The 104,781-nt window shown below is 48.7% G+C and overlaps 3 protein-coding genes across 3 annotated transcripts; all 3 read right to left on the reverse strand.

The window, feature by feature from the left end:
• Positions 1-405: 405 nt before the first annotated feature.
• On the reverse strand, positions 406-62,614 carry FOXK2 (forkhead box K2). The gene is made up of 9 exons (XM_079131015.1): positions 62,112-62,614; positions 22,491-22,685; positions 20,044-20,191; positions 17,946-18,092; positions 12,614-12,807; positions 11,713-11,888; positions 10,356-10,652; positions 9,978-10,187; positions 406-2,233 (listed from the first exon to the last, which is right to left on the reverse strand). The coding sequence occupies exons 1-9, from the start codon at positions 62,501-62,503 to the stop codon at positions 2,037-2,039; spliced, it is 1,956 nt and encodes a 651-aa protein (XP_078987141.1). The 5' UTR covers positions 62,504-62,614; the 3' UTR covers positions 406-2,036.
• Positions 62,615-74,784: 12,170 nt separating this feature from the next.
• On the reverse strand, positions 74,785-93,132 carry NARF (nuclear prelamin A recognition factor). Its single transcript, XM_079131019.1, has 11 exons — positions 92,974-93,132; positions 91,869-91,949; positions 88,003-88,146; positions 85,174-85,306; positions 82,925-83,059; positions 81,296-81,414; positions 79,832-79,958; positions 78,212-78,275; positions 77,254-77,391; positions 76,858-77,015; positions 74,785-75,696 (listed from the first exon to the last, which is right to left on the reverse strand). The coding sequence occupies exons 1-11, from the start codon at positions 92,998-93,000 to the stop codon at positions 75,455-75,457; spliced, it is 1,368 nt and encodes a 455-aa protein (XP_078987145.1). The 5' UTR covers positions 93,001-93,132; the 3' UTR covers positions 74,785-75,454.
• A 5,389-nt stretch (positions 93,133-98,521) lies between these two features.
• Positions 98,522-99,032, reverse strand: LOC306656156 (ubiquitin-ribosomal protein eL40 fusion protein-like). Its single transcript, XM_079131052.1, has one exon. The coding sequence runs from the start codon at positions 98,994-98,996 to the stop codon at positions 98,610-98,612; it is 387 nt and encodes a 128-aa protein (XP_078987178.1). The 5' UTR covers positions 98,997-99,032; the 3' UTR covers positions 98,522-98,609.
• Positions 99,033-104,781: the final 5,749 nt, after the last annotated feature.

The raw sequence follows: 104,781 nt of genomic DNA on the forward strand, positions 1-104,781 counted from the left end.
GCTCTCCTCAGCCCCGAGATCATTGTGGAGGGCAGCAGCTTCTGCTTTGCCCCTTGGAACTGCACCAACCAAAACCTTGTACCTTCCAGGAACCCTGCCCCAGGGGAGCCCAGAGTATGACCTGTGCCCAGGTTCCCAGTGCACAGCACATGGGCAGTGACAGTGCTGACCTTTCCCCAGCTGCACACCAAGCCTCTGTGGGAGCCTGGACATGACGTGTGCTTTGTTGCACCCCTGGCCACAGGCAGAGGGCAAGCCTGCAGGAGCAGTGGCAGGGCAGCACAGCTTCAACCCCAGGGCCTCATGAAGCCTGCAACCCCCTGCCCTGCCAGCAGCCGGTGCATCCTGGGTGCTCACAGGAGCGTGTGAAGGACCTTCTCAAATGACAACGATGCACCATTCAACTAAAATTAATAAAAATATTTTATTGAATTTTAGGAACTTGGTACTTTTTAAAAATTTCAATCTTTGCACACAGATCACCACTCTACTTCCTACGACAGCAGAAGTCTGGACTTAGAGACTGTCCCTCCCCTCCTGGGTGCCCCTCACCGGCTGTGGTCCTGCAGAGGATGAAGGCAGGCCAGATGGGACCACGGGCTTCCTGTGCACACCTGGCTCAGGGCAGAGCTGCTGCAGCTGTTGGCAGTCCCTGAGGGAGCTCAGAAGTCGACAGCCAGAGACTGCTGGAGAGTGGGACACGGAGGAGCTGCTGTGCAGCGGGGAGCAGTGGGCAGGAGGGAAAAGCCAGGGCGTGGCGGTGCGCTAGTCCTTCCTTGAGTCCTGAAGAAGCACGGCCGCAAGGAGAGGAGGTGCCTCCCTTTCTGAAGGCCCAGCAGCCCACCCACCATCACCACTGCCTGCAGAAACCCTGCAGGCCCGTGTGTGTCCGAGTACAAGGCAGCCGGTCGGCACCAGGTCTGCGCTGCCCACTGCCTCCTGTGGGGACCACGCCCACTGCAACGGGGCTGCTGACCGCGGGGCAGAGATGGGCTGGCAGGGCCTCACCTTTACTTTTCAGTGGCTGAGTCATGACTCCAGCACGTGCGGTAACCACAGCAACACTGCCACAGCGCCCCAGGGGCGACGCACGACACTTAGGACAGGTCTGTCGTATTTGGTCTTTATGCAAATAATAAATGTTTTAAAGTTGCCTAAATATACCATTCTGAGCCATTTCATTCCACCAGGAAAATACAGGTTTTTTTTTTCCTCTTTAAAAAAAAATTAAATACCAAAATAACTACATTTAAATAAATAATGTTATGATGATGGCACTGAACATTCACAATGAGGCTGGAGCCTGTCTGCTCTGCTGCTGGGCCCTCGCCGGGAACGCTCCGGAAGCCAGGGCTGAAGCCACGGTGCCGCTACAGGAGAGGCTGGCCTTCCTGCGGGACCACTCCTCAAGGCCAGAGAAACTCCTGCAAACCAAAGGGCGACCAGCAGCCGCTCGCCTCCAGGGCCTGCCGAGAACTCAGCAGGTTGCCAGCCGGCACAGGACACCCAGGGTGGCCCGTCCCTAACCACCAGGGCGCGGTTTTGAAGGTGACGAAACAGACTGCTTTCTGAAGGAGGGAAGGGCTCTGTCGTCGTAGCGGACACAACACTCGGAGACTCGCTTTACTTAAGTGGGATTATGCAGGGACAAGTCAACGCAAACAAACAGCCCAGAACTGCGGGCGCGGGCCAGTTCACCGGGCAGCCATCGCGTGGGGATGCGCCGGGCCCGGCGTCCGCAGGAGGACCGAACCAAAGCTGGAGCCGGAGCTGGAGCAGGAGCAGGAGCCGGGCGCCCTCCTGCCCGTGCGCTCGGGGCCGTGGCGCTGCAGCACGTCCAGGCCAGGCCTGCGGGGAAGCGCGCCTCGCTCCGGTCCCCGACCTCGGGTGCTCACCGGTGCTGGCCCTGGGCGAGGCGGCCTGACTGCGTCCAGGAGTGTTAAGGCCACCGGGTTTGGGCCGTCAGTGCCGAGGGGTCCACCCGCAGGGACGCCGCTCCTGAGCCCGCGGAGCCGCCAAGGGAGGAGCTCTGGCCACTAGTTCTGGACGCCCTTCTCCCGCACGGCTGCTGGTGGCCCGTCCACACTCAGCGCGATGACGAAGCTCTCGCCGTCCTCCGTCTTGATCCGCTTCAGCTCTGGCTGCTCCGCCTGGTCACCGTTCTGGCGCTTCGTGGGCAGGGATGCCGATGCCGACGCGTGAGTCGCCAGCATGTGTAAAGGGCTCGCTGAGGCTGAAGAGAGCAGGAGTCAGAGCTGCCCCAGGGCGCCACGCGGACCCCCAAGGGCAGGCCCAGAGCAGGAGGAACACGGCCTCCCGCTGGCCCGCCCCAGGCCCCGGTGCAGCACTGCTGTCAGGCTCAGGCCGCTGCCTCAGGAGCGGTGCTGCTGCTGGACGGCCACCAAGTCGCGGGGGCGAGTCTGTGCCATGCCCAGAGGAGCCTCACACCAACTGCACACACACGGGGCCCACCCTCCACCTCAAACCTGCAGACCCTTCCATCTGGTCCAACTCACTGCCCAGGGCAGGAAGGAGCTCAGGACGGTCCCCTAGCCAGGCCGCAGGACACAGACCCCTGGAGCTGCCACAGCTGGAGGGCAGGTGCACACACCTGCAGGTGGCACCCCGAGTCGGTTTGCCACGTCAATTAACAGGCTCTCTAGTTTTGCATGTCTGCTTAAAGACGCCTTGTTCAAGGCAGTGACAGACAGGCTGTGGCTCACACCTGGCCGGAACTCATATTCTGAGGAACAGCACAGTCACTTGCACATAGGATCACCCAATATCAGCTCAGCAAAACCAGCGAAGTACAAAAAGATGAAGATGATGGCACTAATGGACCCCACAGCACTGTGGGCTGACCAAGGCGTGTCCCCTGTTCCACCTCAGCTACCCATCCATTAGAATGACTCAAACAACTCTGAGTACTGGTTCTGGGTTGCCAAAAATGCCAGTGTGTAGGTCAATCTGCAAAGATGGAACCAGCACTGCATGCAATCCAGGCAGACAGGAATAGGACAGCCTGGGGGACAGGTGGCCTGGCCACAGCCTCTGTCTCTCCCACCGCCCACCCCTGCATGAGTGGCTATGCATGCCCTGGTCGACTGCCATGCTGGTCACACAGGGCTCTCCTCCAACCAGGTGTGGGCAGCAAGAGCAGGTGGGAGGCAGCATGAAACTCTGCCCAGCAGCAGCCCCACCGCCCACACCAGGGGCAGGAGCATGGGTGGGGCTCCCAGGGCCAGGCTGGGACGGGGCTGTTTCTGTTCAGGAAGGGACCACAGTATGACAACAACTCCAGGGCAACGCTGGTACCACACGCAGGATCCCTCGGGCTTGCAACAGGCTGGCAGCCTTCTCCCACCCCGTCCCCCAGGCAGAGTCCCAGGGGCCAGGGTCCCAGCAGACCTGCCCCGGGAGTTGGAAGTATCAGGGTGTGACTTCTACCCAGGCTCAGCATACCAGATGTCTGCCCAGCCCTGGGGACTGCACCTGGGCTGCTCTCTCCTCCAGCTCCATGCGGACAGGCTGGGCGCCTCAGCACAAGTGAGTGCACTGAACACAGGCCCCGGGCATGCAGGCCTCCACCGTGGGCAATGGACTAAGCACCCCTGAGCAGAAGAGCCACTGGGCCGGACCTCCAAAGGACCGCCCTGCGCAGCTTGCCCTCCCACAAGTGGAGGCTGTGTGCAAGTGCTATGGCCTGTGCCCAGCAGAAGAAAGCCCAGTCACATCTGCTGAATCTTCAGTATGAATAACGGAAACAGTAACTTTATCTTGGGTTGGTGTTGAAAATGAGAGTCTAAAAGGAAAAACAAGGGTTGGGGTTGTGGCTCAGTGGTGGAGCGCTTGCCTAGCACCTGTGAGGCACTGGGTTCAATTCTCAGCACTGCATATAAATGAATGAATAAAATAAAGGTCCATCCACAACTAAAAATGTATGAAAAAATAATTTTTAAATAAATAAATAAAAGGGAAAACAATCTGTGTCAGTACTGAGGTGACAGAGACATGCGAAGACAAAACCAGAGCAGTATCACAGGTGCTCAAACCAGGGAACACGGAGGAGCCCTGGTGCTCCGGAGCCACTGGCAGATGTCAAACAGCTGAATAAAAGGTTCTCGGGCTTCAAATGTGAAATTCTTGTCATCAGTGGCAAAAATGGACAGACTCTACACCTGAGCCATGAAGAAATAACGTGATTGACTGACAGAAGCCCCTAAGCAGCAAGGCCTGGGCCAGGTGGTCAACCCTGGGAGCCTGGCAGTGGCTGGATGCTGTTGCTCTGCTGTTTGTTCCCGGTGGAACCAGGGACCGGTGTGTGCTAGCAGGGTTCTCCACCCCAGCACAGCCCTCTACCAAACCTCAAAATAACCAACACCAGGGGCTGGGGCTGTGGCGGAGGGTTTGCCTAGCACGTGTGAGGCACTGGGTTCCATCCTCAGCACCGCATAAAAAATAAAATAAAGGTACTGTGCCCATCTACAACTACAAAAATACATTAAAAAAAAAAAAAAAAAAAAAAAAGAACTGACACCAGTCCTCAAAATCGTCCACACACAGGAAGGGAGGGAACACCTGCCAGCTCACTGAGGCAGTCATACCACACAAGAAGGACAGGCCGGCACCCCTCAAGAACACAAGCGTGGCATCTCCACAGCCCCAGCCAGCCTGCACAGCAGCACATCACCAGGGCACACACGGTGGCCAAGTGCAATCTGTCCAAGAATACAGGGTAGCTCACACAACTACTGCATCCATCAGGAGAAAGGCACCTGGCAGGACTCAACACCCTGCCAGGGAGAAGACCCTCAGACAGGAACAGAAGAAGTCACAGCACTGAAGTCCACACAGGGAAAAGCCACATCCCAGGCCACACCGAACAAGACTGATGGCCCTGTGATGGGCAGTGGACAAGGGCACCTCTTTCCACCGCTATTCCTGCCTGAGAAGAGGTGGAGGAAGCACAAGATGGAGGAGCAGGGCAGAGACTGGGAGCTGAGGTGGGAGGTGGCTGCAGCCCAGGGGCCCAGGTGAGCCAGGGCAGCACAAAAGGGACCAGCCCCCACCCCCACAAAAAAAATCCAAAACGAATGGGAGAGGAAGTAAATGGTCTCTCTTGAAAGATGATGTAAACTCTCATATTTAAGAAAATATAAGAATGAATATGAACAGGCATTCACACAAATCAAGACTATTATAGCTTGCAAATGAATTCCTCCAAGTTGCTGGGTAAAAGATCACACACAAATTATCAGCTGTTTTTTCTAAACTACAGCAATCAACAACTGAAAATAGAAATAAAATAAATCCATATAGAAAAACAAAGTATCAGCAAGACATTTAACTAAGGAGGTGTAAGACTTATACTCTGAAAACCACAAAATGGGACTGTTTGAAATAATTAGACACCCCAAAGCTACACATTAAGAGACATGTTAATACTTCCAGGTGAGGACACTCTCAGTGAGACTTAATTAATGCAACACCTATCAGATCTCAAAAGTTTTGCTGTTTTTTTGAACTACACCCCCCAACTTGCACCCCTTTTTAAGAATTATTTTGAAGCCAGGCACGGTGGAGTATGCCTATAATGCCAGCAACTCAGGAGGCTGGAGGCAAGAGGCCTTTGAGGCCAGCCTCAGCAACTCAATGAGACCTTATCTCAAAATGAAAAAGGCTGAGGATGTAGCTCAGTGGTGGAGCACCCCTGGGCTCATTCATCTGTACCCTGCCCCCATCCCCCTTTTTTAAAAGTGTTGAAACAGGACCTAAATTGCTGAGACTGGACTAGAACTTGCAACCCTCCTCACTCAGCCTCCTGAGTTGCTAGGATTACAGGTGTACACAAGTGTTAGCAGGAGGATACTTGGCCTACTGCTGCACTCCCCAACAGTATTTTTTGCAGAAGTGGAATTATGATCCTAAAATTTACATGGAATTGCAAGGCACCCAGAATAGATAAGAAGCCTGGCTTCTCCCTTCCCAATTTTAAAACTTACTACAAAGCTACAGTAATTAAAACTTGGTATCAGAACGAAGATAGGCATAAAGATGAAGGAAACAGGGAGAAACAAAGCATGTGTCTGTGGCTGTTTCCAACACGGGGAAGGAGCACAGGCACAGTGGAAGCTGAGGCCAGCACACAGGGCACTGAAGGCCTAAAGGAAGCCAGAGCACACCACTTCCAGGAGAAAACACGGAGTCATGGGGTGTGGGGGGCGCATGCTGGGATTGATACCAGGGTGCTCTACCATGGAGTCCCAGCCTGTGTTTTAAAATTTTCATTTTGAAACAGGGTGCTGCTTCATTGCCCAGGGTGGTCTGGAAAGCGTGCTCCTCCTGCCTTAGCTCCTGAGTTGCTGGGAAGAGCACCCACCAGAGACCCAGGCCTGCCTCTCCCTTCTCCTTCATGTCTACCTCAGCACCCGGGGCTGTGCCACCATGCCTGGCTAGGAGGAAGTCTTCACGTCCCCAAACCAGGCAGTGGTTCCATAGATATAACACCAAACACAAGAAATGACAGAAAAAATAAAGTAAACTAGACTTCATCAGAATTAAAAGGGGGCTGGGGAGGTAGCTCAGTTGGTAGAGTGCTTGCCTTGCAAGCACAAGGCCCTGGGTTCGATCCCCAGCACCGCAAAAAAAAAAAGAATTAAAAACTGTTAGGAGATACTATGAAGTGAAAAAACCCACAGAAGAGCAGATTGCTACATTCTGTATCTGATGAAGGTCTAACACTCAGAACATATATATGAAGAGACCCTGCAGTTCAGTAGCGAAGACAACCCTACTGAAGCAGGGGCAAAAGTGCCAACAGACCCTGCCCAGCAGATGCCCATGAGGGTGCTTGACATCACCAGCCATTAGAGAAGCAAAGTCAGAGCCACCATAAGGTGCCACTTTACACCAAGATGGCATTAAAAAGGGGGAGGGATGGGCACAGGACATGGGGGCCACTCCTGCAAAGGAGGCCAAGGCAGGAGAACTGCAGTTCCAGGCCACCGTGGGCAGTCGGGACCCTGTCTCAAAATAAAAAGTGCTGGCAATGCAGCTCAGTGATAAAGTGGCCCTGAGCTCAATCTCTCGCACCGCGCCTCCCACCCCAAAAAGAAAAACAACAAATGTGTGTTAGTGATTATTCTGACTTTCAAAGCTAATGGATGCTCCTTTTCTTTTCCAGGAATGACTGTCAAGGGCAAGAGAGGTCCAACTCAGTGTCCCCTGTGCCTTGGCCTTCACATCAGATGCTCAGCATCATGTGACATCTGCTGCTGCTCCAGACCCTCCCCTAGCCAGCCTTCCCCAGAGGCCCCACCTCTGGAGCGAGTGTTAGGACAGGGTGCTCACGCTGATGTGTGGGCCTGGACCATGCTGCCCAACAGCACTGCCTCTCCCGCTCTCCACCCAGGGTTCCCCAGCAGAAGCGCCCACTCCTGACGGAGCACCTGATGCTGTCCTGGCAGCAAATGGCTATGGCTGTGCAGCTGGAAAGGACTCGTGTGTGTCCTCCCTGCTTCCTCTCCGGGTGGGACAGCCAGAAGGTGCCAGGCCACCTGCCACCCTCAGAGATTGGGAACAAACAGCACCAGCTAGGCAACTGTCCGTACAGCCCTGACTGAACACATGAGCTTCAGAGGGCACACAGGAGACCGTCCACAGGTCTCCCAGGGTGGGGGAGGAACCTTTGCTCCTCAGTGTGCCGTGGCCTGCTCTGCAGACACTCGTCACCCGCCAGGCAGCCCAATCATTCCCCTTACAGTGCTGCTGGCCACAGAGGAAGCGCTTTACTCACAGCAGACATTCAAGAGCTCTTCCCCCAGTGCGCTGGAAGAGGGTTCCATGTCCCACTTCATAGATGGGCAGTTGGGGTCATAAGGGGACAGAAGATATGCAGACATTGTGTAGCTTGGACAAAGAAAAGTCTGATGTCAAAAGGTGAGTGTGAGCTGAGTGCAGGGGCACACACCTGTAACCCCAGCGACTTTGGAGGCTGAAGCAGATTCTCCTGCTCAAGGCTAGCCTGGGGAACTTAGCAAGACCCTATCTCAAAAAATATTTCAGAAGGGCTGGGGGTGTGACTCAGTGGTAAAGCTCTTGCCTAGAATGTGCAAGGCCCCAATTTCCATCCCCAGCACTGGAAAAAAAAAAAAAGAAAAAAAACAGTAAAAACTGTTCAGGTTCTGAATGACACCATAGGTAATCAGGAAGGTTTTGGCTCCACTGGAAAGAAGTAAAATTAGGCTAAAAACAGAAAATGAAACAATGTACTTTCCTTAAAAATAGTTTTTGCTTAGTAATGTTGTCAATTCTTTTTATTCCCAGACCAATTTTAGGGTTTAAGTCTACCTTTTCTTGCCAAGAGAAAAGATGGGCAGAGGCTTTGAGCAGCATGAACGCACAGGGAGGAAGAGAGGGAACAGGACCAGAGGCATCACACCTGGTGGTAATACTCAGAATGCTGCAGTGGATGCCCAACAATGATGCAAAACTTCTATTTCAAAACATCAGTATTTTCAATACTGGAAAATTAAAACTGTTGCTTAAATTTTAAATGAAAAGCATCAGTTACTGACTTAAATGTGCTGAGAGACACAGTTGTTCAAATGCACTTGAGGCAGACACAGAAGGTCTGGAGCTGCTCCATGCCACTGGATGGATCTGGCACCTAGAAAACGCATTTACAGCCGCTCTGCCTGGTCGTGCCCCACGCTGCATAGACCCCACAGCAACCCTGCTGGCATGGCAACTTGGAACCACAGGTGTGCCTTTGTCACACAGCTGGGAAGGACAATAAAACCCAGGTGAGACAGAGCCCCTCCACTTCAATCCACTTCTGGCTGCTTGCAGGGAAGCCTACCTCTACCATGTGAAGCCTCGAGTGACCTCAGCCATTCAGAAGGAAGCACATGGCAGGAGCAGGAGAGGGAGGAGGCAGTGCCCACGGATCTGAGAATGCTCAGGTTGCCAGGTTTCCCAGACAAGGCACCAGTGCTCACGCTTCCCTCAGGCTTTGGGAGGGTCAGGGCAGCACTGAACACAGGAGAGGTAAGTACAGTAGCCCCGTCTGTGAACCAGGACGTGGAGTCCCAAGCAACCTTCTGGTCCTGGCCTTTTCACAGAAAGCCCAGAGAGCCTGCTGTGGTTGGAGGCTTGACTCTGCGGCTTCAGGTGCGGGCTGCTGGCACGTGCCAGTATGGCACCATGGTGCCACCTGTGCCTGTGCAAGGGAGCAAGTGCTCCCCATGCCGAAATGCCTTTGGCTGGTGTGCAGAGCTGGTGACAGAGTCCAGGGTCACGCACATGCTAGGCACGCCCTGTGCCACTGAGCCACACCCCAGCCCTGAGACACCTCTGTAAAGCCCCAGCCCTGAGGACCCTCCTGCTGAGTGGCCTCAATGGCAGTCCAGGGCTCCTTCTCTAATGGCTCCACAGGGCAGGCCAGGACAGGCAGCCCAGTGTTCCTGAGGGTTCTGAGTCCTCCATGCCTGTCAGAACAGGATGGAGTACACTCGCTGCATGGGCTTCCACAGAGCTTTCAGAGCAAAGAGGTCACAAAAGCAGTATTCTCTACTGTCACCCTTTACCAGCAACACAGTGCTCCATGCGCAGGACACCACTCGGCAGATGGCACAGCACAAGGGTATCTAAGACACCATGTTCCACCACCCAAGTTTAGGTCATGCCGAGGCAGCACAAGCACCTATGAGACAGGAAGGAGCCCTTCTGTCTGGCAGGTTGAGGAGCTCCTTTCTCGTCGCAGATGGGCCCTGCAAAGGAGTCCCACAACAGCCCGGCCCTTACTAGCTCCTGTGGCTTTGTGCTGCTGCATTTCCAACAGCTCAGAAATGCAGTTGCATCTGCAGACAAAACCAGAGTTGAAAAAGCACTGGGACACTGACCGCCTCCTCCCAGAGAAGGACCTGGGTGCCCAGTCCCAGCGCCCAGGGAAGGACACAGCAACAGGCACTTCTTACCATTGTTCACCTGGCCATGCACCGCAGCAGGCACTGGCACCACGTGGGTCCCGTTTTGTGTTACAGTTTTTATTGGAAGCTGGTGTTGACCGAGAGGGGCCTGCTGCACTATGGTGACTGTCTGGACTGGGGTGGCCTGTGATGTCTGGATGATCCGGCTGGCAGCACCCAGTGTGGTGTGGCTTATCGCAGGAACAGGTTCCACTTTCACTAAAATTAAAAGAAGAGATAACATCCACTAGTATTACTGAAGTGCTGATAAAAATCTTACCAGTTTAAATTAAGAAATCAGAAATGTCTTTCAAACCACATGGCACACTGAGCCACTGTGGACACCTTGGCTGCACAGCTGACAGCGGCTGCCTCTCCCATGCTCACCTTTGACTTCCCTGTGGTCTCCATTCTCTTGTGGTTCTGCTTTGGGAGGGGCCAGCACCGCTGCCTGAGTGACCACTGCTGGGCCCGCAACTGTGTAAGTGCTTGCTGGGGCTAGTCCAGCCACGCTGGTGACCGACACTGCTGGTATCTGGTGGACTACGTGGACCGTCTGCACGACCGGTGGCTGAGAGGTGGAGGTGGTCACTGGGGTTGCAACAGTGTAGGTAACAGGCTTGACCGCAGAGGGTAGCTGCCGCTGGACGGTGATTAAGACAGGCTGGCCAGACAGGGGTGAGCCTGTAGAGGGCAGGCAGAGGCAGAGGCAGGGCTGAGGCTGGCATGGCCTGGGTTCCACACAGCTTCCCACACTCAGTACTCACATTCAGCACAGACTTTAACTTCAAGTACCAAATGTGGCCCCAATTTGCCTTGTAAGAAAGGTGTGGTATCTTAAGAGGGATGTGTAATTCCTACATTCACTTGCTAAAAGTGCAACTTGCTCTGTTACAATTCCTGATAACACCTTTCTCCACAGTTCTTTCTCCTGAGAATGTCCATAGGTGTTGAGGACCAGGCCACAAGATCTACTCACTCACTGGCAAGAGACAGGATGCTCTGCAGCTGACTCTGGCTGTCGTAAAGCCTCTGCCCCCAACCCGCTGCCCTTTCTGGCTGGGGGCTTGAACTAAAGAAACACGCAGATGACAGGTGCTACAGAGGGAAGTGTCCTCCAGGTCAGCGTGCCGGAACCCCAAGGAGAGGAAATGCACATTTCCCCAACAGCAGTTATTTTTTTTCTTTTTTAGTTGCAGCTGGATACAATACCTTTCTTCATGTTTATGTGGAACTGAGGTTCAAACCCAGTGCCTGCCACATGTGAGGCAAGCACTCTACCACTGAGCTGCAGCCCAGTCTTACCACAGTTTTGCTGGACATTTTCACACTGTTTATACATATTTTTTAAATTCACCAGGGCACACATGACACTGTAAGTAAACTGTACGGTGCTCACCTACTAAGTGGACACATTTCTGCTTCTAGTCAGTCCCCAGTATGTCTAATCTATGGAGTGCTTTTCATGGGGGTGGAATCTGTTTTATGGAGTTCTGAATGACAAAGGGACTCACTGAGAAGCAGGTGAATTCTAAATTAGTTCATGCACCTACATACAGTGCCATTTAAAGAACCTTCACTGGCTTTTTTAAACATTCCAGTGCTATTAGTTTTTCAAAGCCTACAACCTAACGCCCAGGTACTGGGCAGAAAGCACGAGGCAGAGCAGTCTCTCTGGCAAGTACGGCTATGACCTCTCTGCTGGCCCAGGTGTCCAATCACCCTTCTTCCCAAGTGCACTCACCTGGTGCACTCTGGGCAAACCGGGCCTCCTGGATGACGGCGAGTTTGGGCTGTGAGGCGCTGGGCTCAGGCTCCAAGGGGGCTGGCGAACCTTCCCGTGACAGGCTCTCGGGGGTCTGGGCACCACTGGAGTGAGCAGACAGCACTCCCGCGTGGTTGGGAGAGGCCGGGGCACTCCTGAGTCACCAAAAGAAAACAGCAGTCTTTACAGTGATCCTTTTCGGAGAGGGCTTGTTGTCTTAATAAGTTCACTCTGCAAAAGGGTGTCCTTGGTCTTCTGCCCACCAACTGCAGCTCCGTGAGTCTGACTCTCCAGTGTTCGCCTGTGAACTGAGCTGCATGCTCAGGTAGGCTCAGGCACCTGGGGCAGCATCACCCTGGGCCTGGGGCTACTGCCCTCTGGAGTAGCTCCTGTGAAGTCAGACAGCAGGAGCAGGCAGTGGGCAAGCTGAGGGACATTAAGACTTACACTTCACGTGGGTGTTTTCTTTTTTTGGGGGGGGGCGTGGGGTTAAAAACAAGAATATTAATGAAGCTAAAAATGGGTGATTTTAAAATCAGGCAAATAAACAATCTTGAGTTTGAGCAGCTAAAAGGTAGCTTTAGAGAACTGTTCACATGCCAAAGAAGAGAAAGGCCATCGCAAGCCCGCTGCCTCTTTAACAAGGTGCAGGAGCCAGAGGAAGCGCAGCACTGAAGGGAGGAGCTCAAGACTGGAGGGGCTCAAGTGTTTCCGGCCACTGGGAACAGACACATGGGAACATCCAACACTTTTTCAAATCCCCATCCCAGCATTTAATCAAAACGCGCCTGGCAGTCCCTTCGTGTTCAGAAGGGGAGATACCAGTCCCCTGAAGGAGTTTAGGACCACAGGTGAGGTCCTGAGGTTCCTTTTTCCTTACCTAGAGGAGAGCGGTCCCAGAGGGGTTCTAAAGCAAGGCACGCCCCTAGGCCGTCTTTTCCTAAAAGCCTGCTCTATCAATTTGCTCTCAGAGGCTGGGTCTATCCTCCAGAAGGAGCCTTTGCCTGGTTCTTCCTGGGAACGCGGGACTTTGATGAAATAACGGTTCAGAGAGAGATTGTGGCGAATTGAATTCTATGAAACATAAAAAAATACGTAGAATTCATATAATTCTTTGCTGAGAAATAAAAATGTGCCCTAGTTTTAGTGCCCTACAAAGCAGAAATCTGGATGAGCAGTTCCTGCTGAGCAAGAGTGAAATTCAAAGGCAGTACTGTACTGGAAGGAAGCAGCCCTCCCTGTGAGCAACGCTTGGTACAGAAGTGGCCCTGGGTTTGACCCCTTCAGAACAAGAGGGGGACACAACTCATGAAGCTCCTGAGCCACATGCAGGCAGGTGGACACTGAAGCAGGTTGAGGACTACAGCACAGAGATGCCACTGTCCACCTCCAACTCCCAGGTAGGAAACCAAGGCCCACCGCTGCCATCACCCAGCCTCTTCCAGGCAGAGCCAAGACCGCACTGCTAGCTTTCCCTATTCAGAGACACAGATGCAAAGCCACCCCTTCACATCACCACAGTGCCCAGAGTCAGCTCACACAGTCTGCCAGTCATGTGAAGTGCACTGATATAGTACAGAGTATTTAACAAACTGGCAGCGGCTGGGCATTATCACTGCTGCCACTTTTCCAGGAACAGCCCCTTGGATCTGTTTGCAATGTATGTCCACAGCACAATAAGGACACAGACGCACAGAAAGAATTTCAACTCAAGTCTATCCTTCTACTTCCAAAGGTCCCAGCTGTAGATCTACCCAGGGAGACTCTAAGGAAAGCTCCCCACTGTGGCCTGACCCAGGAACACCAGAGGCCAAAACTGCATCAAAGTCACAGACCAATCAACATTCTATCATTTACACCGTTGAGTAGACTTTAAACTTCAACAAATTTTCAAAGTGGTAATAACTCAAAATAAAATTTGGGGTTATCCCAAAATCATTTCTAAATCCCCCAATTAATCTTAATCGAACTGCTAACCATGGTCTGAAATTCTGATTTGTCAAAGGCAGCTAGGAAACCAAACACATGTAAAATATTACTGCACAATCAGTAATAAGGACTGTTCAAAATACTAACTAGTCACAGGCTTGAATTAAGTCCTCTGGCTCCTGTGGATCTGAGTTTTCTCACAGGCAGCACAAAGGGGCAAGGTTGGCTGTGTCTGGTACAATCATGTACAAATACATGTTCTGTTGAGACTTAGTACATTGATTGGGATGGGGGAGGGTACTAGGGATTGAACCCAGGAGCATTCAACCACTAACCCACATCCCCATCACTTTCTGTTTTATTTTGAGACAGAGCCTCACTGACGTGCTGAAGCTGGCTTTGAACTTGCAATCCTCCTGTCCTGGCCTCCTGAGCAGCTGGGATTACAGGGTGGGTCACCACACCCTGATAACAGTACATTTTAACAACTGAAGACAACCTGCAATGGTGTTTGTCACCAGGTACAGCTGACAGTCAATCTTCCTCTCAGTTCCTCCGAATTAAACATCCATTCTCAACATCCAAAGACAGAGAGACCAACCCTTTGCCCACCATTTCAGCCCTCTCACACCAGGAGGAGACAGACAGATACACCAAGACTGTGGACCAAGAGAAGCAACCCCAGCAAAAGCTGTAGCTAGCTCAGACTTAGGCATCCCAGTACAAAAACCCAGAACTCAAAATGCTCCAGCAGAATGCGAGACTTCTGAGCACCAGCGTGATACCCCGTGTGCAACACTCCACACTGGGCCAGGTGTTCCGCAAACGCTGCACAGCATCGCTCCTGGCTTGCGTTCCTAAGGTGTGTAAGAAACGTAATGAACTGCCTTTTTAGACTTGGCTCCTTCCCCCAGGAGATCTTGTGGTGTATATTCAAATATACCCAAACCAAAGAAGCCTGAAATCTGAAACATCCTGGCCCAAGCATTCTGGATGAGACCTGTGCAAGCGAGGAGCTTTTCAAGTACCTTCCAGGTTCACAGCTCCCTCTCACCCACCAGCACCCATGGCCCAGGTAGGGCACAAGGGACAGTGGGAGCGACTGCACCTGCATGCCCCAGCACAGTGGAAATGGGGCTTCAGAGCCAGGTTCTTACTCAGGGGAGCAGGGACAGGACATGGCAGAGGCGAGGTAGCTCTGTGACCACCAACAGCACTTAGGGGGCCACCGCGAGTTCTAAGGCTCAGGAGCTGCGACTTTCTCTTTTGACCATTTAACAGAACCCAGCCAGCACCACCATAAGGGGTTCTGGCCTCCTCTCTAATCACCTGCTTAGTAACAACCCTCTGGCAAAAAAGACGCCAGTTCACAAAGGGTCACCTGAGATTTCCCAGTCAACAAAGCTCTGGAAAAAAGGAGGAAGTAAATAAAAGGACATGATGAGACATTTTAGGTAGACGCAAACAGAAAAGTACACACTCCCAAGGTAACTTAAGGCCTGTGCCACCTGGTTCAACACAGGACAAGCATTCTTCATTTTCACTGTTATGTGTTCAAACCCAAGTACTGAATTCTGATGATCCAGAAATCAGTTTTCATAGAAAAAGTGGCTTGTTATTTTTAAATGCTGAACGTGAAGAGAAGATCTGTAACACCTCCAAGTTCTCCTTGCCCAGAGCCCTTCCTGCCGGGGCTGCCAGCAAAGACCCATTCCCAAGCTGCAGCTCCCAGCCCTCAGGCGGGTGGTCCATGCTATGCACCCTCCCTGGGTGTGTGGAGTCCCACAGAGCACTGAGCACTGGGCAGTGTGCACACGCATAGGAAGGCCTGCAAGGATGAGCACATGTCCCATGAACACGTCACGTGTGGGAATGCTTCCAGGTCAGGGCTGAGGTGGGCACACAGCATGCCCCAAACCAGTTTTGGTTCCTTAGAAGGTGAGAATCCAGTCTCTTCAAACTTTTCATAATGATAAAATCATAAGATGTCATTCTAGCAGAAAGACACAATCATCATCAATATGTCACCTTTCCAGATGGACCAACTCAGGCCATCTTATTTTATCCAGAAATTTCCTCTGCAGATTAACCAAGGGCAGACCCATAAAATCCTAATCCTAAACCTAAGTCTAAGAGGCAGTCATGGAGTGCACTGTGGCCCTGTTCCCATCACAGAGACCAGGATGCCAGCAGGAAATCTGCATTTTAAAAATGGACTATTATTTTAACAGTTTTTATTTTTCTCTCAAAAGAAAAGAGCACAGAGGTATATGACTGTAATCCCAGCTATTCAGTGGACTGAAGCAGGAGGATTGCAAGTCAGAGGCCAGTCTGGGAAACTAAGTGAGAACCCTTCTCAAAAAGACAAGAAACACAAAGCTGAAAAACAGGAAGGCCAAGGAAGAAGTCAGAATAAGGCCTGACACACAGGAGATGGTGAGCACAGGTGTCTTGGGAAGGGTGCCGGAAATCTCAGGGTGAAGAGCTCACAGGTCAGGATCCCAAACTGAGGACAGGAAGAGAACTCAGGGGTCTGCAGCAGGCAGTTCCTCTCCCAGTCAGTCAGCCCGAGACAGGAGGCAGGACACGACCCAGTGCAGCCTCACTCAGGTAAGACACAGCCAGTCTTTCAGACCATGGTCTAGGCAGAAAAGAAAACCGGTGCTAACAGCAGTCCAGCCGAGGGGTGCTTACATCTCGGTCATGCTGAGATGCCCATGGCCCAGGCTGCCTGTCCCCAAGAGCTTGCTCCCCAAAAGGTCCTTCATGACTCAGGCCGCATCCTTCCCCCTTGTTAGCAAGAAAACCGATGTTCAGGAACTCACAAATCCACATGTCAGGAAAACATGGAAACACAACCAGACACATGAAAGTCTCCTCACGCTTCTCAAAAATACTGGTTTCCTCAAAGCCCCAAGAACCAGTATTTCAAATCATCAGCATTTTGCATGTAAAAAGTTGCACATATACCCTAAGGTACTTCACATGCCCAGTACTGTGCGCTGTATTCCATGGGGTGTTTCCCTCGTTGACCAAGCCCTGGTCACCAGAACATGCATCTAAATTGTTGTTCTTTTTATTATATTTTGTTTTAAACACAAGTTCCCTCATGGACTAAAATATGGCAAACATGGTTGGAACTTATTATGCAAGATTAAAAGCCCTGACACGGAACTATTCTCCAAATCCAACGTTTCCTGTTGATTGAGAAATCCCGCCTTGCATGGACAGTAAGAGGGGAGGCTGGGTCTCACTGTGTATCACCCATGACCAAAGACCCTGAACCCACTGCAGAAGGAAACACTGAAAATGTGCTTGGTAGATGATCTTTTAATATGACATGTTTATACACTTCCACCCTTCAACTGACAGCAGACACCCTCTCACCCACCCCTCACTAAACCGGGGACAGAGTTCAAAAGCACTTTTGTTAAGAGATATTTACTCACCAAACCAAAGCCTCAAAGGAATTCTGTAGCCATTCCTGGTTATTTGATGCATTTAAAAAACCATAAGCATATATTTCTTCTCTCTTTTATTATTATTATTTTTCAGTATAGGGGATGGAACCCAAGGGTGCTCAACCACTGAACCATCTCCCCAGTCCTATATTTTGTATTTTATTTAGAGACAAGGTCTCACTGAGTTACTTAGTGCCTTGCTTTTGCTTAGGCTGGCTTTGAACTCACGATCCTCCTATCTCAGCCTCTCGAGCTGCTGGGATTACAGGTGTGCACCACTGCCCCCAGCTTAATTTTTGAGACAATATCTCACCAAGTTGCTGAGGCTGGACCTGAATTAGCAACTGTCCTGCTTCAACTTCCCAAGTCACTGACACCACAGTCGTGGCCTGTTACATTCATCTGTTTTATGTAGATGATTTTAGCCAGCTGTAGATGTTTTTAGAAGAAAAGAAACTTCTCTGGAAACTGTGTATTTCAGCACAAGTAGGTGAGGAAGGCAGAAGACTGCCCAAGCAAAGAACAGGTGAGGTTTCCAAGCCCTATTTCAGATACCGGAGGTGAACTGTACAGGCCAAAGGGAAACACCCATACAACCAGGCCTCGGGCATCCCGCCAGGACACAGGCGCTTCCAAGCCAGTAACAGCCGTAGGCCTGACTCTCTAGACCACTGCTCCTGCCCCACATCCTGGCAGCACCTCAGCAGCTCTGCGCAGAGGCAGCCTCTCAGCCCTGCATCTGTGCCAGCTAACTCCCTCCCCCGTCAACCAGCACCTGCAGATGTGTCACGGACATCGCACCAACAGGCTGAAATGACTTACCTGCCAGCCCTTGTCCGCAGTCCTGTAGTATGGATAATTTTTAGTGATGTGTGTATAAATTCCATTTAGGGTGAGCTGCTTATCAGGAGCCATTGTAATCGCTTGTACTATTAATTGTGCATAGGAATAAGGTGGCTTTGAATCATCCTGTATTTAAAAAAAGAGTATTAAAATAAGCATAATTTTTTTTTATTAAAATTCAGGATTCTCTTTTTTAAGTATTTCTTTGACAATTTTCAGTTTTTCCTATTATAAAAGTAATGAAATTTGAAAAACCTGTAAGAAAGAAATGGAAAAGTATAGGGTGGGATAAAAAGATTAAAATCTCTCACACACACTCTTTCTCTCTCCAAATGGCAAAAACAAAGCAAAACCGGTAAAACAGGGCAAAGCTGCTCAAGTTCAGTGGAATGTGCCCTGAACCTTTGACCTGCAGCAAAGAGCAAGCCAGTGGGAGTGGGAGGAATGAAGCAAAGAGAAGCCCCAAGTGCCCATCCTGGCAGGAGATGCCAAGCTCTTAGGGCAGAGCTGCCCAAGGCACACCATGCCAGTCCTGCACAGGTGAGCATGAAGGAGGCAGAGGAAGGTTCCAACCCAGGTCTGAGGCAGCCCAGGCAGATTCTGCATCCCTGGTCCTGGGTCTCTCAGGGTGCTGGTAGCTCCTTGTCATTGTGACAACTCAAAATTCCACTTACTGCAGAACAAGTTGAGGGAAAAGTTCCCAGGGTTTGAGTGAACTTCTGGAAAATGCACACACCAGCACAGTAAACAGCAATGCAAGTAAATGAAAAACCAGGTTGCAAAGAACACATTCAAGATTATCCTACGGGGCTGGAGTTGCAGCTCAGTGGCAGAGCGCTTGCCTAACACATATGAGGCACTGGGTTCAAACCTCAGCACCACACAAAAATAAAGGGATTGTGTCCATCTACACATCTTAAAAAAAAAGAGATGATCCTACTTATACCAAGTTTAAAGCTGATGCTGTTTTAGGATAAACACAGGCCTAAGCCAAGACCTGGTGTCTTGGAAGGGGCAGGTTGGGACCTGGAGCAGGTGGTGGGCACCAGTGTTCTTGCTGCCATTCAACAAACAGAAAAAAAACACCTGAAAGCCCAGCACCCAAAAGCCCCCATGTCCCACTTCTGGTTGGCTAACACTGCCTGAGCACTCAGGCCTCACCAGGCTCCCACAGGAACACACTGAGCTTCGGGAGAGGAGCCACGACAGTGAGGACCCCCACTCAGGTGCAGCTCGACTGGAGCACCGAGTGCTGACACAGGACAAAGCCTGTCATTGCTTGTGGTGCCATGTTTCCTTGACAGTTTCTTAGACACATTTGTCAACATTTTTATTAAAAATAATCAAAACAGAAAAGTTCACGATACACATGTCCACTAAAAAAATTCTGTAGAGTTTGAGCACCACTACAGCCCACGCCAGGTCGGGGTGCTTGGGCTCGGCTGGATTCCGACCATGCCCCTTCTGCTGTGGCTTGTGGAGCTCCGCACCTGAGGACTGTCATGTGTGCCTTGTGCACAGCTGTGGCTCATTCACGCCCAGGCTGTTCCACGTCCTTCCACACAAATGTAGCACATCTTACAGACATATAAGTGAGGCAACACTATGCAGTCAGACTGTTTTCTGCCTAGCTCTACATCAAAAGCACGTCCCCACTGGTAAATATTTCACATGCCTCCGACTGGGCCACCAAATCTTAATCACTGTTCCAATTGAGCATTCATTGTGATTTCAACTTCCTGTTTTATATTGACTCCTGTCACTATCCTCTAGACAAATCCTTGAAGGATAAAAACATTCAGGGTCACAGTGTGGTCATCAACTGCATTGTCCACGTGGGGGCAGACGCACCCTCCCAGGCTGTCTGTGTGCCCTCCTGGAGCACCGCACTGTGAACTGTGAGCACCAGGAGTCCTCAGCTGCCCCAACAGAGCCTCAGCCAACAGAGAGAAGACGCTCCCAGAATCGACCCCAACAACACAGATGTCTGCATCACTGCAACATGAGCCTCAGACAGGACAGTGGCTACACAAGGTCCCCCAGGGTCCTGCTGCAAGACTGACTACAAGACATTTACCTTTGGACTGTCTCCACCTGAAGCTTCCTTTTCATTTTCTGGCTGTGAGTTGTCAGCCATTAAATTGAGGTCAGATGGTATCACACGGCCCATTTTGTACCCTGAAGACCCGGCTCCCCGGGGGCTGGATGGGCAGGAGTTTGCAGCGCTGTGGAAGAGAAAAAGTTCCTTTAGCCTACAACAGGGCACGTATGCTATGCTTCAATAACTGGCTCTGAGGTCAGGGAATGAAAACACCAAAACTCTGGGAATTGAGAGAATCTCTATTTCTTGTAGAAAAACAGACTCAACAATCTTCTGTGCAACTTAAGATCACCCAAGAAGCAATTTCTGTACTGTCATCCTGTGAAGCTCTATGACAAATTCTCTGGTGGCAATGGCCCACTCTTCACCTGTGAGGAAACTGAGGCTCTTCCAGAACGCACCTAGAACCCAAATGACGGGTCCAGGGACACTGAACACATGGTGAACTGGAGTGGGGAGTATGCAGAAGATGCCACAGCCCAGCTAGCCCAGGACACAGGTTGACCAGCAAGGGTACATGGCACCTTCCCCACAAGGTGGGCTGGTGGGAATCAAGCCGGACCTCTGTGCTAACAAAAGGCTGTGTGCACTGGGACAAGTCAAACAGCAGTGTCTTTGGGCCATGCTCGCTCTGCAGCTAACACTCACACCATGTGAACAGAACCAGTCGCTGAGATGAAGGACGCCAAGATAGCACTCCTCAAAAACCCTCAGTAACAGAGGTGTTCAGGGAAAAAGAGAAGCACTGCAAGTAGATAGATTTCTGGGAAAAAAATCAACCAAGAAACCTAGCACGAGCTTGAGAAGCACTGGAAAAGAAGACTCAGGAGGGCCTCGTTGCACGCTTTGGTGGCACTTCAGAGTCCTGTGCTCACCCGTTAAATGCTCTTTACTGAATGTCAGAAATGGACCTTCGAGGTCTGGTGAGGGAACAGGAAGGAGACGACGCAGCCCTGGCAGCTATGCTACACAGTCTGAAGACTAGCCCCCCTGAGGGTGCAGGCCCAAGAGCTGAAGAGGCAGCCTCGTCACTCCAAGAAGCACAGAGGGCTTCGCTGATGGACGAGTATGCAGGATGTGCAGGGACAAGCAAGGGGACAGTGTGATGACGAAGGAGACACCAAGGGATGCCGAATCAGGACTGGCTCCCAATTCAAGGCTGCTAGCCAGCTCGCATCTCTGTGGATGGCAGCCTTCAGTACCACTGTTCCCACCAGCGCTGTATCTGACAGAGGAACAGCTGGGCCTCTTCCTTTCTCACACTGCTCAGTGAGCACTGGCAGCAGTCTGGCTGGCTTTGGCCTACCTGTGACACAGTTCCATTTAGTCCATTTGGTCATGGACAGCTCCCACAAGGTGGGAAGAGAAGACAGTGTCCTCAGCCAAGTGGCCACAGAGGAGACGGTAGTGAGGAAGGCCTGAGGCCCACTGGACAGTGGCTCGGGCAGGGGGTCCGGCTGCAGCTGTGACTCACACTTCTGACGAGTGGTACTGAGTCTCTTCCAGTGTACTCACTGGCACCTGTGTGTCCTCCTGAGAAATCCTTTGGCCAACTTTTCAACTGGGTTATTTGACTTTTTGTTGTGGAATTGTAAGAGTTCTTCATATTATTATGGATATTAACCTCTTATCAGATATGTAATTTGCAAGTATTTCTCTCATTCTGTGGATGTCTTGTTTTGTTCCCTTCTTTCCTTCCCCTCCTGGGGACTGAACCTAGGGGGTGCTTAATTTTATTTTGAGACAGGCTGTCTCTAAGCTGCTGAAGCTGGCCTTGAACTTGTGATCCTCCTGCCTCAGTCTCGTTTCCAGTCCACTTGAGAACCAGCAGAACGTAACAGGCTGACCAGGTCTGTGCCCATACAACGTGCCGCAACCTTATATGCTCCAACAGCAGCACAAAGACAGTCCCCAGTTGTGGCTGCTCCTTGTCCTCCATCAGGATCCTCTGCACACTCTGCTGAAGCTATAGCAGTGCACTAGTCACAGGCTCTGCCTGTGGAAGCCAACATGCTTGGAGCGCCCATCCTCTGCTTCTGAGTGCCCAGTCTCTCAGAATATTACAATGAAGAGTTGGTCACCTCAACGTGGTCAAACCAAAGTACAAGCTTTCAGAATTTAAATGATACTGTAACAAACTAAGAAACTCAAAATTCAGATTAAAACCTACCTTGACTTTAGACCAATATCACAAATCCATAAAATTAAACTTCATTAAAAAGAATCCATAAGTGAAAACAAGAGACAGGTGGGAATCACATTTTATAATGCAGAAACTAAAAGCAGTCTCCCAAAACTCAGAGCTATTTTTAAATCCCTCAGAGCATCCTTCTCTGCCTGAGTCAGTTGTAGGAGGGGAGGTAGCATGCTGGGAGCTGTGCTGTGATGAAGAACCCACAAGCATCCACCTGTCCCTGCCCTACCTGATGGTGCCTGTAGGGGAAGGGAGAGGGCTGATGAGGTGGGCCATGGTGTCTGGAATGTTGATGGTCAGGGGCGAGATGTGTGGCTGCACAGGCTTCACCGGGGACTCGGGAGCCTCCTGTTTCTCCCTTTTCTCACTGGACAGGGCCGTGAATGTTATCTTGATGTTTGTGCTCGGAAACCTGAATGTGCACCTGAAAAAGAAAGGTCAATGGTCAGTGCCTATCTGCTACCCACCAGAGTCCCTGAGCGTCCCACAGGTACTGTGAGTGAGGACACACATCTCCCCACTTTGAAGCTCACCATATTTACACATCTCTTAACAAGCAAAACCACAAGCAAGGTACTTTTTTTTTTTAGGTGGTGCTGGGGATTGAACCCAGGGCCTTGACACTTGCGAGGCGAGCACTCTACCCACTGAGCTGTATCCCCAGCCCAAGGTATTTCTTGAAACACCAGTGATATCAGCCAAATCAAACGATAAAAACCACAGACCTGAAAAACAGTCTGCACTGCTCTTTAAAAATAAGTGTGCAGGAGTTTGGGATTGTGGCCCAGTGATGGATCACTTGCCTAGCATGTGAGAGGCACTGGGTTCAACTCTCAGTACTGCATATATATAAATGAATAAAAATACAGGTCCATCAACAACTGAAGGAAAAAAAAAAAAAAAAAACCAGAAGTGTGCAGGGCTAGGGCTGTAGCTCAGTGGTAGAGCACTTGCCTAGCATGTGTGAGGCACTGGGTTCAATCCTCAGCACCACACAAAAATAAATAAATAAAGGTATTGTGTCCACTTACAACTAAAATTATTTTTATTAACGTGTGCAAATGTTTTAGATCTTGTAGCAGACTTAAAATAAAAACTTGGGTCTGGGCTAGGGTTCTGGCTCAGTTGTAGAGCGCTTGCCTAGCACACGTGAGGCACTGGGTTACTGCCCAGTACCACATAAAAATAAACAAATAAAATAAATGTATTTTGTCCATCTACAACGAAAATCAATCAATCAATCAATCGGTAAATAAATAAATAAATAAATAAATAAAAATTCAGGTCTGAGGATTCAGCTCAATCGTAGAACATTTACCTAGCACGCATACAGCCTTGGGTTCCATCCCAGCACTGTAAATAATAACAATAACAACAGCAGCAAAAAAATAAAACAAATAAATTAACCAGTGGAAAAAAAGAAAAAGACTAAAATAAGCATACAGGTATATCTGGGTCACTAAGTCATCGATAATTTTGTGGTGGCATTCTTATTTAAGAAAGAAAAAAAAAAAAAAAAAAACAGCCAGGCATGGTGATGCATGCCTATAATCCCAATGGCTAGAGAGACTAAGGTAGGAGGATCACAAGTTCAAGGCCAGCCTCGGCAACTTAGCAAGACTTTAAGCGAGACCCTGTCTCAAATTAAAATCTTAAATAAAAAAAGGGGGGGCGGGGCTAGGGATGTGGCTCAGTGGCTACACATCCTGGGTTCAATCCCCAGTACCCCCACTGCACCAAAAAAAGAGAAGACAAGTCAACTACTCCTGTAATCCCAGGTGCTCAGGAAGTTGAGGGATGGGAATGCAAGTTCAAGGCCAGCCTGGGAAATTTAGCAAGACCCTGCCTCAGAATAAAAATTTTAAAATGGCTGAGACTGTAGCTCAGCAGTAAAGTGCTTGCCTAGCATTTGCCAGGCCCTGGGTGTTCCATCCCTGGTACCACCAAAGAGAGGTGGGGGGAGGGGGGGGGAGAAGAAGTTCCATCATTTTTCACTGAGTAAACAAGAGTCAGAGACCTGGACTCTCAGGAGAGGCTTGCAACTGAGCACTCTGCTCCACTTCAATGCGGCATCCTAGACATGATGAGTGGTGCAAGCCGAATCCCTTCCAATAAAATCTAAAACAGCCCTATAGTCTCAGTTCTGAGCCAGCTGAACAGCACCCTACACTGTACATCTACAAACGACCCAGAGAGCCAGCGGAGCTTGGTTCAGTTTTTCTGCGTGTCCACGCTGGCGTGGAGGCCTGCTTTGCTTACCACCCATCCTACTGGGTGACTGACCAGAAAGGTCCAGCACAGAAGTCACAGGTCCTCCTACTTCCACTGACATCTTCAAGGTGATATCTCCACGTGGAGTGGTAGTGCTCACTTCCCACTCACCAGGATCCAAAGGTGCCCTCCAAGTCCACGGTAGACATAACTTCCATGGAGCACTACTAAGAGCTGGACCTATGGGGGTCATCAGGTCATGAGGCTCTGCCCTTCAGAAGAATTAATGCTGTCACCATGGGAAGGAGGGGTCTGGCCTCCTATGTGCCCAGTGTTCCTACTGTTAGGTCATGGCCCTCACCCGATGCCAGTGTGCACTCCTGTGTTTTCCTCCCCCAGATCCAGCCAAATCCATCTCTGTTCCTTAAAAATCACCCAGTCTGGTATTCTTCTGTGGTAGCGTAAGAGTCAGAGTGACTCTCCCTCCTCTGAACTGGCTGCCATGGGTCTCCTTCCTTCTTCCCCTTGTGAGGTGCACGAGGACAGAGAGACCCTGATGAAGCGGCAGCCCTCCTTGGGGTCCTGGACACACACTTTCAGAGTCCTGTCCCCTAAGGCTTCTCCTCGCTTCGTGCTCGTCTTTACTTCTTCACAGGCCCCCACAGTCCAATGCCCAGGACTACACCCCTGATCCACATTCTCTGTGCTCACTCCTGGGAGCTCATCCAGGCCTCAGTCCTTGAGCGCCAACCACACACGGCCAAATGCATCCAAGTCCCCTTTCTGCCTCCACACCTCCCTCATACTCTCAAAGCCTCCACCTGCACCAAAACTGGGACTTAAACAGGGCTCCCCTTGGACGTTAATGGCACCCTCAGCTGCTCAGGCCACAGAGCAGAAGCCAGTAACCCACCAGTCAGTGCTGCCAGTTCTCATTTCCACACACACCCACCATCCAAGGTGCAAGTGCACGCGGCTGCTCTGCCAAAGCCCATCAATACAGAAGAACATGCTCACTGCTGCCTTCTAGAAGATGCTCCCAAATCCCAGGTCAGAAAGGACTCTTGTCCACATGATATAAAGAGCTGCCTGAGGTCAACAACAAGAAAACAAAAACCCAATTAGAACAGAAGCAAAAGACTTGACCAGACACATTACCTAGGATGACATAAAAGTGGAAACAAACAGAAAAGGATGTTTGACATCACGAGTCACTGTAGTCATGCAAACCTTAATCCCAGACACACCTGTGATCTCAGAGATTCGAGAGGCTGAGGGGGATCACAAGTTCAAGGTCAACCTGGGAAATGTAGTAAGACCCCATCTCAAAATAAAAAAACAAAAAGGGCTTGGGATATAGCTCAGTGTAGAGCACATCTGGGTCCAATCCCCTACACACACTCAAAAAAAAAAAAAATAATAATGATAATAAAGTAATAAACCCAAGACACCACCAAAAACCTGTAAGAGAACAGGTAAGACCAAGAAGTCTGATGGCACCACGCATGATGAAGAAGTGTAAGGAAACACCCCTCCTACGTTGCTGGAGGAACAAAACGGTATAGCTGCTCTAGAAGTGAGTTCAGACAACAGGTATATAACCAGGCAAATGCACTCCTGGGCATCGACCCTGCACAGTGAATGTGTCCACAGACACCTGCTGCACAAGCACGGCATGTTTATCTGCAATAACCAAAACATGGAAACTACTCAAACGTCCTTCAACAGGAGAAAAGCTGAGCTACAATTCACATGGTCTTGAGGGCTGAGTGGAAAAAGTCAGTCTCCATGTCTTACATGACATTCTCAAAATGATAAAAACCACAGACACAAGCACAAAAGTGCAAGTGGCAGAGGGTGAGGCATGTGTCTCAGAGGGGCAGCACCAGGGAGGCCACGCCCTGCAAAGCCGGCTGAACTAGGATCACAGAAACAGCTCACATACCTGCACATAGGACGTGTCACAGGCAGACAGAATGACACATATACTAAAATACTAAAAAAGGAACACATGCAGCTGGGAACAGTGGCACATGCCTGTAATCCCAGTGGCTTGGGAGGCTGAGGCAGGAGAATACAAATTTGAGGTCAGTTTCAGCAACTTAGCAAAGTCCTAAGCAACTCAGTCAAGATCCTGTCTCTAAATAAAACATAAAAAGGGCTGAGGATGTGGTACAGTGGTTAAGCACCCCTAGGTTCCATACCTGGTACCAAAAACAAACAAACAAAAAGAATGCTGGTCATATGGCTCTGTGGTGAAGGGCTTGGCCATCATATGTGAGGCCCTGTGTTTCTGCCCTAGCACCATGGGGGTGGGGGACGTGCCACACCTCCACCTGGATCACCTGCGAAAAGATTACCAGCAGGTGATTCTACCCTCAGCAATGCTGCGCAAAGCCAGGCAGGGATGCTGCTGACACTCACAGTGCAACCTCAGGCAGGTTCCATCAGAGTGGTCTGCCCAGCATCCCAGGGGCTGGGCATCCCCAACCTGCCCCTGCCCTGCCCCTGAGCTCACGCCTCTGGGTCTCTGTGCATCCAGTAACCAGTCTCTGAAACAGTAACGTGCACATGGTACAGATTCAGAGACAGAGGGCCCAGAGGGACAACAGCCTCTTCTACCAACCTTGTCAGTACTCACAACACCCCGGGGCTCCTGCCACTCTGGGTCAGCACTTGTTGCTCACCTCTTCTTCCCTTGCTCCTCAACCCCTTGACTGCCCAGCACATTCCCTGGCCCTATCAGCCTTGTTGTTTCTGTGGGTGGGTCAATAGGTGGGCTGTCTCCCAACAGGATGTAAGCTCCATTAGTGCAAAGCCCTGGCCTGTGGGTCCACAGCTGTACTTCATGGTCTAGAAAACTCACTGCCATACACAAAGCAGGCCCTCGGTACATATTCATTGAATCAATGGAAACATGCCTGATTTTTTATATTAAAAAGGTAATTAGAATATGCAAATCATATGACCAAAACAATGAGAGCGCCACAACTGAGAACCTTACCACTGCAGCTGCTTCTTTGTGACACTGAGGACTAAACCAGGGCCTTGCACATGGAGCCAAGCACTCCAACCACTGTGTCACATCCCCAGGCTTTATTTATTTTGAGACAGGGTCTCACTAAGTTGCTCAGGTTGGCTGCAAACTTGTGATCTTCCAGCCTCAGCCTCCTGAGCTTCTGGTATTACAGGTATGCACCATAGTGCCCGGCTGCCATTACCTTTTTTGGGGTGGGGGCAGGTACTGGGGATTGAACTCTGGGGCACTTGACCACTGAGCCACATCCCCAGCCCTACTTATTTTATATTTTATTTAGAGACAGAGTCTCACTGAGTTGCTTAGTGCCTTGCTGTTGCTGAATGACTATGAACTCATGATCCTTTTGCCTCAGCCTCCCGAGTGGCTGGGATTATAGGTGTGTGCCATGGTGCCCCGTTTTCCATTGCCTCTTAATCTCTAGCAGAAGATCTGAACCATCACCTCCAGGCCTAGAGAAGTGGGTGAGCAAGACCTCACTCATCACTGACTGTTTAGCAAAACAGATTGGACGGCTGTGGGAGCAGCAGAGCAGAAGTCTGGGTTTGGTCATCTGTTGTCACAACCATGCTCGATCAGTGAGAAGGCCAGAAGGTCCTGGAGCAGGTGGCTCACATGGAGACGGGAAACCACGTGGCACCTTCCAGCTTCTTGAGCTTAGAAAAGACGTGTTAATGACATACCTTGCAAATTATTAATTGAATCAACTAAGACCAAGAGAGAATAATTTGCTGGCACTTAAACCAAAGAAAGGGGCAAGGGAAAAGAAAAAGGCAGCAAAACAAAAGGTGCTGAGAGCTTCAGACCACACCCTGCCTTCACTAGAGGAGGTGTGATACTGGGCACACAACGCGAGGAGACAGAGCAAGGGCTAACCCCAGCAAGCTCAGCAAGCCTTCCAGGAGCAGAGGATCAGAAACCCTTTCTTTCTTTTTTATTTTTAATAATAAAATGATAGACCTTCATTCTATTCATTTATGTATATGTGGTGCTGAAAATCGAGCCCAGGGCCTCACACATGCTAGGCAAGCGCTCTACCACTGAGCCCCAGCCCCAGCCCCAGAAACCCTTTCTGCTAAGGGGCACCTACTGTTGGTTTTATATACTCTAAATTCAAATGCCCCTTTACTAATGAAAACTGATCTCCTATCAGGGGTTTCTGACCCTACCCAACCTGACTCTTGAGACACAGAAGTTACCTCCAAATTCCATCACTGTCAAGGGTCAAGCAGCTGTTCTGCTCCCTATGGCCCTGACTCCACAGGCACCTTCCAGCTACCCCAGGCTCCTTCCCACCATCACATGGGTCCTCCTCACACTATCCAGCAGTCATTCCCTGGGATGTCTAGGGAACCACCCAAAAATGGGGCACACCAACTTTCAAGTCAGCCTACTAGCGAGCAAACTGTGGCGTCTCACTTGTCAAAACCCTGCAGGATCCAGGCAGCACTCCAGGACCCTGAGTAGCTTTGCCCTCCCGACAAGGCTGCCCACACAGTGACCAAGTAATGGCTTCTGCCAGGTCTGGCTGAAAAGAGCTGTGGAGGCCACACTGTTGGTGGCCAGGAACTGAGATGAAAAGGAAAGGAAAACACCAATAATGCGGATTATGGAAACTGAAGCCTGCTTGAAAGCTGCTCACCAACATCAGTACTAAAAATATCTACTAAGACAAATCTTACATTGTACTACCTCTTCTGCTTCAGAAGTGAAAAATCACAAAGTGAAGAATAAAATGACAACAGTTAAAATTACCTGTAACGCTCTTACAATGATACACACACACACACACACATTTTTTTTTAAAACCAAACACAAGCAATTTGGAACAATGTTCATCACATTTGAACTTAAAGAGGCTGGGGATGTAGCTCAAGGGTAGAGCACTTTCCTAGCATGTGCGAGGTCCTGGGTTCAGTCCCCAGTACAGCAAATAAATAAACAAAGCTGAACTGAAGCAGCAACTGAGAGAGGACCAGCTATCAGAAACACACACCACTGTGGGTCACACCGCCACCGTCTATACCCCACCTCCTCCACTACCACCTTCAGAACTTCACCACCATTCAGGTCAGGACAAGTTCGTGAAAAAAAGTGAATCAGAGGCAGTGGACAGTGTTTTGCTCATGGCCATAAATCTGCATTTGACCCAGAAGATGAAATGAATCCTTGGCAAATTAGAGACACCAAAATGGCAAAATCGACATAGGCTAAAACTTGTTACACCTGGGCTCTGGGATGCAAAAAGTCAGGAGAGGGACATATATGCAAATGTGTCTTGAGTAGTCTTCAATAAACCTGAGTTGCATCCTAACCAGAAAACTGTAAGATGGAAGCCAGGGTGGCTGAGAGGGAGCCTGGCTTCCTATACCAAGGGGCAGTGGTGTGGCTGCAGGGGTCCTTGCTCCCTGAAGTGTCCTGGATCACACCAGGATAAAGCAGATCCTGCCCCTGAAGAAACCCTCAGGCCCTCAGAGCCACTGCCAGTCCAGTGTGGGCCCACATCTCTCTAAACACTGGTAATGGCCACCACCCTTACTTCATCAAGCAGAGCAAGCTGACAAAGCTGACGGAACAAGTACCTGACTCTGACCACAGGCAGCACCAACTCTAGACTTGGACCAACCACGCTTCAAATCCACTGCTCACTGCTATGGGTCCAAGCATGGCTGTTACCACTGAGCCTCAGTTTCTTCCTCTATAAAGCAGAAATGACAGTACTAGTGTTGTGAGGATTAACTCAGAACATATTCGTTGAACACTCTGATGTTTATTGAAATAAAATTCGGAAAAGGCCCACAGTCCTACTTCAAGATGCCAGCACTTGGGAGGCCAAGGCAGGAGGATAGCAAATTTGAGCACGGCCTGGGCAACTTGGCAAGGCCCTATTTCAAAATAAAATTTTTATTTGTATTTTTTGAACCCAGTTTGAACCCAGGTTGCATTCTACCACTGAGCTACATTCCAAGTTCTTTTTATTTTGTATTTTGAGATAGGGTATCATTAAGTTGCTTATGGCCCAAGTTGCTGAGCCTGGTCTCAAATTTGCAATCCTCCTGGACTCAGCCTCCAGAGTCACTAGGATTGATAGGCGAGTACCACGACACTCAGCTAAAATCTAAAAAATTAAAAACAGGGACATAGTTCAGTGATAAAATGCTTCCTAGCATGCCCTAGGCCCTGGGTTCAATCGCCAGTAACCCACAAACACACACAAGTCAGAACTTTTCCCAGATGGGTAACTGATGTCCACTGTACTGTTTGTTCCACGTCCATCCTAAAGTTTTGCAGAAAGCCACCCTTGACCAGCAGAACACACTCCCTACCTATCCACACAGGACAGAGGCCACAGCAGTAAGCACAGTACCAAGAGGGAAAGGCCAAGCTGCCAGCTCCCTACAGGTAGCCACAGGCCTTGGGTGACCTATGTGGCCTGCTTATTTTTGCTTTTCACAATAGGATCTCACCCTCATGCTACGCAGCATGACGCTCAGAGTGCGAAGACCTATGGGAGGACACCCTTTGTTTGCATTCGATGCCCAGTGTTTCCAGTTAAGAATAGGAGGACTGCCACTGAGGAGTGGCTGTCTCCACAGCACAGGATCCAGGGACTCACTATGGAATTCAAACAAGGACTGGCATGGTCAAGCCACCTGCCCACAGCATGCTCTCTCCTCTGCTCTGGCCATCATTGGACACTACTGCTCAGTCCTACCCCAAAAGTAACAGCAGTGTCTCTGTGTCATAATCTAAGAGTGAACTTCTATATTTATAAGCCATGAAATACATTTAAAAGCTATCCAGAATCCTAGTAATGATCTATTTCTTGATCTGGATTCTAACTGCATGGGTAAGTGCTCCTGTCTATAGAGACTCACGGGGCTGGGGTGCAGCTCAGTGGTAGAGCACTTGCCTCACGTGTACAAGGCTCTGGGTTCCATCCCCAGCACTGCAAAGACAAAACACCCCTCATCAGCTGTATACATATAATAGGCACACACACAGTACAGAGTATACTTAGGTTTCCATGCAGATGCAAAAATCAACCAAGTGTGACAGGCACACAAGGGTTAATAGTGCCACTTCCTGTACTTGTATATCAACACTGACCTACTTCTTTACTTGGATTGTGATTATGTAGGTATTCAATATTATATATATTATATATCTATATATAATACATATATATACATACATACATATATATATACATATACATACACACACATATATATACACACATATACACACACACATATATATAGCCTATATCCCAGTACTGGGAATTGAACCCAGGGGCACTTAACCACTGAACCACATCCCCAGCCTTTTTTTGTATTTTATTACAGGCAGGGTCTCGCCAAGTTGCTTAGGGCCTCACTAAGTTGCTGAGGCTGGCTTTGAATTTGTGACCCTCCTGCCTCAGACTCCTGAACCATTGGGATTACAGCTGTGTGCCACCACACCTGGTTTATTTTTCCATGTAGATACATTCAAAACAAATACACTAAAACTGTTTTTAAATTCTCTACAGAGTTCAGTTACCTATGAAATCTCTAATCCCCTTTTAAATAAAAAATGGTAAAATAATAATGGATTAGCATTATGGTTTAGATCTGCAGTATCCCACAAAGACTTGTGATTTGAAAGCTTGGTCCCCAACGCAGCCATGTTCAGAGGTGTGGCTCTGGAGAAGTGGCTGGATCACGAGGGCCTGCCCTCATCAGTGGATCTGGTGTATTAATAGTCTGAAAGGCCTACTGGGAGGCAGTGAAAACTACGCAAGCAGGGCACAGCTGGAAGAAAGACACGACAGGAAGCATGCCCTCAGGGACTGCATCTTGTCCCTGGTCCTCTCTCCTCTTCTCAGATGCCATGAGCTGAGCAGCTTTCCTCCACCAGGATATTCTACCGTGCTTCAGTTCCAAAACAAAGGAGGCAGCGGACCATGGGCTAAAACAGTGAGCCCAAATCATTCTTCCTCCTGTAAGTTGTTGTCAGGTATTTTGGTCACAGTGTCAAAAAACTAACACAACTGTTTGCCTCACAAATCTAAAAGGACCCACAAAATACAACAGAACAAGGGAACAGAAATACCTGGCAGAGTAACAACCACAGGAACAGATCCTTGTGGGTCCCCCACCTCCACTCCCAGACACGCGCTGGTGATAGTACAGCCCAGGTTTCTGGCCTGACTTTTCTAAAGCCTGAGGTGTCTCCCCCAGTCCTGCAGCTTTCCCCACTGATGCACGCAGGGTCAATGTTTGAGCGGCAGTGCCTGGAGAATGTTAGACTGACAAAGAGCATGGGCATGTGGCCTGTCTCAGTTCTTGTCACAATTTCTAACATGTCACTTTCTTCAAACATACTTTACTGATTGATTCTTCAAGGTCTGTAACAGAGTTCAGTATGGGATATGAATCTGTTTGCAAGTTTGAGAAATATGATAACATAATGGGAGAAAAGGGACAGGTCAAGAGATGCATGATGTGGCCAGGCGCACGCCTGTAATTCCAGACACTCAGAAGGCTTTAGCAGAAGGATCTTGAGTTCAAGGCCTGACTGAGGGAGACCTTGTCTTAAAATAAAAGGGTTGGGGTATAGCTCAGTGGTAGAGCACCCCTGGTTCAAACCCCAGTACCATATAAACCAAACCAACCAAAGCAGAAAGAAAAAGAAAGGAAATGTACAAAGTGAAAAGAAAGGCCAATCACAGTGAGCAGGATGGCAAATCCCTAGGTAAGAACTGACCAGTAGCAGCACCCCAACGGAGGGAGAGTGGACTGCTGAGCACCTGGAAGAGCTGCATCTGGAGCTCAAACCATGCAGACACAGGCAGCACTGCAACAGGCAAAGCAGACATACCTAACCAGGTCGCACACGAGCCAAGTCTCCTTCACCTGAAGGGATACCAGCAGCAATGACATGACTGGCGCTAACAGAACCTTCTCCCAGCTGTCTCATTCTCCTCCTGTACTGGTCCAAGGTGTCTTCTTGTTGGAACGGAAATTATTATAAAGGAGGCAAGCAGTCATGGCCTGGAGTTCTAAGTTATAGACTCTAAGGCCTCCCAACACCTGATCTTTTAACTAACATCACAGGGTCCCACAGAAATAAGTCATATTTAAACAGGTCTCCAACTGGGAAAGTTAAATCTACAGTCTCTTTATGCAAAGCAAGTCCAACCCACTTGTCAAACTGTTCCCTACAAATGGCTTTCAAAACAGCGCTTCAAAGGGGTTCCCTGCAACAACCCACATGTCCTCTCCCTCATGCTCATGGTGCAGAAACGGATATCCCTCTGAGAGACACTCCTAGGCCTGGAGTTTCCTAACATGGCCCCAGCAGCGTCTGCATTTCTTACAGCACATTCCAAGATGAGAGAAAAAGGAATCTCACCTCTTCTTACCCACACTCCGGAACAGGCACCTCCTGAAGGCAGAGCTGGAGTCAGACCCTCCAGAACACCCACAAACCCTGTGAACCACGTCTGTGACTTTGAGGAGCAATGCCACGGCTGGCAGAGTCACCCACCCTGGAGCCAGGTCACTTCAGAGGGCAGCTGACCCCAGGCAGAGGGTGGCTGCTGCGTCCTCTGCATGCAGAGAAGAAAAGGCTGAAGGCCCGGGCAGAGACACTCTGAAGGGCAGCACAGGGAGCTACCTCAGCCTTGGCACTTGCCTCACCCCACCCCCAGCAGCACGGCCACTGCTCCCTGGTCCTAATATTCTTTCCTGCCATGACACAGATAGCACAAGCTGACCAGAAAACCCCCACTCAGCAAGCTCCTCTCTATCTACACAAGGCGTGCCCAAACACAAACCAGAACATTAGGAAAGGTCTGGAGCCACTTGGTTTGAGGGTGCAGCAGAAGGCTTCGCAACTCCTTGCAGCTTGCTATTCCTAGCAGGCATGGTGTCTTGCAGATGCAGTCAGGGTGAAAGCAATGGAGCAGCAGTAGGCCTGCAGACACCACCTCCGCCAAGAGCCCAAAGTCATCACCAGCCACAGCACAAAGTGACACCAGGGTCCTCACAGGTGTGCTTACAGGACACAAGTGACCTGGGTCTGAGCAGGGGAAACACCAAAAAGATTCACAGGTGGTAGGGCATCCTACAAAACAACTGACCTGCCCACTCCCAAAATACCAGTATCAGGAAGACAAAGGTGGAGGGACAATCACAAATAAAGGAGACTCCCTCTCTTAAGGGAGCAGTCATGACACATGGGGTCAAGGCAAAAGGCATCCGAAGAAAGTCACAGGGAGTAGAGTCAGCACCAACCAAGCTGCACGTGGGCTGTGGCTTTGGAGAATGCTTCTGAGAAACATACCGTGGAAATGTGTGGTTTGAAAAGGTGTCAAGTGCACAGCGTCCCCACAGGCACTGCAGGAGGAAGGAGTGGATAAGAGTGGTAACACATGAATACTTGGGGAATCTGGCAAAGTGGGAATTGTCAGTATTATTTATGCAATTTTCTTTAATTGTGTAGCAATTTCAAAAGAAAAAGCCATCAAGCTTTCACAACATCTGAGGCAAAAGCTCAAAGATCTAGGTCCACACCAAAGACCTGGCCCAGCACTCAGTCTGGAAGCCTTTCAGCTTTGGGGTAATTTACCCCATGCACTTCACACAAGCATCAGTGCTTCACAGCCAGAGAAGCCCCGCCTGGAAAACAGTCCCTTGATCGCCTCTAGGCCCTATGCAGTCTGTGACATTCAGTCACATCAGTCAAACTCCACAGATGACTTGTGTGGGATGCCTGACACGGAAGCAATGCCACCTCGCCACAACTCTGGTCCTTGGAGTCAGCCTCCACTGAGGCAGGGGCGCAGGGCCCCAGGTCTGGGGATCACAGGCAGCATTATGAAACATTCATGCCAAGTGACTTTTCCTGGTTCCTGAGTCCTCTCATTTACCCAGCACAAAAGTGGTCTTAAATCTACACACCAGGGAAAGAGGGTGGCTTAGAGGTAGAGCACCTGCCTAGCATTCATGAGGTCCAGTACCACAAAAAGACTACAGAAACCAAGTACCAGGAACAGACCTGTGTCTCTCACACTGCTGGTTTGGGAAAGTTTGTCAGCTTTTATTTGTGTGTGTACAGAAGTAGTGAGGATTAAACACAGGGGAGCTCTCTCACCTGGAGTTTACAATCCTCCTGCCTCAGCCTCCTGAGTTGCTGGCATTATAGGCATGCGCCATTGCCCCCGGCCAAACCTATTTTGAGAGAACTTCCCCAGTGTTTGTTTTAGTCATCTTTTTCGCCTCAGTAACAGCTGCCCTAAGCAACACAGCAAGACCCTATCTTAAAACATAAAAAGGTGCTGGGGATGTGGCCCAGTGGTTAAGAGCCTCTGGATTCAATTGCTGGTACTTAAGAAAAAATTTTTGTTTTTCATATCAAAAATAGACACATTAAGAAGGAAAACCACAGACCAATATTCCTGATAAATTTCTATGTAAAACCCTTAACATTAAGATTGTACATCATGATCAAGTTAGTTTAATCCCAGAAATTCAAAGATGTTTAATATATGCAAATCAATAAATGTAATCCATCACATAAATAGAATTAAGGACAAAAAAATCACTTTAGTAATATTGAGACATGGAGAAGGCCTCTGATAAGATTCAGCAAACACTGAATAGACTAGGGACAGAAAGAACCTACCTCACATCATAAAGGCTATATATGAAAAACCCAAAGTCAACCCCACTATATGGTGAAAAACAAAGCACTTCCTTCAAAATTTGGAACAAGACAAGGACATCAACTCTCACTACCTACTCAATACAGTGCTAGAAAGTCTAGCCACAGCAATTAGGCAAGAGAGAAATAAAAATGGGAAAGGAAGAAGTCAAATCATCACTGTTTGCAGACATGATCTTATAATTAGAAGATCATAAAAGCCCCATCAAAAGACTGCTAGAACAAATGCAGCAAAATAGCAGGTAACAAAATCAACATACAAAAATCAATAGCTTTTCTACAGACCAAAAATGAATCTGAGAAGATGGAAAGGCCTCCCATGCTCATTGACAGTCAAAATGGCCAGACTACTAAAACCAGTGTAAAGAGTCAATGCAAACCCCAGCAATATATCAATGACATTCTCCACAGGGGGGAAAAAATTCCAAAGTTCATTCGGAAGAATAAAATACCCAGAATAGGCAAAGTAATTCTAAGCCAAAAAAGTAATGCTGGTAGCATCACAATATCTGACTTCAAATTATATACTACAGAACTATAGTAGCAAAAACTGCATGGTACTGGTGGGACCAGAGTTTGGAGTTTGAGATGAAACTAGATTCTCTGTTTCTGCTGGTGGATGAGATCTGAATAAGACGCAGGCCTCTGCAGTTAAAAAAGCCCGTTTTATTGTTAGCAGCTAACCACAGCAGGGAATGTCTGCCAGTATCAGTCCCCAGGGTCAGAGCTGGCATGTTGCAGCTCTTAATGGCAAACTGTGCCCTCCAGTGTTGCAGTAGACTCCAGTGACTTACCACCAATTTCTGTGTTATTGTTTCATGAATTTGAAGAATGAAATACACTGATAATAATGAAAGGCAAGAGTGAAAGGAGGATTTATTTAAGTGAAAAGAGACAGAACTCTCAGGGCGAGAGGGGACCCTGCTATTGGTAGCAGGTAGTCGCTTGGGTGTTCTAGTCTAGGGGTTTAATGTAGCACTTGGGTCACTGCTACTGGCCAAAATTCATGCTAATCAGGGTTTGGAAAAGTATCCATGTCACCACTGGTTCAAATTTATACTAATCTCCATTCATGTCTCCCCCACTTCCCTTCTCCTGCAGCTCATGGGGATGTAGGAAGTTGAGACTGGCAGATCAAGGATACTCAGGGGCTCAGGGATGCTGTGCCATGTGGAGTGGGGACCCACACCAAGCCCAGGCTGGGCTGCTATGGTGCCACCAGTTGGTGTGCTCTGGTTTGCTGTACTTCAGGCCTGCTGTGCACACCAGCAAGACAGGCTATGCCTGTACCCGCCATCACATTCCAAATTGCCTTTACAGCCACTCCAGGACAAAGGCTTGGCTTCGCTGGCATAAAAACAGACACACAGACCAATGGTACAAAACAGAAGACACAGAGACAAACCCACACAGATACAGTCATCTGATCCTTGACAATGATGCCAAAAACATACACTGGAGCAGAGACAGCCTTTTAACAAATGGTGCTGAGACCACTGGTTATCCATATGTAGAAGAATGAGACCAGAAAGTCAACTTGCAAGTATCAAAGACCTCAGAATTAGACCCAAAAGTATGCAAGTACTAGAAGAAAACGTAGGGACAATACTCCAGCATATAGGTACAAGCAATGACTTTCTCAATAGAACCCCTAAAGCTCAGGAAATAATGCTAAGAGTTAATAAATGGTATGGCATCAAATTAAAAAGCTTCTGCATAGCAAAGGAAACAACTAGAATGTAAAGAGAGAACCTACAGAACGGGAAGAAAAGATCTTTGCTGGCTGCTCTTCTGACAGGATTAATACCCAAAATATATAAAGAACCCAAAAAAATGTTACACCAAGACAACAAATAACCCAATTAGTAAATGGGTAAGTGTGGGCTGAGGATATAGCTTAGTTCATAGAGTGCTTGCCTTGCATGCACAAGACCCTGGGCTCAATCCCCAGCACCACCAAGAAAAGTTAATAAATGGGTAAATGAACTAAAGAGAGAGATCTCAAAAGAAGAAATACAAATGGACAACAAATATGAAAAAAATGCCCAGCATCACTAGCAATTAGGGAAATGCAAATCAAAACGACACTGAGATTTCATCTCCCTCCAGTCAGAATGGCAGTCACTAAGAATATAAACAAAATAATTCCAGCAGCCCAGGAGACTAAGGCAGGAGGATCGCGTGCTCAAAGCCAGCCTCAGCAAAAGCAAGGCACTAAGAAACTCAGTGAGATCCTGTCTCTAAATAAAATACAAAATAGGGTTGTGGCCAAGTGCCCCTGAGTTCAATCCATAATAACCCCCCCAAAAGAATATAAAGGATATTAAATGCTGGAGAGGAGGTGGAGAAAAAGAAACACTTATACAATATTGGTGGGACTGTAAGTTAGTACAACCACTATGGAAATCGGAATGGAGGTTCCTCAAAAGACCAGACATGGAACCACCATATGACCCAGTTATACTACTCCACCGTATTTATCCTAAAAAATTAAAGTCACCATACCTACAGATATATACATACCCATGTTTATAGCAGCACAATTCACAATAAACTATGGAACTAGCCTAGGTGTCTGTCAACAGATGAATAAAGGAAATGTGGTAAATATACACGATGGAGTTTTCTTCAGTCATAAAGAAAAATGAAATTATATCATTTGCAGGAAAAGGGATGGAATGGAAAGCATTATGTTAATAATATTGATAATGATAATGATATTGGCCAAATAATAGTTATATTGTGTGCATGTATGAATGTATAACAACAAATTACAACTATAATGGGAGACCATCGTGCTCAGAGACCCCATGAATCAATCTATCTCTTGCTTCAACAGTATTTGGATAGATGGAACCAAAGAATCCCTTTCTTCCAGCTTCCAACCTGATCTCCATTTGCAACCTCCAGGACCATCTTCTCACCAATCTACTGTTTCCAGGATCAGCCAACTTTGCTTTTTGTGGTTAGTTCCTTACTGCCCATCAACGATGACTTCCCAGATTCTTCCACGTAGCTGGAGGCTGCTGTCAGTGAGCCCCCTACACCCCTCTCTCTCTCAGTTACTATTTTTGACCATGAAGATGTGGCTCTAGAGGGTGTGAGTCACTTCCTCTGAGAACTGGAGGAGAAATACATGTGGCCACCACACATCTCCTGAAGATGCAAAACCAGCACAGTGGCCAGACCCTCTTCTAGGATGTGCAGAAACATTCTCAAGATGAATGTGGCAACACCTTTGACACCAAGAAAGCTACCACGACCGGATAAGAAACCGAACCAAGCTCTTTTGGATTTCATACCCTGGATTTTGTCCATGCAGACCCACATCTCTGTGACTTCCTGGAGAACCGCTTCCTCAGTGAACCTCACCAAGAAGACAGGGGACCAGCTCACAAACCTCTGCCATCTAGTAGAACCCCAACCTGGCTTGGGCAAGTACCTCTTGGAAGGACTGACTCTCAAGCACAACCAGGATGTGCAGGTTCCCAATGGCCTTGGATGGGTTTCCTTTGCATCTCCTAGCATTGGGCTTTGGCCTGAACCTCTCCCTCAAGCCCCAAGCCCCAAGCCAGCTTTCTAATCACCCTGGGGCCCCTTCCAAGCCTTGGACGAAGTGAAAATAAAGTTGTTCCCCCAGCAAAAATAAATTAAAAAATTTAAAAAGGTTTGGGGCATGATGGCACATGCCTATAATCCCAGCAGTTTGGGAGGCTGAGACGGGAGGGTCACAAGTTCAAAGCCACCTCAGCAACTTAGCAAGGCCCTAAGCAACTCAGCAAGATTCTGTCTCAAAATTTAAAAAGCTAGGGATGTGACTCAATGGTTAAGTGCCCCTAAGTGCAATCCCCAGTACCAAATAAATAAATAAGATAAAAATAAAAAAGGTTTGGTTTGTTCTGTGTAAAGCATACCTCAGAAAGTCCACCTGAAGCTGGGTGTGGTGGCATACACCTGTAATCCTAGCAGCTTGGGAGGCAGAGACAAGAGGATCACAAGTTCAAAGCCAGTCTCAGTAACTTAATGAGGCCCTAAGCAACTCAGTGAGACCTTGTCTCAAAATAAAAAATAAAAAAAGGCTGGGATGCAGCTCAGTGGTAAACTGCCCCTGCGTTAAATCCCCAATTTAAAAAAAAAAAGGTTTACTTGAGTGTGTAAGAGGCAAAATAGAGTTGTTTTTTGTTTAAAAAAAAAAAAAAAAAAAAAAAAGTTACCTAAAACAAAATAGCAACCACACAGGATTAGAAAACTAGTCAAGGGCTGGAGTTGTGGCTCAGTGGTAGAGCACTTGCCTAGCATGCATGAGGCACTGGGTTTGATTCTCAGCACTGTGTATAAATAAATAAAATAAAGGTCCATTGACAACTTAAAAAAAGAAGGAAAAAAGAAAACTAGTCAGAAGCATGTTTTCTTCCTAAAGTCCCAAGATCATCCTGACCACTGTCTAGGTGCTCATACCCACTCTGGAGACTGATGTGCTGGAGAAAATGTCGCTTCTGTTCTTCCTGTAAGGTTCTGAGCGAAAGAAATAGGACATTTAAGATTGTGCTTTCCAATCAAAGCAGTAAGAGGTAACGGTATTGTATTCCTGGTTAAAAGGTGAGTTTTCATATCTGCTTCAGGTGGGGCACTGGGCAACAAGACCACCCTCAGTCCCATGCAGACACCTACAGAGAAGAATGCCACTCCTGTGTCTGTTTCTCAACTGCCCCACAACACCTGCTTGGTGTGCTGCACAGGAGGAGTGACCACGTGCTGAATTTGCAGGAGAGTCCTCAAGTGCCATGCTGAGTGGCCAGAAGACTGAAAAGATACTCAGTCTCAATGAGGTTTCAGGGAAATGCAGATTAAACAACAGCCCACCCATTACACTCCCAAGTTAGAAAGAAGAGGGAAGGCTAAGTGCTACAGCGTGAGCACCCTGCACTTTCACAGTTGTCGCTGTTGACTCCATAAGGCCAAGGACATGGAGGCTAAATGGAGGCACACCTTCTCAACCAGAAACTGCAGAGCCAAGGTGCACACCCAAAGAGCTGTGCATGTGCTCACCAAAAACATAGGTTCTCTCCCTGGTACCAAAATTAATTAATTAATTAATTAAACAAATGAACCACAGCTATGTGAAACTACGGGGAAGTCTCACAAACTTACCATTCAGTGGAAAACAAATGCCTTCTCCTAAAGGTCCATTCTGTGTGAGTCCACATACACGAACGTCAAAATAAAAGCAAAGCCATCTGTGTTCAGAATTCCACACAGGACTCCAGAGCTGGCGAGGGAGGGGATGCTGGCTGGAAGGCAACATGGAGGAAGCACTTCTGTGTGTGGCTTACACTGAAGCACTAGCACACACAAGAGTGGTACAAGCGGAGGCAGAGAACCTGCTCAGCTCACTGCCAAGAGCAATGGGCAGGACACCAGGCAGAGGGGTGCACCCACACCAGGGAAGAAGGACCAAGACAGCCTGCAGGGAGAGGACACTGCACGTAGAGTGAGATGCACACAGCTCCACAGTGAATGCCACCTCCAGCACCTTATTTTTCCTGCCTTCCCAGGTAACATGCCTTGAAGAAGCCTCCACACCTTAAATAGGCCTACAGTCCCTCATCCACATTCAAGAGCATGCAGAACTCACGAGTGCACACACTGCCCACTTTCCTAAATCTGATCCTTCACGTGCGATCTGGGCTTGGACTGCACCTAGCACAGGCCCCTTCCCTCAAGAGTTCCTCAAGAACTATCCTCACTCCCAAGCAAATCAGATGCTCACAAAGAGTCAGGAAAATCCACTAAACTGGTGCCCAGAGAAGAACATCAACCAGTTTTCACTGTTGCTAAAAAGGGATAAAGGTACAAGGTAGGAAGTAAAAGTCATACAATTAGGAAAAAACAAGCACAACACCCTCCAGTACTCTTCCTTCTACTCCACAGCAGCCCCATATCTGGAACTACTCAGAGACAAGCAGATGCACAAAGACAAGTGGACTGAGATGCACAGCACTGGACACCAGGCAGGCAGAAGGTGCTCACACAGTGCTGGACAAAGTTCTTGCCTGATGCCTCCCTGGTAAGCAGAACCTCAACTATGGGTTCCATCCAACCCCAAGTCACTAGGCGGACAGGTACAGGAAATTGCTCTGTACCTCCCCCATGATTGCCACAAATCTAAAACTGCTCTGTAACGTGATGTCTAGGGTCTAGAGATGTAGTTCAGCGCTAAATCACCTGCCTAACATATGTGTTCGATCCCAGCTCCCCCCCCTACACACACACACACTTCACGTACTATCCTAATAGCATGTCTGGTTTTGTTTACCTCAGCATTCCTAATAATTGGAGATCTAGAAGGTACTGATAAGACAACAAGTGTCAAGGGAAACCACATGGGACATGGCCTCTGACTTGGGATCTCCTGACCACATGCAGTCTACAGGTTTGAGGGCCATGCGCTGAATCCACACCTGTAACATTATACTACTACCTTCCCATAGCATCTGTGTGTGTGTGCTTATATGTGTATGGGAATTAAACTCAGGAGTGCTCTACAACTAAGATAACAACCAAAGCCCTCTTTTTTAAAATTTTGACACGGTGTCTTATTAAGTTGTTGAAGGTCTCGCTAAGTTACTGAGGCTGGTCTCAAACTTGTGATCCTCCTGCCTCAGCTTCCCAAGTCGCTAGAATGATAAGCATGCACCAGTGAGCCAGGCTACACTCTCTCTTTTACTTTGTTCTAGAAGTTTAACAGAGTCAGATATGATTGTCACACAAGTGTCTTTGTATAGACAAATTAAAAAATTTAGCCATTCAGAATCCTGCCTGTGTAAGTTACCTATTTCAGGACTGCTTGTATGTATGGCTTCTTCAGCACAGACTATCCCCTCCCCTCCGGCTCTCCTATGCCAAAAGGTGAACCTTCCAGTGGAGTCTGGGAGGCTGGGAAAGCCTAACCCAGGACATCCAAGAAGCAGTCATGTGCACAACGCAGGCCACATACACCCAGGGTGGCCTACCTGTCACAGCTGCACCATTGCCAGCCCTTTCAGGGAGACCACTGCATTTCAGGCTGATGCGCACTGACTAAAAGCCTTTCCACTCAAGGAGTCAGGTGCAGTGGGCTGAGAAATCAGTAAGCACTCACTGCCTAACATGACCTCTGTTGTACTTGTTAGTGGGCATGAAACAAGCAGAGAACACAACACAGGAGGAAGTGCTAACTTGATATTTGCTAAAAGGTTGACTCTGTCCTTTAGATAGCGTGGAAAGATAAAAGATTCTAGCTAGAAAACTTACAGCTGGTCCCACAGGAGTAGTGGCCAGCATGGCGGGTGGGCAGGTAAGTAGAGAGTACAAAGAGGAAAGGGAGAAGAAGTCAGGTCAGGTCCCAGGACAGGTACTGGACCAAAGGGTACACCCAGGAGTAGAAAGTGGGCCGTGGCTGCAGGAATAATCCATATGCATCAAGGCCAAGTGTGGATAAACTGGGGGATGAAGAGGTGCTCCACAGAAACACTTCCAGTGGAGCAGATGCAGAGCCCACACATCTACAACAGAACACGAGGGATGAAGAGAACCACCAGGAGGGATGAAGAACAGGAAGTTAAAGCACTCATACCACAATCCCTTACTTCCAGTGATCAAGCCCTTTATAAGAAAGAAGTTTTCATTTATCCATTTATATATAACTAGACAACACAAGATGTACTTCATTATTTCCTTGGTTGTATCTTCCAAGATTCCACCTTTCCTGTCATATTCCATATTCTGACTCCTGGACAGATGCTAGAGCCTAGTCACCTTTCACGCTCTATCACCTGTCTGAGAAACATCCAAATACCCTCCCTGTGGCAGGGAGTCCTCAGGGTAAGCAGTGCTGGGTCTTACTCCCAACACAAGCCAGGGAGGCAAAAGCTCACTCACGCTCTATCTTACTGCCCACTGGTCCTAATCCTGGTCACTGGTGGCTTTTCTTATACCTGCTTCCCCACTGGTGTGTACCATAGAAGCACAGGCCCAGGTTGGTGAGGCTAGCTCCACGGTGAGACCTCCTAGTACCAGTTCATGTTGGCTAAGCGAGTGCTCCTGCCTGTATCAACCAAACCCACAGCAACACACTGATCTGAGAACACGAATGCACACAAAGAGCCAGGTCGCTATAAAGAAAATCCACCAAGATAAGTGGGCACATGAAATAGGGAGCCAGGGTTTCAGGCTGCCCTCAGTCTGGGATCCACACTGAAATTCCCTCATGTCCCACTGCAGAACATAATCATCCACAAGTTCATCTTAAATCCAAGGGAAATCACCAATCAACAGGATGAACCAGAAGTCTCTTCCTGCCCGAGACAGACTTAATAGTAAATTCAGCAAGCAGGTCCTCTTTCATTTTTCTTTTCTTCGTGTGTGTGTGTGTGTGTGTGTGTGTGTGTGTGTGTGTGTGAGAGAGAGAGAGAGAGAGAGAGAGAGAGAGAGAGAGAGAGAGAGAGAGATGGACGATATGGGGATATTGAGATTGAGGCCTGAAGCAGGCCTCTGGGGTACTAGGCAGGTGCTCTATCAGTGAACCATATCCTATCCCTTTTTAAATTTTATTTTGAGACCAGGTCTCACTAAGCTGCCGAGGCAGGCCTTGAGCTTGTGATCATCCTGACTCAGGATTATAAGTGTGAGCCACCAGGCCCAGCTGCTTTTTTTCTTTTCCAAAAATGAATGTTTAACTAGTATGCACCCTATAAATTAAGGGTTAAATAGTTTTCAAAATTTGGATTCTGCTGGGAATTACTACCTCATAGGAAATGATTTTATAAAATTTATTACGTTGGGGCAGGGGTTGTGGCTCAGAGGTAGAGTGCTTGTGTAGCATGAGTGAAGCCCTAGGTTCGATCCTCAGCACTACATATATACATACATACATAATATAAAGGTACTGTGTCCATCTACAACAAAAAAATTTTTTTTTTAATTTATTAGGTGGGGCTGGGGAGATAGCTCAGTCGTTAGAGTACTTGCCTTGCAAGCACAAGACCCTGGGTTTGATCCCTAGCACTGCAAACAAACAAACAAACAAACAAACAAAAAAAAAAAACTAGAAAAAAAAATTTATTAGGTGGACCTGTTGCCTGTATGGGAATTCCACCTACTTCAAAAAAGAAAGCAGACACTGGACATACATTTTCTTAATAGGTCTTTTTAAAAAATTAAAAACAAACAAATAAATACATAATAGGTCTTTTGCTGGGTGTGGTGATACACACCTGTAATCTAGAAACTCTGTGGCTACGGAAGGAGGATCACAAGTTCAAAGTCAGCCTGAGCAACTTAGCATGACCCTATCTCAAAACAGAAAATAAAAAGGGCTGGGAGTGTGGCTCAGTGGTAGAGCACCCCTAGTTCAATCCCAGTATGTATGTATAAATAAACAAGTATCTTTATTTCTTAGTTTTGGAAGAAAAGGTATAGATTCAAAACATCAAATTAACAGAAAACCTTACCTCTGTTCAGGTCATTACATGTTTGATCCACTGCTGCACTTTAGTGCATAAATAATGAACCTGGCTCAGCCTGCTTCTTCACCTTCCACATGTCAGGACAAATTTGTAGGATACATAAGTATCCTTTTGCCTCAAAAGGCAGTCACTCCAGAACACAGTAAAAGAGGAGGGGCTGGGGAGATACCTCAGTTGGTAAAGTGCTTGCCTTGTAAGCACAGGCCCTGAGTTCGATCCCCAGCACCGCCCCCCAAAAAAAAAAAAAAAAAAAAAAAAAGAGGAATCATATAAGACAGTACAAGTGCTATACACACTGATGCCCAAGCTGTGATTTGTCTAAGGTAAACAAACATTAGATCCCAGAGCCTTCCACCAGGCAACAGACAGCTCTAAAATATAGCCAGTCAAATAGTTTTCCTCATCTATACAGTGGAAGTGGGTACACTGGAAAACCTGGAATAACTGGAATAACAGGTGACAGCTGAAAGCAGAGCACAACAGTGTTCCACCACTGGAGCCCAAAGCACTCTGCCCTCCCCTACCCTATGCCAGCAACGAAGAGTCATGACTTGCACTGTTTCACAGGTGAAAGGCACAGTAAACCTGAAGAGTTTCATCTGCACCCAGGACAAACTCTGCAAATAAATTCACTTTCAAAAGAGTTTATTTTCCAAAACCACCCTAAGATTCCATCTCACCCCAATCAGAATGGCGATTATCAAGAATACAAGCAACAACAGGGTTGGCGAGGATGTGGGGAGAAAGGTACACTCATACATTGCTGGTGGGGCTGCAAATTAGTGCAGCCACTCTGGAAAGCAGTGTGGAGATTTCTTAGAAAACTTGGAATGGACCCTCCATTTGACCCAGCTATCCCACTCCTTGGCCTATACCCAAAGGACTTAAAATCAGCACACTACAGAGATACAGCCACATCAATGTTCATAGCTGCTCAATTCACAATAGCCAGATTGTGGAACCAACCTAGATGCCCTTCAATTGATGAATGGATAAAGAAACTGTGGTGCATATATACAATGGAATATTACTCAGCCATAAAGAATGATAAAATTATGGCATTTGCAGGCAAATGGATGAAATTGGAGAATATCATGCTAAGTGAGATAAGCCAATCTCAAAAATCCAAAGGACGAATGATCTCGCTGATAAGTGGATGATGACACATAATGGGGGGTGGGAGGGGTTAGAGTTAGGGTTAGAGTTAGGGAGGGGGGCAAGGATGGAGGAAGGAAGGACTGTACAGAGGGAAAAGAGGGGTGGGAGGGGTGGGGGGAAGGGAAAAAATAACAATGAATCAAACAACATTACCCTATGTAAATTTATGATTACACAAATGGTACACCTTCACTCCATGTACAGAGAAACAACATGTATCCCATTTGTTTACAATAAAAAAAATAAAAAAAAAAAAAAAGTTTATTTCCTAAAGTCAAGTGTTCAGAGGCAAGTATAGGGGGCTGGGACCTGGGGCCAGTCACTGGGTCTGCTCCCCAGGTCCAAAAGAAAGACACAATGTTAGGGGCTGGGGAGATAGCTCAGTCGGTAGAATGCTTGCCTTGTAAGCACAAGGCCCTGGGTTCGATCCCCAGCACCCAAAAAAAAAAAGACACAATGTTGACAGGTGAACCCAGCTACCAAGGCTTCTCTGCTCTGGCTTTACACAGCTAACAAAGAACTGCACCCCAAGTACAGGGCAGCACTCAAACCATGGAACCCTTGCTTTAAGCCAGGAGAGCATCCAAGGTCTGGAACATTTTTGTAAAATTTAAAAAAAAAATTTTTAAACAATCCTGGGGACTGAACTGAAGAGTGCTCCAACATTGAGCCATATCTCCAGCCCTTTTAACTTTTTATCTTGAGACAGGGTCTTGCTAAGTTGCTCAGGCTGGCCTTGAACTCGTGATCCTCCTGCCTCAGCCTTCCAAGTTGCTGGGATTACAGCTGTGTATCACTGTGCCCAGCTCTGAAATATTTCTGTAGGTATGTTGCAGCCTGTCTGGCTTACTTTCCTGGTTCCCAAGTCAAAAAGTTATGAGGCTTATCTTTTAAAATAACAAATGTTTAGATGTTCATGTATCTCTTACCACAAATACCTTGTAAAAAGTAAGGTGTATGTACTACTATCCATAGTAAAATCTGAAGTCTTAAAGGATGATTCCTGTCATATCAGTGAAACCCTAGTGGACTTTTACAGAAAAGACTGCTAAGAAGCTACACTATGACATCTGTGGAAACTCTGACTTGGAAAAACAATTAAACAAATAGGTGGATGACATGCTTTGTGGATCTGCTGTGCAATGCACTTCTGACTCCAAGACAGCTTGGTGCTTGCAGAATCACACAATGCATATTCACCATGACACCTGGATGCCCATACAGGCAGCCAAGAAACAGTGAGGGAACCGTGGGCAAGCACAGGGGAAGGGCTCGTCGGTCAGAGCAACAACACCTGGATGTAAGTCCCAGGGATACAGGCCGCCACTGAGCAGTAGTCCAGACAGGGCTCCTGGCCATCAACAGGCCACAGTGAAAGTTTCCCCAAACCCAAAAGGAGGCACAGTCACTGTAAAATAACGTGTCTATAATCTCAAATACATCAGGATGGATGGGGAGCTGGAATCCTGCCCTGGAGGAACCAGGACGAGAGGGTAATGACTGTAGGTCTCAGTGGCACAGGACTCTGATCCCAGGAGCTCAAGAGGCTGAGGCAGGAGAACCTTGAGTTCAAAGCCAGCCTCAGCAATTCAGTGAGGCCTTAAGCAACTGAGAGAGACTCTGTGTCTAAATAAAATATTAAAAAGGGCTGGGGATGTTGCTCAGTGGTTAAGCACCTCTGGATTCAATCCCTGGGACAATTAAAAAAAAAAAAAAAAAAAAAAAAAAAGAGCTTAATGAATGACTGGGGCATGCCAGGGCACAAATCACAGAACAGATCTTAAGGCCACATCAAGGTCACCTCTCCTGAACTCCAGGCTGGACTGCAGCTACAGAAGAGAATATGCCTGGCTTGCAATATATTCAGTCCCACTGAGGGCAGCAAAAGCACTAATGTATTCAGTCTACTGGAAAAATAGTTCAGAAAAACACCATGCATACAAGATGAAAGGGAAATGCAACAAAGGAGGCAGAACGCTGGAAACTGGTTAAGATAGGAGACAGTATGTGGGAATATCTATTATTCTTCACATTCTCCTGTAAGCTTTAAATTACTAAAATTAAATTTTGAGCCAGGTGTGGGGGTATATGCCTATAATCTCAGAAACTCCAAAGGCTGAGGTAGGAAGATCACAAGTTCAAGGCTAACTTCAGCAACTGTCTTAAAATAAAAAGGGCTGAGGATGCAGCTCAGGGGCACAGCACCCCTGGGTTTAATCCCCAGTACTGCAATAACTAAATAAATTTTAGACTGAGCAGGCTGGTGCATGCCAGCAACCCCAGCAACTTGGGAGACTGAGACAAAAGGATTGCAAGGTCAAGGCTGGCTTGAGAAACTTCAGCAGACTCTGTCTCAAAATTATAAAGTAGGGGTTGGGAGGCTGAGGAAGTGGTTCAATGGTACAGTGTGCCTGGGATCAATTCTGCAAAAATAAAATAAAATTAGAAGGGCTGAGACTATAACTAGTGGTACTGTGATGCCTACCATGCAGGAGGCACTGGATTTGATCCCCAATATGCAAAACAGATAAATACAAAAATGAATTTATAAAATACTGAAAACAATTGAGGAAAATATTAGTAAAAATCTTGCCGGAAAAAAAAAAAAAAAAATCTTGCTGGATGTGGTGGTGCACACCTGTAATCCCAGTGGCTCGGGAGGCTGAGGGAGGAGGATCATGAGTTCAAAGCCAGCCTCAGCAAAAGCGAGGCACTAAGCAACTCAGTGAGACCCTGTCTCTAAACAAAATACAAGACAGGGCCGGGGATGTGGCTCAGTGCTCCTGACTTCAAAGCCCACTACCCAAAAACAAAACAAAACGAAAAAATCTTAGGGCCTGTGTAGCTAGTTTAGTGGTAGAGCACATGTTTAGCATGTTAAAGTCTCTGGGTTCAATGCCTATCAGCAAAAAAGAAAATAAGACAAAATTCTAGCAAGTACATATCAACAGTTTTTCTTCTATTCCTTCTAAATTCTCAGGAATAAACATTGTTTACTGGAAATAGATAATTCTATTCATTTTTACAACTGAATCACACAAACAATTTTAAGGAGTCTGGGCCAGAAATGCAGAAGGAGAGCTAGGCTCCATTGTGTGTGCACATAGTCCCAGCTGTTCGGAAGGCTGAGGCAGACATCAAAGATCACATGTGCCAGGAGTTCAAGACCCCATCCCTGCCCATCACCAAAAGCAGGAAACAAAAAGAGACTCTGTCAAGCACATTAACCTGCCAAGAGCTCTGCCTTTCTCCTTCTCCTTTCAAGTTCTTCATGCGGTGGGGGAGGGGGAAACTGCATGACATTATTGGTAACTCTGGAACGACTTAAAGAAGGACACAGGAAGCAAAATGGCTCACAATGCACAGTCCCTGCAGCCCACTAACAGGCTGCAAGGTGGTATGATTACAAGCAAGGCCTGCTGCTGGCAGTGAAGGCGAGAACTCGGGCTTTCCAGAAGTGCCCTTGTGAAGATCTGTAACACTCCTCCTCAGGGTCTCTTAAGATGACCAATCAATGGCCTTAGGTCCAAATTTAACTTGAATTTACTAAAATACCACTGTTTTCTTCACTTCTATACACAAGAAAAAGGTTGACCTAAGAGTCCTTACAAGTTAATGGAATGTAACTATTTTTAAATTTAACACTTAAATTACTTCTTTAAGCTATAGTGGCAAATCTGAAACACAAGTAACTTCAAAAAAAAAATTAAACATGCATACTTGATCCAAAAGTAGTTGTCTTAGGCCTGGTGGGGTAGCTCTGTGGTAGAACACTTGCCTAGTATTCCCAAGGCCCAGGGTTCAATCCCCAGTACCCCCCACACACACACACAAAGTCATTCAGAGAATATCTTTGGATGGTGGGATTATGGATAATTCTCTCATTCATTTTCATGATTCCAAATGTTCTCTAATGAGCATTATTTATAAAAAAAAAAAAGTATTTTCAAACTTTAAAATATTTTAAAACAAACTTTAGAAGATTATCAGCAAGGGTTAGGGGTAAAGTTCAGAGGTAGAATACACCTAGCACAAGGGAGATCCTGAGTTTAACCTCCAATACTGCAAATAAGTAAATGAAAGACTATTTTTTAAAAAGACAACTGGTAGAGCAGAAGGAGATAGGAGGAAAAGTGAGGGTACTGGGGAATGAAAATGATCAAATTATGTTATGTGCATGTATTATCTATACACTATTCTGTATAATTATAATGCACCAATAAAAACATTAAGACTTTCAGCTGGGCACAAGGGCACATGCCTGTAACCCCAGCAGCTTATCAAGGCCCTAAGCAACTCAGTGAGACTGTCTCTAAATAAAATATAAAAAAGGGCTGGGGGTGTGGCTCAAAGCACCTCTGGATTCATTTCCTGGTACCAAATAAACAAAACAAAAACAAAAAACAAAGACTATCAGCATCATGCCAATTCAATTCACAAGTACCTGAATTTCTTAGAAATAATTTTTCTTTTTAATGATGTTACTCTAGAATGTTTTATTTTCAGATGATGGTCTTTTTATATGAATATATATATAATTTGAAATTTTGGAAACTTTAGTTGTGCTGTCAACTTTGGAAAAAGTATCTCAGTTTACTATGTTGAGTTGGTATTGTATAGAAATTAAAGACATATTGGTCTAGAAACATTAAGCTTAATTTTTTCCCTTTGTACAGGGATAACACACTGCATTAAATATGGAAGGTCTTATCTACATGGGCTTGATTATAGAAACTAATAAAGTATTCTCTAATTTAAAAAAATTTCCTAAGATTTCTTAAAAAACTATCCTTTGGTCCCACTCTCAGGTCAGCCAGTGGACCAGCACCTGACCTGACCCAGCCCAAAGGACATTCTACAACCAACTGCCAAAGATTCACTTTCTTCTGACCTTGAGTGGCTACCACTGAAGTCCTTCAAAATTCATTGTGTATACCTATCTGGGTGCACGCCTACAATCTTAACTACTTGGGAGACTGAGGCATAAGGACCCCAAGGTCAAGGCCAGCCTCAGTAACTTAACAAGCCCTGTCTCAAAATAAAAAACAAAAAAGGTCAGGAGATGTAGTCCAGTGGTATGTACCCCTGGGTTCAATCCCAATTACCAAAAAAGTTTCATCATATCTGTTCTAATCTCTGGTCAATGCATGACACTCCCGTTGTTTTGCCTAACTCAAGTTTTTGACTTGGAACTCCAGTCAAAAAAGCTTGAGGGCTGGGGTTGTGGCTCAGTGGCAGAGCACTTGCCTGTCATGTATGAGGCACTGGGTTTAATCCTCGGCACCACATAAAAATAAATAAATAAAGGTATGGTGTCCATCTACACCTAAATAAAAATATTTTAAAAGTAAAACTTAAAAAATAAAAAAATAAAGCTTGAAAATACTTCAAGGCAGACTAACAACCCTCAGATGGTGGGGGCAAATATCATAGTCCAAATATATAGTAGCTTCAGGCATAAGCTGGCAAAGCCCCCCCAGGAAATCAGGACACTGAGAAGCAATAGCATGTAGTGGAAAATCAGGAAGGGCAAAATGCATGCTCAGACAAGACCTGTGAAGGCCCTGAGCTCTCTCACCCTGGGCTGAGCCCTAAGTGAGGTGCAAGCGGGGCCAAGAGCTGAAAGTGGACCTAGGCAGAGCCGAGTACAAAGATGGACATAATTCAAGATCTCTTCAAAAGAAATGCTGAAGCCGGGCTCCAGTGGCACACGCCTGTAATTCTAGGGACTCAGGAGGCTGAGGCAGGAGGGTTATAAATTCAAGGCCAGTCTCAGCAACTTAGTAAGACTGTCTCAAAATAAAAAAAATAAATAAATAAAAAGGGGCTGTGGATGTGGCTCAGTGGTTAAGCACCTCTAGGTTCAATTCTTCACATCAAAAGAAAAAAAGAAAAAAGAAAAGCTGAGCCAGGCGCGGCAGCACACACTTCTAAGGCAGGAGGATCACGAGTTCAAAGCCAGCCTCAGCAAAAGCAAGGCACTAAGTGAGACCCTGTTTCTAAATAAAATACAAAATAGGGCTAGGAATGTGGCTCAGTGGACCAGTGTCCCTGAGTTCAATACCAGGTACCCTCCCCACAAAAAAAGCTGAAGAACAAGACTTCAGTGAAAGAATATTGTCTTTGCACTAACAGTGTGAAAGTCACTAAACAAAACAGTTCTCATAACCTCCAATAAACACAAAAACCCAGCAAACCCTGGGGAAGGAGGAGAATCTAACTTTCAAAGCTACCACACACAACAATCAAATGTCCAGTCTGACTACAGCAAACCAAAAGGCACACAAAGAAACAGCAAAGCATGACTGAGTCAAAAGAACAAACAGGCCTGGAGGTGTACAGAGGTGCGGAAGTAGAGTGTGTGTGCTCAGCAAAGCCCTGGGTTTGAGCACCACTCAGCACACACACCTACAAAACAAGGCAAGCCAGAAATCCCAGAGGAAGGCCAGACACTAGACTTCCTAGACCAAGACTTAAATGTGCTCAAAGGGCTAAAGGAAAACAAAGAACTATCAGAAATCAGGAAAACAATGTATGAACCATCAACAACAGACAGGAATTATAAAAAAGAGCAAACAGAAGTCCTGGATCTGAAAAACATTAACAAGCAAAAGGAAAAATTCACTGGAGTTCAGCAGTATACGTGAGCAGGCAGAAGAGAATCAGCAAATCTGCAAGTAAAATAATGGAAATCATCAGTATGAGGAGCAGACAGAGGAAAGAATGAAGAATGAACAGCGCCTGAGGCACCTAATGGGACGTCACTACCAGAGCAACATGCACAATATGGGTATTTGAAAAAATAATGTCTTAAAAACTTCCCAAATTTGGCCAGGCACAGTGGCACATGTCTATAATTCCAGTGACTTGGGACACTGGGGCAGAGGATTCCAAGTTTGAGGCCAGCCTCGGCAACTTAGCAACACTCTGTCTCAAAGTAAAAAATAAAAAAGGGAAAAGGGCTGGGGATGTGGCTCGGCAGTAAAGTGCCCCTTGGGTTCAATCCTCAAAAAAAAAGAGGGAGCCCATCATTGTGACCACACCTGTAATCCCAGGTTTTGGGGGATGGAGGCAAGAGGATTTCAAGTTCAAGACCAGCCTGCAAAACTTTGGCAGATCCTGCTCAAAATTAAAAAAGGGCTGGGGGGTATAGCTAAGTGGTAGAATACTGGCCTCACGTGTATGTTCATGGCCTTGGGTTCAACCCTCAAAACCACATACACACACACACACACACACACGGGACAAATTAAGACATTCCCCAACAAGCAAAAGTGAAGAAAGTTCATTAACATTAGACTTATCCTACAGATACAAACCAGAGTCCTTCAAGTTGAAATAAAGGACAACAGACGGTTAACTCAAAGTTACGTGAAGAATTAGATCTCCAGTGAAAGTAAATACACAAGCAAATATACAAGCTAGTACTGCATGACTGTAATTTTTGGTTTGGAACTCACACACTGACTTCTGACAGGATTCAAAAAATAAATACATAAAAATAATTACACCGGCTGGGGTTGTAGCTTAGTAGTAAAGTGATTGCCTAGCACATGTGAGGCACTGGGTTATCGTTGTTTGGCACACAAAGTATAAAGATATAATGGGTGACAATATAAAAGGGAGAAAGGAAGGAAATTTATAAGAGCAGAATGTACACTTTTCAGGTTAAGTTGATATTAGCTGAAAAGAGATGGTTTTAAATTTTTCTTAAAAAAATTTTTTTCATGGTGCTGGGATAAAACCCAGAGTCTTGCAATGTATTGGGCAAATTCCAGATCTATCACTGAGCTATATCCCCAACCTAAGATATAATCCAATGGTAACTACAAAGAAAACATCTAAAAAATATACACAAAAGGAACTGAGAAGAGAAAGTTCAGAACAACAATAAAATCAACTAAACCAAAAGACAGGGAGGAAAAAGGGACTATAAGCTGCAAAACAAAAGAAAACAAATAGCAAAATGCCACAAATCCTTAACAAATTAGTACTTCAAATGTTAATGGATCAATCTCTCCAAAATACTTGAGACAAAAATCTAAACATTAATATCTATGGAGCAACTCTGCTATGGCAGGCAAAGGCAATCCACACTATACCCATGCAGCAGATTCAAGAGGTCCACGTTAAGAGGAGGTCCTGAGGTTGGGAGACTGCAGCATGGCCTCCTTGAAGAGTTCCAGCTCCCACCCCAAAGCACATACTGCCTAAAAATCCCATGGAGTGCTTGGCAGAGGAATTTCCTGAGACATACAAAGCCCACATATAGTATAAACTGGCACACCCTGGGAAGACAGTGCCTCAAGCCCAGGCTGGGTGCTTTCCGTCTCCCGGGACCACCACTTCCTAGGATGACGACATTGAAGCCTGCCACAATCACAGAAGGGGCAATGTGTACCTGTAATATACCCTAGCGAACTGTGTTTCATTAGCAAATCAGAGATTCCTTGTTATGAGGTGAGCCAGAAGTGTGGAAGCTGACTTACTATATTGTCTTTAATTAAGATGTGATAAATTGCTCCAAAACCAAACATAAAACAAGAGCCACGCAGAAATGTAAAACAGATATGATTCAAAATGCTAATTATTTCATTAAAAGACTCCTTATTTTAGAAACCCTCTTTTCTTCATTTAAAAACAAAACAAAACCAAACCACCTTTTTCTCAAGCAAAGCAGAAACAGTTGTATTTTTTACAATGGAGAAACCTGTTACTTTAACAGACTCCTGCTAGTGCCAATCAAGCATACATGAAGCGCGGCTGTGATCTGCAACCAGGGAACAGAGGGACCTGCTAGCAAATGGGGGGCGGGGGGGGGGGCAAACAAGGGAGCGGGTCAGACTGGAATTCCTTTATCACATAGTCAGCAAATGAATGTGTTTCTTTGATAGAAACATGCTATTAACAGCCCATGTGGTTCAGGTGTGTGGCAATGATGGCGCTGAGCCATCTTCAAGGGGTACAAGCATGTACAGAGCCTTATCGCGGCCTTGGAAGACCAGTGGAGAAAAAGGTCACCTGAGATGAATGAGAACAAGATGATGACAGGAACCCATTAGAAGGTGCTATGAACATGGAGAAACCCCTTGCCTCTCGGCTTCCTTTAGTCCAAAAGCCTGCCGGTCCTTCCATTCTTAGGGGTCCACAGACACTGTGCCACCTAGAAAGCACCAGGTGACATACCAGGCCTGTAGGAGGGCTCAGCCTCAGGGCTCCCAGAAAGAAACAAAGTATCTATGGTTTACTATATATCAATAAAAAATCAGTTTGCCCATTGCAGTGATCCACAGGCTTGTAATCCCAGCAACTCAGGAGGCTGAGGCAGGAGGATCACAAGATCCAGGCCAGCCTCAGCAACTAGGTGAGACCTCAAAAATATAATAAAAGGGCCAGGTATGTAGCTCAGTGGTAGACTGTGAGGCCTGGGTTCAATTCCTAGTACAAAGGTGGGAAAAGCAGTTTAGGAAACAAAAACAGTACAAGGGCTGGGGTTGTGGCTTAGTGGTACAGTGCTTGCCTATCGCATGTGAGGCAGTGTTTGATCCTCAGCAACACATAAGAATAAATTTTAAAAAGGTATTGTGTCCATTTACAACTTCAAAAAAATTAAAGAAACAAAAACAGTACAAAAGTTGTAAAGCATTAATGAACAAGCAGCACTCAAATCAGACCACAAACTGGACACTACATTCACATCAGTTCCTCCTTTTCCCTTTCCCTACCTCTGATGAGGTTGAGAAGGTGGGTTGGACAGAAGCAGAAGGTAGGCTGCCAAAGGTATCAGTGACCCTCAGTTATGCAAAGGATTCTCAAGGTTTCCTCTTACAGACCCCAAGCACCATGCTGAGTGAGAACAGATGCAGACCTTGATATCCAGCAGAACACAAACATGGTGCAATAGGGTCACATGGTGTTGGGATACCTATCCCAGTCAGGAATGAGGGGACTAGAGCCCAGAGAAGCTAATGGAAGGCCTCAGTTAACTGGGGCTAACTGTAATGTGGCCCCAGTCTTTCCAGGAGCCTGTTCTCACTGTCACTCATGAGGTGCACAAATGACTACCTCGGGTTATGGATCACACAGGCTTATTTCTCAACATGTTAGAAATCAAAATTATTTTAATCTAAAATGCATTAAACTACTCCTTAAGTAAACATTAAAGTGAACAAACTGAGTCTTACCAGTAGGTGAAAGAGACCTAGGCCTGTTACTGGGCCTAAACTTACAGCAGCCTCTAGGATAAAATAGCTGCTCTGCAGTTCCCAATGTCTACAAGTTAAAGATAGTGAATTTAATCTCTTGTATTTATGTTTGGCTATTGGATATTTTAGTATGAAAGAGAAAAATGTATCAATTTGCAAAATGAATGTATACTGTAGCTTTTTTTTTTTTTTGGATACTAGGAATTGAAACCAGAGCCTTTACCATTGAGCTACAGTCCCAACCTTTTTTAGGTTTTTATTTTGAGACAGTCTTGAGTTCAATCCCTGGTGGGAAGAAAAAAATAAAAAGTGGCAAATTTATTTGGCATTTTCAAAGCAGACACAACTATTAAAGAGTTGCTTCCTTCTATTTATATATTATACTTGGTTTGCTGCCACGGCAATACCAACAAACCCAAACATTCCTGCCCAATTGATCTTCCTAAAATTTCTCTAGTCTCAGGTGCCAGACCTGGTCTCTGGACAAACACAGACTCTGTTCTCAAAGAGCACAGTCTCCACTCTTCCACTGACAGAAGTAAAAACCCTGCCCCACCAAGCCTAGACAAACCTCACCATACGCTGCTTTATAACCTGCCCCAGCGTCCGCTCTTGCCCCGCCCCTGTCCATCTCCAAGATACCTGTCCAGATGGCCCAGGACACCTGGCAGACCCCAATCCCAGGAACACCTGTGCCTCCCATGAGTCAGGCTCTCAGCAAGGAAAACACTGTTTCCTTACACAGTCCTCACACATGGCCAAAACATCAAAGACTTGCAGAATCCTGTTTTCTGGAAAGCTGCACATCCTGGCCTTCTCACACACACTGAGCTCTACACATATCCATCCACAGCGGGCACAGAGCTCGCCAACCACCTTGAAAAAGGCACATGTACACACTCAAAATATCCAATACAGCCTGTAATCTCAGTTGCTCAGGAGGTTGAGGCAGGGGGGTCACAAGTTCAGGGCCAGCCTGGGCAACTCAGTGAGACCCTGTCTCAAAATAAAAAGGACTGGGTAGCTCAGTCAGTGGTAGAGCTCCCCTGGGTTCAGTCTCTGATGCCACCAAATAAATAAAATAGAATGGGGATGTAGCTCAGTAATAGAGTGCTTGTCTAGCATTTGTGAGGCCCAATTTTAATCCTTAGTACTGACAAATAAAAAAACAAAAAAACTTTGAACATTAACCTAAACATTAAGTTTAAATTCAAGAAAAAAAAGACTTTAAAACAATGTACCTACATTTCACTAGTACCAATTATCTCTACAGTTTATTCCCTTAACCTATGTTATTAGCCTACACCAAAAACTTGCAAACAGGCAGGTGCTGAAACATCCTACAAGTTAGCCATCTATTCCACACAGTGCTGGGGCTAACTGTGAGTGGGCCATTCCCACCAGCATAAGCACTTGCGGTTCCCAGGCCCGCAAGAAGTTCAAGGCCATGCTGCAGGCAAAGGTCAAAGGCCCAGTCTCCACCTCGCCTACATCCTACTCATTTCTATGGCAAGGCTCTTTCTACCCTTTCAAAAAGTCTAAATTCTGCTTCCTTGCTGAAAGGTCAATTTATTTCCATGTTCAGCATGTTGGCATGTATAGAATTCAACACAAATGGTTTTAGGTGAAGAGTAATAAGTTTTCTTTAAAAAGCCCTAAACCCTCAGAATAAGAACATAATTTCCTGTGTTGAATGTGGACTTTTTTTTTGGGGGGGGGGGGGCGGCTGAAGGGTTCTTGCTCTGTTGCCCAGGTGACCTTCCTGCTTCAGAATCTCAAGTACGTATAATGCATTTTTTTGTAAACAACTGCCAGATTAAAGGGTGGTGCTATCCCAAGTTTCAGCACCAAAGAAAAGACAGCCATTAGGCCACTATCATTAATTTGATGCTGTCTACGGTACAAATACAGAAAAACATCTTGGCTTGAAAATAACATTCTTAAGATGTAACAATTAATCCCAGTAGTACATATAATCATAATACACCAGTAAAAAACTTTCGTTAAAAAGAAAACATTCATTATAGAGAGGCTATTAAAGAATAAGAAATAAACTGATATTCCTCTTTAAGGCAACATACACACCAGAGAATGAAAAGCATGGCTTTTACGAGCATCTCTAAAAACCAAAAGTAGTTACACATTCCAGGGTGTGGACAAATGCTGTACCTGCACTGACCAAGAAATAAGCCCATCAAGATAACAAGCATTTCCTAGAGAGCAAACACATTTTCAAGCAGAGCAAATGACTTTATCAAACCACAGAACCGTGCTGAATTTTTCTGTAGCATGATTGACATTTCCCTGTAAGATTCACTTAACACTCTATATGACCTTGTAATCATTTCCAAATAACAAATTACCTTTCCACTAAAAAAAAAAAAAAAAAAAAAAAAAAAAAAAAAAAAAAACTATACCCAATTTGGGCTGGGGTTGTGGCTCAGTGGTAGAATGCTTGCCTAACTTGCATGAGGCCCTGGGTTCGAGCCTCAGCACTACATAAAAATAATAAAAAAGGTATATCCACTGACAACTAAAATACATACCCCCCCCCAAAAAAAAAAAGGAAAAGAAAGTACCCAGTTTACCAAAATATTTACAGTTCAGAGCAGATTTTTAAATGCTTGACTGTGGTGGGGCACATCTGTAATCCTAGCTACTCAGGAGGTTGAGGCAGACTTGCAAGTTCAAGGCCACCTGGGCAACTTAGCAGGACCCTACCTCAAAATTAAAGAAAAAGGGCTGGGAATGCAGCTCAGTGTTTAATATGTGTGAGGCCTTGAGTTCAATACAGTTTAAAAAACAATAAGGTTGCAGTTTTCATTTAGGCTGCCAACACAGTGAGAAAAGTCCTTGTGGCTTACAACACCACACTCTGGAAATATTTCACTACACAAAAATAGTGAACAGAAAGTAGCAGATAACCCCTCATCAGTTAGAAGGCACAGAGTTTAGTTTGGGGCAATTCTTCCACTGCATACAGCTAACATTTCCCTTGGGGATGACCTGCTGATTCTGAACATATACCAACCGCCAGGATGCAGAGTCCAAGTGTACAGGTGAAGGCCCTGCATAACAGGGACCAGAGGGTCATGTGCAGGCATGGTGTTCTGTGTCCTGGCAGGGGTCAGGATCAGACTGGACAAGGGATTATGGGTTGAGATCCAAGGGGGTCATGTGTAGGGATCTGGGTCTGGCTGTAAGACAGACAAGGCCTGGGGTTAGGTCATCCTGATGGAGTGCTGGGGACTGTGGGCTGATTCTGTGGAGGGTGGGAGGTAGGGGTCAGGGTCCATTCTAGTCATGGGTCTGCTCCTGCTTGTGTATGGTGGATCCTAACTCTGGGATTTGGCTATGACCAGGATGTGGAACAGTGTGTGTCCTAGTCCTGGGTCAGGACTCTGGTCATGGGTTCTACCCTGCTGAGGACAGACAATGCAGGTTAGAGACAGACCCTGTTGATGGGTGTAGGCCTGGGTCCCAGACAAAGTCTAGGTCCCTGACTGTGATTCCTGGGTCTGAGTCTGGGTCAGGATCATGGGTCCTGGCTGGGGTTCCTGGGTCTGAGCGGGTCCCCAGTCTGAGTGGGTCAGGGCGGTGGGTCCTGGCTGGGGTCCCGGGTCAGGGCGGTGGGTCCAGGCTGGGGTCCCGGGTCTGAGCGGGTCGGGGCGGTGGGTCCAGGCTGGGGTCCCGGGTCTGAGCGGGTCAGGCGGTGGGTCCTGGCTGGGGTCCCGGGTCTGAGCGGGTCAGGGTGGTGGGTCCTGGCTGGGGTCCCGGGTCTGAGCGGGTCGGGGTGGTGAGTCCAGGCTGGGGTCCCGGGTCTGAGCGGGGTCGGGGCGGTGGGTCCAGGCTGGGGTCCCGGGTCTGAGCGGGGTCGGGGCGGTGGGTCCTGGCTGGGGTCCCGGGTCTGAGCGGGGTCGGGGGTGGTGGGTCCAGGCTGGGGTCCCGGGTCTGAGCGGGGTCGGGGTGGTGGGCCAGGCTGGGGTCCCGGGTCTGAGCGGGGTCGGGGTGGTGGGTCCAGGCTGGGGTCCCTGGTCTGAGCGGGGTCGGGGTGGTGGGTCCAGGCTGGGGTCCCGGGTCTGAGCGGGGTCGGGGTGGTGGGTCCAGACTGGGGTCCCGGGTCTGAGCGGGTCAGGCGGTGGGTCCTGGCTGGGGTCCCGGGTCTGAGCGGGTCAGGCGGTGGGTCCTGGCTGGGGTCCCGGGTCTGAGCGGGGTCGGGGTGGTGGGTCCTGGCTGGGGTCCCGGGTCTGAGCGGGGTCGGGGTGGTGGGTCCTGGCTGGGGTCCCGGGTGTGAGCGGGGTCGGGGTGGTGGGTCCTGGCTGGGGTCCCGGGTCTGAGCGGGTCGGGGCGGTGGGTCCAGGCTGGGGTCCCGGGTCTGAGCGGGGTCGGGGCGGTGGGTCCTGGCTGGGGTCCCGGGTCTGAGCGGGGTCGGGGCGGTGGGTCCAGGCTGGGGTCCCGGGTCTGAGCGGGGTCGGGGCGGTGGGTCCTGGCTGGGGTCCCGGGTCTGAGCGGGGTCGGGGCGGTGGGTCCTGGCTGGGGTCCCGGGTCTGAGCGGGGTCGGGGCGGTGGGTCCAGGCTGGGGTCCCGGGTCTGAGCGGGGTCGGGGCGGTGGGTCCAGGCTGGGGTCCCGGGTCTGAGCGGGTCGGGGCGGTGGGTCCTGGCTGGGGTCCCGGGTCTGAGCGGGTCGGGGCGGTGGGTCCTGGCTGGGGTCCCGGGTCTGAGCGGGGTCGGGGCGGTGGATCCAGGCTGGGGTCCCGGGTCTGAGCGGGGTCGGGGCGGTGGGTCCAGGCTGGGGTCCCGGGTCTGAGCGGGTCGGGGCGGTGGGTCCTGGCTGGGGTCCCGGGTCTGAGCGGGTCGGGGTGGTGGGTCCTGGCTGGGGTCCCGGGTCTGAGCGGGTCAGGCGGTGGGTCCTGGCTGGGGTCCCGGTCGAGGGTCCCAGCCGCGGCTTGCAGGTCTGGGTCCGGGTCGGCGCCCAGGCCGCGGCCGCAGCCCCCGCCCGCCCGCGCGCCCGCGCCACTCACACGCGGGGCAGCTGCAGCGGCGGCGCCCCGCGCCGCTGGAACACGCCGTCCACGAACACGCCGTTCTTGCCCAGGCAGCGCAGGTAGAAGTCGCCGCCCGCGTCGGGCCGGGGCTGCGCGGGTTCGGGGGCCGCCGCACCGAGGCCGCCGCCCGGGGGCGTGAAGATCTCCAGGTGGCGCCGCGAGATGAAGCTCGAGTGGCCCATGCTCACGTCCACCGAGCCCTGCGACGAGTTGCGCCCGATGGTCACCGAGCGTTTCTTCATGAGGTACTCGAACTCGCGGCCCTCGAGCCGCGCCACGGCCCAGCCGCCCGGCGGGGACCCGCCGCCCCCGGCCCCGCCGCCCGCGGGAGGGGCGCCCGCGCCCGAGAGCGCCGCCGCGGCCGCCATCGCCTGCGAGGCCCGCCCGAACCGCGCGGGCGCCCTGGCGGGGCCGAGGCCCGGGCGCGGTCGTGGGCCGCGCGAGCCGAGGACGGGCGCCGAGGCCGCCGGCCGGCGAGGAGAGCGGCGAGGGCGGGAGCTCGCGCGGCCGCGCACCGCCGCCCGCGACGGACGGCCGCGCCGGCCAATGGGCGCGGCGCACGGCAGTGGGGCTACCGTGGGCGGCCAATAGTAGCCCGCGCCGCGCCGAGCGCCCGCACGCCCTGCAATGACGCAAGACGCACGACGCAGGCCGGGCCGCGGCGGCGGGGAAAACCCGGGGCGGAGCGTGGAGTCCGCGCGGGATCGGGCAGGCGGGCGGCGGACGGCGGGCGGCGGGCGGCGGGGGCCAAGGTCACGGCGGGCGTGGGCGCCTCCCCGCCGTCCACTTTGCCGCGGCCCGGGCCCGGGCCTTTCCTGGCGGCGTTGGAGGCGGAGCCTGCCGGCCACACGGTCCGCGGCCCGCGCGACTTGGGTCGGACCCGAGCTGCCTGGTCAGCTGCGCCCCGCCAACGCCCACGGGCACGGCGTGCTCACCACCGCCAGGCGGTTAGGGTCCCCCGCGTCGGAGGCCTCCCGCCGGCTGGGCGCCTGCTGACCCACGAAAGCCCTCTGTCAAAACAAAAGCCGCAGGCGTCGCGATGCTTCGAAACGCGGCGACCGCGAGCCAGCCACGTGGCGGCCCCGGCACTGGCCACTCCCCTCTGCAAGTGGTCCCCCGAGCACTGACCACACCCTGGGACTGTGCCCCGACACTGGCTACCCCTGGGGAGTGGACCCTGAACACACCACCCCAAACCCTGCCAGGGGCCCCCGACACTGACCACACTGGAGGAGTGGGCCCAGACGCTGGCCACCCCCACCCCCTTGCCAACCAGAGGACTAGCCACCCCGCCCCGGCTGACCACTTGTGGAGGTGCCCTAGGTCGGGACCAGAGAGCTGCCCACCGGGATTCTTGAGGGGGAGCCAGGGCAGTGCCTAGGGAAGCTGAAGCCGCGCCTGCCTCGGTGGCTGCCGCGGCGTGGGAGGCCCTGCGGCCCGGCGGCCTGCCCTGCGGGAGGTCGTTAGACGGCAGAGAACCGCTGGAGGAAGGGAATTCGCTTTAGTACTAGGAGTGCAGCGTGAGGAAGGCTGAGGAGCTGGACGTGGCTGGGCAGGACACTGGGAGAACTGCTCCACAGAGGCCCCCGTGAAGTCACAGGGTCAGTCTGTGCGTGGTACCCGTTCTGAGTCCACTCGTGTTGGAGGGAATGGAGATTAGTGTGTCCCTCTGAGTGTGACATTTGCATGTCTTGTTTGCCACGTATGCTCCTGTAGTTAGAGTACAAATTCCTAAGGATTCCATCTTTGGGCCATAAGTAAGCTGGGCTTGCTAGACCATGAGAATAGCTTCACTGAATGTGCATTCACTTATTTGGGGGATTTTTCCTTTTTTTGGCCTGTGGTGCTTGGATAAATAGAGAAGTGACGAACTGGCAAAGGCAAGAGTGCAGGAGCAGGCAGAGAAGGCTCAGTGGCTGCTGGCATCCTGGTGGTGGCTGGCATCCTGGGCCCCCACTTTCCAGTGCTGTGCCTGGCTGCGGTTGCTGTTGTGCAGCACTGGGGATGGGACCCAGGGTGCTATAGCCCGGGCAATGCCAGATCCTAGCAAGTAGAAGCAGCAAGGACCAGACTGCCTGGAGGAGGAAGAGCTGGTCAGTGGAACTGGTATGGTCAGAAAGGACTCGACAGGAAATAGGAATTGCCTGGCCTTCCAACCTTTCAAGTGCTTGGTGAGTGTCCACTGTATGCCAGGCAGAGCTGAGAATGGACAGGCCACTGACCAGGGTGTGTGGCCGCGTTCCATGTAAGGAGCATGCATGGCCTGCACCAGAGCATGCTTAGGCAGGCAGCAGCCATCTGCCATCAAGGAACTGGAGGGGGGCAGAAGACACACCAGGCTCGTCTGTTCATATGGGAGCAGGTGCAGGAGAGAGCAGAGCCTGGCCAAGGACCACCCACCCCCTCCAGTGCTTAGAACCTGGCTGGCTGGACCACCCACAGTGCACTAAGAGCAGCTTGCCTCTGAGGAGAAATGAGGGAGCCAAGAAGAGATGGGTGAGAAGTTCAGGGGGATGAGACATCAGAACCAGGCCAGGCCGGAAGGGGACAACTGTGAAGGGACAGCTATGATGGAGGTATGAAGGAAGTTACACTCTTAGCCAAGTCAGTGGCACATGGCTATAAGTGCAGAGACAGGAGGCTGAGACAGGAGGATCACAAGTTAGAGGCCAGCCTCAGCAACTTATTGTGGCCCTTTCTGGGGATGTAGCTCAGAAGTAGAGCACTCTGGGGTTCCACACTCAGTACCACAATTAATTAATTAACCCAAAGGACTTAAAATCAGCATACTACAGTGATGCAGCCACATCAATGTTCATAGCAGCTCAATTCACAATAGCTAGATTGTGGAACCAACCTAGATCCCCTTCAGTTGACGAATGGATAAAGAAACTGTGGCATATATATATATATATATATATACACACACACACACACACACACAATGGAGTATTACTCAGCCATAAAGAAGAATAAAATTATGGCATTTGCTGGTAAATGGATGAAGTTGGAAAATATCATGTTAAGTGAAATAGGTCAAGCCCAAAAAACCAAAGGCCAAATGTTTTCTCTGATAAGTGCATGACGATATGTCATGAGGAGGGGTGATGGGGGAAGAGAAGAATGAAGGAACTTTGGAGGGTGTAGAGGAAAAAGGGGTGGGAGGGGGTGGGGATGGAAAAACAGTAGAATGAAACAGACAGTATGACCCTGTGTATGTGTGTGATCACACGAATGGTGTGAATCTACACTGTGTACAACCATGGAAATGAAAAGTTGTAACCCATTTGTGTACAATGAATCAAAATGTATCAGTAAAAATAAAAATATTTTAATTAAAAAATAAAATAATAAATTAATTAATTGAATTAAAAGAACAGCTATAACTCCATAATGAAAAGACAAGCCAGTTTTTCAAGTACAGGGAGATTTGCACAATTACTTCGAGAGGATACCCGGATGTCCTGCGTACACCCGAGACAATGTCGCATCATGAGTCATGAGGGAAATACCAGCTAGACCTATAAGCTGACAGTAAATGCAGATTGCCCCATAAAGGGGTCAGTGCCCACTGCAGTGGCTGGACGGGTGGTACCAATGTGTGGTTGCTGGGGATAGAAATGGTGTGGTGCTGTGAGGCCGGGGACTGGTTTCTTTTTTTTTTTTTGGTACCAGGGATTCAACCTTGGGGTGCTTCACCACTTAGCCACGTTCCCAAGCCTTTTCATATCTTATTTTGAGACAGGGTCTCACTAAGTTGCTGAGGCTGGTTTCAAACTTGCCATTCTCCTGCCCTAGCTTCCCAGCCGCTGGGACGACAGGCCTCGCACTGCGCCGGCAGCTGAGTGCTTGCCTACATAACATGGTACACCCACCCACGACACAATCAGCCATTCCGGCCTAGTATTTACCAGGAGAAAAGCAGTGGCCACACGAGACCGCGCAGGACAGCTCTTCCCAACAACCAACCCAAGTGCCCTGGGTGTTGGGGTTGGGTCTTAAGGGCCCCCAAGGCCGTTGAAGGATTTGCTCCTGGGAGGTCCTGGGCCCTGAGGAGGTGGGGCTTGGTGTGTCCTCAGGGGATTGTGGAACCCGGGCTCCTCCTCTTCCTCCTCCTCGCTCTCTGGCTGCAGGATGAGCAGCTTTGCACAGCCTGGCACTTCCGCTTATGCATGCCTGGGGGCAGGACTGGAACCTCTAGCACGCAAGCCAGAGTAAGGCTCTCTCATAAGCTGATCGCCTCAGGTGTTTGGCACAGTGATGAAAATCTGACGCACGGGATGTCTTGACCCGTGGGTAAATAGACAGTTTTGTCACACAGCGGCCTGGGCATGGGGTGCAGGACCATCTCCCAAGACGACTGGGGCTGGGCCGACCACACACCCTTGTGCTTTCCTGCAGGCATTCCGCGGAAAGTGTCTTGAGTGGCCTCAAAGAGATAACAGCAATCTAGCAAAATCCACAGTGTACATGTCTTTTGACCCAGCAATTCCAGGCCGAGGAATGTGTAAGTATATGAAGCCGTACGAGCGTATAAGGCGCTTACCACCGCATTGTTCAAAACTGAACATCGGGTGGGGTGTAGCTCACTACTTACTTGCGATTATTGCATGGCCCTGGGTTCAACCCCAGCACCTACCACACACACAAAACATACGGAAACTACTCCTGACCTCAGCGCCCACCACCGGCAGCTAGCTGAATGTGATGTTCAGCCAGCAGCAGACTGTCTTCTTTAAAAATGAAAGAGCTGAGAGCTGGGCTCAGTGGAACACACCGGCTGCTTGGGAGGTGGAAGTAGGAGACAAGCAATTTAGGGCCTTTCCCAAACAGGTTGAAAATTGGTAAAATGTTCAGTTATCACCTGATTTCAGAACAAGAGTGTCATAGATGAGTAATACATATATTATTATTATGTAATGTATATGTATGTAATGATACATGTATTATTATTATGTAATGTATATGTATGTAATGATACACGTATTATTATTATGTAATGTATATGTGTGTAATGATACACGTATTATTATTATGTAATGTATATGTGTGTAATGATACACGTATTATTATTATGTAATGTATATGTGTGTAATGATACACGTATTATTATTATGTAATGTATATGTGTGTAATGATACACGTATTATTATTATGTAATGTATATGTGTGTAATGATACACGTATTATTATGTAATGTATATGTGTGTAATGATACACGTATTATTATGTAATGTATATGTGTGTAATGATACACGTATTATTATGTAATGTATATGTATGTAATGATACATGTATTATTATGTAATGTATATGTGTGTAATGATACATTTATTATTATGTAATGTATATGTGTGTAATGACATATTATTATCATGTAATGTATATGTATGTAATGACACATATATTATGTAATGTATATGTATGTAATGATACATATATTGTTATGTAATGTATACATATGTAATGATATATATTATTATTATGTAATGTATACATATGTAATGATACATATATTATCATGTAATGTATATGTATGTAATGACACATTTATTATCATGTAATGTATATGTATGTAATGACACATATTATCATGTAATGTATATGTATGTAATGACACATATTATGTAATGTATATGTATGTAATGATACATATATTATGTAATGTATATGTATGTAATGATACATATATTGTTATTATGTAATGTATACATATGTAATGATATATATTATTATTATGTAATGTATACATATGTAATGATACATATTATTATTATGTAATGTATACGTATGTAATAATACATATATTATTATGTAATGTATATGTATGTAATGATACATATATTATGTAATGTATATGTAATAATACATATATTATTATGTAATGTATATGTATGTAATGATACATATATTATGTAATGTATATGTAATAATACATATATTATGTAATGTATATGTATGTAATGATACATATATTGTTATTATGTAATGTATACGTATGTAATCATATATATTATTATTATGTATACATATGTAATGATACATATATTATTATTATGTAATGTATACGTATGTAATGATATATATTATTATGTAATGTATACATATGTAATGATACATATATTATTATTATGTAATGTATATGTATGTAATGATACATATATTATTATGTAATGTATATGTATGTAATAATACATATATTGTTATGTAATGTATATGTATGTAATAATACATATATTATTATGTAATATATATGTATGTAATAATACATATATTATTATTATGGTGATTGGATTTTCAACAAATGAAAGCTTCGAAACAAATCTTACGATGCTTGTTTTCAAAAGAGTCTGCCTTTGGGCTGGAGTTGTGGCTTAGTGGTGGAAGGCTTGCCTAGCATGTGTGAAGTACTGGGTTCAAATCTCAGCACCACATATAAATAAAAAAATTAAATAATAAAAGGTTCATCAACAAGTAAAAAAAAAAGTCTGCCTAGAAAGTGCTTAATTTTATTGATATTTACTGGATTTAAAAGTGAATGTGATTCTGAGACCTAGTCTGATCCCAAGTTCAAGGTCAGTCTCAGCCACTTAGCCAGGCCCTGTCTAATAAAGGGTGTGGTGGGCTCTCCACACAGCTCTCCCTGGAGATCTCTGGGACCAGGAGCATGCTGTGGGGCAGGCAGGCCCTCCTGGGATCAGAATGCCAGTCTTCCAGGCCCAATTGGTTTCTCCAAACACACCTCAGAGCCAAGATGACCTTGAGCAGTCACTCGCAGCTCACTTCTGGTCACCCCGAACTTTCAGGTGCACCTGCAGCCCAATCGCTAGCACCTATCTGAAGCTCTGTGGCTGAAGCTGGTCTCCCTCAAGTCTTGGAAACCACCACCCACATCCGGACCAGGACAGCCTGGAGCTGGGCCATGAAAGGAGGCTGTTCCACAGAGCGACCCGTGCCACCTGGACTCAGGTCCTCCTGGTGCCCATGGGGTGCCCGTCCTCCCATCTCCTGAGCCTGCTCTCAGGCCAGCCCAGCCCTGCAGCCACGGGCACTCCCGAGAGGCCGTGGCGGTCCCAGGCGGTGAGTGTCCCTGAGCACTGACAGTGCCACCTTCGCCCTGGGGACAGGGCACCACAGCAGCAAGGCCTCGATCACTGTGCTCAGGGGCAACATGCCACCTCAGGCAGAGGCTTTGTGGGGGCAGCTGGAGATGTGGGAGAGTGGAGGCGGAGGCCAGAGCACTTGGGAGGCACTGCTTCTGCTGGGGAGCTGGCAGCCCAGCCCGTGGCCACCCTTCCTCACCTCCTGTGGGGCCTGGCCCTTGGTCCTGCACTTCACTCCTCTGCACTCCCCCAGCCCCTGTGCAGTTGGTGGCCACCTCTCACTCTGCTGAAGGCAAGTGGAAGCTGGTGCTGGCCCACCTAGTGGGGCTGGATCCCTGACCAAGGCAGGCTGCCCAGAAAACCTTCAGCCCGCTGCCACAGATCCAGCAGGGCTGTCTGCCCTCCCGCTTGGGGGCAGCGCTGGAGTGGGGCTGGGGATGCTGAAGGGTATGTGGGGAGCACTTGTGGCTATCACAAGCTAGGGAAGCGCCAAGCAGAGGTTGCCCACCAGGGTCCTGCCTGCCCTCTAGCCCCAGGAAGGTGTAGGGATGAAGAACAGGCCTGGAGGTGCTCTGCATGGCACAGCCTGGGGACACCCTGCCAACACCAGACAGCCACACTGAGCGTGGACCCCCCTCCCGCTGGAAGCTGGTGGTCACAGGCATTGTCTCTGGCAGAAGCAAACCACAGAACCAGCCCAGCCCAGCAAGCCCTTCCCTTCATCCGGGGCCTCTCAGAATGTCAGTCCCAGCAACACCAACAGCCAGCCCCGAGTGCATCCCCCATTTCAGATCCACGCTGGTAGGACAGGGGATGGGACACACATGACCTTTGCTTTCATCTGGGGCTGGGGATGGACATGGGCCATGGGGCCTCCAGCAGGTTCCCTGCTCTCTGGCTGAGTCACACCCCATCCAGAGAGAATTCTTTCCTGTTAAGGAAGTCTGGTCCTAAGCCAACATGATGGAGATGCGGGCCTACTTTTTCTTCAATTTGGTGAAGGGTCTCAGGTCTAATTCCTAGATCCTTGATCCATTTTGAATTATTACAGGGTGAGAGAGAGGGATTTAATTTCATTTTACTGCATATGGATTTCCAGTTTTCCCAGCACCAGTTGTTGAAGAGGCTATCTTTTCTCCATTGTAAGTTTTTGACACCCTTGTCTAGTATGACATAATTGTACTTATGTGGATATGTCCCATGTCTTTTATCCTGCACCATTGGTCTGTCTATTTTGGTGCCAGTACCATGCCATTTTAGTTACTATTGCTGTGTAGAAGAATTTAAGGTCTGGTATTGCGATACCTCCTGTATCACTCTTCCTGCCCAGGATTGCTTTGGCTATTCTGGGTCTTTTGTTCTTCCAGATGAATTTCATGATTGCTTTCTCTATTTCTATGAGAAATGTCATTGGGATTTTAATTGGAATTGCGTTAAAACTGTATAGGACCTTCGGAAGTATGGCCATTTTGATAATATTTAATTCTACCTATCCAAGAACATGGGAGATCTTTCCATCTTCTAAGGTCTTCTTCAATTTCTTTCTTTAATGTTCCGTAGTTTGGAATTCTTTCTAAATTATCAATACTAAAACAAATTTTTATCAACTCTGCTAAAGAATGGATCATTTTTCTAAGCGGATGATGACACATAATGGGGGGTGGGAGGGAGGGACTGTATAGAGGGAAAAGAGGGGTGGGAGGGGTGGGGGGGAAAATAACAATGAATCAAACATCATTACCCTATGTGCATGTACGATTACGCAAATGGTATGCTGTTACTCCAGGTACAAACAGAAACAACATGTATCCTATTTGTTTACAATAAAAATAAATTTAAAAAAAGAATGGATCATTTTTCTATTGTGTCTATAAAGAAAATATCACTAGTTCAGCCCAGAGACTCTGGAGGCTGAGACAGGAGGGTTGAGACCCGCCTCAGCAATTTATCGAGACTGTGTCTCAAAAAATCAAAGGGGATGAGGGTGTGTGTAGCTTAGTGGTAGAACATCTCTGGGTTCAATCCCCAGCACTAAAAAATGAATAAAAAAAAAAAAGTGGTGTGGCCAACTCATCGTGTGCGCAGGCATGAAGGCTGAGCTGCAAGCCCAGGAGACCCCCTCGACTGCACTGCTGCCCCAGTGCCCCAGTAGGCAGGGTCCCTCCGCCTCTGCTGTGGCCACCTCTGGCTCCCCTGCTGTCTGCAGGACTCCCGCGCACCCTCCCCGGAGGCCCAGACCCTCCCAAACCAGCCTCACCAAGGCGTGTGCCAGGCAGAACGTGCTGGCCCTGCTCTGTGCGTCCTTGCCTCTCTGGCCTCCGGGTACTGCCAGCCCGCAGCCACCCCTGGAGCCATCCTTAACCTCACCCATGGAACTACTCCTTAAGGGTTGGGGTTGTGCTCAGAGGTAGAGCAGTTGCTCAGTGTGCACCAGGCCCTGGGTTCCAACAACCAGCACAAGAAACGAATAAAAATCAGAAATGAAAATCCCGGGCTGGGGTCGTGGCTCCGTGGTAGAGGGCTTGCCTAGCACGTATGAGGCACTGGGTTCAATTCTCAGCACACCACATTAAAAAAAAAAATAAAGATTATGCGCATATACAATTAAAAATTAAAAAGAAAATCATGAGGCTAGAGGCAGCTGTTCTCTTTGACTATCCCAGCCAAACTTAGTTTGATCAAGTCTGGGATGTGCCAGAGAAGATATCTTAGTCCCACTGTCTTTTACACAGAGATCCACTGCAAGCTTAGATTGTTCCCCAGGTAACTCACTTCCAGAATGTCCTTGGGAGGACTGTGTAATACCTCTCTGAAAATGTAGGCTTTTAAAAATGTTTTTCTTCAAATCATGATACTAAACACCAAGATCTCACAACACTAATTTTAAGTAGTTTTATGTGGAAGAAATAGCTTCCTTGGCCACTGGGAAGAAGTAGGTCAAGAGAAGCAGAATTTAAAGGGCACTTTATTCACAACTGGCCCAATTAGGAGCCATTTCAACTGATGGGAGAAATGATGCTGTTTGTTCCTTCCCCAAATCCAACCAGCACTGCGGGGAGGGCCACCACTCTGGGCTATGCAGGTTGTTCCTTGACTGCTGGGGCAGCAACCCAGGTCCGCGCGCGCTAGGCAAGCCTTCTGCCAAGCCACGGCCCTAGCCCAACATTTTTTCTCTTTCTTTTTTTCTTTCTTTTGCTGTTACCCACCCCTGCATGCTAATGATCTAACCCAGGGCCTCCTGCGTGCTAGGCAAGCAGTCTCTCCATGACTATGACCCAGCTCTTGCCTGTTTTTAGAACGGACAGGAATTTGGAGATCTTTAAGAAGTTGAGGGTCCCATGGTGTGGGCTTGTGATCTCAGGGATTTGGAAGGCTGAGGCAGGGGGATCACAAATTTGAGGACAGCTGGGACCACTTGGATCCTGTCTCAAAAAAAATACAAAGGGCTGGGATATAGCTCAGAAGTTAAGAGTGCCCTTGAGAGAGGAAGAGCAAGTTGTGCTAATTTGTAAGCAGGCACCTGTCTCATCCTGAGGGTGGCTTTGTTCTAGCTGGCCAGGGACACTGTCTGCATGCTGCCAGCACCATGCCAGGCTGGGCCAGCAATGGTCACAACGGAGGCCTGCTGGACCCATAACCAGGGTCCATGGGTGGAAACCATCCTCTGCTGCTGGGTTCTATTTCCCACCTGGTAAGGCACTAACTGCCCCACGTCCCCCTCCGTGGCGTGTCCAGTCAGGAGCAGGTGTGCAGCACTGGGACCCCACATCAACCCACCTTGCCCTGCAGCCCTTTTGTCCTCTGGGGGGCCCTCCCGTCAGCTCCCTTCCTTCACAGCCACCTGGCCCAGGACCCCACACTTGGTTCCATCTGCCCCTCTGGGGAGGCTGCCCATCGCCAGACCCACCTGGGCTCCCTACAGGAGATCCCTCCCTCCCTTTGCAGAGGGACCTGTCCTTCGGGATTTGGTCCTTCCCACTCTCCCCTGCCCCCGCGGTGCCTATTTTTTCTTTTGCGGTACTGGGGTAAACCCAGAACCTCAAACATTTTCTTCCGAATGTCCCTTCCCTCTCGAGCCCACAGTGGTCTCATGTTGTACGTTCTAAGACTTCTGTGCTAGTATGTAAAAGCCCCCTGGGACATAGTCCCATTGGTGGCATTGTCAGCTCTGTAAGCGTAACCCTGGGTGTCCCAGAGCACACCCCCGAGGTGCTAATGTTGTTGGAGACTTGCAGAGACCACGCGGCCAAGAGTGAGCACCCCCTCCTCTGACTGACTTCGTGAACAGCAACTGCCCAGCAAAAATAAATAAAACATTCTTTCCAAACTAAAAGGACTTCAGCCCTTGCACGTTCTCACCTCAAGAAACATAACGCATCCTTACAGAAGCTAGGTCACAAGTCTGAGGCCAGCCTGGGCAACTTGGCAAGATCTTGTCTCAGAATGAAGGGCCGGGGTGCAGCTCACTGGCAGAGCACCCCCAGGTTCAAGCCCCCATACCAAAACAAAGTCTCGCCGTCTCCCCAGAGGTCACTGTGCCTTCAGTGACGTGGACTCAGTCTCTAACTCGGAGTCGTGGGTTTGAGACAAATGTCATGACAACTGGGGAAAACGTGGTGCTTGTGTGAAAAAAGGTGGACTGGAGACACGTGTTGGGTCTTCTCATTGTCCAGTGCCCCTGGGCAGGTCTGCCAACCACTTGGACCACGGTGCCCTCAGCTGACATACCTGGGCCGGACTCAGTGAGGGTCACACCAAGACAGGCATGCCCAGAACCCTCAGCTTCTCAGCATCAGGCCAGCGGGCAAGGCCGTGGGACCTCAGTGGTCAGCACACTTGCAGGCACACAGGGCAAAGCTTCCCATGCAGCAGCAGGCTCTGCGTGGCCAGTCTGCGTCCAGCCTGTCCCCCCTTACTGTCATGTGTGTCACGTGCGCCAGCACTGCTGTGACCGTCAGCCTTTACCTGACTACTCAGGCTGCGGTCATGCAGAGAAGAGGACCCATCTGTACTCCCAGTCAGCCAGGGAAGGCCCCATCTGTCAGAGGCCAGATCTCAGGGCCAGCTGTGCTGGGATGGCGCCAAGGTGCTCACGCGGCCACTGGAGTCCTCCTGAGGGAGGCAGGACTTGCTGCTGAACCCGCATGGGCAGCTGCTCAGGTTTGGGTGTGGCAAGGGAGGGGACCCGGGCTGCAGCCCAGCCGGGCGGGCTCCGCAGTCAGGCCCTCTCCTGCTGTTTATTCCACACTGGTTCCTTCAGAGGATGAGCACCCGACTGCATGTATGGATCTTTTAAAGCAAAGAACGTACAGCAACACGTGCCGGTCACCCACCTAGACAGGCTCACCGCACACACGGGACCAAGGCAGCCTGATGTGTGGCAGCCATGCGCCCAGGAAATAAGTGCTGCACCAGGCCACCTGCTGGCCTCGCAGCACCGCCAGCTCCGGGTTGAGCCGGCCAGCTCCGGGAGTCTGAGCCCCATCCTTTTGGAGACACTGCGTTCTTCCTCTCCTTAAGGCAGCACAGCCAGGGCTGAAGGGGGCTGTCACCAAGCGGGGGCGTGGCGGTCCCGCCCCTGAAGGGCGGGTGGGCCTGTGGCTCTCCTGCCTGGCCCTGATGGTGCTGAGCTCTGGGGATGCCCCACGCCTTCTCCTGATGTTGGGCACCCTCGTCAGCCTCTCCCCCTGCATGGTCCAGCTCAGACTAAATGCCCCAGGTCATGCCGGGCCCGAGTGGCCAGTACACAGGTCCCCAGCCAGCTGCGGGTGCCCAGCAGGGCGGGAGTGCTGTACTCTGGTGGCCCAGGAACCGGGACCACTGCTGCCAGCACTCTTGGTCGTTCTTAGAAACATATGGGGGACAGCAGGAGCCAACTAGGCCAAGAGGCGGGAAGGCGCTGCGGGCTCAAGCCCAGCCCTGCTGCCCCACTTCTGAGCAGCCGCTGAGGAGTGTGGACTGCACCTGCCCTCGGCTCTTCACAGGACAGCGTCCAGACTTTCAACCCTAGAAGATAATGCTCTGTCTTGGTTCTCACTCTTGGGGTGTTTCGCACGACCTTAGGATAAAAGGACCGTTGGCCGGGGGCACACCTTCCCCCACACTGTGTCGGGGCAGCAGAGGACAACGACAGCCGGGAGGCTCAACAAGCTGTTTCTTGGAGGCCCACCCTCCAGCTCAGAGCAGACCTCCTGTGGACAAGCTGCCCGGCTTCTTTCACCACCTGATGTCCAGGCTGCCTGAGCAACGCACGGGGCTCGGGTGCGTGGTGTGCAGCGCTTCCTGGGCACTGGGGGAGCCGCTGCCCTGCAGCCACTCCTGGTACAGTTCCTGCAGGTGTGCGCTGGTCTCTGGGGGCTGCACAGGAATGTCGGAGTAGATGCGTTCCATCTGCCGCAGCAGGGCCTTGTCCGAGTGCCCGTCCTCCGTTTGCGCTTGGCCTCGGCCACTCAAGCACCCTGAAAGGCACACACAGGAGGCTGCTGCTTCCCTCGGAAGCCAGGCTCTGGGAGACAGTCTGGGCAGGGAGGGATGGAAGGGACGTGCAGGCTCCGTGGTGGAGCAGCGGCGGCCCCACGGGGCTCGTCAACGCCGCCTGCACCGGCCAGGCCTCCTGCCATCAGTGCTGCTCTCTCCCCAGCGTGCAGATGACATGCTCGTCGACAGCAGGACATTCGCCTCAGAGAACCAGCAGTGGGCTGGGCGCAGCTCTGCGGCAGAGCATGGCCTGGGGAGGACGGGACCCTGGCTCTGTCGCCGGCACCACCACGACCAAGGGAGCAAGCTCCCAGGTCCGGGCCTGGGGCGGCGGCCGCTCAACCTGTGGTCTCCACTGCTCGCACACAGGGCCTCCACAGAGCCCAGGACGCGCCTCCCAGAGGCCCTGCCTCACCAGCCCACACCCTGAGCCCGACAAGCTCTGCGGCCCTGCACCCGCCCCTAACGCGAGCTGGTGTCCCTCCGGCTCCTCCTCCTGGGCGAGGTTCTTCTAGCCACTCTCCTGTCCCGTTCTCCATGGCGTCTGCTTCCTTGCTGGCTCACCCTGGGCCTCTCTAGGAATGCTGCCCTCGGGTACCCACATCCCTTCTCCCTGGGAGGGACACAGACGTCCCCAGGTCCCGGTCAGCTCCAGCACACAGCAGTTAGGCGGGCTGCCACGGCCAGGGGCTTCTCGCTCTGCATCAGCGGGTGCTTCCAGGGGACCCCATCCATCTGGCTCTGGTCTGCTCTGTCCCTTGCGGGAGCCTGTCCTCACCTGCCTGGGTCAGGAAGGTTCTCAAGCACGGGGCTCTTGGGGCCCCCAGACCTGGCTCTCCTCAGCTCAGGCAGGGGCCTGCCTGGGTCCCCACAGCCGGGGGTCCCTCCACAGGGTGCTGCAGACTGAGGTGCGCCCAGCCCTTTCACTGTGTGTTGCCACAGGTAAGCAGCCCAGGCTGGACTTGGACTTGAGCTCCTCCTGCCTCAGACCCCCGAGTCCTTGGGATCACAGGGTCAGGGTGTGCCACATGCCCGGCCACCCTACGTGGGGAGGCTGAGAGGAACGGGGAGAGCCAGCACAGCCAAGGCCATCACAGCACGACCCCAGGGCTGGGGCTGCCCGTGGCTCTGCTCACACTCACCCCTGGGACACGCGAGGACCTCCACGAAATGGTACGGGAACTTGCCCTTCTTGAGCTTCAGGACCAGGTTCTGGACGTTCCTGAAGCCATAGGCAGCAGCGAAGCGCAGCAGAACCTCCCCGTCCTTCTCCAGGGTGACCTCCTGGAAGCCTTTATTTCTATAAAACAGATGACGCAGGTTTTGGCTGTAGAGCCATCTTTCTGGGACTTGAGGTCCTTTTCCAGTCTAAGTTGGGAACGTCAGCAAGATGAAGTTTGGGTCAACACACGTAAGGCCTTTTGGTCGACTGGCAAAGCCTCTCCTGTAGAGGACTCAGGCCACACCCACACCACCCGCAGCGGTGCCCAACTGCCCTGCTGGCCACAGGTGGCCTGCTGCAGACACCCCAGCTGCACCTCAGGGCGCGGTAGGTGATCTCCTTCACGTGCTCGTTGAACAGCTCCTTGGCCGCGTGTCTGAAGACGTGGGCCAGGTGCCCGTCAGAGCCAGTTCCCTCGTGGCGCCTCACTGGGGCCTCCTTCACATCTCCAAACCTCCAGGCAGAGGGAGAGAAGTCCTTAATGAGGATGGGAAGCCACAGTGGAAGCCAACCCGATGCCCAGTCCCAGGCCTAAGGGCACCCCACAGCCACAGCCTCTAGAAACATTCAGGTTTGGGGAATCATGGTCTTAAGGAGTGCAAATAATCGGCATGAGGCCTCCCCGCCCTGGTCTGGGCTGCAGGTGGGCTCGCTCATTGCTGGCTCGCTCACTCACTTCCTTCTCTAGCTGCATGTGCAACTGGAGGGACAAGGACCAAGCACCTGAGTGACCTGAGAGCGTGTCTGCCGGTGCTGAGCCACAGCAAGGACGCTGGCACCCCAGGCCTAGGTGCAGACCCTGTCCAGCATAGAGGTGTTGAAACTCCCTGGGCCTCAGTCCCATCTCCCAAAACAGGCCACAGCTCAGGCCCTGGGACACAGATAGGAGAAGGACATGCAGGCAGCCTTGTGGTCCTGGCTGGGCACCAGGTTGGCCACCAGGTCGAGATGGCTGTTGTGTCCTTGGCTCCAGTGGCCCCAAGGGAGCAGAAGCACCTCTGCAGAGGGGGGCCTACCCCTGCTTCTGATCTGCCTCTTTCCTTGAGGGCTTGGCGTGCCCGTCATGCAGAGAAGTCAATCCTGGCAGTTCAGAGTCCTGACCACATCCAGTTCAAGCCAGGAGGGTGGCCACGGGTTGTGATGGGGCCACAAATGCCCCATCTCAGTGCTCAGTACTCTGGTCACAAAGCAGTGGAGCCTGGGGCTACTGGGGGTGGCCCAAGAGTTCACAGGAGGCCCCGCCCACCAGAGAACCCCCACCAGAAGCCACTTACAGGGTGTCCACTGCGGCGTCTTTCACGGAAAGGTCACTTTGCTCCATTATCTGAGCAACTTCACCTACAGACAAACAAGAGGCCTGAGACACCAAGGACAGAGGCCCAGGCTACCACAAAGCCGTGCTGTCCCTCCTCTGGAGGAGTCTGGACTAGAGACCCTGGACTCCACCGTGCCACAGAGCAGAAGCAGACTCAGGGAAAAGCACAAACAGGCCAGGGACGGAGGCCTCCCTAAGCCTCGCGCGCCCACTCTGAGCGTATGCAGGTGGACACTTCTGTGCACAGCCAGATACCCTGCAGAGCCTGCTGTGGACAGTGCACACCAAGGTGTCTCAAAACCAGAGGCTCTCTCCTCACTTCTCCTCCTTTTGGTGCTGGGGAGCTTTACTGCTGAGCCATATCCCCAGTCCTTTTTCTATTTCTATTTTGAGATAGGGCCTCACTAAGTTAGTGAGGCTGGCCTCAAACTTGTGATCCTCTTGCTTCAGCCTCCCAAGGTGCTGGGATCAAAGGTGTGCACCACTTTTTCCTCACGAGGCATCCTGAGAAAAGCCCCTGGTGGAACCAGAGCCCCCTAAATGGCTGCTAAGGCCAGGAACACAGTACATGGCATGAAGACCGTGGTGTGGTACAGCTGGGTGCGGCGCTGTAACCCAGCCCTACTCAGAGGCTGAGGCAGGAGGACCAAGTTCAAGGCAGCCTGGACAACTTAACAGGACCCTGTCTCAAGTAAGTAAATAAAATAAAATAGAAAATAAAGAGGACTAGGTATGTAGCTCAGTGTGAGCACCTTGGGTCCAGCCCCAGTTGATACTCAAGTGGCACATGAATGGGGCTGGGAGCTTGTGGTAGAGGGCCTGCCCTGCATGCTTGAGGCCCTGGGCTTCATCCCAGCACCAAAATACAAACTGCTGGATGTGGTCCCATGACGGCTGCTGCGTAGGCTGTGCCTTTCCAGCATGAGCAGATGGCCACTGGCCCCTTGACAGGGAGTGCAGGCGGCACACAGGGACCCTGAGCCCCTCCTGCCACGTCACACCCACAGGTACAGCCGAGGTGGGGACCTTCCTGTGGGCAACAGCTCGCCAGGCCTCCTGGCCTCGCCAGCAGGGGAGCACCTGTCCTCCCGCTCTGCTTGGCCTCAGCTGGTCTCAACACCTGGAGGCCTGTTTTCAGCAGGGACTCCAGCTTTCTTCCAGCTCCCCCATGACCTCAGCTTGCTTTCCTCTGTCTGGGCCCAGGGGTTTCCAGGAACGACTTCCATCCCCAGGCACGGAACCTGCCTGCTCAGTTCTGAGCACACCTGAAAGGTGCTGCCTGCTGGTGGCACAGTGCATGGGGGGGCCCTGCTGTTCCCTCTGTGAGCGCTCCACTGTGTCCAGGGCAGACGGTCAGGAGGCCTCCTGTGGTCATGCAGGACCCCCTCAGGGCAGCAGGTGGAATGGGCCACAGCCAATCCACTGCCCCAGTGGTTGTTGCAGAGATCTGAGTTACGTGTGCACAGAGAAAGCAAGGCTGCATCCAGGTCCAGCCCTCCCTTCAACCCAAGGGAGGCCACTCAGCACTGGCCAGTTGGAGAGCCAGCCAGGGTCCAGGCACGGACCTGCAGCCTCTCACCTGATGTCAGCACACAGTCAGCACCCTGGGCACCATGAGCAGCAGAGAACCCCTCCCGCAGAGCCTCCAGCTTCTTGTCGTAACAAGGGGCCACAACTACATGGAAAATCTTCTCTGGGGCCAGGTTCTGTGGAAAAGAGCATCACATGCTGAGGGTGGGCAGATACTCCCTGCTGTCCTCCACCAGGCACTGGGGGTGCTGACCCGGGCTGAGCCCTGGTTCTGCCTCGCTCTCACCCCACCCTGGGCTGCTCCAGCAGTGCTGCCTCACTCTGGAAGGAGCTGGTTCACCTAGAGAACCTGCAGGCCCAGAAGCCTGGGGAGCCTCCCTCAGAACTAGGAGGGCGGAGCCTTCCTCCAGGACTGAGCACACCAGGTACGACAGGAAGAGCACGTGTGTGCTTTGCCTGGCTTACCACAGCCTCCTGAGGCTGCCCCTGGGTCTTGTTGTGAGGAGCAGGTGCCCAAGGCTAGACTAGAACTGGGCAATGCCAGGGAGGCCTGGGCTCAAAGGCCCTACTTGGGGCAGGGGCAGAACCCGAGAGGAAGCCTGCCTTGCTCACAGGCCCACAGGGGGTCAGGTGAGAGGTGGCTTCAGGCTGGGTCCCCCATATTGCATCTCCCCAAGAGGGTCCAGGGCATTGGGCACCAGCTAGGGGAGGGCAGGCTGGCGGAAGAGAAGACAGACACCTGGACATCCTCCGATGGGAAGGCAAGGATGAGGGCAAGGTAGAATGGTTTCCTGCCCCTACAACTCACACGCCAACACCTGCCCACTATGACTTTATGAAGAAAACGATCTCTGGGGCCGAAACAGCAAGGTTGCCAGGAGAGTGGCCTGCAGCTGGCTCCGAGTGTGTGCGAGATCCTGTTCTGCTGTCTTCTCTGGTCGCCACGGCACACAGGCAGCGTGGCTCCTCTGAAGGCCAGTGCAGGAGCCACAGCACTTAAACGTGGTGCTCCACAGCTGCCTCCAGGCACCAGGCTTGGGCCCCGGGCTGCCAAAGGCCCACATGGCAGCAGAGGGTACAGGATGGGGCTGGGGGTGAAGGAGTCCCAGGCTGGGACTCCTGCCGTCTCACAGAGGACAAGGACGAGGCCATGGCAGAGTCTCACAAGGAGTCAGGTGGCACCCACCGTCTGAGGGGAAGCCAGGGCCGAGGGGAGGCTGGTTTCCTGAGTGACAGTGGTCTTCACAGCCTCAGGCACAGGTCCAACCAGGCCTCTGTGGCCAGGCTGGCCCAGAAGCAGAATCACAGTGTTTCTACTTGGGCCAAAATGGGTCCAGGAGAAAAAGGTTAAGAAGAAAGGAAGAGATTATGACAAGAGAAGCCCAGAGATGGACGTGAGTGGAAAGGGTGCTGCGGGGTCTTGACCTGAAGCCATGGCTCCCAGGAGTTCACCTGGACATAAGGGTCGTCTGTCTCCTGACCAGCATGCTGCCCTCTGAGGAGCTCAGCTTACCTGCTGTCTGGCGAAGTAATCCTTCACCAAGGAGCCCATGACCTGCTGAGGGGACTTGGCGGTACACAGGTGGGGAGTGACAGGGTGGCCCAGCACCCGCTCAGCATAGCGAGCCCAGCCTGCGAAGGGAGAGTCCACAAGGTCAGCTGCAGGACTTATCAGGTTCACACAGACCACCCACCACGGCCTGTCCTCCACAGCTCAGGCAATGTCGGGGGTCCTCAAGGTACGAGGTGCTGGAAAGTGGGAAGCACCCCGTGGGCCTCCACTGGAGAGCACCACATGGGAGACAGCTAGGGCGGGGGCAGCAGGCCCCCATTGAGGAGGCAGGTAGCCACGTGCAGGTGGGAGAGGCCCAGCACACTGACCTGCTGGAAATGAGCCCAACACTGCCCACTATTTAAAGCAATGAAATGTAAGAAACTTAGGCCCCAAAGTGAATTCTCAATAGCAAAATGGGCACCGTGTTCACTTCTGCTCGAGTCAACAGATGTCCACCATGCCACGGTGTGGCTGTTGCAGTGCTCTCCAGGGGGCCTGCAGCAGCCATGGCCCGCTCTCCCCACACTGGGTGAGGCCTGGTAAGAGGGCCCAGCCCCATGGACACGTACCCAGCATGAGCCCTGGTAAGCACTGAAGCCCAGGACATGCCCTGCACCTGAGCGGAGGCGGGCAGGCTTCTAGGAAGGCCTGCCCAGGGCAAGAGCCCTACATTCAAATCTCGGGCGTCCCCATAACCCAGCCTCTACACCCCCAGCCCTCTTGACACCTGCACGCAACAGCCATCAGGTAAGAGAGAACTGCCTGAGGAGCAGCATTAGGCAGGCCCAAGGGATACCCGTGGACCTCAGCGCAAGGGGCAGCACGCCCAGGACGCAGACCTGCACTCGAGCTGCTGGGGTGCAGCTCTGCAGGTCTCACAGGACCAGGCAAAACACCAGGCCCGCAGAGGTGGCCCTGGCCACCGTGGTGAGAGCCAGGCGGGCAGACGAGGCTGTCAGAAGCCAGATCCCGAGAGGTGCCCTGCCACGTTGCCTGTAATCACTTGACAATTATTTGGTAATCTGAAATAATTTGAATATGATTTATTTTTACTAAAACACAGTCAGTGCTGGGTACGATGGTGCACACCTGTAATCCCAGCAGCTTGGGAGGCTGAGGCAGGAGGATGGAGAGTTCAAAGCCAGCCTCAGCAAAAGGGTGTCACTAAGCCACTCAGTGAGACCCTGTCTCTAAATAAAATATAAAACAGGGCTGGGGATGTGGCTCAGGGGTCAAATGCCCTGAGTGAATTCCCAGTACCCCACAAATAAATAAATAAATATATAAAACACAGTAAGCACACTTACCCCAGAGACTTTGCAAATGTGTAAATGAAAATTTGGGCTGGGATGCAGCTCAATATGTGAGCACTTGCCTTGCACGTGTGAGGCCTTGGGTTCAATCCCCAATACAGAACAAAAACCAAAAAAATAGCACAACCGCAGGCTACCCCCAAACTACCAGCTGGTAAGTGTCAGCTCACATGAACAGCACTGGGTCGGATGGCCCCCACTCTGCGAGGCTGCAAGCAACGCCTGCCAACCACCCCCTCGCCCAGTGCCCAACCTACCCCAGCCCAGGACTGACCTGGACAGGCAGAGGTCAGCATGGGCAGTGCACGCTGCTCCTCACTGTGCTGATGGAACCGACGCACAAACTCTTTCTGGCTCTCCAGGATGCTCAAGTCCGCAGCTATGGAGGTGTCGAACACATAGTGCACCCCTGCAAGAGGAAGGGTGCTGTCTCCAGCCAGTGGGGACTAGGCTGGGGGCCCCTAACCACACATCTTGGCTCTTCTCTAACTAAGGGCCAGTTCAGGCCTGAGCATCTTACTTTCTCTTTAAATAAGCACACATCACTTTTACAATGCAGTACACAGGTCCTGTCTCTTGTCTCTCCTCTACGTCTGTGTCAGACATGCCTCGCGATGCTTGGTGTGTATGTTAATGGGACATCGTAAGCATGAGCAGCATTCTCTTCTAGCTCAGTGGTGTCCTGAACAGAGTGAAAATCAATGAGAATGCACCAGGTGTGGTGGCACACTTCTGTGATCCCCGCGTCCTGGGAGGCTAAGGCAGGAGGATGGCAAGTTCAAAGCCAGTCTCAGTAACTAAGTGAGGCTCTAAACGACTTAGTGAGACCCTGTCTCAAAATAAAAAATAAAAAGGGCTGGGGATGGAGCTCAGGGGTAAAGCACTTCTGGGTTTAATTCCTCAATACAAAAACAAACTTATAGCTGTTCTAAAACTTAAAAGAAGTCAGATATTTTAAAAAATAAATATTATGAAATTCAATTTTTTTTGCAAATATAATCATTTATTTAGTTAATCAGACTGTGAACATTTTTCCAATTCTCTACATCATTTTTAATGACTTGCTATTGTACAGGCTTTAGCCAGGCAATTCCCTGTTGTTGTACATTTAGGTTGTTTCTAATTATTTGCTATAAAACAACAATGAAGCTAAATATGAAATTCAAATTTTCACCTTAGAAGAAACCAGTTTTGCTGTGGATATATTTTCTTGGTTAAGACATAACAATAGGGCTTGGGTTGTGGCTTGGTGGTAGAGAGAGCGCTTGCCTAGCATGTGTGAGGCACTGGGTTCGATCCTCAGCACCACAAAAAAATAAATAAATAAAATAAAGTTATCAAAAAAAAAAAAAAAAAAAAAAGACATAACCATTGCGCACTGGGGCAGGCCCTCCACATCAAACGCAGAGCACCGATAGCCCTGCTCGTCTGGTCTGGAGGGCAAGCCAGCCTGAGCCCAGGGATCAGCAGTGTGCCAGGGTACCTGGGTGAGTGTGCATGCGGCTGCCAGGTCTTGGGGCAGTGTCGCCTACCAGGAGAAACTGCCCCTCACCAAGAATGCCCAAGAGCAATGTGGCCAGAGGCTGCTTCTCAGTCCTCGGTCTTGCCTGACAATGCTTTTCTGAGGGTCTTGGGATGACCGTCCCCACTATGCTTACTCTTTACAAAGCCCCAGGGAGCATGAAGCCCTCTCTGGCTGATGACAGCTCTCCTCCTCTACCCTCTCTGCCCGCCTGCTGGCTGCCATGCCATGAGGGTGCTCAAGGGCTCTGTGACACCACTGTGCAAGGTCTGGGCACACAGAGCACTCGGCAGCCCTGTGGCGGCAATAGCCTGACAGGGCAGAAGGCGTGGGAGCAGTTTTACTTCCTTGTTGATATTTTCCATCTTGACTGTATTCTCTCCCTTTTTTGTGGGGCAGGTGGGTACTGGGAATTAAACTGAGGGACCCTTTACCATGAGCTACATCCCTAGTTCTTTTATTATTTTTCACTTTGAAGACGGGCTGGCTAAGTTGCCTAGGATAGCCTTGAACTTGCAACCCTTCCTCCTCAGCCTCCTGAGGAGCTGGGATTGCAGACATGACCACTGAGCTGGCTTGATTCTGTTCTTAAATTACCACCTATCACTCCTCACATAAAGAATACCTGCCTACACCCCTCCTGCTCTGCACCTCAGTTTCTTGGGAAACTGGACACTCATTTCAGATTCTCTATCCAACAACACCCTCCATGAGCTGGGAGCGGCACTGAGGCTACTGTGCAAGGGCAGGGCCTCCCATACCCCTGCACAAGGTCCAGCAGGCACTCACGTCTGGCTCCAGAGGAATCAGCCCTTCCTGCAACAAATCTTGTCTGTGCAGAGCATGGGGTAAGTAGCCCTGCCAGCCGTCGGTGCAAGCTGGTCTCGTGACACAACGCAGGGTCCTTTCACATTCCATGAGAGGCTCCTGGGAGTTGCTCATTTCTCTGGGCCCTTTGTGATCTCAGGTTTCGAATCCCCAGCATTACCAAGGTGACTCACCAAGACTCTTGAGGAAGCCACAGAGCCTTCTGGACGCGTCAGTGACACTGAGGTCGAATTTAGCAGCAAAGTAAGGCAAAGACTGAGGACACACAGACACTACCAGCACTCTGTGCTTTGAGGTATCACATCTCTACAAGAGAACAGAGGGGGTCACCTCAGCAAAGGGCAAGCAGACACATGGAGAAAGACTCAGATCCAGCAGGCGGCAGCACACGTTCTGTTCCAGTCCGCTGTTCTGCTGCTGTGACTAAAAGCACCTGCGCAGCACAACTGTGAAGGAGGAAGGCCTATCTGAGGCCTCATGGTTTCAGAGTCAGTCCACAGGAGGGCGGCTCCATTCCTTGGGGTTTAAGGTAAGGCTGAACATCATGGTGGGAGAGGGTGGTGGAGGAAGCAGCTCGCCTGACGGTGATCAGGAAGCAGAGATTCCACTTGCCAGATACAAATATATATACCCCAAACCCATGTCCCAATTCCCACCTCCTCCAGTTACCACTCAGTTAGTCCCATCAGGGATTAATTTGCTGATTAGGTTAAGGCTCTCAAAACCTAATCATTTCGTCTCTGAACCTTTTTGCATTGTCTGGGTGACACCTCAAATCCAAACCATCATATATTCCGTCAAAGATGAGTAAAATAGACCAGCACTGGCAAACATGACTAAGGGGAAAGGAGATCAGGATTGGAAACAGGACCATTCACAACATGGGTCCCTGAATTACAGAAGCCATCCAGTGACAATGAAGATCATATACCTACAAACTGAAATTACTGTGTGCAAGGGTCAGTCTCGAGGTCACTCACTAGTCTTTTTTTTTTTTTTCTTTTTGGTGGTGGTGCTGGGGATTGAACCCAGGGCCCTGTGCATGTGAGGCAAGCAATCTACCAACTGAGCGATATCTCCAGCCCCCAGCCCAGGTCATTCAGTGGCACACTTTAGCCGCTAAAAATTTTAAGTCTAGAGGGAGTGAATAACTGTCCCCTACAAACTATTCTAGAAAATTCTGACTAGCCAGGCCTGGTGGCCATGCCTATAATCCCAGTGATTCGAGAGGCTGAGGAGGAGATCACAGGTTGAAGGCCAGCATCAGCAACTTAGCAAGACCCTACGCAATTCAGTGAGACCCTGGATCAAAATAAAAAATAAAATGGACTGGGGATGTGGCTCAGTGGTTAAGTGCCCCTGGATTCAATCCCTGGCACCAAATAAATAAATAAACTATATATATTTATGCCTTAGTAAGGAAAGCTTTCTTTAAAATGTAAATTAAAAATAGTGAGAAAGTGGTTGGCATAAGCAGTGTAGGGAGAACCCCAGGGACCCACCAGCACCATCAGACTGAGCACAGTCAGCGACAGCCCTGGAGGCGTCTGCAGGGTCGCCAGGCACCAGCGCTGGCTGCAAATCAAACACAGCAGAGCCCACCCTCACTCGCCTCCCATAGCACCACTGTGCCAGCTCTGGACTTCTGCATCAGAGTAACCCCTGGCCTGCCAAGGGTCAGTGTCGGGATCTGTCACCAGTAGCTGAATGATGTTTTCAAATATTGTAGAATATAAACAAACAATATAACTTAACTGTGACTTGTCAATAAACATACCAAATATTTCCAGCTGAATAATCACCTAAGGGTGAATGTGAATTGTGTACTTGATACCAAGGGTGGGCAGGGCAGCTGGACACAGCTGTCCCTCTGTACTGTGCAGCAGTATCAAGGGACAGAGGCACACCAGGAGAAAGCAGGCATCACCGACTCCAGCTCAAGGCCATGAGTGGCTGATACCACTGTTTCCCGACGGGACACAGCTGAGCAGATGAAAAGGGGTGCCACAGGTTCCTGATTTCAGAGCACCCCAGCTGGGCGCCCACTGCTGACTATGCACCCCTTGGAGACTGCACACCACGAAGGGTACACCGGGCATAGCTAATGCTGACAAGAGAGACAGTATTTCTACCCAAAACTGAAACCTAAAAAAGGGTGGATGACTTGTCCAGGAAAATGCCAGAAGGAGCGAGGCTGGGCACCTGAGGTAGGTTGGGTGTTGACCACTGCACGCAGTACTCAGTGTCCTGAGTGGGGTGCAGCTCAGTGGCAGAGGGCTTGCCTACCATGTGTGAGGCCCTGGATTCCATCCCCAGTCCTCCCCAAATAAACAAGCAAACAAAAATCCAGAAATTTTCAAGGCTCTAGCCACTGACTAGAGAAAAAACCTACCCTACTCTGCCACGTGGTCAGGACACAACACCTGGCAAAGTGGGACGCAGGCACTCTCTGACAGATCATGGCAACTCTCTGGGTGCTGTATGTCAAGACGCCAACAAGCCTGCTGCCCTCATTTCTCTCTTTCCCTTTTGTTCATCTTATTGAAAGACAGTGAGGCCTGTTAGTTCTGCACAGGAGGTCCAAAGGACATGCTGAAGGAGGATTTGGAGTCACACTTCCTTGAAGACTGAGCCTGACCCCCCCAGTCACACGAGACCATTAGAACCCAAGCCTATCTCTGAAACTCAGGCAGAACAATACCCTCTGGGCCTCACCAGACTGTGGTCACCCCTCCAGCTGGGAGACTGATGTGTGCTGCCAGCCACTCTGCCCCAGAGTCAGCAAAGGAGTCTGTCTGGGAATTTTATTCTCCACAGAAGGGCTCAGGAGAAGGTAGACTGCAGCAAGGGACCTCGTGAGACTGAGAAAGACAGAGGTGTGTGTCTGATGTCCCAGCAGAGGCTTCTGTGCATTCGGGGAGCAGACCTCGCCTCCCCCTTCACCCACCACCCCCAGCTCAGCTCCCTGGGCACGGTGACAGAATGTGCTCTGGACACCATACCTTGTTAAGGTTCAGAACACGGAAGAATTCCTTGGCGCTCTGCTGGGAGAGCTGGGCTGCGTCCTCTGCGGTCAGGCAGCTGCTGCACGCCAGGCAGTCACTCAGGAATATCTTGGCATCGGCTAACCTATGGAACTCTCCCTTCTGTGAAGAAAGCATCGGTTTTGCATTAACATGCTTCTTTTTTTTTCTTTTCTTTTTTCTTTTTTCTTTCTTTTTTTTTTTTTTTTGTGGTCTGGGGATTGAACCCAGGGCCTTATGCACGCAAGGCAAGCACTCTACCTACTGAGCTAGATCCCCAGCCCCATTAACATGCTTCTTTAGGGAGGGTAGCAGCATAAACACGAGTCGCAGAACTCATGCTAGGCATGGAGACATTCCAGGCCAAGGCCGAGAGCTCAGCAGCAGGCCCATGATGACAGTCACAGGTGGAACCAGTCCCAGTACTGTCACATGTGGGAGGAAGATGATACTCCTGTGTGCTGTGAGCTGGCCCGGCAGGACCCTTCGTCTGCAGGGCCTGTGCCCCAGCACTGGCTCCCCGCTCCAGGCTCCCCGCTCACCCTATCCCATGGCTCCTGTGGGTGCCCTGGCTCACTCACCCTATCCCATGGCTCCTGTGGGTGCCCTGGCTCGCTCACCCAATCCCATGGCTCCCGTGGGTGCCCTGGCTCGCTCACCCTATCCCATGGCTCCCGTGGGTGCCCTGGCTCTATCTCCAGGCGCACAGTCTGCACCACCCACTGTTGGCTCTGGGTCTCCACCTGCAGGTGAAACGGGGTCCTCAAACCATCCTGGACAGGGCTGGGGGTGTGCGGCATGCCCCATCCCCACCTCCTGAGCAACTGCTCACCTGGATGCAGACTGCAGAACTTCAGCCATGCTACACTTTGTCCTCTCCTTCCTGACTGACCTCTACACCCACCCCTGCAGCCTCCAGAGACCTGCTAGAACATGAAGCGTGTCTCCACTGTTTGGTGCCCTGACAACGGACCTGCACATGGAAGCCCATATCAGTCCTCATTTGCCCCAGGCCCTGCCACACTGGCCCTGACTGTTCTTGTGTTCCTTGTGCTCCTGGAGGGCTGCAGGCTCACCTAACAAGTGGCCCTCACAGAGAGGGTGTTCCCACGCCTGTTTTCTCTGCACCAACTACAAGCGTTAATGTCTGTCCCCCTCAGTGAGCTTACGAGCTGTAGCTTTGTCATGTTCCTTCTGCTTCCACACCTTAACAGGTACTGCATGCAAAATGTGCTCAGTGAATGTTTGGTGGGTGAACATATGAAAATGCTGAGCCAACAGAATCATTTCAGTGAGGATCAAAAGCTCTGGAGGTCATCTACACAGTTTTTTTTGTGGGTGTTGTTTTTTTTTAGTTTTTTCTTTGTAATTGTAGATGGACAGAATATCTATTTGTTGATATGGGGTGCTGAGGATTGGACACAGTGCTTCACACGTGCTAGGCAAGCGCTCTGCCACTGAGCCACAGGCCCAGCCCTATGCAATTTTTTCTTTATCACTTGATTTGACAGGAGTCGGCTCTCTGCTCCTCCTTCTACAGCGTACTCTCCAAGTGAGCTCAGATGTGCAGCCTGCTCATCCTGGGATTTTGCTCCTACAGATGCAGACCCAGGAGGTCAAATGGGATTCAGGAGTTGGAATTCTAACAAGTTTCCAGATGGAACTTGCAGCTTGCAGCGGGGCTCTGGCACGTATGTGACCCTGTGGAGAGCAATGAGTTCTGCCTGTGCTGCCCACAGGCCATCCACAGAGACACCCACCACCACCCTGATCACAACGCAGCGCCCTGCAAGTGTCAGGTTCCACCCCTCGCCTTCCTTCCTCCTCCCTGCTTCCTCCTAGAACTGGATTTGCAGCAACCCGCTTCCCTTCATCTCACTATCCCAGTGCTGCCGTCTCACGTCCAGCACACACCACTCCCAAGCCTCGACTGGGATCTTCTGCCACTTTGGATGGCTCGCCCCAACCCGCAAAACTGCCAAAGTGGCTTCCATCACTTACTCTGGCTGCTGCTTCTATCACCTGCCCTAAAAACACACCTGAGGCTTTCCTCAAGGAAAAGCCCCAGTGGCTCCCCAAGGCCATCAACCTGCCAAGGGAGGGCCCTGTCCCTGTTCAGACCTCTCCTGTTCATACCCAGACCTCGAATTCCCACCACCCTTCAGCCTGGCTCCCGTCCCAGCTCCCCTCATCCTAGCGGTGTGCCCATGGCTGAGCTGGCAGGTACATGTGTTATCTCACCCGAGCCTGAGCTCTGGGAAGCTAGTAACCCAGCTTGCCATTACCAGATAAAGAACAGGGCCTCTCAGGGTTAGGTTTCTGTGCAGGATGACACAGCAGAGGGCAGGCCTGGGAGAGGCCCCAGGCCTGGCTGCTACAGAGCGCCAGCCCAACTGGCCCAAGGCGGCCCGAGCTCCCTGCTTCTCTTCTGCTTGGCAGCCACTCTCTGGGTGTTCTCTCATGCTCTGCTACTCCTCAGCCTCAGCCTCTGTTGCACAGCACCAGAGCACAGGTAAACCAAATAAATGTCCTCAGGCTAAACAGCACATCAGAACTACTCAAGAAAAATGTCAGCAGCTCCTCCCGTGTTGCCAGTTCTCCACTTCTCCTCTTACTAAATCAGTCCAGTATTCTGTTTCTTTTTTTTTTTTTTTTTGGTGGTACTTGGGATTCAATTGAGGGGCACTTTATATCACTGAATTACACTGAACTTCCTTTTTTTTTTTTTTTTTTTTTTGTGGTGCAGGGGATCGAACCCAGGGCCTTGTGCTTGTAAGGCAAGCACTCTACCAACTGAGCTATCTCCCTAGCCCTGAACTTCCATTTTTAAGAGAAAGGGTCTTGCTAAGTTGCAGAGGCTGGCCTTGAAGATGTGATCCTCCTGCCCCAGCCTCCAGAGTAGCTGGGATTAGTAGTAGTAGTATGTGTGTATCACCATGTCCAGTGGTTCCAGTATTTTCTAAGGGAAGATATGACCTTAACCTACTGGCATCACATCCTTCTCTGTGACTTGGGAACACTGGTAGGACTTACATGAAATGACACATATAAAGCTCATCTCAGGCTGGGTGTGATGGCACATGCCTGTAATTCCAGGACTTGAGAAGCGGAGGCAGGAGGATCACAAGTCTGAGGCCAGCCCAGAAAACTTAGTGAGTCTCTCTCTCAAAATACAAAAATAAAAAAAGGGTGGGGATGTAACTCACTGATAGAGTGCAAGTGGATTCAATCCCCAGTACAGTAAAAGAAGTAAATTTAAAAAGAAACCATTTAAAAATTAAATTTACATAATCATGAGATTTCAGTTATTTTATAAACATCCTCAATTCTCATTTAAAAAATTTTTTTTCTTTGGGTCCTGTTCTACCACTGAGTTACATCTCCAGTCCATTTCATTTATTTATTATTTATTTATTTATTGGGGGTGGGGGATGTCAAGGATTTAACACAGAAAGCACTTTACCACTGACCTACATCCTCCAGCCCTTTTTATTTTGAGACAGGGTCTCCCTAAGTTGCTGAGGCTATTCTCGAGCTTATGATCCTTCTGCTTTAGAGCCCACAGTTCAATTCTCATTTTAATGGAAATTTCCATTAAAAAAGAGTTGAGACTTAAATATCAGAGCACTAGTTCCTTGTTCCTAGTGCAGTGTTTTGGCTAGGTATGTTTTAGAAGACAGGCTGTGTGGAAATGAGGGACTTTCCTGCACATGGCTATTAGTATCTTCAACTTTACTTCAGTCTTTCTTAGAGCAATTATTTGTTTGGTGACATGAAGTCCAAACAGAGAAAAACAGTACCAGCCACTTACTTTAGGCTGATACAAAACTGAAAAATCTACTTACCTCTCCATTCTCCTGGGCTGGACTTGGTGCATCAACAGACACATTCTCTTGGTCATCAGTTTTCGTTTTTTTACTACATTCCTTAAAAAGGCAAAAGAACACTGTTAAAGACCAATTTTTAACCTGATTCTTTCCACTAAAAATACACATACCAGGCTGGGGTTCTGGCCCAGTGGTACAGTGCTTGTCTAGAATGTGTGAAGCACTGGGTTCAATTCTCAGCACCGCATATAAATAAATGAATAAAGGTCTATCAACATCTAAAAAATAAACACATACACACACATACCCTAACCAATTAACCTCATGTCCAGAAATCTTTTTTAGAGAAGATTCAGGACACTCACATACACACTTGCACGCTCAGTCATCCAACTGCAGTGTCTGTAGTAACTAAGCACTACAAGTGAGGTGGCCTCCATGCCAGGCCAAGGAACCTTTGCCTTATCTGGAACAGATGCGCTTAGAATGTGACGCAGCCATTACAAAGAGCCAGAACTGGGTGCAATTTTCTAAGAGAATGTCTCCCACAAAGCATTAGAAGAAAAAAATTATATCTAGTATTTATGATGTGATACAATTTTTAAGAAAACAAAACCCCCTGCGCACGGCCTGCATGGCTGATACAGCGCGAACGCAAGTGTAAAGGACCACTGTCAGTCACGGAGCGGGAGGGCCCGCCCTGTTTCCCTTTCCGCTTCTGAACTGTTCTCGCTGTCACTAGAAGCACGCGAGTTTTAAAAGTTTATGAGCCGGTCTGAGCATCTGTCATCACTGCACCAACCGCTCTCGTGCAGAACCGCCACAGGAACGGGGGCTGACAACCTAAGCCCCAGCACCGGCCCCAAGCTAGCCGCCACCGCCAGACCCAGGTACGCTCGCCCGCAGCGCCCACCACCAGCGCCCCGCGGGTCCAGCCCCCAGCCACCGGCGGGCCGCCAGCGCTGACAGATGTTCGCAAGCCGCACCCGGCTGGCGGGGCGCTGCCGGGCCTTGACCTGCGACCACCAGCCTGGACTCAGGTCGCGACGCTCTGAACCCACCCGCATCCAGACATGTCCCCGACCTCCGACCCCAGTCTCGACCACGTCGGCCGCGCGCCCACCTTCCTGGTGCAGTGCTCACACTTCATCTGGAGCGGGACAGGTGGGAGGCTGAGCGCCTGAGCACAGCGGAGCACCGACCTACACGGACACCTCCGCCAGCCGCCCGCAGCCCTTTGTTGTCTTTGCTCTGCAGAGGCCGCGCCCCTAAGAGCTGTGCGGAACCAATGAGAGCGCCAAGGCAAAGAGAGCCACACCCCTGGGCCAATAAGGAGCGTGAAGAAAATGGTTCGGCCCCACCCTTATGGCGCTGTCTAGGCCAATGAGAGAGGCAGCAAGGGGCGGGCCTTTAGCCGAGCCAATCAGAGTGTGGGGAGATGCTAAGTCGCCCCATCCGACCCTTTGCGGCCCTGGTCAGCTCTGCCCCGGGTTTCCGCTTCGTGCGTGTCTTGTGGCAATGACTAAGACGTTTGCGAGGGCTGTCCGGAGGAGGGCGAGTCGGGGCAGTTCCGGGACAGGCCGATCCGTCAGCTCGGCTTTGAACACGTGCCTTCCCTGCCTCGGCTCTTTTTGGGCGGAGCCGGCACCGCCATGGCCTCCCCGTGGTTCGTCACGTAGACCGGGCAAGGCGGGCGGTGCGCATGCGCGAGGAGCAGGACCGTGTGGGCGGGGCTTGGGGACTGGAAGTGTTTGTTGAAGGAAGACTGTTGGGCCCTGGGGTCTGTTCGTTGCCGGTAGCGTTTCGTTTTTAATACCAGAGATTGGCCCAGCAGTGCTTCACCACTGAGCCGCATCCCCACCACTCTTTATCTTTATTTTGGCGTAGGGTATGGTCGCCCAGTTGCTGAGGCGGACTGTAACTCGGATGCTCCCGCCCAGCCTCCGCAGTAGCTGGGATCCCAGGCGTGCCGCCAGCGCCCGGCCACCGCAGACCCTTCACGCGGGGATCGGCGCCTGCCGTCGGCTCGGGACGAAGAACGATCACCGCTCCTCGTGGGCGCGTGGGAAGCCCGAACCTGAGCGTCTGCATGAGGCCGGCCGCGGGCTGCCCCGCGCGGGCCCCGCACGGCTGCTGGAGAGCAGCCCCGACGCCAGGTGGCAGGCTTCTCGGACTCGACGACACCCTGACATCTGAGATGCGGGCAGAGGGGGACGAGGGTCGCAAGGCCCCCGCCTAGGCACGGCACCTGCAGGGGCGACTGCTCCTCACACAGGAGTCGTCCTTCTGTCTGCCAAACGTGCCACCAAGTAACGGACGGTGGCCAGAGGCCGGGCCTGCCCACGGGAAGCCCACCCACCTCACGTGGAGTCTCCAGCAGAAGCGTCTGTGCGGGCACTTCCCTTAGAGTCTGGCCTAGAACCTTCTCACGGGCCAGCTCTGTCAGCCCCGCTCGTTCCTCTAAGAAATTGGTTCCCGTGCAGCAAGACTGATTTGTCCTCCTTGTGTGCAGGGTACCGTGGAAGCACTGGACTTTCAGATCACAGACATTTTCTGAGTCAGCTCATGCTGATTCCAGAATGAGAAACGAGAAGCCTGGTCAGGCACAGTGGCCCCGGTATACCAGCAGGGCTAGGGAGGCCCAGGCAGGAGATTTGCAAGTTCAAGGCCAACCTCAGCAGCTTAGCCAGATCTTGTCTCAAAATAAGGGCTGGGAAAGTAGCTCAGTGGTACAGCGGCCCTGGGCTCACATTATACACATCTTTTTTATATTAAAATATTTTTTATTTTTACAGACACATTTGGATTCATTGTACACAAATGGGGTACAATTTTTCATTTCTTTTTTTTTTTTTTTTGGCAGTGCTGGGACTTGAACTTAGGGCCTTGTGCTTATAAGGCAAGCACTCTACCCGCCATATCCTCAGACCAACTTTTCATTTCTTTTTTTTTTTTAAAGAACAACCAAAAAAAGTTATTTTCAAAATTACGCAAAATATTTTTAGATTCATAAATTATAAAATATTAAAATAAAAATTCCATTCATCAAATGATTCCATGAAATGGTGCAAGGACAAATGACCTAATTACCTCATATATAATCAAACACTTATAAGAAGAAAACTACAAACTGCAAAAAGAAAAGCAGACAAGAGACTTGAACATTCACTTTAAATAGACCATATATAAGTATTCCATAATCATGAAAAACTAAAAATCTTTAGAAATTAGGTAATGTAAAATAAAATCACATCATATACATAAAGTTAAATAGTATTGATGAACATGTGGAAGAAACGGAAGATATAGTTTTAACTGTTATTAGCCATGTGCAGAATTTTTTTTTTTTTTTTTTGGGGGGGTGCTGGGGATCAAACTCAGGGCCTTGTGCTTGCAAGGCAAGCACTCTACTGACTGAGCTATCTCCCCAGCTCCCAGAATTTTTTTAAATCCAGCATACATGATACACCACCACCAGAAACAGAGATTGAAATTACAACACCTGGACATATGAGAACATAACCATATTTCTCCTGAGTTGAAACCCAGGGCCATGATTAAAGGGGGTGTATATTTATGAAGAAATTAATAATAAATTGTGAAAAATAGTGGTTCTCAAAGAGACATTTTTTGTTATATTCAGTTTGACATATACTTGAAAACACCATGTATATTTTAAAAAGTTGTCACATGAATGTTGTATTTCATATGTAAGAATGTTTAAAAATGTGCAGAATTTTAGAAAAATAAAAATACAAAGTACATCAAAGAACCAATTGCACACCTTATGTATAGATGGTAAATCTATCATAAGGATGACCATTTTCTCCAAGTCAACTGTAATAATACCTCAATGAAATTAAAGAAGGGACAATGTAAAAACATTCAAAATTCTCCAGGAAGTTTATATATATATATATATAATTAGCCAAGAACTCTCTGAAATATAAAAGCAAAGAACTAGCTATCATTACCTGATACTAGTATATGTTATAAAATTATAATATTGTGGCAATATAAAGAACAAGAAATCACAGTAGAGAAAATTAGATAGGTAAATCCATATGTATCTAAATACTGTTTTTATTGTTAAGTGCAATAAAAAGACCTACATAAATACAATCATATCAAGAAAAGTATTTAATGTGAATGATACAATCCAACCAAAAGGTAGATATTAGAACGAGAGGCTCGACTTTTCATTTCCATGGTTGTACACAGTGTAGATTCACACCATTCGTGTGATCACACACATACACAGGGTCATACTGTCTGTTTCATTCTACTGTTTTTCCATCCCCACCCCCTCCCACCCCTTTTTCCTCTACACCCTCCAAAGTTCCTTCATTCTTCTCTTCCCCCCATCACCCCTCCTCATGATATATTGTCATGCACTTATCAGAGAAAACATCCAGCCTTTGTTTTTTTGGGTTTGGCCTATTCCACTTAGCATAATATTTTCCAACTTCATCCATTTACCAGCAAATGCCATAATTTTATTCTTCTTTATGGCTCAGTAATATTCCATTATGTATATATACCACAGTTTCTTTATCCATTCGTCAATTGAAGGGCATCCGGGTTGGTTCCACAGTCTGGCTATTGTGAATTGAGCTGCTATGAACATTGGCGTGGCTGCATCACTGTAGTATGCTGATTTTAAATCCTCTCGGTATAAACTGAGGAGTGGGATAGCTGGGTCAAATGGTGGGTCCATTCCAAGCTTTCTGAGGAATCTCCATGCTGCTTTCCAGAGTGGCTATACCAATTCACAACTCCACCAGCAATGTATGAGTGTGCCTCTTTCCCCACGTCCATGCCAACACTTATTGCTTGTGTTCTTGATAATCGCCATTCTAATTGGAGTTAGATGAAATCTTAGGGTGGTTTTAATTTGCATTTCTCTAATTTCTAGGGATGATGAGCACTTTTTCATATATTTGTTGATCACCTATATATCTTCTTTGTGAAGTTTCTGCCCATTTACTTAGCCCATTTATTGATTGGGTTCTTCGTATTTTGGGTGTAAAGTTTTTTAAGTTCTTTATGAACTTCGTTGTTCTTTTTCTTCTCATTTGAGCGGCCAGGGATTCGAACCGCGGTCCTTGCGCATGCTAGGCTTGCGCTCTCCAGAAGGAGCTATTTATTCAGCTCCTGAACTTTGGAGATGAGTGCTCTGTCTGAAGTGTGTGTGTGGAAAAGATTTTCTCCCACTCTGTAGACTCTCTTTTTACATTATTGATTGTTTCCTGTGCTGAGAAAAAACTTTCTAGTTTTAATCTATCCCATTTATTGATTCTTGCTTTTATTTCTTGTGCTCTGGGGGTCTTGTTAAGGAAGTCTGGTCCTAAGTCAACGTGATGGAGATTCAGGCCTATGTTTTCTTCTATTTGGTGAAGGGTCTCAGGTCTAATTCCTCGATCCTTGATCCATTTTGAGTTGAGTTTTGTACAGGATGAGAGATAGGCCTTTAATTTTATTTTACTGCATATGGATTTCCAGTTTTCCCAGCACCATTTGTTGAAGAGGCTATCTTTTTGTAAGTTTTTGGCACCTTTGTTTAGTATGAGATAACTGTACTTATGTGGGTTTGTCTCCGTGTCTTCTATCCTGTACCATTGATCTACCTATTTTGGTGCCAGTACCATGCCGTTTTTGTTACTATTGCTGTGTAGTAGAATTTAAGGTCTGGTATTGCGATACCTCCTGCATCACTCTTCCTGCCCAGGATTGCTTTGGCTATTCTGGGTCTGTTGTTCTTCCAGATGAATTTCATGATTGCTTGCTCTATGTCTGTAAGGTACGTCATAGGGATTTTAATTGGAATTGCATTAAATCTGTATAGCACTTTTGGTAGTATGGCCATTTTGATAATATTAATTCTGCCTATCCAAGAACATGGGAGATCTTTCCATCTTCTAAGATCTTCCTCAATTTCTTTCTTCAATGTTTTGTAGTTTTCATTGTAGAGATCTTTCACCTCTTTGGTTAGATTGATTCCCAAGTATTTAATTTTTTTTGAGGCTATTGCAAATGGAGTTGTTTTCCTCATTTCCTTTTCAGATGTTTCATCACTTATGTATAAAAATGCTTTAAATTTATGTGTGTCAATTTTATATCCTGATATTTTTCTGAATTCATTTATAAGGTCTAGAAGTTTTCTGGAGGAGTTTTTTGGATTCTCTAAATAGAGAATCATGTCATCAGCAAATAGTGACAGCTTAAGTTCCTCTTCTCCTATTCATATTCCTTTAATTTCTTTAGTCTGTCTAGTTGCTCTGGCTAGTATTTCAAGGATGATGTTGAATAGAAGTGATGAAAGAGGGCATCCTTGTCTTTTTCCAGTTTTTAAAGGGAATATTTTCAGTTTTTCTCCATTAAGAATGATGTTGGCCATGGGCTTAGCATAAATAGCCTTTACAATGTTCAGGTATGTTCCTACTATCTCTATATTTTCTAGTGTTTTGAGCATGAAGGGGTATTGTATTTTGTTGAACATTTTTTCTTCATCAATTAACCATATGATTCTTATCCTTAAGTCTGTTGACATGATGGATTACATTTATTGATTTATGGATGTTGAACCAACCGTGCATTCCAGGGATGAACCCCACTTGATCGTGGTGCACAATTTTCTTTTCTTTTCTTTTCTTTTTTTTTTTTTTTACTGCTCCAGTCAATGTAAGGGAAACTTTATTGAGGTCCCAAGGCCATACATGGGGCTTGGGCAGGAGGCCACCCTTTGGGGAAAAAGGGGCTTTATTTGACCTTCTTCTTAGGGCGGAGGTTGTTGGTGTGGCCACACTTCTTCTTGCGGCAGTTGACAGCACGGGGGTGCAGGTGGGCATAACACTTGCGACAGATCATCTTGTCACAGTTGTACTTCTGGGCAAGCTGGCGCAGGGAAGGCTCAATGATGCCACCTTGCAGGCGAAGCACCAAGTGCAGGGTGGACTCTTTCTGGATGTTGTAATCTGACAGAGTGCGGCCATCCTCCAGCTGTTTGCCGGCAAAAATCAGATGCTGCTGGTCAGATGGGATGCCCTCCTTGTCTTGAATTTTGGCTTTGACATTCTCGATGGTGTCACTGGGCTCGACCTCGAGGATGATGGTCTTGCCCGTCAGGGTCTTCACAAAGATCTGCATCTCTGCGTCTGCCACTCGGGAGCCTCGTTGAAGAGAAAGAGCCACAATTTTCTTAATATGTTTTTGGGTACGGTTTGCCAATATTTTGTTAAGGATCTTTGCATCTATATTCATCAAGGATATTTGTCTAAAATTTTCTGTCCTTGAGGTGTCTTTGCCTGGTTTGGGTATGAGGGTGATATTAGCTTCATAGAATGAGTTTTGTAGGGTACTCTCCTTTTCTATTTCGTGGAATACTTTGAGAAGTATTGGAATGAGTTCTTCTTTGAAGGTCTTGTAGAACTCGGCTAAGAATCCATCTGGTCTTGGGCTTTTCTTGGTTGGTAGGCTTTTGATGACTTCTTCTATTTCCTTGCTTGATATTGATCTGTTTAAATTGTTTATGTCCTCCTGGTTCAATTTGGGAGGATTATATGTCTGTAGAAATTTGTCAGTGTCTTTGGTATTTTCTATTTTGTTGGAATATAGATTTTCAAAGTAGCTTCTCATTATGTTATGTATTTCAGTGGTGTCTGTCGTGTTATTTCCTTTTTCATCACGAATTTTAGTAATTTGAGTTGTCTCTCTCCTTCTCTTTGTTAGTGTGGCTAAGGGTTTGTTTACTTTTTCAAAGAGCCAACTTTTTGTTTTGTCAATTTTTTGAATTGTTTCAATTTCATTGATTTCAGTTCTGATTTTAATTATTTCCTGTCTTCTGCTACTTTTGGTGTTGTTCTGTTTTTTCTAGAACTTTGAGCTATAATGTTAGGTCATTTAGTTTTTGACGTTTTATTCTTTTCTTGAATGCGCTCCATGCAATGAATTTCCCTCTTAGTACTGCTTTCATAGTGTCCCAGAGATTTTGGTATGTTGTATCATTATTCTCATTGACCTCTAAGAAATTTTTTTATCTCCTCTGATGTTTTCTGTTATCTATGTTTCATTCAATAGCATATTATTTAGTCTCCAGGTGTTGGAGTGATTTGTTTTTTATTTTGTCATTGATTTCTAATTTCATTCCATTATGATCTGATAGAATACAAGACAGTATCTCCATTTTTTTGCATTTCCTAAGGGCTGCTTTGTGGCATAACATATGGTCTAGTTTTGAGAAGGTTTCATGTGCTACTGAGAAGAAAGTGATTTCGCTCGTTGATGGATGGAATATTCTGTATCTGTCTATTAAGTCTAATTTATTGATTGTGTTGTTGAGTTCTATGGTTTCTTTGTTTAGTTTTTGTTTGGAAGAGCTATCCAGTGGTGACAGTGGTGTGTTAAAGTCACCCAGAATTATTGTGTTGTGGTCTATGTGATTCTTGAAATCGAGAAGGATTTGTTTAATATACATGGATGCACCATTGTTTGGGGCATAAACATTTACGATCATTATGTCTTTCTGATTTATGGTTCTCTTAAGCAGTATGAAATGTCCTTCTTTATTCTTTCTAACTTTGGCTTGAAGTCCACTTTATCTGAAATAAGGATGGAAACCCCCACTTTTTTACTGAGTCTGTGTGCATGGTAGGTTTTTTCTCATCCTTTCACCTTCAGTCTGTGGATGTCTTTTTATATGAGATGAGTCTCTTGCAGGCAGCATATTGTTGGGTCTTTCTTTTTAATCCATTCTGCCAGTCTGTGTCTTTTGATTGATGAGTTTAGGCCATTAACGTTCAGGGTTATTATTGAGATATGATTTGTGTTCCCAGTCATTTGGCTTATTTTTGGTTTTTAAGTTGGCTTGGTTTCTCCTTTGAGTGGTTTTTCTCTAAGGTAGTTCCTCCCTTTGCTGACCTACATTGTTGTTTTTCATTTCCTCCTCATGGGATATTTTGTTGAGAACATTCTGTAGTGCAGGCTTTCTATTTGCAAATTCTTTCAACTTTTGTTTATCATGGAAGGATTTTATTTCATCATCAAATCTGAAGGTTAGTTTTGCTGGATATAAGATTCTTGGTTGGCAGCCATGTTCTTTCAGAGCTTGAAATATGTTGTTCCAGGCCCTTCTAGCTTTTGGAGTCTGGGTTGAGAAGTCAGCTGCTATCCATATTGGTCTCCCCCTATATGTAATCTGATGCTTTTCTCTCGCAGCCTTAAGATCCTGTCTTTATTTTGTATGTTAGGCATTTTCATTATAATGTGCCTTGGTGTGGATCTGTTGTGATTCTGTGCATTTGGTGTTCTGTACGCCTCTTGTATTTGATTTTCCATTTCATTCTTCAGGTTTGGGAAATTTTCTGATATTATTTCATTGAATAGGCTGTTCACTCCTTTGCTTTGTTTCTCTGTGCCGTCCTCAGTCCCAATAATTCTTAAATTTGGTCTTTTCATGATGTCCCATAGTTCTTGGAGATTCTGTTCCTGATTTCTTACCATCTTCTCTGTTTGAGCAACTTTATTTTCAAGATTAAATATTTTGTCTTCATTGTCTGAGGTTCTGTCTTCCACGTGGTCTACTCTGTTGATGATGCTTTCCATTGAGTTTTTTATTTGGTTTATTGTTTCCTTCATTTCAAGGATTTCCGGTTTTTTTTTGTTTTTTTTTTTTGTTTTTTTTTTGAGAATCTCTATCTCTTTGTTGAAATGATCTTTTGCTCCCTGCACTTGCTCTTTCAGTTTATTGGTATTATCATTAATTGCCTGCATTTGCTCTCTTATCTCATCCTTTGCTTTGTGAATCATCTTAATCATGTATAATCTGAAGTCCTTTTCTGACATTTCTTCTAACATACTGTCATTGGATTCTATTAATATAAAATCTAGATTTGTTTGGATCATTTTCTTCCCTTGTTTTTTTCACATTGTTCATGTATCTTCCCCTCTAGCAGTGCAGATCTGGAGCACTGCAGTTCCTCCCTATAGGCTTATAGTGACCTTATAGGTTTCCTAAACTTTTTCTTTAAGGGGAGATCAATATTATCAGTGCCCAGTTCAGACAATATGCAACCCGAAACCAAATAGCCCCTATGAGGACGTTAACAATATTGTCATAATAAACAGAATGAGTTCAATTATTATCTTCAGTATAACAAACAGATTTGCAATAAGGTCTGCAGTTTCTAATGGAGGACAAAGAGGATGTGGAGGGGTAGAGGATGTAGCCCTTAATGGGATAAGAAAAGTATATACAGAAGTTATAGATCATAGAAAGAGTGAGAGTGTAATCAAAACAAGTTGGTTGTTAGCATGGGAAAAGGGAGAAAGAGGCTCTGAGGGAACAGGTAAACAAAAGGAAAAGAGAAAAGTAAAGAAAAACTTAAAATTTTTCAATAAGAAGAAAAAAGAACCTCTACACTATAACAGTCATATAGTATTCAAACCTCCCCATCCTCAGTAGCCTGATGCATGAGAGGTACCTGACAATGAGCTTCCAGTCTCCAGCAGGTGCTCAGGATGGGGTTTGCCCCACCTAAAGATGGGAGCTATGGCTTCCAGGATTATCCAAGATGGCCGCTCTGGCTTCCAAATGTGTTGGCAAATGGGGAGCTGCAACTCGGGGGTGTGGGTGTGGTCAGCTGGAGGTCCTGGAGGCGGGGTGCATTTGGTTGGGCAGGTGTCCTGGAGGTGGGGTGTTGTCAGTCTGGTTGCGGGATCCTGGAGGTGGGGTGCAGTCAGTCTGTCTAGGGGTCCTGGTGGCGGGAAGGAGTCAATATGAGGGCCCCAGAGGCAGAGAGTGGTCGGTCGGGCTGAGGGGTCCTGAAGACGGGGCTCAGTCAGTCCGGCCAGGGGTCGTACAAGTCCTGGCTGTTGTCTCAAAATGGCGGCAGCCACATGTAACCAAACCTGCAGGTACTGCGACAGTGAACTTCCAGGCAATAGCCGGCAGCTGGTGCTCCACTGGTGGTCTGTGGTCAGTCTGCTGACTGCTGTTGGGCAATCAGGAGGTAAACCTCTGGTGGTGGATGATGGGTAGGTGAAAGGCAATGGACAGGCAAAAGGCAGGCAAATGGCATATGGTAGGCACCAGGCAGTGAGCAATCTGCATTCAAAAAGTAGTCAATATGATGGCAGACTGCAAGTGATCACAGTAGACAAATGGGGTAAACAGCAGGGGATCGATAAGCTGCAAAAACTGCCTCTCCAAGAAACAGATATCCTCTGCTTGAAACCGGAGTTATGGAGCGACAAGGAACACAGCCTCCCTCTAGTCCACCATCTTGGATCTCTACATATATCTTTCCTTTCACATGATAAGTGTGTGTTGTACCACATTAATTAAGCACATGCAAGCCTCCCAGGAACAGCACTAGCTCTACTGTTTGTTAGCAGCTTTGAAATGGAATAAGCTCAGGTTTGCTCATAAATATGTTTTGCTGTAATAAGAACTGGGAGCGCATTCCCTGTTCCCTTGGACATTATGGCCTCAGTTCAGATCCTGAATGTCTGGACCCCGACATGCATATCCTCAAGACTCAGGCTGGGAAGACCTAGGAACTCTGAAGCCCTGTCCTCCAGCAGGGGCTGTGCCCTTCCTGGTCATGTAACAGGGTCCACTTTATGCTTTGAATACAGCCCTTGCTGCTGTGCCACTGCAATTTATTTTTTTAAGGGACATGTTTTTTCTCTTCTCTCTCCTCTCTCCCCGCTCTCTTCCTCCTCCTCCTCCCTAACCTCTCCCCTTCCTAATCTCAGGAAAAAGGATTACCTTTCTTCTCCATCCTAGGCAGAGTCCTCCAGCACACACCCATGACAGGAACCAAGTAATTCAACTTGGGGATGGCACCAGAAGAGCTCAGAAATGACTATCTCCCAAATTAACAAGTGAATTACAATTCCATACAGAAAAAAATGTGGAATGTAGCCTTTCAATCACCTCTTTAAAAAGCACCTGCTTCCCCTGATGGGTAGAATCACAGCCTCTGGGACAGGAGTTCCCTTTCTCCTTTGCTAGCAAAGCAATAGAACTTTTTCTTTTTCTCAAAACTGTGTCCTTATTATTGGGTTGGCATTAGGGACAAAGTCTGGGCTTTTGGAAACAGCCAGCTTTACCCTGAACTCTTGTGGAAAGGTCTGCCCAGCCTATATAGACTTCATCTTCTACAGAGGTCTGCTTTCATCCTGAGCAGCTAGATTTTATGAATTTTGGAACTCACTATACAGTTAATGAACCTAACTTACTGGGTGGGTTTCCATTTGAATCATCTCTGTTATTCTCTCCTTTTTTTGTAGGGGTGGGTACTCAGGGGCACTTGGCTACTGAGCCATGTTCCCAGCCCTATTTTGTATTTTATTTAGAGACAGGGTCTCATTGAGTTGCTTAGTGCCTCACTTTTGCTGAGGCTGGCTTTGATTCTCCTGCCTCAGCCTTCGGAGACACTGGGATTATAGGGTGTGCCACTGTGCCTGCTGTTCCTAGCTTTTTGAGCATTGTGAACAAGGGGAAAGCATTATCTTAGTATGGTGTAGGGGTGGAAACATCCCACTCCACCTCCTTCCTCTTAGGGACCCAGCTGGTCTGAGAATTAAATTGACATAAAACAGATTAGCTTGAGAAAAAAATACAATTGCATTTACAAGTTCTAATGGCACAGGAGCCTCATGAAGAAATGAGGCCTCGAGGCAGCAGGTGGAGGGCAGTCACTCACACACTGGGTTGGAAGAAGAACGTTAAATCAGAGAGGCAGAAATTGGGGAGACCTAGTCCTCTGTACCCGGGTCGCTTAGTATAGCATGTTTGGCAACACAAAAAGGCGATACTTATATAATGTAAAATTGTTCTCTTTTTGGTTCCTATTTTTCTTGGACAATGTACCCTGTCAGAGACCGACTGTCTAGATATTAGTAACCATTTTTTAACTTGTACCCAACT

This window comes from Sciurus vulgaris (assembly GCF_902686455.1).
Source record: "Sciurus vulgaris genome assembly, chromosome: 3".
NCBI classification, from domain to species: Eukaryota; Metazoa; Chordata; class Mammalia; order Rodentia; family Sciuridae; genus Sciurus; species Sciurus vulgaris.

Coding starts and splice junctions, on each gene's coding strand:
- FOXK2 (XM_079131015.1), bottom strand. CDS start 62,503: ATGGCGGCCGCGGCGGCGCTCTCGGGCGCGGGCGCCCCTCCCGCGGGC. Junction 20,192..22,490: donor TCCCCTACAGGCACCATCAG/GTAGGGCAGGGA, acceptor TCTCTTCCACAG/CGCTGCAAACTCCTGCCCAT. Junction 18,093..20,043: donor CAGGTGGAGACAGTCCAAAG/GTAAATGTCTTG, acceptor TTTTAAATACAG/GATGATTCAAAGCCACCTTA.
- NARF (XM_079131019.1), bottom strand. CDS start 93,000: ATGAAGTGTGAGCACTGCACCAGGAAG. Junction 85,307..88,002: donor GTGTTCTGAACCTTAACAAG/GTATGGTGTCCA, acceptor GTTCTCTTGTAG/AGATGTGATACCTCAAAGCA. Junction 77,016..77,253: donor ATCACCTACCGCGCCCTGAG/GTGCAGCTGGGG, acceptor TCTGTTTTATAG/AAATAAAGGCTTCCAGGAGG.
- LOC306656156 (XM_079131052.1), bottom strand. CDS start 98,996: ATGCAGATCTTTGTGAAGACCCTGACGGGCAAGACCATCATCCTCGAG.